The sequence below is a fragment of the Sturnira hondurensis genome, unplaced genomic scaffold, assembly GCF_014824575.4.
Source record: "Sturnira hondurensis isolate 20B ecotype Veracruz unplaced genomic scaffold, ASM1482457v3 Scaffold0014302, whole genome shotgun sequence".
Taxonomy (NCBI): domain Eukaryota; kingdom Metazoa; phylum Chordata; class Mammalia; order Chiroptera; family Phyllostomidae; genus Sturnira; species Sturnira hondurensis.
Window position 1 is genome coordinate 8949007 of NW_028086933.1, and position 144179 is coordinate 9093185.

Below are 144179 nucleotides of genomic sequence, written 5' to 3' on the forward strand. Positions count from 1 at the left end.
CTTGGTGGCAAGGGAGGGAAGGAAGACTCAATGGACACAGATAAAGAGAGGCAGAGAGAGGTTGTGGTGGGGGATTTATAAGCTGCTGGAACCTGGCTAAATAATTATATATACACAGGAAGATATTAGTTTAAAAACCACTGCATTCTTCAAGTAAAATACATTCTACTGAAACATTTCTCCCGTTTTAGAACTTTAAAGCCTGCAAACTTTAAAAAATGGGCTCACTTCTTAGCCCTTGACCATGGAAATTACAGGAAAATATGTTAAGAATAGAGTTCTCATTCTGTAATTGTCATTCATTAGGAGAGTATGTGGACCTAATTTATAATGCAGTCATATCATGTACAAATTATGTGCTTCTGTAATTTTGCTTCTAGTTTTTGTTTTAATTTGCAATTTATTCCAACATTTGCCTTTGCTAATATAAATTAAAAAATTCAAATTCCTTCTATATTTGGAATAATACAATGTTCTTGAATTAATTTTTACATGAATTTCCATATATTCCATTTATCTTTTCAAAAACTGTGAGTCACATGTTTGACTGATTTAACCTTTTGGCTGTTCTATAATTGAGTATAAATGGTTCAGGCATTAATGTTTAATATTTTTGCAAATTTTGTTCTGTTGCTTGATTTTATTAAGTGTTTGACAAATTTAGGAACATGAGTAATTATAAGTTAATACTGAGAATCTACTTTATGGCAAGAACAATTCTTATTGCCATATTTTTAAGCCTTGTGACAATATTTTGATGGAGGTTTTAACTCACACATTGAAGGAGTAAATGTTACACTGAAAAATGTGTCATGGTGGAGAGATGAGGGAAGGAACTGTTTGTCTTTTGTTATGATAATAGGTTACATTTCCTTTAGACCCAACTATAACTAACATCCATTTACTTTGAATGTAGATAAGAAACTGCGTTAGAGACTCCTTTTTGAAGAAAACTGTGCAAGGTTTACCGCATCACTAACAAGTTTGCATTAAAAAAAATAGGAGATGCTCAGAGTGGTATGGATTCTGCATAGAAAGTACTAAAAGCTATTTGAGGTACTAATTATTTTTACTGAGAATATTAAAATTTTATTGTCAACTTTTTATTTCTCTAAATCATAATTATTTTATTGCAGGACTTTGCTTTTAGCTATTTCTATTGGCAGAAACATATGTTGTAACTTAAGTTTGATTTTCTTTCCATATGAACAAATAAAGATATTGAACATGAAATACTATTTTGGAAAATACCATGAATGCTAGGATTTGGAAGAACTGTGGAGATCTGCTGTTTCTTTGTATTGCAAATGTCTGTATCCACTAGATTTCTTTTTTAAATTAATTTATTTTGCTTCCAGATTTTAATTTTAATAACCTTGAAATAACAAAATTTAGCACTAAATATTTAAACACCCATTATAACTACCAAACTGTGAAATCAGCATTATTTATATCTGATCAGCTATACAAAACTCATCAATTTTTTTTAAATAAAAAAGGCAGCAGAAATCCCAAAGAGTAAGGGAGAGACCGCTAATTAAAGGCTATGTTTACTAATCTAGCCCCATAATTCTAGTAATAGGACCTCCCAAGCAAGTGGAAGGAGGAAGGGAAAGAGGCGAGGGTGTTAGAGAAATAAGGGTAGTTCTTAACTTGTGGCCCGTGTGTGCTTGGAGGCCACGCAGGGTCCAGCAAAGGCTGAGGCTGGAGACACAGGCCTTCGGTTCAGATGGTGAAGGAGGCCCTCAGGGAGAGTAGGATCAACATTTCCTGGAGACCATGCTGCACTAGTGGGCTTTTTCTTGGTATCCAAGTCTTCTTACTTTCTTTAACTTTTTAAGCCAGGTTTGGTATGTCGTAATTTTGAGCCAGATACATTCCAACCAGGTTGCCCAAAATAAATCCAAGCAGGAACTGGAGCATGGTGTCAGTGAAGAGGGCACGAGTGGTGGGGGCAGTTGGTGGGCCGTTCCCACTCCACTAGATTTCTTTGTATCATGTGCCACCGAATCCACATTAAACTGTACCTTTAGCTGTAAACATACTCTCCTTCATTTTGCCATTTTCAGAAACAAGAGTTATTATGAGCTCTTCATTTGCTTTATTAAACTATGCTCAAAGACTAAACTTCCCTGATCTAATGTGTTTAGTGTGTTGTGAAAAGTTTGTTAAGTTTTATAAACTAAGTGATGTCCTTAATTTCACCAATTTGCATGAAGGAAGGAGCCTGTGAGAGGGGACCAGAAAAACCTGGAATGATCTTCTGGACAGTGGGCCCCTTGTAGGACAGGCTTCCCCAGCCAGGTGAGCATTCTAGGGAAACCATCTGTCTCAGTGTACCACTAGCATTGTTACGAAGGCTGCATGCATCTTTAGTAAATTTTTCTGAAGACTCTTCCAGCCAGTTTGCCCATTGCATGGTGGGTGATTTATGAGTGCACCTGCCCACACCACACTGAGTGTTCAGCAGTTTTTGATCCAAAATGGCACAACCCCCATGCCCCACCCTCCCTATTCACCCAATCTCACCCTGAGAGGCTCATTTTTATTTGTTTCCCCGGACAAAAAAAAATCCTCAAAAGGAAATATTTTGCCGATGTGGTAGGGGTGAAACAAAGATGTCAAAAACACTAACAGGAATCAACATGGACGAGTTCAAAAACTGTTTTGAGCAGTGGAGAAGAATGTCTCAATAGATATATTGCATCAGATGCAGAGTACTTTGAAGGTGATCGAAGTTTAAATGTGTAAGAATAAATACAAAATTTTTTAATAAATAAATTCCAGTTTTGGGGGGTTCCCCCTTGAAGTAATTTTCCTAATACCTATCATGAGGCTTTACCTGGTCTTCAGCTCTAACAAGAGTGCTTATTTTCAGTATGTGCTATATGACACGTACCATCCTTTCACTTGATCCTAAGGACAATCTTCTGAGGTATACAATTTATTACCATTTCCCCCTTTGATAACCCACCTTCCTCTACTGTCTAGACTCAATCTTTAGCAGAGGCACAAGGAATGAGGCTCTAGGACCTTGTGATGATTAGCACCAACACAACACTGAGTTGACCCTCATGTATCTTTCTTGCTGAAGTTAAATACATTTGTGTCTTATATTTTTTAAAGCAGAAGGAATTGCCCCCCTCCTCTTTTCCTGAGTTCAGCTCTTTAACCAGGTATGACCAACACTTATCTACTTTCTGCCAGACACTGATGATGGTGCCCTAAATGAATTGTGGCTTGTTTATTTCCAAATGCTTTTCCATCAAGTTCTGCCTATCTTTGGGCTAAAGCTGACAAACCACTGTGGGTAGCAAAAGACTTGGTGTATTTATTATATTATTTTGCTGGGCTGGTACTTCTTAATAGTGAAGATTTCATGTGCTCATGCCAGAGAATAGGCTGGTTTTCTTGGCTTTTCCAGTGACCTGGATGAGCCACAGCCTGAGATGTGTCACACATCATTTTAAAACAGAACACAGAAATTCTATCATATAAGAATAGACAATGCAACCCAATGATATTGAAAAGGGGATTTGGGAGATCCAGCAATGTTAGATACAACCCCAGAAGATAAGACTTAGGAGCAGGTTTTAGTGACAAGTAATTTTTCTGGACCCCAGACTAAGTACAATGTAACAGGAATTTTGCTTGTGTACTTACTATATTTTTAATCAGAGATTATTTGATGCAAACATGACACATGTTTATTCTGAGATACTATCTCAACTATTCAAAATCTCTTACGGGCTCTGCTTTGGAGGCTCCATAACTGCACAATGCACATTGGAATTTTTCTACCCTAAGAACTTCATGAGATACTTATTAAAAAAAGATAGTAGATGGGAAGAAAATTTTCTTCACAGAACTTAATTCAGAAGTGGAAAATGCCTTGATAACTAACAGCCTTGCAGACTCTGAAATAAGCCTCTCTTTGCCGTTTACTGATTACTGTTTTCAAATAACCAGAAAGTTCATGGGTATTAATTGATTATCATTTCCCTTGTAACTCTTTCACTATCTGTTTCTATCATATATTTCATATATTCTGTCCCCTTTCACATTCTTCTATTCTGTATAGTTTTTTTGGCTTCATTAACATCGACTCTCAGACTTTGTCAGTAGAATGAATAAAACATATTAAGGAACCCTATAAGCTAGCTCAAGATTTTAGTTCTGATATTCATTCAGGTTGAATTAATTAGCATGCTTGTTGTGAATAATTTATAAACCAAGAATGAATAGGATCATTAACTGGTATGAGTTTCTGTAGGTTTGTAAATCATTGTTCATGACTGACAGTTGTATCAAGAAAGGACTTTATACCTTACTGGTGCATTATCACATGATTTTTCAGCAGCAGTTGAGAAAGAGTACTTGAATAAATGACACTACTTGAATGAATGACACTGGTACAGCAGCCAATAGTCATAAAAATGGGACAAATGCATAGAAAGAAATGTATCTCATCATCAGAGAGTTTCTGAGGAAGTTTATACTGTTACTTCTACTTTCCAGTTTAGGATACATTCAAAACACAGAGAATAATGGGGGAAATTTGGGGCATAACATCTCAACTAAGGAGTGACTATCTCTTTTTTTATTTGACCTTCTCCCACTGCCCCAAATAGGAAATTTTCCTGGGAAACTGGGTAAATTGAACAGAAAGATGAAGATTGGAAAGCTGCCTATGTCTAGATTATCTATCATTCTTATGTAGTTGTAACCACTTTGATTAAAGGGTCTTGCTGCTAAGCAAATTGGAATAGATTACCTTTTCTCTCACAAATTACCTTTCAGTGGTTTGTCAGGGTAGATGGAACTAAAGCCAATATAAAAATTGAGTAATAGTATGGCAGGCTGAGCAATGGCCTCCCCAGCCATGTCCACATATTATTCTTGGAACCTGAAAGCAGGTTACATTACAGGGTAAAAGGAACATTCCAGATGTAATTAAGGTTACTGGCCCTTGAATAGAAGAATTATCCAGCATTATCTGGGTGGACCTAATCTAATCATGGGAGTAGAGAATGTTCTCTGGCTGACGTCAGGGAAGGAGTGAGACACTCCAAGCTTGAGAAGGATTTGAAGTACCTTTGGTGGTTCTGAGAGACAGGGTCCAATGTAAGGACTAGGGAGAGGTCTCTATGCGCTCATGGGCACCATGAAAGGGAGTGAAGACAGCCTGTTGGAGCAAAGACTGGCCCCCGCTGAGAGCCAATCAAGAAAACAGGGCCTCAGTCCTGTAATTGTAAGGAACTGAATTGGACTAACAGTCGAAGGGGCTTTGAGTTTGATTGTTTTCCAGAGCTTCCAATAAGAAACAAAGCCCTAACCACTTTGATTTTAGCCCACTTTATTTTAAACCTTTATTTTGAGACCCCTGTCAGACTTCTAACCTATGAAACTATGAGATTAATAAGCAAGCAGTGTGTCTTAAATTGTGGTAATTTATTGTGGCAACAATAGAAAACTAACTCAAATAGTGACTCAATGTAGCTTTGTGACTTGAGCAAGTTATTTGCTTGCTCTGGGCCTCCACTTCCCCATTTGTAAAATGGGCCTAATAAGGATATCCAGCTCATGGGATGTGCTGTACAATTGTTACATTTGTATACACCATGAACTGTAAAGGAAGAGTTGTGATGTCAGAGTAGAGTAAGGTGAGTGAAAGAAGTAAAAATAAATGCTTCATAATGGCCATGTTTTACGAGATGTGAGATACATATTTGTGACAATCTCTTACTACTTGAAAATAAATAAAAAAAACAGGCAATGTTTCATGACCTCCCTGGAGTTGTCCTACAAGCTTATGATCAGTTACCCAGGATTCTCCCACAGTACGCAGTTACCCACTTGTTGAGAGACGTTTAAATTATATTTAAAAAAGTCACACGTAAAATAAATTTTAATGATATTATCTCAGGTGAGAATAATTTGGTTGGCACAGAATGCAGCGGCACTATTCGGGCGGTCCTTTCCCTGTGGGTTTGCTCAGGGCACCCTGAACACAAGCAGCACTCACTGAGCCCAGGACGGTGCCAAAGGAGCACGGAACCTTTGTCTCTGAGCGTTGGATCCCACCACGGAGTAGTTTCTGAAAAACACTTGACATCGCCCTGATGAATTAATGATATGTATGAATTATTGCTTAGCTCTTCAGCTGAACGTGGATTTATTATGTAGATGGCTTGATAAACACAGCCAGGAAGAGAGGATTGAAACATGTTATCTTTAGGCGAATTGACCTGGTCAATTTAAAAACTTCTAGATGTAAATGTTATCAATGTTTTATTTTCTACTTACAGCCACTGATAAGGAAGATAGCTCAGTTAGACTGTCAAACACACACACGCCATACATGTGTATACACATGAATGTATGGTGAACAACATACGACCTCAGGGAGAAGTAGAACCATTCTCAAGAGTTCATCTGTAAATTCTCTAAAAAAATATGAAGAAGGAAACACAGCACTACACTACCAACCATGTTTGCGAGGTGTTCCTATAGATAGAAATGTTGTAAGAATCAGGGATATTATTCTTTGCCAGAAGACCCAGATATTTCTGCTACTAACTACAAAAGGACTGAGATGTTTCCTTGACACTGATCAAATGGTGACATGTAAGGATGAGCATTTCTTCTCTGAACTTTCCTACAGTGGACCTTCTCTAGGGACTGAGATCAGGGATACAGGAAAAGAAGCAAACTCAGGTATATATAAGGAAGAAAATGTCACCAGGTTAGGGATCAAATATCCGAAGTTCTCCCTATATAATTTAAACTTTAATGTAGGTTGGTTAGGGCACCAGGAATAGCTGAAAAACTTGAGAAAATATTCCATTTGGGTGAAGGTGGGACAAAGTCTCACTCGGTAGAATACCAGTAGTATGTCCACACTGTTCCATCTAAATTCTGGAAAAATTATGATAATGTAAGTTATACTGCTATAATTCTGGTAAACTCAAGTGTAAGTTATGCTGGGATATAAGAAAATGTGTTGGTGAAGTGGAAGAAATTGAAAGAAAATGGAACAACAAGCAGGTAGGGAGACAATTCTAAACCATAGAATTGTCCTTTATGGTAAGATATGTCAGCCAAAGCTCAATGACTAAAGAACATGAGGAACACTCTTGGTTTAGGAAGATGGTCCCATTCATACATTGTAAGTATAATGTATGCTGATGTTGGTAAGGATGAAAATAGCAGCTGTCATTTAGTGAATGCTCAATATGTGTCAGGTATTATCTTTAATCTAAATAAACTCTACAGAATAGCTACTGTTGTTCCCAATGAGCAATAAGAAAAGTTATATTTATATTGGTCAGGCAACATGCCAAAGGCCACAAATTTATAGAAAAATTTCATTTGAATAGTCAAAGCATGCTTAAGACCTATGTTGCCTCTAGATCAATTAGCTCGATATTGCCTGACAGATGATTAAACAGCAGAGATAACCAAAGTCTGCCATAATTCCTGATGAGAAGTCCTGATACAATGGAGAAGTTAAAAAATAAGATATTCTTGCTATTTCTACAATTGAGCTTTGGGTGGCCTTGGTGACTAGTTTGGTCGATAAAACGAGGCAGGATTCTGTTTTCCACACCTTCCAAGCTAAGTTATTAGAACTCTTCCAGCTTTTATATGGATGGCCATTTGGAATTCTCACTTTTGCAGAAGTCAGCCTCCATGTAAGAAATAGGGTTGGCTTAAGATATCAGGTTGCAAAGAACCTAAGCTCTAGCTATGTAGAAAAGGAGTGGAGAGGGACAGATGCCAGGGCAGCCACGGCTGGTCTAGCCATTCCAGGCCAGGCACCAAGCATATGAGTGAAGAAACCAGCATGGACACTGTGGCCCAGAGTGGACATGACCAAAGGTGTAAAGAACTGAAGAAACCAAAAACAGATGGAAGTGTTGGGTTAAGTCCTATGGCCCCAGTTTGGCGGCCTCAGCCATTTCCAGCTGTTTGAGCCTGCCTCACTGAGGCACCAGTCTTTAAGGAGCAGAGATGAGTTGTGTTTGCTGTGCTTTGCCTAAGGTCTGTATGGATAAATTGAGAACACAACTAAGTTGTTATTGCTTCATGCCACAAAATTTCAATATGGCTTGTTCCACAGCCACTTATAGTTAGGACAGAGTACACACATATAAGATCGAAGGGCATTTGAGGACCAGATTCCAATTACGGCTCAATAGTAGACTTGAAAGAAAAAATACTCTAATGTTTATCAAATGCATTGGAACCCATGGCAGAAACGCTACACTACTTGGGAAATCTGAATTTTATATGCAGAAAATGAGGCACATATCCAGTTAATTATTAAATAATGAAACAATGGCCATAGTTCATAAAGCTATTATGTGTCTAGAACTGTGGAGAAACTTGCATTTATAGTCTCTATTTTTGACAAAGAACTTACTATAGATCATATAGCTGGTACCTATGCGAGCTGGGATTCAAGCTTTGTCCACATGACTTAAAAGACAGTTTAATTTCCATTATGTCATATAGCTTCACTTGTAGCAACTGACATCATATGGCTACAGAGGAGAAAGATCAGTTCTTGACCCTGCTTATGTAATAGATTTCAGGTTTCCTTTAAGTTCTTAAGATGCCGCATTTGTGGCAGCACCCTCACATCTTGATAGGCCAAGACTGACTGAAAATAATTGCATCCTCGTTCTAAGTTACGTCAGGGTCTGGTTTAAGCAGAGCCAGACTCTGTCAGGGAAGGGCATCAGTGGCACCAGCTGGCACAGGCGGTGGAAGGTAATTGGTACCTGGAAGATTGCTTTGACATGATTGTATTGTTGTTTTTTCCATGCAAATAGTGGACCCCTGGGTTTGCACATAAATCTAGAAATGCTGGAGTCTTATGTTCTTCGCTTTAAGTTTGCTGCATACGCACTGAAATTCTTCTTCAACCAGGGTTATGGGTGGTGAAATTTATCTCATAAGTAATACTAGTGGACTTCAATTAAAACATTTTTTCCCTGACTTTTGCCACTTACTTGTAACAAGCTTTTTTAAAGATATAAGTTTATTGAGCCTCTGTTTCCTTATTGGTCAAAATAACGTAAGCATACCATATCACAAATTAATAGAACTAATTCATGTAAAGCTCTGATGTCATCNTTGATAGGCCAAGACTGAAAATAATTGCATCCTTGTTCTAAGTTACGTCAGGGTCTGGTTTAAGCAGAGCCAGACCCTGTCAGGGAAGGGCATCAGTGGCACCAGCTGGCACAGGCTGTGGAAGGTAATTGGTACTTGGAAGATTGCTTTGATGTGATTGGATTGTTGTTTTTTCCATGCAAATAGTTGAACCTTGGGTTTGCACATAAATCTGGAAATGCTGGAGTCTTATGTTCTTCGCTTTAAGTTTGCTGCATACGCACTGAAATTCTTCTTCAACCAGGGTTATGGGTGGTGAAATTTATCTCATAAGTAATACTAGTGGACTTCAATTAAAACATTTTTTCCCTGATTTTTGCCACTTACTTGTAACAAGCTTTTTTAAAGATATAAGTTTATTGAGCCTCTGTTTCCTTATTGGTCAAAATAACGTAAGCATACCATATCACAAATTAATAGAGCTAGTTCATGTAAAGCTCTGATGTCATCATAACATTATTTTCTTTCTGCTTTCTATTTTGCTACTTACATAATCATAATGTCTTCTGAAGAACAGAGCTTCAGGTCAAATTCCATTGACTTCTGTAAATATCCCCTGAATGATCAAGTCTTTATTTAAGATGTATTTTTGTAGACCAAAGATGGTCTCATTTTTGGATATAATATTTTACTGATCACATGGTTTTAATTTTGATTTTATTGATTTACTGAAATAAAAAGTTACAATAGCAACTATCTGTCATATAAATAAAAATACTTAAATTTTTTTTTACTTAGTTATCTTTAGAGGGGAAGGGTTAGGGAGAGAAACATCAATGTATGGTTGCCTCTTGTGCATTCCCTGCTGGGACCTGGCCTGCAACCCAGGCATGTGCCCTGACTGGGAATTGAACTGTGATCCTTTGGTTTGCAGGCCTGTGCTCAATCCACTAAGCTACACCAGCCAGTGCAAAAATATCTTATTTTTAACTAATAATAACAAGAATATCATGTAGGTTATATAGACAATAACAAATTTGCAACCTCAAAAGAATATTGTCATTTTTCTTAAAATTCATAATTTCTCTCCAACATGGTCTAGTCATTGATGGTGAGGTACATATCCAAGAAAATAAACCAGTGCTTCAAATATGGGGGTCATAGCAATATACAGTGTTTGTGTAAGTCTTTTTGTGATTTCTGTGGTCCTGGAAAGCTAATATTCAAAAGAGCATTTTGCTACTTATTTTCCGATCATCGAAGACATGGGAGATAGTTATATCTACAGTTGCTGCTCAGACAGAACTGAAAGCTAACTCTCAGGGGGGGATGTCAGGCAGTGGGGGTATTTGGCATTGACACTGACGTTATAATTTCTACTTATCATTAGCAAGCATAGTTTGCATTAAAAATTAGGACTCAATTATCATCTCCCAAACAGAAGGTATAGAAAATTGATGCATCCCTGCTCTTGGTCATTTTGGGCTTCTCATAATGCTGTTTTGGCCGGAGAACTGGACTGCTTCCTGGTTACAAATATCAAGTGACTAAGTCAGCAGATGAGGAGAATGTGTTGTCCTACGCATTCATGATGACAGAGGCCAAGTTCTTGTTCACTGTGCAGATTAAGCCTTTTATACCAGCCTTGTGGATTGCAGCAAAGGACCTTTGCTTTCTCTCAACTCCAGGTCTCACATATGATTATGCCATAATATCTAGTACTTTGATTATATATTTTCCAGTATTTAGTTACATATATTGAAAATTGCATAAGGTAGAACACATAGACCATTATGTTAGCAAATGTTGAGATGTTGATTATGAGTCATACTCTGTTCTAAGTATATCACATGTATTATTTATTTCTTAACCTTATCCTTTACCTGTTATTATATCTCCATATTGGATGAGGGAACTGAGATTGAGTGAGGTAGTTAATATGTTCAAAATCATACAGCCAGTTAGTAGTGATGCCAGTATTTCCACTCTTATCTATTTGGTTCCCAAACCTGTATTTTTAACCAGTATGCTATACGGCTTTTAACCACTCTGCTTCATAAAAACTTGCCAGTTATTAGTTGATACATTACTAAGAGATTTTTGTATTTTCGTCTCCTGTGGAAATTTGAAACTAAAACTACATTTTTAGGTCATTTAAGAATACATATGCTTATTGGATCACCTTGCTCTAATCAACTTTCAAGCATATTGGACCTTTAAATTCATTTTGAATGATCATGACTTTTTCCTTAAAAAAACATTTTACTTAAAATAATTCCTTATGCCATGTATTTTGGTGGGCAAACACATTAAATTACAGGTTGTCAGGAAATTCTAACTCCTGAGATCATGTTTCTGAAAATAAGGAATATTTGAATAGGGATAACAAATAAACTTTCATTCTTAACATGTGCTATGCAGCTTATTTGAGTGTAAACTGAAGATAAATGTCTTGTATTATTTGCTATTTGTAGGCAGCACAAATTTTAATTACACTGCAAGACCAAGGTGTGAAGAGAATAGCAGAATCTGGGGCTATAGCTCCCACCCAATATCCACTACTCAATTTACACATTGTACACGAAAGTTCTGCCCCATAGTGTATTTTGTCACATTGATAGAACAGTCATTTACTACATGGCTTGAAGTATTCAGGTTTGCAAAAGTATTAGGCTATAACCTCTGAGAATATCAAGGGTCACTGTAGGGTCTTTTTATAGAAAGTAGTTTAAAATTTTAAGCTGATATCTCAAAAGGTTAAATTTAGTTATCTAAAAAGTTTATGTTACAACATCTGTACCCATTTGTCTATTAATGGGCACTTAGAATGCTTCCATACCTTGGCTATTGTATATAATGCGGCAATAAACATAGGCATGCATGCATGCATTCTTTCTTACTAGCGTTTTGGATTTCTTTGAACAGATACAGAGAACAGGCTGCTGGTAGCCAGATGGCAGGGGGTGGGTGGGGGCTGACTGAAAAAAGTGAAGGGATTAAGGAGTACAAATTGGTAGTTACAAAATATCTGCAAGGATGTAAAGTACAGCATAGGGAATATAGTAAAAGATGTCATGATAGCTATGTACAGTGCCATACAGTGCCTGAAATATTGAGAGGAACCACTTTATAAAGTATATGATTGTGCAACCACTATGCTGTGCACTTAAAACTGATAAAAAATAATGAATTTAAATTATAATTGAAAAATAAAATTAAGGCATAAATAGATAAAAACGTTTGGTTCTGAAAAATGATAATAAAAATTTGCATTACAAAATAGCTTACTACCAAGATGATGACTGTAGATAAAGGAACAGCACTTTTTGAAGGTCTTCATATATAGTACAATATGAGTTAACTCTCGTAGTGTTTTGCCTATACTGTTTTCTATATTTTGCAGACCATCGTAGTCTTGACATAGATAATGGGATGTCAGATTTACCTAAAACCAAACTTAGTGGCAGGGAGATGTCTACAAACTTAAATATAAAATTTCCTCTTACATTTTTAATAAAATTAAAACAAACAAAATAATAATTTATAGCAGTTTTGCAGCAAAAAGAGATTATTTCTCTTACTTTTTGAAGTATTTGGATGGATGTCTATGAGCACTACGTCTAATACCCGGATGCACCCTGACAGTGGTAAGAATCTCACTTCAAGAGGGTTAATTTTAGCTGAATTTAAACTAGGATTTCTCATTAGCATATCATTCTCACAGCTGAATGAATGACTCGGTTGTGGAATTTATTTCAGGAAGGAATTATTTTCCCTTCTCACCCAACATCTGATCCATTGAGCTCTGTTTCCCCTCTGAACAAGAGTATTTAGTTTGATTCTTGGTATAATTTCTGCATTTACCCAGCTGTTTCCTTTGGGAAATTTTCAGTTCTAATTGGCTGGATAAACTAAAGAATGTACTGTGTATATGTTTGTTTACTTTTTGAATGAAGTACATACTGGGATATCTGGAGATTGTGAGTTTTTGATCATTGATGATGCTCTCTGGTGGCAATAGCTTCAGAGGCTCGTGTTATAAAGACAGTAGGATGAGTTCATAATAAGGAGTTAGGAGACCCAGATTCTAGATTTGACTTACATTTTCTAACCCACTGGTATTTGGCAATTAACTCCTCTGTATTTTCTACCTGTCATCACCATGGAGAACCATATTTTCTCATCTGTTAAATAAAAGTGTTAGGCAACATTCATCTAAAGACAATTCTGCTTTTAACAGGAGATGAGTTACTCAAAACTGTCCTCGCAAACTGAAGGCAAGGACAATATAATGTATTTAATTTATGTTTCCTTCTTAAATGAAAAATGTTGTATGAAGTCCTGTTGGGTGTCAAATGTATTGTGAGCCTAATGCATACTTGTCAACCCTCTAATGCAATGCTGGAAACAGTGAAGATGGACACAAAGGTTCAAAGTCTAGTAGTTCTTGCTCTATTTTTCTCTCTTCATTTTCTCTTCTTTTTAAAAATGAATTATATATCCCCCAACTAAGTGAACTATCAATTTCCTACTCTTTAACCAAAAAGAAGAGTGAATAAATGACTAAAGACCAATTATAGAGATAAAAATTTGTTTTTTCTGATTTTGGGGAGACAATGGTTATTCATTTGAAAAGAATTGTAAACTCATACAAAGCAGGGCTCCCCTGTTGACATCTCGAAAAGTCTGCTCTCCTTCCTTGCTCAGTACAGTTCTTCCCACATAAAAACAACTCAGTGATGTTTTAACCTGATTTTTTATTTGATTGATTAACAATTAAGATCATGTCAATGAAAGCAACATAATAAAATAATGCTTACACCAGAAATAAATGCAATATCTCTCAGTATAAAACTTTTAAAAAGTATTGGATACAGATTTTATCTAGATATATATGTGAATCAAGTTTGACATTTTTATTTGTTGACTGTTGATTTTCCTTAGTCTGGGAGAAGGTAGTATGTAGTACTGCCAATCACATAGGAGTTTGGAAATACAATAAAGGATATGTTAAACGTAGAAAAGAATTGCTGAATTTTTTTACATAACTTGAAAGCAACAATTTTGCATGTTTACAACCTGCTGCCCCTTAGCACTAACAATTACACTTAAGTGGAATAAATACAATGGTTGTCTACAGGGAACAAAGAATGTTAGGATGTAAGAGCTATTTTTCAAACAAAACGTAAACTACTCCTTTCAACAGAAAACTCATGGAATAGTTTAATTTCATAACAACACAAATATCAAATTCAGCAAATGTTATTTATCCAGAATGTGAAAAAGAAAATATTTTTTGTAAGCAATATTTTTATTTACCAGTAATGATTATTATTCTTTTTACTGATTGACCATAATTCTGAAAATTTTGAACTTCTTTCAGAAACATAAAAAAGGGAGAAATGGGTGAAACAAATTTAGTTTAATTTCTGAGTTAAGTGCATTTATTGAATATCAACATTGTGGTAATGACTTCAGAAGAGCATTTAAACAAGAAACATTTGTTATGTTCTCTGCACAAGGCAACGCACTAGCAGTTTGGAAGCCGCAAAGTTAAACCAGATAATTTCATCTTCCACATTGCCTACATTATATTAGAAAGAATAAATTAATTCACAATTCTTTCATATGTATTTGGGCTTTATTAATCATTTAAAATAATCTTAACTATTTTAAAACAAGATCAACAAATTAAATATTGGCAAATTATTATTTCTGATGATGAAAGGGATCTTTAAATTTTTAAAGCAAACTTTAATCATGTCTCAAGGTAGTTAAAATTTTAAATGGCTCCCTGCTGTTTTCAGAAGTAATTATAGACTTCAAAATGTATACTGAATCATTTTGTACCATCATCACAAACTGTTTATTTTGTACCATCATCTCTTGAGACTTTCCTTTGTATACTCCAGATACATTAGATTTTCACTTTTCTATTCCCTGAGTACTGTATAAGCATTGGTGCTTTTCCTTATTCTGTTTCCAATTCCTGAGATGTCCTTATTTAGTAACAAATCCAGTCAAAATCAAGAGTACATTCATATAGGTTTTTCTGACCTCACTCTGTTTCCTTCCTCACAATTTTAATAACATTTTTCTTGGCAGCTTGTTGCACTTTAATGTGTACTATGCAAGGTATAAGACAACTGCATCTTACAGTGTAATAAATAAAAGCAAAATCAGATCAGGCATCAAGGGCTCTTGAGGGAACATTATCTTCATAACTATCATGCTTATCATCTTTGCTTTCTGGGTATAATTTAATAAGATCATCAATTTGAAGAATGGTAATTATAGCTTCTGTTGCAAATTTCAAACTCTGAAATGACAAGTTTACTCTAACATTTGAATCTCCCTAAGCCTTTGAATTGATTCATCCATATTACACCAAAGAAGATCAAGCCTTTTCATTCACGGTGGGCCATCTTTTGATCCATATTTCAGCAAACCAACCAGGCAAACTGTTAGAGCCCTTTCTGACCACTGGAGTTGCATTCTTAAAGTGCAGAATCTCTGCTTAGTGCTTTCATATCAATAGATTCGTGATTCATCCTGATCTTACTTTACGTGCCTTGGACCATTATCTCACATTCTTAATATTTTTTCCCAGATATGTTCCCCAGATTACTGCTAGTATAAATAAGAACTCAAGTAATTCTTTTGTAGAGCACACTCCCCTTTAGGGGACATGAGTCTAGTTATAAGCCTATAAGAAAAGAGGAGTGGTATGTGTGGAGTCCTGAGGGGAGTAAGCACTGTTTTGCAGGGCAACTGCCTCAGGGGAGGCCATTTTCTGAGAGACACAAGAGACAGATGAACTCAGGGATTCTAATTATATCCAGTTTTGTACACTACCATGTTGTTTTAATCACTAGAGCCTATAGTAAGTTTGAAATTGGGAAGTATGAGTCTTCCAGCTTTGTTTTTTTTTTGAGACTGTTTTGGCTACTCAGGGTCCCTTGCTTTTTCATGTATGTATTAAGGTCAGCTTGCCCATTTCTGCAAAATAAACAATGGTATAGATTAAGTAGTATCTCTATCAAAAGAAATAGTATTGAATCTATAGATTAATTTGGGGAGTCATACTATCTTAACATTATGAAATCTTTCAATCCTTGAGTGAAGGTGTTTGTCCATTGATTGAGGTCTTTAATTTCTTTTAAGAATAATTCGTAGATTTTAGTGTACACAAGTCTTAAATGTCGCTTATTAAATTTACTTCTAACTATTTTATAGTTACATTGAAAGCATCTTACCTGTTGTTTAAAACCTCTGCCCTGGGAACTTCCAGTCCAGATGGAGGAGTAGACAGACATGCCTTGCCTCCTTGCATAACCACAAAAAGTGTTACAAGCAAATCTCAAGTCGAATGACACCCAGAACTGTCAGAAAATCACTTAGGGAAATCTGACAACTAAGGATTTAAAGATGTCACAATCATCCAGATGGGTAGGAGGGGCAGAAACATGAAGACATGACAGGGAGGCCATGGGGCAGAATGCTTGTGGGTAGTCCCATAGCCATGTGTAGTAGATGAAAATCAGGAGGGATACCTCAGGAGAAAGTTATCTCGGCACCAGACCAGGCCACACCAGCACCAGCCCAGTGTTCCAGCCCTGGGAAGATAAATCCCCTTTACTTCAGGCTATAAAAACCAGTGGGGGTCAGGGCAGTGAAAGAAACAGTGGGGTTGTCCGGAAACTTGGATTAAAGGGCACACACAGTGTTAAACATATGCAAACCCTCTCACTCTGGGATTCAACACCAGGGCAATAGCTGAAAGGGCACCAGTCACATATCGGGAGTGAGTGAAATGGCTGGAAATGGGGCGAGTGCCAGGAAAACCCCCAGAAGCCAGGCAGTGGCACTGCCCCTTATCCAAACCCTCCTCTCACACAGAGCCACAAAGTAGTGAAATGGGTTGCCTCACCATGGTGATTACCTAGGGCACCACCCCACACAATTTACAGATGTCTTTTACAGAGACTCAAAGATCTACCTAACGCACAGAAACAAACACACAGAGAGACTGCCAAATTGAGGAAATAAAGAAATATGGCCCACATGAAAGAATAAAACCAAACCCCAGGAAAAGAACTAAATGAAATGGAGATAGCCAACTGAACAGATGCAGAGTACAAAGCACTGGTGATCAAGATGCTCAAAAAACTCATTGAGTATGGCAATGACACAGAGGAAGACATGAAGGTCACACTAACTGAAATTTAAAAAAATCTACAGGGAACCCACAATGATGGGAAGGAAGCTGGGGTTCAAATCAATGATTTGGAACTTAAGGAAGAAATAAATATTCATCCAGAACAGAAAGGAAAAACAAGAATTCAAAAAACTAAGGATAGTGTAAGAAGACTCTAGGACATCTCCAAATGTGCCAACATCTGAGTATTAGAGATGCCAGAAAAGGAAGAGAAAGAGTAAAAAATTGAAAATTTATTTGAAAAAATAATAAAAGAAAACTTCCCTAATTTGGTGAAGGAAGTAGATATTCAAGTCCATGAAGCATAGATAGTCCTAAACAAGTTAGAACAAAAAGAAACTCAACAGGACACATGATAATTAAAATGACAAGTGTGAAAGAGAGAGTCTTAGAAGCAGCAAGAGAAAAGCAGATAGTTATCTACAAAGGAGTTCCCATAAAACTATCAGCTGATTTCTCAAAAGAACTTTTCAGGCAAGAAAGGATGGGCAAGGAGTATTCCAACTGATGAAAGGACATACAACCTAAATTACTCTATGCAGCAAAGGTATCATTTAGAAAGGAAGGGCAGATAAAGTGCTTCTCAGGTAAGGTAAAACTAACGGAGTTCATCATCACCAAGCCATTATTACATGCAAGGTTAAAGGGACTTATTTAAGGAAAAAGAAGATCAAAACTATGAACATTAAAAAGGCATCAAATTCACAACAATCAACAACTAAATCTTAAAAAACAACCAAACAAAGCAAACATCCAGAACAGAAGCAGAATCATAGGTATGGAGGGTTATCAGCTGTGAGGGAGAAAAGGGAGAATGGGGGAAAAAGTGCTGGAATTAAGAAGCATCATTTGCAGGTACAAAATAGACAGGGGGATGTTAAGAACAGTATAGGGAGTGGAAAAAGCAAAGAACTTATATACATGACCCATGGGCATGAAGTAAGGGTAGGGATGATGTTGGTGGGAAGGAGGCTACCAGGCAGAGTGGGGCAAAGGGGAAAATTGGGACAAGTGTAATAGTGTAATCAAGAAAATATACTTTAAAAATAGTCTACCCTGGAAAAAAGATGAGATTTAAATTCTAGGGCTAAAATTGGAGACAGATTAATCACTTAGAAAAGTTATTGGTGAAATCTAGGCAGAAAATAATAAAGACATGGTTAGGTAGTGTGAATATAGAGAATGCTAATGGTATAATCTTTATAAAAATGTATAATATTTAGATTTGTTTACTGGTTTGATGTAAGGTGATTAGAAGTAAAGAAGTAAAAATGATGACATGGATCAATCTTTGATTTGGAAATCTGAATCTTCTTATTCATGGAGAAAGGAAATTGGTGAGAATAAGGAAAAGTGAAGTAGAAAAGAATGATTTTCAGCATGAGGAAGAGTGCATTGAGATTGCCCATGAGACACCTGAATAGAAGTTTTCAGGAAGAAAGATCAGCACACCAATCTTAATCTAGAGTGAGCCCTGAATAATATATCACTATTGAGAGAGCAGTGAGAACTATAATCCAACCTGTGCTTATAATGATGAGCCATTCACTCTGGCACTGGGCTGTGGGTATCTTTTCCTAATTTATCTGTCTAAAGCTGGTATCTTAAAAATTCCTATAAAGCTCCTGTATGTGGGATTGGTGAGCACGCTCAGTAGAGGGACTATGGCTGAAAATAAATGTGGAAGGAGGACACTGATGATTGTCCATTTTCATGGCAGAATCTTTGGAATTGTGCTTACACTCACAGGCTTCAGATCTGGACAGTCTGTGTTTACTCACAGACAGAGCAAGTTAGTCAACCCTTTTGTATCACAGGCTGCTAGTTTATAATGAAGGGGTAGTGAATATTTAACTCACAGTGCTCGTGTGAAAATAAAGAATACAATGTAAATAATATTCTTACCAAAGATCCTGGAGAGTATTAGAAGCTCAGTAAATATAATAGCCATGACTAAAAAACCTGGTTATTCAATCAAATACTAATCTAGTATTGCTGTGAAGGTATTTTATAGATAAGATTGATATCTACAATCAGTTGAATTTAAGTAAAGGAGATTATCCTTGATAATGTGTGTGTCATATAATCATTTGAAAGCCTTTAAGAACAAAAACTGAGGTTATCAGAAGAAACTGTAACAGCAGCTGTTGCACAAGCCTACCATCAAATCCTACAAGTTTCAGACTTGTCTCTCTTAGAACCAGTTACTTGAGCCAATTCCTTGAAATGCATCTCTCTCTCTCATCTCTCAGAGATACACACACACAGTACATGTGCACACACACATATGTATATATATGTATATGTATATATATATATTCTACAGACCTATTGTCCTGGAGAACTCTGACTAATACAACCCGATCTCTTATTTTCTTGGATTTATTTATTTTTTCTGCTTCACAGTGGATTTCTGTTTCTATTGGTAATCTCTCCTTTATTCTTCATCTCCATTTATAAGTAACTGACCATAGCACATCCAATCTAAAAAACACCAACCTAAAAACACATATCTTGTTCTTCATTTTATTATTTTTATATTTTATGAACACATATTTATATTATCCTTGGTCTATATTCCTCAGCTGTTCCCTTTAAGGAATTGTATTAAAAAGCTTATTTTTGCCTCCTATCTGGGTTATAATGAAGAATTCCAAGGGATTAGGCAAAAAAATTTTACATTTATATTTATGCGGTTGTCCACTCTTACCTCATTTCTTGGACTCACAAGTGTTTTTTTTATCCTCAATGATAACCATAAATATTCTAGAGTTCTCAGCAGTAAATTAATGTGCTAGTCTTTATTAAAATCCATACTCCCAAGTGTACACACAGAATTATAGAATGCTCCCCAGTCACTTTATAAGTACAAAATTATTGCATTTGTATTGTCAATTAAGAATAAGTAGAAGGGGCACTTTTATAGAGACACTCAATTATAAACTCAATAATGGCAGGGGCTTTCAAAGACAAAAGAAATATGAAGAAATATGGTGATGGTAATATTAAAAATTTGCATAGAAATTAACTTAAGCTTTCTGGAGATTTATGCTTTCTTACATCCATCCACCAATTGAAAAACTACTTAATGGAACTTATACTTATTCCTAAGAATCCAAAGGTGAACAATAGAGACAGTCTTCCCCGCCTTTATTGAGTTTATAATTGAGTGCCTCTGTAGATGTGCCCCTTCTACTTGTTATTAATTGACAATACAAATGCAATAACTTTGTATTTGTAACAGTAACTGGAAAGTATTATCTAATTGTGTGTATGTACACGTGGTAAGTACCAACTCTAGATGGATAAATTAGGAAAAGATATTCTCCTGGTGGGCTGGTGGATAGTCACAGCCCAGGGCCCGAGTGATTGGCTCAGCACTACAAGCACAGGTTGGATTAAATTCTCACTGCCCTCCCAATAGTGATATATTATTCAGGGCATAATCTAGGTTCAGATCTGTGCATTCATCTTTTATCGTAAACACCTCTATTCAAATGTCCCACAGACACTCCCAATTCACTATGCCTCATGTTAAAAATCATACTTTTCTTATCTATTGTTTTCTTTGGATTCTTTGGAAAAAACATACTTTGCATTAATAGTTTTTATATTCACACAAGAACATATTATTCTCATTCTATTTACTTATACTTTTCAGTTAATAAGGGATGTTACTATTGATTAGTTCTTTTATTAGTTAGATTCTTCTAAAATTGCAATTATTGGGGGTTAAAAGACATGGATCAAGTCTGTCAAAACATTATACCTATCTTTAGATTTCAGTATGAATGAATTTTAATAAATAATTTTTCTTGGGCATATTTTGCATCAATAGGTATACTCTCATTGTAGATATAACTTAAGTTACCTTAATATTTGCTGTGCATTCCAGTTTATTTATTTATTGCATATTTTTGAAATTTCTATTCACAAGCATAGGTCTAAGAATGTTATAATTTCCTCTAAGTGCAGAAATCATATTATGTATTAAGTACTTGTCATGTATCATGTAATGTGCTACATGTTTAACCTACATTTTCTTCCATTTAATTTATCTTGTTGTTCAAGTACAATTGTCTGCATTTTCCCCCACCACTATCCCCCACCCCAGCCATACCCACCTCCCTCCCCTGGTTCCACTCCCCCTTGGTTTCATTCATGGGTCCTTCATAGTTGTTCCTGAAAATCCTTCCCCCTGTCTACCCCATCATCCTGTCTCACCTCCCCTCTGGTTACTGTCAGACTGTTCTTAATTTCAATGTCTCTGGTTCTATTTTGTTTTTTTTAATTTAATTTATTTTATTTTATTTTTTTATTTTTATTTAATTCTTGTTCAAGTACAGTTTTCTGTCTTGTATTCCCAGCCCTGTCCCCCAACCCAGTGCTCCCCACCTCCCTCCCATTTCTGGCCCCCATCTCTGGTTCTATTTTCCTTGCTTGTTTGTTTTGTTGATTAGGTTACACTTAAAGGTGAGATTATATGGTATTTTTTCTATAAATGCCTGACTTATTTCACTTAGCATAATGTGTTCCAGATCCATCCATGCTGTCTCAAAGGGTAGGACCTCCTCCGTTCTTTCTGCTGCATAGCATTCTATTGTGTAAATGTATCATAGTTTCTTGATCCACTCATTTACTGATAGGCTCTTAGGTTGTTTCCAGCACTTGGCTATTGTAAATTGTGCTGCTATGAACATCGGGGTGCATAGGTTCTTTTGAATTGGTGTTTCAGGGTTCTTAGGATATAATCCCAGCAGTGGAATTGCCAGGTCAAAAGGCAGTTCCTCCATTTTTAGTTTTCTAAGGAAATTCCATTCTGCTTTCCATAGTGGCTGTCCCAGTTTACATTCCCACCAACAGTGCACTAGGGTTCCCTTTTCTCCACATCCTTTCCAACACTTGTTGTTTGTTGTTTTGTTTATGATGGCCATTCTGACTGGTGTGAAGTCATGGTACGTCAATGTGGTTTTAATTTGCATCTCTCTGATGGCTCATGATGCTGAACATCTTTTCATATCTCTCTGGGCCCTCTGTATGTTTTCCTTGGAGAAGGGTCTAAATAACCTAACCCTATACCTACAAAAACTGGAGAAACAACAACAAAGAACACAGAGCAAATAGAAGGAAGAAAAAACCAAGATCAGAGCAGAATTAAACAACATAGAGACTAAAAACACAGTTCTAAGGATCAATAAATACAGGAGCTGGTTCTTTGCAAAAAACAAAATCAACAAGCCTTTAAGGAGACTCATCAAGAAAAAAAGAGAGAGATAACCCAAATAAACACAATCAGAAATGAAAGAGGAGATATCACAACTGATACCACAGAAATACAAAGGATTGTAAGAAATTACTATGAAGAACTATATGCCAAGAAATTTGAAAACCTAGCTGAAATGGACAGATTTCTAGAAAAATATAATCTTCCAAACTCAATGAAAAAAAAAAGCAGAAAGCCTGAAAAGACCAATAACAGGTGATGAAATTCAAGCAGTAATAAAAAAACTCCCAACACAAAAAAAACCCTGGACCAGACAGTTTCACAGGAGAATTCTACAATGTATTTTGGTTTAGATATAACATATACCAAAATGTCACTTTAAATGTAAGGCATTATTGTAGCTTTTATACTTTTGGAAGAATATTTACCTATCTATAACTTATTAATCTTGATATATTTTTCATATTGTGGGATAATAAAAGCAATTTTTAAAAATCTGTTACCAATGCAATTATCAACTTTGACTATTAGGATTATTTATAACTTACTTGATGTTTTTTCCCTTTAGTACACTTGAGCTTTGAAAGTTTAAAATGATACATCCACTTTCACTTATGGAAGACATTTTTGAAGATTTGAAAGTTCTCTGTATGGATCTTTGTAGGGGACTGGTTTGTTTTAGTCTGGCAAATGTGACTCAGCTCTGTATGGAAAACCTACAGAAGCGAAGTGGTGGGCAGGAACCAGACCTTCAAACTAAGTTTTCCTGTGAGAATCAGGTCTAGAAAATGCATACAGATTGTTATGGCTTGCTCTTGCTAAAACTCCGTCACCCTGGTCTAAAACAACAAACATGTATCGTCTATCTTCAAGGTAATTTCCAAAGCTTGTGTGAATTGGCTAAGGACAGAGATAATTGGTTCATTGCCATCTCCTCTGCATGTTATTTTCATTTTCTTGATTGTACCTAAAATGTAGGCAATGATATTCTATGTAATAGGTAATAGATCCTTCTTTGATGTAAGACCCAAGAAAAACAATAAAAGCTTGTCTAGGTTAGGGTCGGAGCACTCTCCCCTTGAGAGAGTAGCCATGCTGTTCCCTTTTTCTCCACAGGATTGCTGTCTCCTGCACATTTATTCTCATCTTTGGTCACCACAGGTGGACTCTGCTGGCCAGAGTCCACCACAGATATTATGCACTAATATACACAAGATGAGTACACTAGTTATCCCTACCAGACAGTGAACCTAGAATTCATGGAATCAAATAACGTGGCATATAAATATACTTGTGTCTAGCAGTACCAGGGTAACTTGATATGCACCTTCATTAAAACAGACAAATACACAAAGTAAAAATTACTTATTACAATAACAGACATACTCAAATGAGAGTTATTAATTCTGAGTATTATTTATACACATACTTTTGATTGTCCAGAAAATTTAAATTTTAGCAGCAATTTATACATACATACATATTCTGATTATGTGTTTAAATCATTAGATAAATTCATTTCCAGTCTGACATTTTCTCCAAGATTATCACTAAAGTGACATAGGTTGCCAAGTCCATGCGGTGGCATAGTGACATCCATGATATCTTTTAGTTTTTAAAAATTTTAAAAATTCTTTGAGAGAGAGAGAGAGGAAAGGGAGAGAGAAAGAGAGCGAGAGAGCAAAACAGAAACATCAATTTGTTGTTGCACTTATTAATGCATTCATTGGCTGTTTCTTGTCTGCGCCCTGATCAGGATCGCACCTGCAAACTTGGCTTACTGAGCTGATGCTCGAACCAAACGAATTACCCGACCAGGGCAATGCTATATTTTAATTAGGACTGCAGTAGAGGATTTGTAGATGAACCTTCTCAAAGTCAAGTGAGTTGTGACCCCATCACCCGGAATTCTCTGTAGAGTTTAGACGTGATGTGGTCCATGGCAAGCTCAAGTGTTTAAACTAAGCAAAGCATCTTTCTACAAGGAGCCAATTCATTCTATTTGCTCTCTTTCATCCACAACAATATAGAAAATTGATATTGGGGAGCAAAGTGGTCTCAGTTCTTTATTTTGCATCATCGCATTTTAACAATAATTACAATTTCTATAATTAGTCTTATGTTTATTTTAATTTCTATGCACATGTATAAATATATAAATATTAGGGTCATTTCTCAAAAACAGTAAATGCCACAATTATTTTATTATTACAATTAATGTATGAAAAAGTCACAGCAGTGTGGAAGAACAGTTTTTGGTTTGTTTGAACTTGAACGAATGTTTCGTAGGAATGTGGGCTGCCACGAAGGCCATTGAAGTGGCACCGAGGATGAGGGTGCCACATCCTGAACTGCATTGAGTGAAGACATGGACTCCAGCTATTGTATGCTGGAGTCCACATTATTATATTGGTAGTCTGCTTACTTAAAGAAGGAACATATTAAAGCTAGCAGTAATTCGTTATATGCAGTAGATAAGACTGGATACTGATTCTCTCGACTGAAGTATTGTGCAGAACTATTATAGAAGATCAAGTGAAAGAGGTGCACCACCGACCATGGAGGCAGAATGGCTTCAAATAGCCTCTTAATGAATTCTTCTTTACCAAGAGACATAATCCCTACATACAATGAAGAAATTGAAGGAAGATCTTTCTTCCCTCCAAATACTAAGTATTATGAAAACACGTATCTTTCGTAGACTACTAAAACAACAATTCATTGGAGAAGGAATTATATTATGTATTGAATCATGGCAGAGGGCTTTAGCTATTTTCTGTAGACTTCAGAAACAACAACAGCATCAGCTAATTAGTATTTCACAGAATCGAGTACCAGAGGGTAGTAGCTGAGTGCAGTGAAAGAAACAATGGATTGAAGTATTAGACAGTCCTTTAGGTATTTCAGAATGAACACTCACTTATTATGTACCTTGGACCTATAAACTACTATTTCAGAATTACAGATTTTTCATTTATCAGGGAAATATAATGTGTACCTGATGAGGTGGTTGGAACATTAACTGAAAGAATTTAAGTAAAAAAAAAAAACCCAAACCCTAGCAATGTGCTTAAAGAAAAACAATCCTAGAATCACAGTTCCTTGATTTGTTATTGTTCAGGTACAGTTGTCCCCATTTTTTCCTTGTTGCTCTCCCCTGCCCAGTTCAACACCCACTCCCAAAGACATTCCCCACCCTGTTGCCCTTGTCTGTCAGTCCCCCATATAATACCCTTGACTCCACCCTTCCCCTTCTTTTGCCTGTTTTTCCCCTCCCCCTCCTCTCTGATCCCGGACAGTATGTTCATTTCCATGTCTCTTGTTCTTTTTGCTTGCTTATTTGTTTTGTTGATTAGGTTCCAGTTATAGGTGATATCATATGGTATTTGTCTTTCACTGACTTATTTCATTTAGCATAATGTTCTCCAGAGTTCCTTCTTATTAGGAATCAATATTGCTTCCCTGTAACTCTGTCTCAGGCTATTGCTGTGCCTTGAAGCACCCAGAAGTAGTTACTCTGACAATAGTCATGATCCCACTGTCAGGTCTTTCCTCTCCCTAGTTAAGCATTTCCTAAGGGAGATCAAACATCAGCTCTACAGTATTTCTTAGAATATGTAGAGTCTCCTGGGAAGTGAGTGGGGGCAATAATAAGGGAAATAAAACATGGACTGGGGAGTCTGGCGTCTCCAGTAGTGGTTTCAGGTTACTGGCGATATTGTTAGTCAGTATAAATAGCAAACCAAGGCAGGGAATGGGTGGGAGACACGTCTCACTCATTAATTCAGCCTTTGAAACTATGTTAATCCCAAGGTCCAGAGAAGGGAGAACAAAGGGGAGCCTGGAGGCTGGCCACAAGGATGTAACACCGAAAACCCCAATGGGCGAGGGATTTAGCTGAGCTGGGTGTCTGCTTGCAGCTTCATGCTCAAGTGCATTTCATAACTAAACTTGCTACCTTACTTCCACTTCTCTTGCCTGAATGCAGTCTTGCGAGCAAGGTGAGAACCAAGGAGGGGAAGCCCACTAACTCTGATCTTCCGGGTAACAGTATCATTAGGCAAACTGGCATTTGGAAGGACTAAATAAAGTACAGGTCATAATTAATGTGACGTTAAGTGCCAGAAAACCTTTGCAACTTCACATTTTCTCCAATACATGCTGTTTTAGACTTTTTTTTCCCCGTGAAATCTTTTCAGGCTTTCATTCTATTGAAATAATTACTTTGTGCTTTTGCTGCTTTATCGTGAATCAATAGCTAAGCCCCTTTACTTTGTTACTTTGTTACTACCTGTAATAAATAAAAGTGTTTTCTTTTCTTTAGAATTAAAAGAAGAAGAAAAAGTATTTTCTTATTTGGCTGACAAATGGACTTTACACGATGCTTTTTCCTTGCAATTCGTTGGATGTGTAAAGGGCAATTACATGTGCATGCTTGATCATTGCTTAATTATTTGGTAATTAGCTCAGAGGTGCTAGAACCAAAGACAGATCTCAAGCAACTCATGGTGACTGGTTCTTTTCATAACACAATATGTTTTTGAAATTTGTTATTCTTTGTAGTTGGAGTCATCTTTATGTATATCTCAAAGTTTTAGGCATGCATATTAGAAAGCAAAGTGGATTTCTTTGACTTGAACAGCTTCTCCCAAAATTTATACCATGAAACTATGCTAAACATTTTAAATCTAGGCCAGCCTTTCCTGTAGTTTGGGAGCAAGTCAGATACTTAATTTCTTGTGAAATGAATGTGTTAGGACACCAAGAGCACAACCATGAAAAATCCTCAGAAACTAATACAGTCAAATAAATTTTAAAACGATAGAGGGGGAAAATCAGTGGTTTGAAGAATGTTATAGATTAAGGCATATTATAAACCTTTCTGAGGGGATATTGTATATAGCATATTGTTTTATTTTTAGGTAAGAAACTTTTTTTTTCTTTGTGGAGAAACATCTGTCCATCTAATCTCTTGGAATAAAGTTTGAGACCTTCTGTGGGGAGGCGACATGGTGGAGTGAGGCGATCATGAACTTGAAGTTAGAAAGGAAGAGCTGTATTCTCACTTCTACCTCTTAAAACTATGAGATGGAGGCAGGTTATTCATTTATTTATTTATGGGGGTCTTTTAAAATTTTTAAATTAAATNATTTCTTGTGAAATGAATGTGTTAGGACACCAAGAGCACAACCATGAAAAATCCTCAGAAACCAATACAGTCAAATAAATTTTAAAAGGATAGAAGGGGAAAATCAGTGGTTTGAAGAATGTTATAGATTAAGTCATATTATAAACCTTTCTGAGGGGATATTGTATATAGCATATTGTTTTATTTTTAGGTAAGAAACTTTTTTTTTCTTTGTGGAGAAACATCTGTCCATCTAATCTCTTGGAATAAAGTTTGAGACCTTCTGTGGGGAGGCGACATGGTGGAGTGAGGCGATCATGAACTTGAAGTTAGAAAGGAAGAGCTGTATTCTCACTTCTACCTCTTAAAACTATGAGATGGAGGCAGGTTATTCATTTATTTATTTATGGGGGTCTTTTAAAATTTTTAAATTAAATTCATTTCAGGTAATATTGGTTAATAACACTGTATACGCTTCAGATGTACAACTTTATAGTAGCACTTGGATTTGAGAATTTTTATTTAAAACTGTGTCCTCTTCTGTAAAAGATGTGATTATAACTATTACTTGAATTATTTACGTAAAGCTTCTAATATACAACTAAGACAGCAAATAGTAGCAATCGCTATTAAAGATATTAAAAGATAATAAATTCAAGGAAAGTTGAAAATATTCAGGTATGTGTTTTGCTTGAGATAATACATAAATAAAATCTTTATAATAAATAAATACTAAACTATTCCTAGGAAATAGGTTAATAACTTTATGTATAACCATAATCTCTGATATGGATGAAAATTTAGTGACTGGAAAGTTGAACTGAATAATATTGAACTATATCATTGCTGTGGTATAAAGATTATCTTCTTTCCAGAGAGTGTTCTTAATTAAGCAGTATAGATATTTTTAAGTACAAATATCACAACACAAATATGTCCCATGAGTAAGAAGTTTGCAGATAATTATGATTATGATTAAATGTCTGACCTTGAATAAAATTAGTCTGATAACAGATTCATTAATTGTATATTTGTTTAATAGTTTATTGTTAAAGTTCTTCACCCTCCACTACCCAATAAAGGCAATTACTGTTTTTGCAATTCTTCTAGGGAAAAAGAGTTTTAAATTTCACAAATGCTTGAATTTCATATTATGCATTTTCCAGCTGGAGGCAAATATTTTTCCAGATTACTAATTCAAATTGATGTTGCAATAAGTAATTTTGCCAGAGGAATAGAAAGCTAAACTAAAATGTGGGGATCTTAATTGTTAAATCGTTCCTAGCATCAGACTGTAAATGTTTGTTAAAAAGCTGTTTTCTACCTCCATTAGGCTCATCAATATTCCCAGCATTTTCTTTAGCCACTAGAAGTGGCAGAGTCCCCTTCCTTACAAAGGGAGGATGGAGAGGCCGCGCTTGCAGTGGAAACTCAGTTTACTTTCTAAAGCAAAGTTTGAATTTTGCGTTAATGGAGTCAGGTATTTTGACTGAATCTTCTAGCAAGTAATTTAGATAAAAACAATTATTTTATGATGAAAAAACTGAAATAAATAATTTTATTACCATTGGTTTGATGCTTTGTGTTAATAAAATTGTACTATCATTCTAAAATATAGAATTAATTTTTTCCCCGTAAAACACAACATTGGATTTAGCACACAATTAAAAATAATTCATTGTTATTATTTGTTTGAGAATTATAGTGACAGTTTCAAGAAAATAATAGGATTTTTTGCTAATATTACCAATGTCTAAAATAAAATTTTTTGTAAAGAAGATACCTTGCATACATTTAATTTCTAATCACAGTTCTAAATATTACAATATACAGAAAGAAGAGATTCTGGTTTTCTGTGTAAGCTATCCAAATGAAAAATGAGCAATTATGATTCTTTTTATTGCATAAATGATCACATTATCGTTCTGTTACAAATATTTACAGGCTGTATAAGAGCAGTGTTATATACTCAGGTAGAGAAGAAAAACATGTACCTCATATATGTCTATATATCTCTCCTTTGTATATCTCATATTTGATCCCACATATTTGAATTAAACTCCTTCTATTCATTAAATATGCACTTGTGGTTTCAGTGTATATACAAATTTCTTACCTAGTCTTAGTAGATAAATTTGCACAATTTGACCTGTATTATTCCAGTGAAACTACTAGCTATATTAAGTTATTACACAGGAACATCAGTTTAAGGGGGCTTAAAAGTTAATTTTTGGACAGAAAATGAGAACGAAACAGCGATTTCATCACTGTAAACTCAATTGTTCCTTAGCATCCTTTAATGCTAATGTATGGCAGATCATTAACCATAAAGTACATTCTAGGACTTAAGAGACATAAGTATAGTTCAAAGGCCTTTGACAAAACCATACCATGTCCATTACCTCTGAAAATAAAGACTTAGAATTCTTGCACGCACTTTAGGTCCCGTTTGGACATTCCATTCAATTTATTAGAAATCTCTCTTTTTCCTCTTTTTTGCCTCATGTCTAAGGTTTATTCTGTAAGGTAAAGCTCTTTTGAATTATAATTGACATTATATTAGTTGCAGGTATATAACACAATGAGTTTTCACATATATCCACCCTACAAAATGATTGTCAGAAAAAGCCCACTTCTCACTGTACACAGTTATTGTGATATTGTGGACTGTGTTCCTTATGCTGTACTTCACATTCCTGTGACTGATTTGTAAGTTCATGCCTCTTAACCCCGTTCATCATTTTTGACCTTCCCCTACCACCCAACACTCAGGCAACTATCAGTTATTCTGTATCTATGAGTCTGTCTTATTTGTTCATTTGTTTAGTTTTTTAGGTTCCACACATCACTAAAACAGTATTTTCAAATGATGCATTACAAGTATAATACAGAATGCCAAAAAAAGTTAAATCTCACTGTGATTTCTAATTTAATTTGGTTGTGGTCAGATAAGTGAAACCTTTTAAATTTATTGAAACTTTTTATGGCAGAAAATATTGTTGACCTTAGAAAATGTTTCATGTGTAGTTGGAAGAAATATATATGAGGTCTGTCCAGAAAGTATATAGCCAGTAATATGAAACACGGAGATATTTATTGAAGAAGATACCCAATACAAGAAACATTGCACATAGGACAATGATACCTTGGTCCTGCTGCCTCATTATATTTTCCTGAATCTCATCAATGGTCTGAAATCTCTTCCCTTTCAAAGGTGATTTTAGTTTGGGGAAAGCCAGATGTCACAGGGTGCCAAATCTGGGCTGTTAGGGGGGCTGAGTCACCTGGAAGAATCGATACTTTACCAAAAAAACTCTGCACAAAACATAATGCATGAATGGGTGCATGTCATGATGAAGGTGCCAGTCACCAGTTGCCCACAGCTGCGGCCTTTTGAATCGTCCTATTTCCACGAAGGGATGTTGAAGCTTAACACAAAATTTGATGCAGATTTGTTGCTGTACTTGCTCAGTCATTTTGAATGTGAGGGCCACATGGTACACCTGCTCACTCAACAGTGTCCAAGGCCCCCATTGACTAATACAGTGAGGTTGTTATTGTTCACACAAGCACATTCCAGTCCACTCTCCTTGGCTGCCAGGCTACATCGATGCTGTGCAAACTGTTCTTGTTCTATTAACGGTGGCTGGACTTTTGACAGACAAACCTTGTATTATGCAGTTGTTGGATGGAGTGCTATTTAAATACCAATTAGATCAAATTGTTAATTTTCAATTGTTTATGTTCGAGTCTTATATATATATTAGTAATTTTCTGTTTATACCTTGTAACAGTTTTGATAGAGGGGTATTGAAATAATCAAATATAAATGTGGATTCATCTGTTTCTCTTATCAGATTTTATTTCTTTTAATTTAAGGTTCTCTTGTTGTGTAGCACATAAGCATTTAGAGGGACTATTGGTGAGTTGATGTCTTTATAGTCCATTGGGTCTTCCTTGTTCCATATAATATCCATTGCTCCAAAAGTCTACTTTGCCTGACATTAATATAGATACCTCCCCAGCTTTCTTGAATCAGTGTTAGTATGTATAATTTTTCTCCCTTTTACTTTCAATTCTTTGGTGTCTACACACTTGAATTGTGTTTTATATAAGGCAGTATATGGCTTAAAAATCTAATCTGACTCCCTCTATCTTCTATTTGGGGGTATTTAACCTATTTACATTTAATTGTTATTAATATGGGGAGTAGAAATCTATTATCATCATCCATGTATTTGCTACATGCTCCATCTGTTCTTTATTCACTTTCTGTCCCTTTCCTGCCTTATTTTTGGGTTGATATAAATTAATTTATTTATCTTCCAATTAGTAGGTCACCTTTCCCCTTTTCTTTTCTTGTCTGGTAATTTTTTGATGGATGTCATACATTGTAAATTCTGTTTGATGTTGGATATGTTTGCATTTCTGATAGCTGTCAGAGGAAAGAGGGTTAAGGGCTTGGTTCCACATATATTCTTAATCTATCTTCCAAAATTACTTGTGAACAACTTGAGTAATTGGGATCATGTTTTTAAGTTCTAGTATGCATGCTCAGAACTGTTCTCAATCTTGGTTGAAGCTTCTCCCACTGCTTAGGCAGGATCTTCTGTGTTTTCTACACAAAGTAGTATAAATTTAGAGTTTTTGCGCTATAATTGGAGAAAACAGGCATTATTCCTGACCAAGGGAGCATGTCAGGCACTGTTACCTCCAATCTTTTTGGTGAAGTTTTCTCCAGCATTGGGTAGGTTTCTCACATAAATGCACAAACTAGTACTCACCTGAATACTCAAAGTGGACACTCTGCAGATCCCTGGAATTCTCTCTGTGCAGTTCTGCCCTCTCTGGTACTTTGTGCTAAACATTTCAGCTGTGTTGATTTCCTCAGGTTCCCCAACTCGAGGAGTTTGCTGGACTCCACCTCAGTTTGGCCTCTGTGCTGTGTCCTGGACACCCCCTTAAAGCAGTAGGCTTGTTTCTTGTTGTTCAGGGATCACTGTTGTATTGTCTGATGTCTAAAACCTTGCAAACCACTGTTCCATATTTTTTGTCCAATTTTTTTTTAGTTCTTCCTGAATAGAGGGTAAATCCAAATCTGTTATTTTATCTTGGCTAGAAATGAAATTTATGCCTGTTATTTTTAAAGATTACGAAAACTGTGACTGAGAAATTAAGTAGCATGTCTAAATCACTTGGATTATATTTTAATCATCAGACTGGAGTTTCCAAGAAAAAAACTTCTGGCTCTTGAAAACTAAAATCAAAAAGAGGCTAATGATGTCATACTAGTTTGAGGTTGTGCTGCTGACTCTGGTGCATTTTAGTCTTTTATTCCACAATGACATTCCTGTGAAGTGGAATGAAGAGTTTGGCTTCATCCACTGACCCATGGGGATGAGTCTGCACTTTAAGGAGAAAATAATTTTATTATTAACAGAGTGTAAATGCACCATTTAATTAATTTCACCTCAAATTTTCACTTTCGTAGGGAGCTTGAGAATTGAAGGTTTTAGGAAAAACTACTTTTGACCATTTATTCCACAGCCTCATAGCTTGGAAGACCTAAGGAGGGCACTGTCTATGATTTTTAGTTGGTCTTCACCCTGTGTTAGAGCACCTCTGTCTGGTTGGAATGACCCCCTGGTTACAGCAGAAGCAATAGGACAAAGTCCAGTGCTACAGCTAAGAAATATGTGGAGATAAAGGGGAAAAGGCAGTAGAGACTCCAGGGACATATGGAGCAACAATACACTGAATGAACACAGGAGAGAGGGAGTATCCAGGGTATTCTGTGATGGAGGCATGGAGTAAAGAGCTACCTCTGTTCCCACAGAGGCTGAGAGCCCGAAATCTTGAGATCCAGGTAAGTGATGACAAGCAAGCAATAGTAAGTGATGAAGAGCCTGATGAAGAGCAAAATTTCCCTCAAATAAGGGCCCACTTTAAATTTCTTTCTTGAGCAAAAATAATTATGAGTAGTTCTTACTGCCTAATTCCTTATGAAATATCTTCCATGAGAGTAGGGGACATAGGCTATTGTTCAAAATTATATCATTTGCTTTTAGTATGGTGGGCAGTATAGTCACTCGTGTTTTTATTGAATGAATGTTTGATTAGCTGAATGAGCAAGGAAGGCTGTGTACACACACTATGAGAATAAAAACATTCCAGACTCAAGAACTCGTTCTAACCTCAAGAGTAGGAATAGAGTTTGGAAATCATTTTGGGTCAATGATTTTCATTTTATAGTTGTGAAAAATGAATATTAGGTTGATTCATATTCTAATTTTACCTGGAGAGTATTCTTGGGGTTTTTGTGTTTGTGTGTGATATGTAGTAGAAGTTTTGGAAAAAAAAAACAACAAAATTTCAGGAAAATGACATGCTTCAGTTATAGTTAATTATCTTGGCATTTAATTCCCACTGGGAAAAGTGATGTTTTTTTCGGACAAATGCTACGGATCCTGAGTCAAACAATTTCTTCCACCATAATCACGTTAAGTTTGTTCGGTTTTAACAGTGGGGGGTGGGGAGAGAGAGAGAACACCCCCACCCTGTCCTCCCACCTGCTGCAATGATGACCAGAGAACAGCCACCCGGTGAAGACCTTCTGCAACTCTGACCCATCAAATTGTAAGGAAATTAAAATGGTTCTTCAGAGCATAAAATGTTGGGATAACTTGTTGTGTGACAATATATAATGAGATCAGATTTTATATATGAGAGAGACCCTCCAAAATAAAATTTATTTATAAAAAATTGTGTATTTATTTTTTATGTGTTTAAAATTCAGTCACCTTCAGAGTACTCTCCCTGTGATGCAAGACACCTATGGAGGTATTTTTTCACTGCTCAAACAGTTTTGGAACTCGTTGATTTTGACACCTTTCAGTGCTTCTGCTAGTTTTTGTTTTGCCTTTTCCACATTGGCACAATGTTAGGTTTCCCTTGGACAACAACTTTTTTTTATTCGTGAAAACAGGCCAAGGCACATCATAATTACATTAGCCAAGATTAAAATAAAGGAGAGAATCCTGGAAGCAGCAAGAGATAAGGGGACAGTCACCTACAAAGGAGTTCCCATCAGACTGTCAGCGGATTTCTCTAAAGAGACCTTACAGGCAAGAAGGGGCTGGAAAGAAGTATTCCAAGTCATGAAATCCAAAGACCTACAGCCAAGGTTGCTTTATCCAGCAAAGCTTTCATTTAGAATGAAAGGACAGATAAAGTGCTTCTCAGATAAGGTCAAGTTCAAGGAGTTCATCATCACCCAGCCCTTATTATATGAAATGCTAAAGGGACTTATATAAGAAAAAGAAGATAAAAAATATGAACAGTGAAAGGACAGCAAACTCACGGTTATTAACAACCACATCTAAAACAAAAGCAAACCAAGAGGACAGCTAGATCAGGAGTGAAACCATAGAAATGAAGAACACATGGAGGGTTAGCAACAGGGGAGTGGGAGGAGGAGAAGGGGGGAGAAGGTACAGAAAATAGCATAGACAGTAGGTAGAAAATAGATAGGGGGAGGGCAAGAATAGTAGGGGAAATATAGAATCTAAAGAACTTGAGACACGTGGTTATAAACTAAGGCGGGGAGAATGGTGGGGGAGGGAGTGTGTGGGTAGAGGGAAATAGAACAACTGTAATGGTATAATCAATAAAATATGTATTAAAAAAATAAAAAGTTGCTTGGGGTGAGATTGGATGAATAGGGAGGGTGGGGCATGGGGGTCATGCCATTTGTTGTCAAAAACTGCTGAACACTGAGCATAGTGTGAGCAGGTGAGCTTGTAAATGACTCATCATGAAATGGGCAACTGCGTTGAAAGAATCTTCAAAAAAATTCACTGAAGCTGAATTTACTGAAACTGAACGCAGCTTCTCACAACAATGCCAGCTGGCACACCAATACAGATGGGTTCCTAGAACACTCACTGAGAGGGTAGAAGCCTGTTCTGTAAGAGGCCCTAATTCCATTTGGGGGCGGTTACCTCCTCTTGTGTAGTCTGATTATTACTGCTATAGCTCAAACCTGGAAACACAAAATTCTTGAAGGGAGGAAACTAGTCACTAGCAGGAGATTATGCTCCAAGTTTCCATTTTCACAACTTCAGTCATAGTCTCTGTCCTTCAAGGCATGGAGACTTAAGTGGTCTTTTAGGTATTTGCACTTGAGATTGCTAACAGATATTTGTTAGTTAGACTAATGGAAGATTAACAATTGATCTGAACAAGTAAACAGGGAACCCTGTCATTTCTACTTCCTTGGCAAGCATTTACTTTGTTAAACACATAAAATGTCAGTAGTTTCTTTAAAAAACTGGAACAAACTCAAATAGCCATTAAATTTGGGTGACAGCAATGTTGGTATTATGATGTTCTTTATTTCCAGTCTGTATTTGCAGGTATCAATAGATTTAACTCTATCTCCTTCAATGGGCCAAATTTTATTCTCTTCAGTAGCAGCATGTTCAGGAGACTAAAGGGATCACAATTACAGTACTCTGGTTAGACCAATAGTGGTTTTCTGATTCTTTATTTTTTCATCTTTTTATGTAGTTATAATATTATAACTATTTTAATCAAGGGACTGTCAGGGAATGTTCCAATATAATGGCCTTAATTTTGATTATGCTTCCTAAATATCTCAGTTTTCACATAAGGAGTCATTCATAAATCCTCATCTGTTTCATTCTTAGCATTTAACTAAATGATAAACAGTAAGTGTTAATAGAATATCCATTGATTTCTAAAGAGATGTTCCAGATCCCATTTTTAAAGGCCTTATGAGTTCTGTCCAGAGGTATCCAGCCATGGTATATGAAAAATAGAGACACTTATTGAAGAAGATACAAAATACAAGAAACATTGTATATAAGACAGTGATGCCTCTGTCCCCTTCAAAGTAGGCACTTTGGGACCTCACACAGTTCTCCCAATCACCATTGGCTTCCCTGTCATATTTTCCTGAATCTCATCGACAGTCTGAAATCTCTTCCCTTGCAAAGGTGGTTTTAGAAGTATTCTGGCTTTTCCCAAAAAGGGCACCAAATCTGGGCTGTAATGGGACTGAATCACCTGGGTGATTTGTTGTTTCGACAAAAAACTGCACGAGATGTGAAGAATGAATGGGTGTGTTGTAGTGATGAAGCTGCCAGTCATCCGTTACCCCTAGCTGTGGCCTTCTGAATCAACTCAATAGTTTCCAGAGGGTAGTCCAGCTTAAAACTAAATTTGATGCAGATTTGTTGTTCTACTTGCTCAGTCATTTTGAATGCTATGGCCAAACCATACATGTGATCACTCAATGGGTGTCTACTGCCCCCGCTTACTAGTACAGTGAAGTCATCATTGTTTATATATGTACATTCCAGTCCACCCTCCTTGGCTGCCAGGTTACATCGATGCTATGCAAAGTGTTCTCATTCTGTTAAGAGTGGCTGAACTTTTTCTGGACAGACCTTGTATATCCAAATACAGTCAGGCACAGACTAATGTACTGGGGTTTGCGGATTCAAAATATGAATTGGGGGGAAGACACAATTCAGCTTATAACCATAAGTGTACACATCTATTCATTCTGTAACAGTTCATAGTGATTATAATATTTGAGAACACAAAGTACATTTTACTGCTTCACACTATGTTAAATTATTTCAGAAAATTTCAGTATTCTTGTGTCAACTGTGCATAAAATCTGCCTCCTGCCTTACTCACAGAGATCACTTCTCACAGCCTACATGTGCACTGTTTTTCGAAGTAGGATACTGCTCATAACAGTGGCAATCTGCAGTCAGATATTCAAGCCTTTTACAAATTCTATGTAAACTAAATGTAAGTAGTAGCTTGATGTGTGAATTAAATATAAGTAGTACCTCTGAAAAATTTTTATTTGCATTTGTATTATAGATGTTACATTACCTGTGTTTTAACATTGTTCCAAATATATTGGCTTCTTTTTGGCTAAAAGTCATATAACAACTATAAAATTAAAGATGGCATTATTAACATAGGCTCACTAAGTTCCTGTTGTATTTTGGTGATACATGCTTTCATTTTCATTTCTCAGAATCCAAAGGAATTATCTGCATAGTTTTTAGAGAATTTGTGAATGGGTAATTAAATTCTTCAATTTAATTAATATGTAAATATCAGAATTGACACAGTAAAAATTGTTGATCAGGCATCAGGTGAGTGAAGGTTATCATATACTAACAATGATATCTGATATGTGTAATGCAGTAAAATTGCATGGGAATATATTTCAAAACATGTAGCATATAAATATGAATAAAGGAGCCTAGTATAAAACATCATTCAGGAAATATATATATTTTACATATTACTGAAATGTAAAAGCACCATGTAGAACATTCATTTATACTGATTATTGAAGGTTGAAATGACTACAGATAGAAGATTTATTTAATACAGACAAAATAAAATTTGTAATAATTTAGATATTTTAAATTCTTTTGCGTTAGCTTTCCTCTCTATTATAAGTCAGGGAATAATGATTGTAAAATCAAGTAAAGATGCCTACAGTTAATGGTCATAAACAAATACATACCATGGAGATTTCACAACTAGATACTTTCTTATGAACATCATGTATGCTGACTTCCACCATTTTTATCATAGTACCAAACACCAAGGACATACATAAATATAAATATAAATATACAGACATACCATACCTGGGACAGACATTACCTTATGCCGGGCTCACATGATAATTAAATGTATCTGGTGATTACACAATGAACTGAATGTGGAAAATCCTAGTTTTGCCTCCTGGCACTTTGAGGAGAGGGAAGGAAAAAAAGAAGGCCAGCTTTAAGCAATGTGACATTAAATTCCATCCAAAGTCAATGTGATACAATGTTCTGAAAAGAAATTTCTCTTTCATCATGGATGCTTTATTGTGGTTGATCATTGGGGAAGTTGCACAAGATGCATAGCAGATCTATTCCGTAATGTGAGCAAGGTTCTAAAAATAAAACAAAGTTCCGAAGAGCAAAAGGTTATTATGAGGTTTAAGTAGGAAGGGAAAATAGCACAAAATGTCAATTGGATTTTGAGATTTGTATAAAAAGCCATCGAGCAGTGGGTGTCCATGCATGCTTGCCATTTGTGCTCATATTGATTAATTGCAAGATAAGTAAAATGTGAGCATTTTAAATAGGGAAAGGAAAGTGCTGTTAACCTTCTGCAGACTGAACTTTATAAAGCTGTCTTTAAATGTGCAAATCTTGCTGAATTTAAAGGACAGAAAGTGTACTTTACACATTTTCTTTTAAGAGATGATGGTCCAGGTCTGACCCAAATCCATTTAATGACTTGGGACAGGCGCAGCGATGCGTGTGTGTCAGTGGTGAAGAAGGGTGGGTGGGTGTGCCGTGGCACTTCCCCCAGCAAAGAAGGGATTACTGTGCCTTAACCACGTAAAAGAACTGAATGGCGTACTGTTCTCTGAAGTGAGCCATCTAGGGAATCTCTTTATGAATAATGTTAAATGTCCAATTTGCATCTTTTTATAATGCAACAAACTAACCATATTCTTAAAATATGTCCTATGCTTTCCTGTTTCTATTATTATTTTTTTAAAAAGTACATTTGTCATTATGAATAAAATACTAAAAAAAAGCAAATTTTCTATACAGGAAATACATGCATTGTTGGGTAGGGGGCACGAGAAAATCAAACAGAAGTTCAAAAGCACAAAACAAAATACTTAAGATAACCACATAGGGCAGCCTAAGTAAATGATTAAAGGAAATTGGAAGGATGTGTTAGGATACCAAGAAGAAATCTATGGGGGAAGTACAAGGGAGAATCTTAATACTAGAGCTTACCTTATTCAAATTGAGTAGTTAAAGATAGAGAATCTTCTTGTGATACATAGTTATGAGTCTTTAGAAATAAATATGTCTTTTGAAGGTCAGGCTGATTTTTTTAAAAAATTTATTTATTTATTTTTAGAGAGAGGGGATGGGAAAGAGAAAGAGTGGGAGAGAAACATCAATGTGTGGTTGCCTCTCATGTGTCCCCCACTGGGGACCCGGCCTGCAACCCAGGCATGTGCCCTGGCTGGAAATCGAAGCAGTGACCCTTTGCTTCACAGGCCCACGCTCAGTCTACTGAGCTACACCAGCCAGGGCAGGCTGATTTTTATTAGATGTTGTATAATCAGAAGTTGAAAAATATATTGTTTCCGTAGTGAGACTGAGGCCAAAATGAGGAAAAACAATCTAAAAAATCAAAAGCTGTATATAAATTCGTGTTAGATTATGTTAATTTATTTATGTTAGAATATGCTTTGCAAAGCTAACTGGAATACACAACTAGCCTTTGCAGCGGAATTTCATTATGCCATATGCTGAGGGATCTTTTATCCTTTCTAATGAAGCCCAACATCTTGGCAAAGCTACGCTCTCTAATAAACTTAATAAGAACACATTTATCAGGTATAAGTGCAGAAAATCCTTTCGTGCTAGACAATTACATAAACCCATGTGGCTCTGCATTTCTTCCACTTTCTGAGCAGAATATACGCACGATGTGAGAAATAATACTGTTCCTGGAGTCCCAGTTCACATACTATTCTGTCGGGGAGTATTTCTAATATATTTATACAGGGATAATTCTGCATTTCCGCAAGTCCCATTATGTTACCCCCAATATAAAAGTCTTCACATAGAAGTCAATATCTATATTGTCTTTGTATTTCATTAGGTTATATGTTCCATGAAAGAAGTTTTATTCATTTTTCATTCTTATCCTTTATGCCTGGCATATAATGAAAGTTGAAAAATGCAGGTGAAAAAAACTGAACATAATTCCTGGCCTGACAATTTTGAGTTTGAAATAGATTATGGCTTACTTATTCTTTCATACCTGCTCTGCATTTCTACATTTTGTAACTGATGGAATGCTTAACGCAGGGTCTAACACAGAGGAAACAGAACTGTGGAGACAGTAAAACATCAGTGGTTGCCAAGGTTGGTGGAGGATGAATAGGTGGAGCACAGAGCATTTTTAGGGCAGTGAAGATACTCTGATACTATAATGATGGAGTCATAAGATTACATATTTGTCCAAATCCATAAAATGTGCAATCCCGAGGGTGAGCAGCAATGCAAACTATGGACTGTAGGTGATTATGATGTGTCAGTGTAGGTTCATCGGTGTGGTACAAATGTACTGCCCTGGTGGGGAATATTGATAATGGAGGAGGCTATGCATAATGGGGGCAGGAGGTATATGGGAAATCTCTGTACCTTCCTCTTAATTTTGCTGTGAACCTAAAGCTTCTCTAAAAAATGACAGTAAATAAGATTTAAAAAATCATTATTGGATACATACCTCATATAAAAAATATGTTGTTTTAGTCCTGACTGATATGGCTCAGTGGATTGAGTACCGGTCTGCAAACCAAGGGGATGCCTGTTCAATTCCCAGTCAAGGCACATGCCTGAGTTACAGGCCAGATTCCCAGTTGGGGACGTGTGAGATGCAACCACTCATTGATGTTTCTCTCTCTATCTTCCTCCCTCCCTTCCCTGTTCTTTAAAAATAAATAAATGAAACTTTTAAAAAAATGTTTTGTTTGATGTAGCTTTGACCCCATATGTAAATTTTTAATTTGTGTAACTGTTATTAAAGAAATAACTTCTGAGATTTCCTCTGATGTGTAACGTGGGTATAATCAGTGACTTTCCAGTCTGATTTTTCATTCCATATGTTATTATTGTAAGTTATTGACAAAAGAATAAAATCACTTTGCTATTCTCTTTCCTGTGTCTTAGGCACAACACAATGATTTAGGTTAACCCATTAAAGCCAAAGCCAAGGGGTTGCTTAACCCATCTTGATATGGACATGCAGACAAATCTGGACCATTTATTAATCTTCATTCATGAAAGAATAAATGGTTCATTGTAGTAATTTTTTTTCTTACCATTTTTTATTGTTACTATTAATTATATATGTGAAGCTGCATGTAGACTATAAAGTCTCTATCTGGAATCCAGAATATTAGATCCAAAAGAGACTTAAGAATAGGTCTAGTCCAACTTTGTCCCTTTATAAATGAGAGAATAGGGACTCAGAATGAGAAAATGACTTGGATAAACGTAAAAAGATTATAAAAGGCAGAGTTGAACTGCCAAGGATCACTTACCTGGTTTCTTATAAAATGTCCTCATGTATTTGTCTTCCCTTCTAAATTTAATTCATTTTTCTTCATCAACCCTCTGTAAAATACCAGAAACCTAACCATATTATTATTGCCATGTACTGTATAAAGTTAGGATAATCTTTGTTCAAAATCCAAGTCTATTTATGTAAAACTAACTGCAAATTTATGTATAATTAGTTTATTTAAATGCACCATGGCTGTATTTCTAGAAAAAAATCCCTCATCTTATAAAGACATTAATTTCATGGTTATTTTACACATAATTCCATGGAATCCTCAGAGATAAACTCTTTTGTTGTTTGACAGAATTCAAAGCTAATTATGTTAGCTAGTTAATGGATTTTCTGGTCTATGTGATGAGAAACAAGAAAGAAGTAATTAACTTAGGTAGTTTCTCTTTGTTTGATGAAAGTAGATAAAAGTAATAAAATGTGGCCCAAAGTACTAAAATTCTCAGTTCTTAATGATTTAAGTGCTAATGTAATAGGCCCATAAAAGCATGTGGCTCTCTAACTTATCCGTGTGACCACAGTACCTGGTCAAGTGCCTAGCACATAGTAGAGGCTAATCACTTTTGTTTAATTAATTAACTATCCCCAGCATATATTTGATACTAGGTTTGAATTCAAGTACTATTTAAGAAGAGTATTCAACTTGTGGTATACTGTGTGTATTATCTATTTCTTATTAAAGATGTTATAACAACACTTTGAGATACATTTGATTGATTTTTTTAAATTAGGATTTTGAACCTCTAAGAAGTTAAGAATTTGGTCACATTCATGAGTGATTTAAAGGCGTACTGGCCAAAATTCTACTGTTGGGAAATATTTATTGTCCGTTGTGTATCAGGCACTTGATATTATTTGTATAATGCTGGATAAAAATCAATAAATAAATCAGTACATGCATTTAGCAAATGATCTGAATACCTATTGCTTATATTCCTAATTCTAGTTATTCATTGCTAGCATATACCAAATCATTGATTTTTGCACATTAACCTTGTACTTTGCAATCTTGCTGTACTCACTTACTAGTTCCAGGTGTTTCTTCCTTCTCTTGCTCCTATTCTTCCTTGTTTACTTTTTGCTCTTTTTTTCTTCCTTATCTTCCTCCTTGACCTTCCTTTCTTTATTGCAATGAATTTTGAGATTTTCTACAAAGACAAACATGTGATCTATGAATAACAAGTTTTATGTTCTCCTCTCCAGACTGTACATATTTTATTTTATTTTCTCATCATACCATACTAGCTAGGACTTCCAGGATGATGTTGAATGGGATACGTGGAAGAGGACTTGCCTTATTCTTGATTTAGAGAGAAAGCATCAGTTTCTTATGATTATGTTGGATGAATGTTTTTGTGTATGTTCTTTATCAAGTTCAGAAAGCAATATTTATTTTTAGTTTGGTAAGAGTTTTTATCATGAGTGTGTGTTTAATTTTGTCAAATATTTTTCATGTCATTTGGTATGACCTCATGCTTTTTCTTCTTTAGTCTTTGATGTAATGGAGTACATTGGTGGATTTATGAATCAAATAAATCCTTGCACACCTGAAATAAATCCCATTTGATTAGGATGTATATTGATTCTATGCATTGGATTTGATTTACTAATAATTTCTTGAAGATTTTTGAACACCTTTTAATAAAAGATATTGGTTTCCAAGTCCTCTGATGTCCTCTTTTCGGTCTCCTTTGTTGGTTTTGAGCTTCTCTTAGTATTCCTCCTCAGAGACAGCCTGTGACTTGTCGCTATTTCTGTTGTAAATACACTGAAAATATATTTGGGGAAGGGAAGGAGAGAAGGAGAGAAATATTAATGTATGGTTGCCTCTTGTGAGTCCCCTGCTGAAAACTGGCCCGCAACCCAGGTATGTGCCCTGACTGGGAATCAAACCGTGATCCTGTGGTTTGCAGGCTTGCACTCAATCCACTGAGCTACACCAGCCAGGGCAGCATTCTATAATTTTATGATTAAGTGTTAGTCTTTCAGTGGGTCTATTCCTCTTGAATGTGATATTTACATGTGCTGCTATAGTGGGGTAGCTTCTTTTCTCCTCATTGGGTAAAATAGAAAGGCTAAATGATATTGGAGTGATAAGAATACCCTTTTCAATTTGGGATAAATCCTCAAAAGTATTTTCCCTTGGAATGTAGGCTCTTTTTATAAAGAATGATCTAGGCATATTTTGTAATGAATACTCTTCTACTTCTGCTAGAGGTATAAGTTACTCATTCTTGGATCTTTACCATGATAACCTGGTGGTCTGGGTGAAGGGAAAGCTCATGAAAATATGGGGAACTTCCCGAGACTGTAATCCCCAACAGTTTCTCTCTTTCACACTAGTCCACACTTAGCCTCCAGCTATGGATCAAGATGATCATTCAAGTGTACCTACCAGGTTAGGCTTCCAGTAACTTTTGCTTCACGTGAGATCTCAGTTGAGATTATTTATATTCATAGGCCCTTCTAGGTTTTCATGTGTCCATTTTTACTGCAACTTCAGTTCTTTAATGGGTCCAAAAAAAGTTGTGAAATGTGTGTGAGATGAAATAGAGAAATTTAAGGTTGTTTCTAGGTTTGGGACTTGAAGAAGCGGGTGAAACTTTACTGCAATAAGGAAAACTAGGATTGATGATCATTAGCAGGAAGAGCAGATTGTCACGGAGTGTGTTATAGGCATGGTAATTTGCATGGTCACCTTCCAGAGGAAGGTGTTGCATATGCAGCGGGTATGTAAGTCTGAAATTCAAAAAAGGTGGTAGGTCTGGAAATACTAATGTAGTAACTGTAAGTGTAGCTTCAGAAAAACGTCCAGGGAGAGCCTCCTTTGATGAATACAGAAGTAATGTTAAAGTAAATTGTGTCCTTTTCTTGAACACACACACACACACACACACACACACTATATATAATCTCATGAAGGCAGCAGAAAGCATTTCGTGTGCAAGATTCTGCAGCGCAAAACTAATGGGAAATTATGAAGTACAAAGTATAGCTCAATGCTGGATAAAGGGTTTTAGGAAGAATTTTATTCCCCCTAGTGAGTATAGCTATCTACCTCCTTCCAAATAGAACCTATCCCAAGGAACATACTTTTCACTCAATTGTATTAAAATAGAGGAAAGGGCAAGCAAGGTATTGAAATGTATGCCCTTTAGAAAAGACACTTACACAGGACAGTTTTTAACTTTAAAAGAATAATTCTCATCTGTGGCACTAAGGTTTATTCACTAATTTGCATTTTTACTACTTGTAAGATTGAGGTCACCTTATTTTAAAAGTTGAGGAAACAAAGGATAATTCAGTATCAAGAGACTAAGTATTTCATTGAAAACAGAAGAGGAGACACAGGGAAATGTAAACAGAATCTTTGAAAGTCATTTTCTTCTACCCATTTTTTTAAAAAAAATATGGAATTCATCCTTTTTTTTCTGTTATTGTTTCTAGAGAGAAGGGATGGAAAGGAGAAAAAGAGGGATAAGAACATTGATGTGAGAGAGAGAAACCTAGATCAGTTGCCTCTCTCATGTGCCCTGACTGGGGACGGAAAGCACAGCCCAGGTGTGTGTGCTGTCTGGGAATTGAACCAGCAGCCTTTTGGTTTGCAGGAAAATTGACTCCCAATCAACTGGGCCGCACCAGCCAGGGCTAGGATTCATTCTTTACAAGGGTACGGAAGGTTGGCTTACATATCTGAGTGGTATGTGAAGTATTTCTAATTTCTAGGAGGTTCAAGTGGCTATGATTTCTGATGGGGTACTTTGATTTTTCTGTCATATCTGGAATTATTTTGATGCTCCAGACCAATTGCATTTTTTTTTTGCTTTATATTTGTGCTATAATTCATAGGTGGTCTAGGCCAACCCAAGTGAGTTCAAGAATAGGGGAAAAGATTCTGACTAAAAAAAAACACTCATAGGCAATGAGGTATCTAAGAGTTATACTCTTATTTGGTTTCATTCTAAATCATGGGAAATAAAGAGAACCTTTTCACATGGGCCCATACCCTTGTGCTGTCCTGCCCTGAAACCTTAACTTGGAGATTTAGATTTAGAGCTAGATGCTCCCCAGCTCTCTCAGTATCTCAGCTCCATTGCTGTGTAACCTGTACAAACTATATACCAGTCAGAAGGGACAAAAGAGGAAATTACAAAATCACGGGCTTTGTTTGCCTCTCTACAGCCTAATGGATAACCGTGAGAATAATTTTTGAGAATAATTAGAGTTATAGGATTTCTAGGGTTGTGGTTTATACCCATGTTCTTTATGGGTCCAGGGTCTGTTTATGCCTTGGTTTCTACAATACTTTGTGAATTTTTGTCAGTTTAGGGTTTTCTTTTCCTTGTAGGCTGCTGCTGGTAAATTTTTACTTTACTATTATTTGTTTTTTCTTAGATATTAACAAGGTAGGTTCTTCAATTTTGTATTCTTCTGCCATGTTTATTTCCCCCCTCTAATTATCTGTGAAGATAACACATGCTATAAACAATTGTTAGGAAATAAAAGCCCCTGAAACTGTGTAGCAAACTCAAAAGTAAAGGGCTGTAAAGGCGTGGTTTGAATGGTAGGCTTTTCCAAGCAATGACTGTGTGACTTTGACTGGTAATTTAACCTCTCTCTATCACTACAAACTTTATCACTACAAAAACAACTAAATAAACTAGGTGTGACATCTAGCACAACAGTTGATACATTTAGTTTACAGAAACTATAAATACTATATAATCACTATAGGAATATATTACATTTAGCTTTGCAATCATTCTATCATTGTCTTACCATGTGGTTATCAAGATGAGATATTTGACTTAAAGTTTTTAAAAGAATTTCAAACTAACACCAAATAAGGAATTGACACCTGTTTTAATAGCAATCCGCTTTCTATTCTTATAAGATACTTTTGCTGCTCTGCTTCACCTCAACTTACCCTGCTCTGTAATTTCAGCTGCAGTTTCAGAGGCCAATGTTACCTATACTTTGAATAATATTGTAACTAAAACACTTGATGAGTAGTTACTGATCAGTAGAAAATTTTTTTCTCCAACCTCTGTTATTAAGGAAAATTAATCTTATTCCCTTTTATATAAGAAAAACAATAGTAAATATTTCCTATTTTACCCCAGGTCAACTATCATGATTTCGGTCACAATTTGGTGCACAAGATCTTAGTCTCTTGACTTTGTGAAGAAATCATGCTAGTTCGTTGTACTTTAAATTCACTGACTCTACCATCAGGCAGTTAAATGTAGAGTAGACTCATGGCAGAATGTGAAAGTAGATATTACTGAGATTAAAGTCCTGCATTATCAATGAATTACTTGGGGAGTCAATGTTTTGAAGCATTATCTGGACTTTCCCTTAAAGGTAAAGAGCAAGTATTTGCACCCTGAGCCTCTACTAAAGAAGTATAACACTTAGTAGGTTTCTTTGGATTTGGGGGATACTATATAGATTGCATTCTGTTATATGGCTGAAAGCTATTAGATGTTGCAGAAAAATACTAGTTTTGAGTAGGACCTAGAAGGCTATGGGCTCTGCATCAGGACCAGAACACAGTTGAAGTTGTTCTGGACTTAAAACATATTACTCAGAATATCCAAGGGAGCTTAACATCTCACGATAGGTATCCACTGTGGGCACAGGAACTTTGTGGGGTCACTGTCATGCCACAAAAGGATTGCAGAATAAGGTCATGTCATATATAGCAGACAAATGCTTAATATGCAAAATAGTTCTCTTGATGAACTCTTTGACTGGACTAGCATTCTGAAGTCTTGATCATGTTTCATTCAATCACACTGCCTATAAAATATTAGGAGACATAAGATCCTTCAAGACTTATGGCCATGCAGTTACAATAAAAATCTTTTGCATAGAAACTGTCCGTTTTGTATTAGGTGGAGCAGGGAACCTGTTTACAAAGGTGTTGCATGAACAGGTAGTGCAGACTCTCGTGTAACAAGACTCTTGCACAGATGCCTCTCCCTTACCCACATCTGTGTCCTTAGAGACAATTCTTTGTACCACCTAACAGGCACAGACAATGTCCTGGACCTAGATGATATGGGTGGGTTTGCCTGGTATATTGATATGAGCTACAAATGGAATGCTGCACAATACATACCCTCTCAGAAATCATGGTAACATGCCAGGTGTGTCTTCCCAAAGAGTTTCTGTGAGCAGTCTGCTTGGTCTTTCACATTGTTCATGTCCATGGACTCAGGTGGTGGGACATAGGTACACCTACAGGAGGGATCATAACGCATGTACATCTGGTGCTCTTGCAAATGCCCGCCACAGAGTATTCCTGTGTAGAAGTCACCTAAATAGGTGAGCATAATAATGACAGCTAGCCTGTCTCCTCAGCTGCTCCTGTGCAAAAGTGTCATGAATGCAGGGGGCATGGGATCAGGTACAGTTATATAATGTGTGACTTAGGCAGCATAAGCAACTTCGCAGGAAGAATGATCCAGGTAATGCCATGACTGATTCCTCTATCTGCCAAGAGCAACTACCAGTGTTGAGCATTCCATAAGGTAGCATAGCTCAAGGGCACTGCCAGCCACATATTGAGAAGTGAGTTACATCAGACCTGTTTTACCCTGGATGAAACAAACATTCATCTTTTGGGGGGATTTCCTTAACTTCTGTACCTCTGTTTGTATTATTTTCTAAGGGCTTACAGATTTGCCAACAAAGTATATCACCTAACAGCTTTCAAACCAAAGTAAAATTTTGGGGGTAAATGAGGTATGACAACGAGTTAATAATCATAGGCTGTACCTATTTCCATATACTGTGTCATCAGGGGAAAATGGCCCTCGTAGAACAATGTAATGACTTATTAAGAGGTTTGCTAAATTTCTGTCTTGGAAACAGCACCCAGCATATGTTATTTTAAGTATACCAAGGCAGTAGTCAATGCAGGGGTCTGTTTTCCCAGTGACTAGAATATCAGGTGAAAGAACCAAAGCCCAGAGGTAATTTCGGTCTTTTACAGCATCACCTCCTGAAACCTGCATGAGAATCTGTACTTCTTACCTTGCGAATTGAGGCTCTGCTGTGTTAGAGGCTGTTTCCTAGCAAGTGAGAGGTTCTTACGACAGGGGATATAGAGGATTTTCACTAAACAAGGAGTTATGATAACTGCCCAGTTATTCTGCATTCTGTCAGTGGGACTCTGCCTTTGCAGGTAAACCGAGTTAAGGCATATTTTTTATTTAGCGTACTGTCAATATAGGTCTAAAAATGTTCATAGTTCAAGAAGGCTTACATATGCCAAATCACATTAAAATCTGTTGCAGTCTCCAAATTCAGAGATTAAATATTCACATAATAAAATAATTCTTTTGAGGTTATCATGCACTTAATAAAAGTAAAAGATTCTAACTGATAAAATTGAAGTACAGACTTTATTTTCTTTTATCATTGATAAAAGATAGCACAAGATGTAAGTGAAAGATTTAATCTGACACTAATTAATTAAGACAATTTTATTTTACTAAGATGGTGTTAGGTTCTATCATTCATAGTTCTATGGGTAACATATTTTGCTCTCCTAAAAATCTAAACCTAAATTAGTGACTTTCTAGCACTTTGACTACAATGCACTGCAGCAAATGCACTTTACTCATTCAGAGCACACACACACACACATAATAAATTTCTTGCAACAGTCCCCACCTTTTCCGCCTCACAACCAGCAGCAGAAACCAGGAAGAGACTGTGAGATGAAGTTGAGCCATCCAGTTAGTGTTCCTTTTTAGTCCTGAGTCTAAAATTGCAGAGAAGAATGCTTTGCTGCTGAGGAAGAGAGCCATATGCATCAGAAGTTATAGGAGAACCATTCTAGTGACATAATGCCCTCATTTAAAAAGACATACGTAACCCTGGCTGGTGTAGCTCAGTGGATTGAGCACGGGCCTGAGGACCACACGATCGTGGTTCTATTCCCAGTCAGGGCACATGCCTGGGTTGTAGGCCAGTTCCCAGTTCCTGGCAGGGGACACACGAGAGGCAACCATACATTGATATTTCTCTCCCTCTCTCCTTCCCTTCCCCTCTAAAGATAAATAAATAAAATCTTAAAGAAAAATAAAAAGACATATGCAATATATCTATGGAAAAATTAAGTAACCCCAGAACCTCTTTAATTCTCTAACACTTTTAAGCTAATATTTATAGATATTGGATATTTAAGCTAATATTTGTATCTATAGACAAAGATACAGATATAGATATAAAATTATATTGATTTTGTTTCTTCTGAGAACCTGATGAACAAAGGTATGTAGATATAGATATAGCCATAGCATAGCTAGATAAAGATATATTTATTGAAGTTCATTTACATGATTATGTAAGCTGAGAAGTCTCACAATTTGTCTGTGAGCTGGAGAACCAGGAAAACTGCTGGCATAAGTCATTCTGAGTCTGCAGGTCTTAGAATACACACACACACACACACACACACACACACGTGAAGGCCGGAGAGTTTGTTCCTGAGGTCTAATGACAGGAGAAGATGGGTGTCCCAGCTCAAGCAAAAGCACAGATCTGCCCTTCCTTTGCCTTTGGGTTGTATTCTGGCCCTCAGTGAAGTGGAAAATGCTTACCAGCTTTGGTGATAGAGATCTTCTTTACTCCGTCTGCAGATTCAAATACTAGACTCATCTAGATACTCCCTCACAGAGACACCGAGAAAGAAATTTTATCAACTATTCAGGCATCATTTACCTGGTGAAGTTGTCACATAAAATTAACCATCCTACCCTTTAACTTTGAACATAGATAAATGAGAATGTCCAGTACCACAGTGCCTACAGGGTTTTTTTAAAAATGAAAACAATAACAGATAAGCAATTTAGAGTGAGTGCTTTCTCTTTGTTTTTCTAAAACTTGCATTACCTGTGTCTGGTTATCCATACTTATATTCCTCATAGAGTGATATGACACAATGTGGTGTTGGTGGTATACAATATAAATCCTTCTGTACCTTATACTGTGCTTTGTGTAGAAAAAAAACAAATAACTCTTGCATAAAATAAATCTGGGACAGCCCACCTCATGAGCTGTGGGTGGAAATGCAGACTGGTGCAGACACTGTGGAAAACAGTATGGAGTTTCTCAAAAATTTAAAAATGTAAATGTCTTTTAACCCAGCAATCCTACTTCTTGCAGTATATTCTAAGAAACCTGAAACACTAATTCAAAAGAATGTAAGGTCTGTCCAGAACATATCCAGCCATGTCATATAAAAAATAGACATATTTATCGAAGAAGATATAAGAAGCATTGTACATGGGACAATGATACCTCAGTCCACTTCAAAGTAGGCACCTTGGGACCTCAAACAGTTCTTCCAATCACCATTAGCTGCCCTGTCATATTTTTCTGAATCTCATCAGTGGTCTGAAATCTCTTTCCTTTCAAAGGTGATTTTAGTTTTGGGGAAAGCCAGAAGATGCAGGGCACCAAATATGGACTGTAGGGGGGCTGAGTCAACTGGATGATTTGATGTTTTGCCATAAACCTCTGCACCAGACATGATGCATGAAGGGGCATTTTGTTGTGATGAAGGTGCCAGTCAGCCAGTCAGCAGTTGCCCGTGACTGTGGCTTTCTGAATCATCCCAGTAGTTTCTACAGAGGGATGTTCAAATTAAAGCTAAACTTGATGCATATTCATTGCTCTACTTGCTCAGTCATTTTGAATGCAATGGCCACACAGCACACATGTGCACTCACCTGGTGTCTGCTCTCCCCACTGAGGAGTATAGTGAAGTCATCGTTGTTCACACATATACATTCCAGTCCTCTCCTTGGTTTGCAGGTTATATTGATGCCATGCAAACCATTCTCGTTATATTAACAATGGCTGAACTTTTTCCAGAAAGACCTTATTCCAGAAACACTCCTGTGTTCATAGCAGTGCTATTTACAATAGCCAAGATCTGGAAATAGCCCAAGTGTCCATCAGTAAGTGAGTGGACAAAAAAGCTGTGCTATCTAACACAATGGAATGGTACTTGACCAAAAAAAATTTTTCCTTTTTGTGACAGCGTGGATGGACCTGGAGAACATTATGCTAAGTGACATAAACCAGTGAGAGAAAGACAAATACTATTATACAATCTCACTTATATCTGAAATCTAATGAACAAAATAATCTGACAAACAAAATAGAAACAGAGGTAAAAATATATGGAATAGACTGATAACTGTCAGAGGGTGAGGGTTAGGGGTCTGGGTGAAAGAAGGTGAAGGGATAAGCAATAAATAAGTAAGTAAGTAAGTAAGTAAGTAAAACCTAAACAGACAACAGTGTGGTGATAATCAGAGGAAAAGGGGAGTAGGTGTTAGATGGAGGTGGGCAATGGGGGAAAATTAAGGACAGAATAAGACTCTGCTTGGGGCTGTGAGCACATGATGTGGTTGGTGTGCAGATGATGTTTTACTGAGTTGTACACTTGCAACCTGTTCCCTGATAAATAAATAAATAGATAGATAGATAAATAAATAAATCTGTGATAGCCATGTGAAGCAGATTTCTTCTTCATCTACAAGTCTGATAGTTCATTTGCAAGTCAACCAATGACTTTGCAAATGATAGATAAAATAATATGCTCTTCTCCATTGTTTTTTCTCTTTTCTAAAATTTTGTATTATACATTTATTGAGCCTTTATCCTGCTTAAAAGGCAGTAAATACCATAAATCCTAACCAAATTAAAATTATGATATGATATGAGTACACCAATTTGAAAATGGTTGCTTTTAGAAGACATTTTTCTGTAATGGGAGCAGTAATAGTCTAGTTTCTGAATATGAGCACTACAAATTAGATGAATTGCAAGTATTTTGACAAAGCATTCTTTTTTTACAGGGTCCTCATTAGTCACCTAGCAAACAATGTTGTTGACAATTTATTAAAAACACTTAACAGATATTTTGGAAGAAATTATTAAATTCTTTGTATACTTCTTTGTGTATATATACTAATTTCACAAGATAGGTGCATGTCTATGAAAATAATGTCTTTACAATTTGAATTTCTAGCAGCTACTTCTATTATGCTTCTTTCAGTAGTGACCCATTTGTGATGTACATGTGTCAAATGACACTTTTGGCTAGTTTCAGGATCGAATTTCCTGTTTAGCCACATCTTCTCCAAAGAAGATGCATGTTCATTTTGGTTTACATCCTGAGAATCTCTCTCTCTAACCTACCACTCAAAAGTATATACAAGTATCTGTAGATTTCTCCTATAGAATTTTTTTCATTTAATTTTCTACCCTGAAATTATTTTTTGCATTTCTACTTTTCCCTGTTAACTGGAGCTCACTGAATCTACTTGCCATTCCTTAATTTTGGTGTGGTTATCTGTATATGAACTAGTAGTTGTTATGTATTAAGTACTCAATAAATATATGTTGAATGACTTATTCAGGGAGTATATGGGAAAGAACTAGATTATTTTATTTATTTAATCCCCAAACTCACAGAAAGTAGTTTAAGAACTTCTTCCCAAATTCAGCTGCCAAAAAAACAAATAAAAGATAATAAAGAAGGACTAATTTATCAACTCTGAATCAATACTTGTTTAACTATTTTATCTTTAGCCTTTGAGCATCAACTCAAATAATGTGTTCAAAACTTACTTGGATAAAGCTCCCTCCCCTAATTTTGGTTAATTTTATGTATCCTATTTTTGAGTATATAGATAATTCATATGAGTTTAAAAATTAAAAAAATAGACTTGCACCACAATGTGTAATATGAGAAGTGTTACACCCTCACCCCTTTTTTCTGCTTGCTCCTGTTTTCCACTGCTCTACCCCAGATCCTCCCACTCACCTTGGTGGGCAATGAGTCTCACTGACTTCTGGTTTATTCTTCCTTGTTTGTATATATGTATGTATGTATGTATGTATGTATGTATGTATGCAAGTGTTTATTTTCCCTTCTTGCTTACACAAAAGAGTACCGTATATATTTTCTTTTTCACTGTATTTATTTCACTTAATAACATAGCCTGGAAACACTCCATGTCATCTTGTGAAGATACTCTTCCTATTTCACAGCAGGACAGTATTTCATTATGTGATTGTAGCAATCTTTTCCAACTACTGTTATACATTTATGCATTTGAATTGTTTACAACATGTAGAAAGGATACATTTTCCTGCTACATATAATTCTGCAAATATGTTCTTATATTATCAGAGATGCATCTTCACAGTAAATTTCCAGATCCATGCCAGAAGCTAAGACCATATATATCTGTTATATATTACAAAATGCCCCTTCATAAGTATTTCTCTAATTTATATTACCAGCAGACATGTATGACAGTGCTTTTTTCTCTCAGCCTCAACAAGAGTTTTTAATCATTTTTTATTCAGTTTTAGAGATGAGAAGTGATCTCTCTGTGTAACTGAAATTTGAATTTTTCTACTTGTGTGATTTCATATCTTTTTATATGTTTGGGACCATATTTACGTATTTTGGGGGGATTGTTAAAATTTCTAACCTATTTTGCTATCATGAAAGCATTTATTAAAAAAAGTTAACAACTTGATTGAGTATAAATTTCATGTCACACAAATCACCCATTATAAGTGTACAGTTAGTAGTTTTTAGTATATTCATGGGGCTATGTAACTATCACCACAGTCAATTTTAGAACATTTTTATTCCCTCAAAACACACACACACACACATACACACACACACACAAAACACTCTATACCAAGAGCATTTACTCCATCCCACATTTACCCTCATGCCCCCATTTCTCACCAGCTCTAGGTGGCCACTAATATGTCATATATGTCCATGGATTTGCATTTCCTAGATATTTTATATCATTGGAATTATATAATGTGGGTCTTTTGTGTCCTGTTTTCTTCCACTTAGCATACTCTTTCAAGTTTCTTCCATTCTGTAGCAAGTATCAACACTTCTTTTTATTACCAAGGATATTTCATTTTAAGGATATATTACGTTTTATTTATCCATTTACCAGTGGATGGATGCTTGGAGTATTTGCAACTTTTTTTGGAATATTATGAAGTGTGAATGTACAAGGTATGTCCAGAAAGTACCCAGCTAGACTTGTGGCCAATATGGAGGCACAGGTAGATACATTTTGCCTCTTCCCACAACCAAAAGAAGGACAACAACAAATTTAGAAACAAAAACCCACCAGAATTGCCTGAAAATTGAACTGTCTTGAAGTCCAACAACCAAGGAATTAAAGAAGAGATATTCATCCAGACTAGTAGGAGGGCTAGAGATGGGCAGCCGGGGTGGAGAGGACGTATAGCAATGGGACAGCTGGCAGACTCGGCAGTCCCACATTTGAATGGGGATAAATTCAGAGCAACAGCTGGGTAATGAGACAGACTATGCCACCCAGGGTTCCAGAGCAGAATAGGAAAACCTCAAAACCTCTGACTATAAAAATTTGTGGGGCCCTGGCTGGCGTAGCTCAGTGGATTGAGCTCAGGCCTGTGAACCAGAGGATTGCGGTTCGATTCCCAGTCAGGGCACATGCCTGGGTTGCAGGCCAGTTCCCAGCAGGGGACTCACGAGAGGCAACCATACATTGATGTTTCTCTCCCTCTCTCCTTCCCCTCTAAAGATAAGTAAATAAAATCTTTAAAAAATTAAAAAAAAAAAGAATTGATCAGGGAATCTAAGGTGAGTTGGAGATGATTATATGATGGCAGAAGCAGGATAATAGATTTAAAAAAAAATTTGTGGGGGTGGTTGTAGCTGGAGAAACTCCTAGTTTCACAGGAGAGTTTGTTGGAGAGACCCACAGGGTCCTAGAATATATACAAACCCACACGCCAGGGGATCAGCACCAGAAGGGCCCAATTTGCTTGTGGGTAGCAGGGGAAGTGACTGAAAGCTGTCTGGGAGCCACACAAGTGGCATTGTTTCATCTTGGGACCCTCCCCTATACACACTGCCACAAAACAGTGACATGGGTTGCCTCACCCTGGCAAATACCTAAGGCTCCTCCCCTCACAATGTTACAGGCATGCTGAGACAAAGAAATGTGGCCCAAATGAAAGCAGATCAAAACCCAGAAATAGAACCAAGCAATGAGAAGATAGCCAGCCTATCAGACACAGAGTTCAAAACACTGGTAATCAGGATGCTCACAGAAATGGTTGAGTATGGTCACATAAGAAAGGAAAAAGTGAAGTCTATGCAAAGTGAAATAAAGGAAAATGTACAGGGAACTAACAGTTAAAGGAAGGACTCAAATCAGTGGTTTGGAGCAGAAGGAATAAATAAATTTTTAACCAGAACAGAATGAAGAAACAAGAATTCAAAATCATGAGGAGAGGCTTAGGAACCTCCAAGACCACTTTAAATATTACAACATTTGAATCATAGGGTTACCAGAAGGAAAAGAGAAAGAGCAAGAAATTGAAAACTTATTTAAAGAATAATGAAGGAGAACTTCCCCACTCTGCAAAGGGAATAGACTTCCGGGAAGTCTAGGAAGCTCAGAGTCCCAAAGAAGTTGGACCCAAGGAAGCACACACCATAGACACATCATAATTACATTACCCAAGATTAAAGATAAGGAAAGAATCTTAAAAGCAGTGAGAGAAAAGAGGACAGTTACAAAGGAGTTTCCTTAAGACTGTCAGCTGATTTCTCAAAAGAGACCTTGCAGGCAAGAAGGGGCTGAAAAGAAGTATTTGAAGTCATGAAAAGCAAGGACCTACATCCGAGATTACTCTATCCAGCAAAGCTATCATTTAGAATGGAAGGGAAGATAAAGTGCTTCCCAGATAAGGTCAAGTTAAAGGAGTTCATCACTACCAAACCCTTATTACATGAAATGTTAAAGGGACTTATCTAAGAAAAAGAAGATGATCAAAAAATACAAACAGTAAAATGACAATAAACTCACAACTATCAACAACTGAACCTAAAAAAATGAAAACAAAAACAAACTAAGCAAACAGGAAGGACAGGAAGAGAATCACAGAAATAGAGATCCCATGAAGGGTTATCACATGAAGTGGTTAGAGGTAGGGGGCAGATTGGAGGAAAAGGCACAAGGAATAAGAAGCATAAAGGGTAGGTACAAAATAGACAGGGGGAGGTTAAGAATAGTATAAGAAATGGAGAAGCCAAAGAACTTATATGAATGAGCCATGGACATGAACTAAAGGTGGGGGGAAATGCTAATGGAGGGAGGTGCAGGGCAGAGAGGAACAAAGGGGAGAAAAAATAGGACAACTATAAACGCATAATCAATAAAATATACTGAAAAAAGTGTCCAGCCATGTAATATGCATTTGTTACAAATACAGTAACATATTATGCATATGTTATTAAGGATAAACATTGATCAATTTAGAATTTTTTTAGTTTAAAAACATTTTTATTGATGATTTTTAGATAGAGAGGTAGAGAGAAAGAGNTGAATGAGCCATGGACATGAACTAAAGGTGGGGGGAGATGCTAATGGAGGGAGGTGCCGGGCAGAGGGGAACAAAGGGGAGAAAAAATAGGATAACTATAAACGCATAATCAATAAAATATACTGAAAAAAGTGTCCAGCCATGTAATATGCATTTGTTACAAATACAGTAACATATTATGCATATGTTATTAAGGATAAACATTGATCAATTTAGAATTTTTTTAGTTTAAAAACATTTTTATTGACGATTTTTAGATAGAGAGGTAGAGAGAAAGAGAGAGAGAGAAAGAGAAACATTGATTTGCTGTTCCACAAATCCATGTTTTCATTGGTTGATTCTTATATGCGCCCCCACTGGGAATTGAACCCACAGTCTTGGCGCATTGGGAAAAAACTCCAACCAACTTAGATACCTAGCCAGGGCCTATTTAGAAATCTTGTTTGTTTTTTCAAAAAACCAAATTCTTTATAGAGCAATGCCTAAAACGTGTAAGCTACAATGAGGATCTTGATGTTACAATGTCAATTATAGTCATATCCATTTATTTCTTATGTGCCCATCACATTAAAAACATTATCTAAATTAATGCTTCCAAAAACTCTATGAAATATGTGATACTGTTGTTAGCTAACAAATTAAGAAAATTGAATAAGACTCGTTTCCCTACGCAGTCTTTAAGTCTTTTTAATAACTTAAATTCCACTCGCAGGAAACTATAATTGTCGTTAAATAATGAAAGTGATTAATCAGAGTTAGTGCTCACGTAACCAGTGTTAAATACCTAAAGAAAGTCTAACTTAAGGACTCTGTCACACTGGTGCTAAGCAAGAGGTCCCTAGCAGCAGAATCACAAGTTACTCTGATCCAATAATTTTTAATTTAGTGATCTTTCCTTGAAGCTTAACTATCAATAGCAGCCAATGGTCAGAAAACAAAACTCCTTTCTTTCCAAAAGGAAAAGTAACATTCTATCATACAGCTATGGAAGAAACAAGCCTGATCTTTTTCTAATTATAAGGAATACATATATGTTTATCTTCTATAAGTATTATTTGCTCAAGTCTTGAGGCAACTCTGACATTTGTCTTTATAAATAACTCCAGTATTTCAAATAGTTCAGGTTCAGGAAAAAATACATTTACATGTCTTTATCTGTTGTAGACCCCTCTGCCTGGTTCTAGGAATTGTATCTCAACCCTTGTGGCTAAGGGCGAGGGACGACCTTTGGAATGCCAGCCACAGGAGACAAAGCCTGTCTCTGGTAGCAAACGCTGCCTCAGTTTCCTCTCCCCACCCCCAAAGCTTGGTTGGAAGTCAAAGACGAGTAAGACCCCTCACAGCGGGGGAGGTGGGTGGTGTGCAACCTAAGCCAGACTCGATCACTTGGGAGGCCTTCATGGAAGGACTCGGGGCTGCAACAAAGAGCAATGGACTCTCGCCCACTGGCTTTGAGAAAGTCCATGTCCCCATGTTCTCTGGGAGAAGTGCTGCCTGACTCTAATCTCCTGAAGCCTGAATACTTGTTGGGGAGAGGTGTAGCTCCTTGCCTTGCTAAAGCATGTCCTGGGGGAAAATCTGGCATCACAAAGACTTCCTGATAAACCTGTGAAATCTGCTCTGCTAAGAGTGCTTTCATTCATATGTTAAGGGTTTGAGCAGGAAACCCTAAAACTCTGTTCCTGACAGACTCTGACTCATACTAAGCTCTCAGATTTCTTTGAAATGTTATCTACTGTTTGATCCTTGCTGCCCTGTATTCCTGTGTTTGAGAACCCAATAAAAGCCCTGGAGGTGGGGGCTTGAGGGCTTTTTCTCCTCAGAGAAATTGGCTGCTGCTGGCCTTCGTCTCCCCTGAGAAACTGGCCACCAGCCCACGGCCTTTTTCCTCTGGGAAAATGGCCACTTCTCCTTCCTAAGCAGATCACATCTTATCTCAATCATATTCATTCTCATTTGTGGCACCCAGGGGGACTTGTGAGGGAAGTTGCCCCCACATTTATTAGCATTGGGAAGATCAGAAGTTTCCAGGCATAAGTCATACATTTTTAAATTTTGTCTTTTCAAGGTATTAAGTAGAAAATCAGCTTAGGATGTCATAGGAAAATAGATTAACAGAGGAAATCCACTTTACTAGTATGCAAATAGAGAAGGAAAAATAGATAATTAATTAGAGATTATGATACTAATAAAAATGTTAAACTGTGAATCATAATATAAACAGCATAGTTCAAAAGATTAATTGGACTTTCTAATCACATAGTGACTTTCATTTATATATTACAGCTGAAACTCTCTAACATGCACACAACTGCTCAAATTTCACATTAATATATTTATATCTATTAATTCAGATGCAGAGTTACTAGAACATGGGTATCATTACCCATCTAAAAGAGATAATGCTTAGTCTCCCTAAAGAATATTTGTTTGCAACATGAATATTTCATTTTTGGGAAAACTCTAAACATTTAAATGTAGATTGAGTTATAACGTGCTCTTTGGCTCTAAGTAGTGCAAATGACACTGAGAAACGCATACAGCTTCTGAACAACTCTGCAAGCCTAACCTTATTCAGAGTACCATATTAGATACTTCTGCAAATTAGCTATAAGTGTCGCTGAGTTTTAGCAAACAAATGTCTACAGGAAGCCATTTGGATAATTAAATATTTTATTCTTTAAAAATTAATGGATGCTGGCAAGGATGTGGAGCAATAGGAACTCTCCTTCACTGCTGTGGGAAATGCAAAACAATAGAGCCAATTTGGAAGACGGTTTGGCAGTTTCTTACAAAATTAAACACACTCTTACTGCACTATGTAGCAATTTAACTCCTTGGTATTTAACTTAAGAAGTTGAAAACTTATGTTCACTTATGTAAAACTTATGTAAAATACCTGCATACAGATATTTATAACAGCTTAATTAATAATTGCCAAAATTTGGAAGCAAGCAAAATGTTCTGTGGTGGTTGAATGAATAAACTATGGCATCCAGACAATGGAATATTATTCAGTGTTAAAAAAAACCCCAACAAAACAATGAGCTATAAGGCTATGAAAAGACATGGAGAAAACCTAAATGCATATTCCTAAGTGGAAGAAGCTGATGTGAAAAGGCTACATCTGGAAAAGGCAAAACTATGGAGGCAGTGAAAAAGATCAGAAGCTGTTATGGGGGAAGGTGGGATAAAGAAGCAGGGCACACCAGATATTTAGGGCAATGCATCAGCTCCCTATCATACTATAATTATGGGTACATGTCATTATACACTTGCCCAACCCATAGAATGGGTTGTTACACAACCCATAGAATGAACAATACAACTGTGGACCATAATGTAAATTATGGACTTTGTATGGTTATAAAGTGTTAGTGCAGGTTCATAGATTATAACAAATATGCTACCATAATAGGGGATGTTGATTATAACAGAGACAATTCATGTGTGGGAGCAGGAAATAGATGGGCAATCTACCTTCATCTCAATTTGGTATGAACCTAACTGCTCTGAAAGTAAAGTTCATTAACTTTTTTAATGGGAAAATGATCTGAAAAGACACGTCCTCTAAAGATATACAAGTACCAACATGAAAAGATGTTCAACATCACTGGCCATCAGAGAAATGCAAATGTAGCTCACAATGAGACACTATTTCATACTCACTGGGATGGCTGTCCTAAGTGGTGGTGAGAATGTGGAGAAACTGAAATCCTCATGCACTGCTGGTGCGGATCTATAATGGTGGATCCCCAAGCTGGGAAAACAACTTGGCAGTTCCTCAACAATTTAGAATTATACATCATCCAGCAATCCTACTCCTAGGTATATAAGCCCCCCAAATGTAATATATATACATATACCTTTAGTGTATTTATACAAATATAGATGCATGAAACTATGCTTATTTTTCCTCTAAATAAATAATTTTAAGGACATCTGGTTTGGTAGAATGGAAGCATAGCTATAAATGTTGTGGCCATAAATAAAAGTATAGCTATAAATATAATGAAACAGGCATTATTTATAGCTCACAGGCAGCTTCTAAGTCCTTGCCCCGAACAACATCACTTTAGGTTTTGAATTTTAGAAGATTTTATTTATTTATTTTTGAAGGCAAAAGGAGGGAGAAAGTAAGAGAGAGAGAAGCAACCCGGCCACCTGTCCTGACCAGGAATCCAACCAGCTACCTTTTGCTTTGGGAGACCATGCCCAACCAACTGAGCCACAGTGGTCAGGGCTGTTTTTTAAGTTTTAACAGTTGGGCATCCTGCTGTAGAGTTTAGCTTGAGGAAGCAGAGCTCTTCCAAATGTGTTCCTGTAGTGTGCTTAGGGCGGGTACGTGTGCTTAAACTTCTCTTAGGAAGTAAGTTTAATTAGAAAAGCTGCTGGGGGCCCAGAAGCCTGGGCTTTTTAGGCGGCTTTCTCTGTGAGCTGTCCTCTGGTGGCCAGGTGGCCTGAGAGGTCTATTTGGCCTGCTAGGCGAGTCTCCTAGGTACTGTCTTTCTAGCCCTGTTCAATCTTTTTAAAGAGTCCAGTTCCATCTGTGCTGAGGGAGGTGGCCTCTCTATCAAAGAAAATCCTGGGAGATAGTCAGCATTGACTGAGCTATCCTCAGAAATGCTTTCGTTTCCTTCCTTTTCCCTTCCCTAGTCCTTTGTAAGACTTCTGTTTTCCACCCCATCTCCCTGTAACACCTTTCATTCTCCATCCCTGTTTCAGTTTAGCATCTTTTGTTATCTAACCAACTATTTTTGTTTGTTATCCTTTTATCTCTTTTAATGGCTGTTCTATTACAGTTGTCCCAGTGTTTCCCCCATTGCTCTCCTCTACCCCCACAAGCCCCCTCGGTTTAGCATCTTGATTGATACATAAATTGGTGGCATTTCTGATTCAGTCAGTGTCTTTCCTCTATGGCAGTGATTTTTCAACCTTTTCATCCCATGCCACACCTAAACTAATTACTAAAATTCTGGGGCGCACCGCGGAATTATATATTATATGTTTATTATATATGTTTTGCTGATCTGACAAAAAATAGGTGATTCTAGTTCATTCACACCAGATGGCTATTGTGTTGGATGTTGTCGTTTTTTTATTTGACAATCTAATGGAAACGAGGTCAGTGCCCCTGACTCAATAGTCAGATATTGCGTGTTTTGAAAATTCTTGCGCCACACCAGTGTTCCTCCTGCAGCACTCTGGTTGGAAATCGCTGCTTAATGGCGTGACATTCTTAAGGACTTGTCAGTCAGAAGTCACTCTTGCATTAAGCAGATGTTCCGGGCAGTTATGGCAGCAGGTGAAGGCATATTGGAGCATAAAGAAGCATATTGGAGCCCTGTGCTGGGCTTTGGACTCAGAGGGTGGAGGATGAAGCTCCCTGTTTGCAATGTGCCATCTCACGCCAAGTCTTAACCCCTTCCTCCTTTCTTTCACGCATGAACATTGTAAGAGGGAGACGGGTACATTTGTACACAAAGGTAAATTATGTTAGAGCGTTCAAAGGTATGGGGAAAATACAATAAAAATAAAAAAAATAAAATACAATGAAATGTATTTATTAAAGTCCATGGAAAAATATACATCTAATGTTCACAGATTTTATTAGCTGGGATTTAATGCAAACATTTACTGTCACCATAGCAGTAAAAATAGTAGTAGAAAAAAATTAGATTTGAAAGCTGCTCTCTTACAGCGAAGCGATTTCCCACACTTTTCTTGTTGCTCCCTTATGCTCTATTGTGAGATACTAAGTGTGTTCTCACTTTAGGTTACCTAAGAGGGAATCAAGGTTCAGAGAAGTTCAGAAAAAGTACTTGTCAATGATAGACAAGAAGTGATTGCAGGGAGTGAGGGGGTACAAGGGGACTAAATGATAATGAAAAAATACAATAAAATTATTAAATAAATATAAATAAATATTGAAAATAATTTTTAAAATTTGAGCTTAGGTTTTCTAAATTTAGACTTGTGAATTTTTATCTCTACCAAGCTATCCCTCCACAAATGAAGGTGGAAGACTGCTCCTCCCTGGGACTTGATAAAAAAACTTTGGTTATCAAATGGGGTTGAACACCCATGTATGGAGATTTGGTTGAGGTGACTTAAGGCTTTTAACCTTATCACTCAAGAATGAGTATAGTCAAGAACACAGTATAAATAATGCAAGAGGTCAGGCTATAACATCCAGGATCACAGAGAACAGAGGTTGATCTTGCTGCTGTTTTCTATGTTACCTGTTTCAAACTGGAGATCATCTCCCAGGCCGCAGGACCCAGCTGTGTGCCCGATTTACTCATATTGACTTCGAGTGGTATGCTTATTTATCAGAGCTGACTCTTTTGGTAATGGTGTCAGTCTAGATTGCAAGTAAACATGCCCTATGGCCTTGTTGTTTTTGAACACCAATCAGTTTTCTTGGGGGACAGCACCATTATCCAGGCAGTTTCTTTAGTCCCAACTCTGGCCTTGGTTCAGATCTCTTACAGCAAAGCCCAGTGGCTTTAAATGAATATCAATATTCATTTAAAATATTCAGTTATCCATAACTTCTCTGTATGATATGTATTAGTGAGATATAGGCATTATTGTTTTCCTAGAAAAAAAGTGCGTATAATTATATTTTAAATGCATTTGAGAAATTTGTGAAGGCCACTTGTTAATCTCATGGTACTTTTTCCTTTTAGCATATCACCATATATGAAAATTATATTCAATACGAGGAAATTGGGTTTTCAGGCTAATTTTTGCATTTATATATTTCAAAGTATAATGCCCTTCTTGGATACTGCTATGGTCCATGTGTCAGCCAAATGTCTGTCTTCTTCCACTAAGGGTTCTCATTTAAAAATATTTAAGCTTTGAGATTTTTAAAGAGGGGATTATATTTATGGCAAAACCAAGGGTCATCAGACTATTTCCATAAGGGGACAGAGAGCAAATACCGTAGGCTTTGAAGGCCTTAGGTCTGTTACAACTGGTTGGAGACCTAACTCTGCTATTGTTGCGGGAAGTCAGACAGCATGTTGTTTGTGATCCGTTAAACTCTTATTTGTAAAACAGGGGATGGGCCAGGTCTTGCAAGCTCTTATTTGCCTACCTCTGGGTGAAACAGTTCTGCACTTTGTGGAAAGGTGATTGCACTCAGCCTTAGGCAGAGTAAAAACTGAGATGACGTCCCTAAAAAACTAAAATTAAAAAATATTTTAGCAAGCAAATCAATCTATTCCAGCTAGAAATCATTATTTTCACTTTTCCTTCTTAAAATGATAGGAAAACAAGAACCATGTAATTTATATGAGAAATTTAACCAACACTATGAAATAATATAAATTCTTCATTCCCGATGTTCAGGATTTGAATTAGAGGGTGTTCTTCTCATGCCTTCTGCTTAAAGGTACAGATGCAGAATAGCACTCACTCCTCTTACCTGCTCTGAGGTATAGCGCAGACTCAAATCTGTTCTCAACATTATTAAGAGACGAGGAAACCCTGGGAAAAATTGTGAAGTAATCTGTTCCGTTCTGTCTACCTTTCTTCTTTATCCTCATCTTCCAGACTTGGGTGCGTGAGTCTTTCCGCTCAGTATGTGTTCCCTGGTGACAGCAGAGCCCTCGTATCCTGAGGCTTTCTGCCACCGTCTGGGAAGCACCCCTGCTCTATTCCCTTCCTGGGTTGTAAAAGGTTCACTTGCAGCATCAATGTGTGGAAGTGAATTTTCCAACAGGGAAGTGTGTAGTAATTACATGACTTATTTGCCTTTTAGTAAAAGATTCTTACAATTTTCAATGTTTGATTGAAGAAATTAGTCTGTTCATTGGCTTTTTTAGTATAAAAAGAAGGATCTGAGGGTGATTTTTACAAACCACTTGATTTTGCTAGTATCTTATTTAATTTATATTTTATGAGTTTTATTAAGGTGATTGTTTGAAAGCACACCAATTTTTAAGGTTCCCCACTGCCATTCCAGTTCATAGGCAGAGAAAGATGTAGAATAGTTTGTCCAAAAGCAGTTTATTTCATATTGTATTTTATGACCATTTTATAAATGTGTAAGCTATTGGTCATTTGCATAGACCGTCAGCATTTCAGTTTGGTATACTTTAATTCCTTGAGAAAACTTTTTTTTCCATTGGGAAGTTACTGAAAGAACACTGGAATGATGGAACAAGAAGCAAAGCAAGAGATAGATTCCTTTCTCAGACCTTCCAAGATACCTGGAGGAACCACCAGAAGAGAGCACTGCCTTCAGTTCCTGTGCCACTTAGATGTTTGCATAATATTCAGGAACAGTAAACAGAAATTTGAACAATTGCCAGTGGAGATAATGAGATTTATCTCATTATCGTGTATTTCTTGTATCTAGCTACATTTATATGGGATAGACTGACCCAGCATAAGACTGAGAATGTGAGTATGTGGTTGGAGACTCAGCACATTGACAATGATGAGCGGATATAAACTGGTCCTAATCAGAAGTCATGACTCTAGTTATCTCGGGTGAAGGGCTGAACAGGTATGAGGGGAGGATTTGTAGCTAACACTGGCATCTTGCTATTGTTCTAAATCCATGCTATCTAACACCTAGAACTAGCAAAATCCTTAATTATGTACATCATACTACTTAGTTTACATATGGTGATGTTACCGAACAACAGGTCCGGGGAGGGGGGGACAATCCTTGGCCAACTGAGGGATGCCAAAAACTGCTACAGAAAACAGGGGCTCCTCCCAAGGACAGTATATTAATATCTATTGGGCTCTTCTGTCCACCGCCAATTGGAAAGACATCTCTCAATGCCAGAGATTTGTGAAAAGGAAACAAAATGTTTATTTAATGCTATTTAGACCTAATGCCTTCATTAAAATATTAAAGTCTTTAAGGGTATACCCCCCCCAACCCACACACACAGCACTCCCTTCTCCCACTGTCCCAACTCTGGGTACCGTAAATCAGGAAAAGAGCACATGTCCGTTTTTCAGGTCACAGGCACTGTGGGCTGTTTCGCCTGGCTAGGCAGGATCTCCAATTAATCCAAAGTCATGCGGCACCTTCCACTGGCAAGAGTTCTTTGTACTCAAAGTCTCTCCTGCTTTCCAGGCCACTAGGCCAAAGGGAGCGCCCCAAAGCCGCACTCCACCAAAAACACGTCTTTCTTCTTCACCTGACCACAGGGATCTTCATTCTGGTGAAGCTGCCTGGTCTTCCCTTTCACCTGGCCTGAGGGGGTGAAAGAGGAGGTCCTCACTCTGCTAAAGCCACATGCCTCTCTCGCAGGTCCTCTCTCAGAGCATCAGCCCCCAGTTACATCCTGGGTACCAGCCACTCCCTTCTCCCTGGCCCAAAACTTGGCCACAACTATTTAACATATCTATGAAACCAGTTAAAGGTTATAGATATGTTAAACGACCATTCTAGAGGTTAGCTGCAAAACCGTTGCTATGCAAAACAGCTCTCAATGGCCCTGCTCCATTCGTCCCTTCCCCCAACTGACACCTGGAGGGGGGGGGTGAGGACATCTTAATATTTCCTCCAATATTCCTATACACTTTGAGCTCTGGACACCATTCCAAATCTTTTCTGCCCCTGCCCCCCTTGGCTGCACCCTGTATCAGTGATGATTCTTAAGTAACCACTGACCACTTAAATCAAAATCACTCTGGTTCATGTTTAAAATGCATATTCTTGTGCACAGTCAAGACATTCTGAATTAGAATCCAGGCAGTTGTAGTCTGAACAAGCTACACTGATGCTGGGTGGTTCTTGTGCATGCTAAAGTAGGCAAAACAATAACACATTTCATTACATCCTTAGAATAATCATATGATATGAACTATTATCCCCATTTTATAGATGAAAGTTTAAGGCTGACAGAGATAATATAATTACTGTCATTCCATCAGTGAGAACCAGTGTCAATATTTGAACACAGGCTTGCCTATGAAAACAACAAAAAACACTGTAACACAATGGACTTATGCAAATTAACACAACTTAGATGGCAAATTACAAAAACACACACTCGAATGCAAAAATAAAGACTATGAATTTTAAAAGCTAATTTTAACATATTTTTTTATGTTTTCAATTTATGTTTCATGTCAGTATGTTTGCATTCTAATCCCTTTGTTGACCTAATGAAATTCAAGTTAAATCTTTCCAGTTAGTTATAATTAAATAGAGATTCTTAAACAGGTCTAATTGACAAGGCACTCCTGACCCACTGAAACAGATTTCTTATACTCATAAATGCAGGTCAGATGCTCATCCTTCGATGTATATAAATTTACAGAGAACAATGCTTTCCATCTACTTGTAGCTTTTAAAAAATTCATGGGGTAGAGAAGGAAGACCAATAATGCTCTGGGAAGACATGGAGTTGGTCTTGGAGTCAGCTGCTTGATGTAGCTGCCAGAATGCAGCCACACTGACAAAATAATTTGGGGGGGAACAGGTACTTCCTTGCCATGCTTGGATAGAGTGCCAAATGGCAGTTGCAGTTTTTGGCTAGAAAATGAATAGGCTCTACCATTTTTGTTCTGTTTATCTTGACACTGGATAAGTGACACTGGGCAAGAAATGCAGCATTCTAGGCAATGTGTGGGCTATCAGAACAAAAGAGCTGCTATTTCTACATGTGGATTTAGGCTCCAAAAATATAACATTGGAGATACTGAACTGCCACAACATTGGAAGCCATGAAACAGAAGAAATATTGTTATACCCTTAAATCTCTACCACCCACATTGCAGAAGGCAGTGGTTTCAAACAATGAAATAATTTTCTTTGTGTTTGGCCCTGTGACTGGTTCACAGATAAATTATAATTACAGAACATGCTCTGTTTTTTAAACTTCCTTAGCTGAAATGGAGTAGTAATAAGGCTTTTGCTTGTGAGAAGTAAAATGATCTTTGATGAAGCCTTCCAGGTGGACTGTACCCATTTTTCTTGCTTTGTTCCCAGTTTGGGGGAGTGGCCAAGTAAATACTCTATTTATTGGCAACATCACCTTCTTGCTGACAAGAGAAAGAATTAAACAGCTGAAAAGAGTTATCTGGGGGCTTCTGGCTAAGACCGAGTTATAGGTAGACACGCTTCACTGTCTTGCGCAACCATAGAAGGAATTACACCCGGGTCTCAAAACAGCTAACACTCAGAACTGTCAGAACATTGAGCTGTATGGAAGTCCAGCAACCAAGGATTTGAAGAAGCCACATTCATCCAGATGGGTAGCAGAGACACAGCATGGTGCTGAGAAGCGGTAGTGGTAGAACAGACGGTCCCACATTGGTGCATGGTGCCTAAGTCAGTAGTGATACCTTGAGAATGAGAGGTCCCAGCCCCAGGCCAGACTGCACAGCCCAGGATTTCAGCACCAGAAAAATAAATCCCCTTCATCTTCCAGAAGGGTTTGGGGCAGCAAAAGAAACTGTTGGATTTTCACCACTTACAGAGACTGAATGGACTTAGAACATATGCAAACCCACCCACTCTGGGATTCGATACCAGGGCAGCAGTTGGAAGGGCACAAGTTGCATATGGGAAGTGGGTGAAATGACAGGAAATGGGGAGAATGCTGGGCAAACCTCCAGAATTCAGGCACTGACATTGTCCCCCCTCTGAGCTATCCCCTCACACAGAGCCACAAAGTAGTGAAGCTGTTCAACACTTTGGATATTTGCCCTGGCAAATACAATTTAACAGGTTTGCTAAGTCATGGACTCCAAGCAGCTCTACCTAATACACAGAAATAAACACAGGGAGGCTGCCAAATTGAAGAGACAAAAAATATGGCCCAAATGAAAGAATGGAAAAAAATCCTAGGAAAACAACTAAACAAAATGGAAATAGCCAACCTATCAGATGTGGAGTTCAAAATACTGGTGATCAAGATGCTCAGATAACTCACTGAATATAGCAAAAACATAAAGAATGAAATGAAAGTTACACTAAATGAAATAAAGAAAAATCCACAGGGAACAAATAGTGAAGGGAAGGAATCTGGGATTCAAATCAATGATTTAGAACATAAGGAAGAAATAACCATTCAACCAGAACAGAAAGAAGAAATAAGAACTGAAAAAATGAAGCTCTGGCTGGCGTAGCTCAGTGGATTGAGCACAAGCCTGTGAACCAGAGGATCGCGGTTCGATTCCCAGTCAGGGTACATGCCTGGGTTGCAGGCCAGTTCCCTGCAGGCCATCTCCCAGCAGGGAACGCACGAAAGGCAACCAAACATTGATGTTTCTCTCCCTCTCTCCTTCCCCTCTAAAGATAAATAAATAAATAAAATATTTTAAAAAAAAGAATTAAAAAAATGAGGATAAATTAAGGAACCTCTGGGACAACTTTAAACGTACCAATATCTGAATCATAGAGGTGCCAGAAAGAAAAGAGGAAGAGCAAGAAATTGAAAACTTTTTTAAAAACAATTGAGTGGGTAATTTTATTTTATTCCCCCAATGGGTACTTTTAAATTATATTTTAACTTTTTAAAGTTTTCATTTGAGCACAGTTGTCTTCATTTTCCCAGAAATTAAAAACATATCTGAAAAAATAATGAAAGAAAACTTCACTAATTTGGTGAAGGAAATAGACATACAAGTCTAGGAAGCACAGAGATTCCCAAACAAGTTGGACCCAAAGAGGCCCACACCAACACACATCATCACTAAAATGCCAAAAGTTAAAGATAAAGAGAGAATCTTATAATAAGCAAGAGAGGAGCAGAGAGTTACCTACGAAGGAGTTCCCTTAAGACTACAACTGATTTCTCTCAAAATAACCTTTGCAGGCTAAAAGGGACTGGCACGAAGTATTCAAAGTGANGCTGGCGTAGCTCAGTGGATTGAGCACAAGCCTGTGAACCAGAGGATCGTGGTTCGATTCCCAGTCAGGGTACATGCCTGGGTTGCAGGCCAGTTCCCTGCAGGCCATCTCCCAGCAGGGAATGCACGAAAGGCAACCAAGCATTGATGTTTCTCTCCCTCTCTCCTTCCCCTCTAAAGATAAATAAATAAATAAAATATTTTAAAAAAAGAATTAAAAAAATGAGGATAAATTAAGGAACCTCTGGGAAAACTTTAAATGTACCAATATCTGAATCATAGAGGTGCCAGAAAGAAAAGAGGAAGAGCAAGAAATTGAAAACTTTTTAAAAACAATTGAGTGGGTATTTTTATTTTATTCCCCCAATGGGTACTTTTAAATTATATTTTAACTTTTTAAAGTTTTCATTTCAGCACAGTTGTCTTCATTTTCCCAGAAATTAAAAACATATTTGAAAAAATAATGAAAGAAAACTTCACTAATTTGGTGAAGGAAATAGACATACAAGTCTAGGAAGCACAGAGATTCCCAAACAAGTTGGACCCAAAGAGGCCCACACCAACACACATCATCACTAACATGCCAAAAGTTAAAGATAAAGAGAGAATCTTATAATAAGCAAGAGAGGAGCAGAGAGTTACCTACGAAGGAGTTCCCTTAAGACTACAGCTGATTTCTCTCAAAATAACCTTTGCAGGCTAAAAGGGACTGGCAAGAAGTATTCAAAGTGATGAAAAGCAAGGACCTTCAACCTATATTACTCTATCTAGCAAAGATTTCATTTAGAGTGGAAGGACAGATTAAGTGCTTCCCAGACAAGGTAAAGCTTAAAGAGATTATCATCACTAAATCATTAATACACAAAATGTTAAAGGGACTTATTTAAGAAAAAGAAAATCAAAACCATGAACATTAAAATTGCAAAAAATTCACAACTATCAACAATTAAATCTAAAAAAACAAACTAGCAAACAAGCAGAATAGGAACAGAATCATAGGTATAGAGATCACATGGAGGGTTATCAGCTGGGAGGGAGAAGGGGGAGAATGTAGGGAAAAGGTGCAGGGATTAAGAAGCATCTTTGGTAAGTACAAGATAGAGGGGTTGATGTGGACCCTGCCCAGTTCATGGGGTCTGCGGTCCCATGGCTGAGACAAGACAAATTCACATGGACTACCAAGTCCCGTGGAGGAAAAGGGATGGCCACTCTTTCAAGAGGATAGTGCCCTGACCCTTGCCCTGACAAGCTTTTATTGCTTCTCTGGGCACATTATATTGAGGATGATCCTCATTTACTATGCACTTTAGGTGGTTACCTTTTACAGAAAACAAAGGAGAGGATGTTGCTAGTTACATCACATAAGAAGGATATTTGCAAATGTAAAGGAAAAAGTGGTTGAACTGGTTACACTCATCCTTGGAAGTTTAGTGTAGATTTTAGGAAGTTACTTTAAAGATATGCAGTAAAAGTTTGCTGCCTCAATTCAAGGTGACAGAGTTTTAGCAAAAATCAAGTCTCAAAGTGCCCTAGGTAAAATGCAGGCCTAATTCCCCATGGGAGAACCTATCCAGGGGCCTGGACCTGTGTACTGGACCTCGCTTTCCACTGTCCTTTCCAAGTGGGAGCTGGGCCCATACCATGCAGAACGGTTTTCTATAGGGGATGTTAAATGTTAAGAACGGTACAGGGAATGGAGAAGCCTAAGAACTTATATGCATGACCCATGAACATGAACTAAGTGGGGTAGGGGTGGATTGCTGAAGGGAAAGGGGTACTGGGCAGAGGGGTGCAAAGGGGGAAAATTGAGACAACTCTAATAGCACAATCAATAAAATATACTTAAAAAAGAGTTCTTTGCTTAATCCTAATAATCATGGATGGCAACATAAATTCAAATTAAAATGACCTAACAAAGAAGAGAAATAGCCCTTCAATATTAGTAACCATCAGACCGGTAGAGTTGTGCTCATGTGAATACTGATTTTAGAAGGAAGCTTTTCTATAAAAACTTAAAGGAAAGATAATTGGGATGAATCATTTTGATAGTAGATATTTAGAATCTAAATCATTTGTTTCTCCTTCTTTCTTAATAAATACATATTTTATTAAAATACTGTGTAACATCTAATGTATAATCTATATTTTTAAAAGCCTGTATCTAAAACTCTTAGTGAGTGCTTTTGCTAAGACCCACCACTGTAATCTAAATACAGAGCACTGATAAACAAAATATGAATAGATAAAACTTAAAAGGTAGACATAAAAAAAACGAGGTAAGTATCTCCATGGGCCAGAAGCTAAAAGATATAAAATGCTAAAGCTATAGTCTTTTCTCTAATCTATACATGGAAAAGCAACCTTCTCAAGTATGGGACATTATACAAATACAAGCAATATTCCCTGATATTTATAAGGCCTCTACTTGCAAATAAGAGAGACTTCTGTAAGGTCCTGTGGAAGAAAACTGCCTTATTCTACACAGTAGACCTGACCTGGGGACCTGACCCATTTCACTTCCTGAAATGGAATTCAGGCTCACAGTTTGAAACAGCAAGCAGTGTAGCTTCAAACCAATAGTGTGGACTGAAGTGCCCATTTGCTTAAATATTGGCTTTTTCCTTGACACAGTATCTAGGCTGCCTACACAATTTGCAGGGCCTAGAGTGAAATGAAACTCTGGGCCCCTAGTTCAAAACTCACGAAAAAGGTGTCATTAAATATACTAAAATATAAGCCTTTTTCTTTCATGTGTGGTCCGTCTCTCAACTTATTTTATATTTTCTTTCTATTTATAATACTGTATCATAGAAAAATTCAAAATCTAAATTTGTGGAATAATTTTTATGTTCATCTTTATGCAGTGAAATGACAATTTAAATGCAAATGTGAATGTATTTAACTTATACACAGAATCACAATGATATAATTCATATTTTATAACATATCCATGCATTATATATTTTATTACCAACAGAGTAAATGCTGCACCAAACTAAGTCAATGATTATATTTAATTTATCAGTGTGCATACTTTCTACTAAAACTCTCTGTCTTCACTAACTAATAGGTAAGGAAGGACTAAAAGGAAAAGGAACAATGAGTTGTTTATCTTCCCTTTCCTCCTGTGTCTTCATTTTCAGCTAGCTGGCCAATACAGAGAAATAACATCTCAGTAAGAAAGGATCTGAGGGGTTCCTTGGTTATTCAGGTTTTTTACATGAAATTATTAAGATCTTTAAGACGGGGAGAGAATAGCATTAACACAAGGGGAGGGCCCTTCTGAGTAAGTGGCTCTGTGCAACTTCAGTTACTTGTCCAAGAAGCCTGCCTTGCCACTCTCGCGTTGGGATACCCTCTCTGGGCTGTCAGCATGAGCTACGGAAGGCCGAGGAAGCTGCATTACTACTAATAGAAGGGGAAGGCTGAGTAAATAGGTCTCCAGATTAATATGGAGCCTGGGAACCAACAATTTTAGATAGGTGAAAAACAAAGGAACTTATACAATGAACATTATGGAAATTAATTTACTCAGGAAAGATGAAGACAATAGTAAAACTTTAAAAATATGTTTAAAATAATTATAAGCTCTCAAAAAATAAGAGAAACAATTTTGTGGATAGGCAGGAAGAAGAATTACAAATGAGGCCCTGGCTGGTGTAGCTCAGTGGATTGAGTGCAGGCTGCGAACCAAAGTGTTGCAGGTTCGATTCCCAGTCGGGGTACATGCCTGGGTTGTGGGCCAGATCCCCAGGGGGGGCCATGTGAGAGGCAACCACATGTTGATGTTTCTCCCTCCCTTCCTCTCTCTCCAAAAATAAATAAATAAAATCTAAAAAAAAAAATTACAAATGAAAAACGAAGTACCCAAACAAGAATAGGTACATACAAAAACCAAGCAATTGGAAATTAAAAAAGGCAAAATAAAAAATTATTTTGAAAAATGCAGCTATGACAAAAATAACACTTTAATAGAAATAATTGAAGCATAAACTATTGGTTAGGATTCTAACACTGAGAAATACACCAGACTAAAGTATTATATAACTTATAAACACCTACACGTAAGTACATAGATTTGAGGTACTTATAAGTGTATATATATATATATACATATACATATATATGTGTATATATATATATGCATATATACATATTTGTTTCCAAAACATTAACAGAATTTATCATACTGATTCAGACTTGCATTTTTTATGAGATAGTATTAAACATGGTATTCCAGTTAAGTTTTGGCAGTTGTAGTTAATAATGACACAGAGTCAAAGGTTTTATGTAAAGAAAGAAATTGCTAGAAAAATTAAGAAATAATTTCATTTAAAAACACATAATGTATTTTTAAAGTTTAATTTATTACAAATAAAATAAAAATATTAGGAATGTCTATTGCTTATTCTACTTTCAATTTGTTACATGAGAGTAGATTTACTTAATAATCTCCATCCATAATTCACCTTAATTATGTGACTCAGAAGGAAATCCCATTGTGATAAATGTATCTCCACATATTTAATGCTCAGTAGGCAGTAAAATATTTTCTCTCATTAGCTGTTCTCACTAGCAAACTAATTCTTGTGGTGATGCGTAGCTAGCAAATCTCTTCATCTTGTTTGGAGTGTGATGCCTTTTGTATGGAAGAATAAGAACCAGTAATAATGATGATGTACACTGTTCTGTAAATTTAGAGGACATCTGTGTATTTATGGGGCCATCTTATTCTCTCCATTATCTTACCATCTGGAAGTTAAATTAGTGTAGCCCTCTGGGGGCCCCATTAGGAGTTCCAAGTTTTTAAAATAACATCCAAAATTTTAGAAAACAACCAATCAGGACACATGATGGTACATCACCAATTATTTACAAATTTGCTGAATAGTCTTAATCTCTGCCCATGAGACTCCAGGTAAGAGGTTACTAGGACTAATTTATGTAAACCCGGAGGCTGTGGTCTGCAGAAGGCAGCATCCGGCAAAATGGAAATGTGGCTTTTGTGAAGGATAACATGGAATATGACTTTTAACCTGATATGTTGGTAATATGTTTCTACCTCGGTTCAGAAGACAATCAGTCCATATTATTGTCTCCATATAATTATTAATTGGAGAGCCCAGCATAATAATGCAGAAATTCCATTGGATTACATTTAAAGTCCAGGCTTTTTCCTTCACCTATTGTAGATGGTACTGGACTCAAAATTCTGACCTTACTTCACATGAACTTGTGCCTATTAGCACTTATGATCTATAAATTCTAATTTTGATATGTATGCAATCACATAATTTCACTGTCAACATTTGAAAAGACTTGAGTCAGAACATCTGTTGGCACCCATTCGAACTAAATAAATAAGAGATATTTTAATCCAGACTGGTGTGGCTCAGTGGATTCAATGCTGGCCTGAGAAACAAAGGGTTGCTTGTTTGATTCCCAGTCAGGGCACTTGCCTGGGTTGCAGGCCAGGTCACCAATAAGGTGTGCACAAGAGGCAACCACACACTGATGTTTCTTTTTCTCTCTTTCACCCTCCTTTCTCCTCTTTCTAAAAGTGAGTAAATGAAATCTTTAAAAAATAAATAAGAGGTTTTAAAAATTTTTTTATGTTTAAATTTTTTATAACATATTTAAGGCAAAAATAGAAGAAAAACATAATGAGCACTCAGGTACCTACCACCCAGATTAAGAATAAAATGAACTTGAAGTCCTCTATGCACTTCATCAAGGCTTCCATCTCTTTCCCAAAAATATAACCACTACTTTTTGTAGGAATTATTTTGTTTGTTAAACAGATTATATGTGATACTAGAGGTGGCAAATGGTAAACAGATTGATGTGTAAGGTAAATATTTTTATATAATTGAAAAACCATGGGATATGGTCTAAATAAAATTTGAGTATAAAGTGAGTCTCAGTTTCTTACATATTGTGGGGCTCTTCACACACTCTTTGTCTTCTCAAATATTCAGGATGTTTTTTCATCAAAAATCTTGCTGAATGTGGCTGGAATAGTATGTATTTACAAACGTGTAACATTTAATTGTCACTCGATAAATATTTGTCAAGTGAATAAATTAAGAAGTTCCAAGCTAAGAAGTTTGCACCATTTCCTTAAACCAGGAACTCACTGAAATTGTAAATGGCAAATTTTAAAATATTTATTTTCTACTTTGGCATTCAAAGAAATGGATTTTTCCTGTAAAGTTAGGGTCGCTTCCCACACTGGTCTCAAGATGACTTCTCAGTTCCCAGCATCACTTAGAGACCAAAGCCATGGAAAGGGCTCTCCTCCTCTCAGGTTTTCTATACATGAGACACTTCCTACAATATCTCTTTTTCATATATAGTTCTCTCACAGTCTCTTTGGTCAGAGCCTGTTCAGAACTAATCACTATCAAGATGAATTGCATTACAATATACATTTTTAAATATAATATTTTAACTTTTTTATTTTGAAATAATTAGAATTTACAGGAAGTTGCAAAAATACTGCCTTGTTGTTAAATTTTGGATGTTAACCCCTTGTCAGATAGATCATAGGTGAATATGTCCTTCCATTCAGTGGGTTGTCTTTTCATTTTGTTGATGATTTCTTGGCTGTGCAAAAACTTTTTAGTTTGATGTAGTCCCATTTGTTAATTTTTTTCTTTTGTTTCCCTTGCTCAAAGAGATATTTCAGAAAAAAATATTGGCATGAGAAATATCCAAAATTTTACTGCCTATCTTTTGGGAATGACATATAAATGGAATCATATAGTATGTGGCCTTTTGCTAATTTTCTCCACTCAGCGTAACATCCTTGAGGTCATTTCAGGTAGTGTATATTAACAGTTTATTTTTTTTTCATTGCTGAGTAGTGTTCTATAATAAGAATGCCCTGCAGTTTGCTTAGCCATTCACCTGTCGAAGGGCACTTGGGTTGTTTCCGGTGTTTGGCTGTAGAAAACAATTTTGCGTACATGTTTTTCTATGGATGGGTGATACTAAGTGACAAATGCTTGCGTGGGTGAAAGCACATAGGGAATATCTACCACCTGGTGTCATGGGAGCCCTTAGGAGGAGTCTTCAACTTTACCCTGGGCAGTAGAAGGTAACCTAAAAGGAAAATGATGATTATTCATAAGGACAGTCAAGCCAAAGGATAAATAGTTCAACTGGAGCTGAATAGTCCAGTTGGGCTCATTAGAAAAGGCGATCAGCACCTTGTAATGGATGATTTCCTGGTACATTTGGGAAAGGGATCTGACTGTTTTGCCTTTCTAGCTTGTGTCCTAAGGCCTACATTGTTTCTTTAATTACTTGATCTGATAAGGGAAGCACGGGCATGATCTAAGCTGTCCCTGGGAGGCAGACATCTAGTAAACTTGACACCAGCAGGGTCTTTCAAGTAGCTTATAAACCAGTCTCATTACATAATAATAATAATAATAATAATTTTATATTTTAGATTGACCTTCTGATAGAACTTTGATTTTGAACTTCATTTAATGCTTTTCCATTGCTTTCCTAACGCTTGTACGAAGGGACCTCTGATTAACTACTGCTCTGTGCAGATGTAAATTTAGGACCACAGGTCAGATGCTGAGCATTATTTAAAGGTGTTCTCTCACGCGTGAGTGTACAGGTATCAGGGATGAGGTAGAGGCAGGAATGCTATTCAGTGAAGAGGAATCATTTTTGTGTGAATAAAACTATGACATTAAAATCTGTCACCGAAATAAATAAATTAAATGGAATTAAGTGTTAAAAGAACTCATTTGTGTTCAGACAGTAGCATCAAAGACAAAAGTGTTACTCTGAAAATCTAAGACTGTAGTAAAATGAATGCAGTTTCTGAGCTGAAAGTGTAAAAGAATAACTCCTTGTTGTTCTTCTTAGTTAATTTCTATGCTCCAAATTTCTTTATCTTAATAACATAGAGGATTTTTATGGAGTATGCCATAATTTATATAATCATTTAAAATTTCCAATTCATTTTAATAAACATTCTGATTGAATGCTGGTAGCATTGTACTTGTTGTAGTAGGTATGTATTTTGCTTTCTATATGCAGATATACATTTGCCAAAATCTTTTGTAGGTGTAGACATTTAGCAGGTATCCTTGATATTTTTTTTTCTTTACCCCTGGTATCTCATCAATCCCAAACCTGATAGCGATAGTTCTGCCTCATAAATATTCCTTAAGTTCATTCATTTATTTCCCTTTCCACTTACAACATCCTTCCATAATCTACAATTATGTCTCACCAAAACTACTGGGAGTCTCCACACTAATCACGGATGATGTGAAAAATGGTCCTGCCAGAAAATAGGCTATAATGGTGGAACGTAGAATTGAACGGAAACCACAACTTGTAAAAGATCACTAAGAGTCACAAAGTGGATTATCTCTACCACCAAATACAAACCCTTCTTAATTCACAAGTTTACTGATAAGACCTCAGGCCACCAATCTANGTAACAGGTGTAGACATTTAGCAGGTATCCTTGATATTTTTTTTTCTTTACCCCTGGTATCTCATCAACCCCAAACCTGATAGCGATAGTTCTGCCTCATAAATATTCCTCAAGTTCATTCATTTATTTCCCTTTCCACTTACAACATCCTTCCATAATCTACAATTATGTCTCACCAAAACTACTGGGAGTCTCCACACTAATCACGGATGATGTGAAAAATGGTCCTGCCAGAAAATAGGCTATAATGGTGGAACGTAGAATTGAACGGAAACCACAACTTGTAAAAGATCACTAAGAGTCACAAAGTGGATTATCTCTACCACCAAATACAAACCCTTCTTAATTCACAAGTTTACTGATAAGACCTCAGGCCACCAATCTAATAGTAATTTAGCATGAGATCTTACATTCTAGAGCTGTTTACTTTCCTAACTCTCCCCTTTAGAGAAGCACATGGTTGTGCTATGCAGCTTTCTATTTTGCTGAAACAAGCTAAGGAAACTAACTTTTCCTTGCTTCCAGTGTGTCCCTGGTGGTCCTTCTTCAGTGGGCTTAAACAAGTAGAGGATATGATAAAATTTGGCAAGATACCCTGTGTATCGACTTGTTAATGGTTTACACATCTGAAAGTAATTGATTTTTTTTCCCTGCAGCCACTGTGATTGTGACTATGAGGAGTGAATGTGATGGTATAGACTATAATAAGATTTAGGGTAATAAAACATGGCTAAAAATTATTGAACACTTGATATGCCAAACTCTCCCTTAGGGACTTTGCACATATACCAGTTAACCCACACACAATGACCCTAAGGGCCGATATTAAAACTAACCCTGTTTTACAGTAAAAGGAAACTGAGGCACAAAGAAATCAAGGCAACTTGCTCAAGGCCATAAATTACTCCATCTTTTATTTTCAAGGGATACAGTTGTTCATAACTCCGTGAGCACGGAAGTTAAAGCCTTAAGGATCTGACCTTACATCATGCTCCACCTCTTGGCAAAGTTGTGTTTATCAGAGTATTCTCTATATGGCAGAGAAATGAAACTAAAATCAGCTTATAGCTTTCAAAAAAATAATGATCTTTCTACTCTGAAAACATTCTGAGACAATGGAAGTTTGACAAGCAACAAATGGATATATACATGGGTGGATGAATTAATAATTGAAAGTTATCCTTTTTTCCCAATTTTGGCTGGTGTATAACACATCTAAATGCCTAAGCAAGTATTTTAAAGAATCTTTTTGGGAGGCACAATGTATTTGGAAATAGTAAATAATCGCTAACCTTTCATTTCAACCATCAAATTTCACATGGAGATTCTGCAGTTTAAAAGTGTGGTACAAAGACTGATTTGAGTACTTATATCCTGTTTTCCCTCTCTTTTTATCTCTCTCCAATTACCTTTAAAATAAAACTTATATTTTATGTGCATTTTTCTATAAATTGCTACTATATTTTACATTTTACCATAGAATAGCATGGAGAATTGAATTTCATGAATATTACTAATCCTAAGTAACTATGTTAGATTTCATTTTGAGTGTGTTTTAAAATATTTTTAATGACTATTATTGAATTTAGACATGTAACATATTATATCTGTGATCACTATAGGTGTGAAAACAGAGAAGTGAAATGTTAATAATTAGCTTATCATCTGTAGAACACGTCTGTACCTATGTTATAATCCAGATGTACATTTATTTTGGTCTTAATACAAATTGCCAATAGGTTAGAGAATGTGAAATTAACAAAAGAGTATGAAAAAGTATATAAAGAGCATATGACCTCTTCTCTTGAATTTATATGTGTCCTGGTTTCATACATTAAGTCCTTTATAGATTCGAGGCTGTTGCTTGGGGATTGTGCCTACCCACTGCAGAGAGCTATTGTAATTTATTTCCCCACCCACCCACACACAAATGGCTTTTATTTTCCTTTGTGCACCATCAGCAGTTTTTAAAGTTCTGATGGTAAATTTTGTAGTGGCAATGTGCAGAACTTAATTTAATCTTGAGTTCCCAGGCTGACTAGAAATGCTAGTGGGGTTTCACTATTACTTTATTTTTTAAAAATGCACTACTATTTGAAAATAGGAAGTATCCAAAACAGCAACTTATTTCAGGTGAATGGAGTTGGAGAAAGTACAAAAGAAAGTCGAAAATAGTAATTCAAAGTAATTTTGTTTTTTCATTTCTGAAGTGCAGAGTGTCCATAGATGTCCCGAATAAGTAATGGAATAATATTCAGGTATTAAATCTCCATACTTCATAAATGAATCAGACCAAGTTATTTTCTTTAACTTTTTCTATGTTCTTTTACTGAAGGAACTGCATGTATTATCTTGCTTACCAAGGTTTTGGGAAGTTTAGCCTTTTACTTGCTTTTTACATCCTAAAACTATTAGGATGCAAAATCAACAACAACAATAAAAAAGTCAGAAATACAACTCTCTTTCAAAAAAAATAATACAGGAGAAAGAACAAAGAAACATATAGTATAATGGAATCAAATTACCTCTGTTCTATGACTATCAGAAATCTGTCTTCATGGTAATAAAGTCACATTATATACTTTTATTCTCAATATAAGGCACAGAGAATGACTTCTGTTATTGAAATTTGAGACACAGGAAAACTAAGAAGCATGATTAGTTTATTCTTAACAGGCAGCCAAATGTGTTGGCTAGATTAATGGCCACTAAAGGTCCCTGCCGCTTGCTTCAAGAGGTCCAGTCTCATCTTTGGGAGCTCGGTTATCTGATGGCACTTAGGATGCCCCTAACAACCATAAAGTCAGGCCTTATTAGAAAACTTAGCACCCAATCCAAACCTCAAAGTGATATTGCATACGTTATTCAATTTCTATGCTTACTGACTTCTCTTAAAAGGGCAGCTTTGTAGCTTGGTCTGGAAAATGGTTTGTCTAGTACAATCCATCTGACTTCAGAGAGAGAGAGACAGAGAGAGAGAGGGGGAGAGAGACAGACAGACAGACAGACAGAGAGACAGACAGAGAGAGAGAGACAGAGAGACAGAATCCCACATCATACTAAAGTCTGAAAGGTCTGATATCCTTCCAGGTTAATGAAAATTATGCTTTAGCTTTTGAATTCTATTTCATAATTTTTGTAAAAACTAAGTCTTTCGGATATAATTTATTTTGTGCTGCTCACATAATATTTATTTAGTGAATAATCATGTTTTATTTGAGTAAACATGTTATTTGACCATAAAATTTAAGAGTTAAAGGTATGTACAGACTTTTGCATCTGAATATAGCTTTCTATCTGAGACCAAGGATTCCTTTGTAATCATTTGATTTCAGTGAAATTGTTCAAATAATCTTGCAAGACATTCTGAAATAATCTTGCAAGACACTTTACATAACCAATTGTCATCACCTTGTGAACTAAATGAAACATTACTAGTTTCTTGCACATAATTTTTTTATTGCAGCTACATTTTAAAAAATGCATGATTTTTATTTCTTTAATAATTTTCTTTATCTGATAGAATGTAAAGACACAGGACCAATTATGTAAGGCTTGATCTTATGTTGAAATAAATAATACAAATAATATATAAGAAACATAATATTTTTATTTGAATATAAGAACATTCCAGCTTGCAGTCCATGTACAGAAATTTAGATATAGGTAGATGACCTTTATTTTTTAAATTTTTATTTACTTATCTTTATAGGGGAAGGGAAGGAGAGAAATATCAGTGTATGGTTGCCTCTCGTGAGTCCCCTGCTGGGAACTGGCCTGCATCCCAGGCATGTGCCCTGACTGGGAATCGAACCGCGATTGTGTGGTTCGCAGGCCCGCGCTCAATCCACTGGGCTACACCAGCCAGGGCGGTAGATGACCTTTAAACAATCATCTTAAAGGCCTATCCGGTGGGAAGAAATTAATGAGCAAATACGAAGGACATTAACAAATGCATTAGTCATAATAATACTATATAAAATGATAAGATTTTGCTTTTTTAGTCAAATATTTTTAAACTTATAATCAATATAAAACTGGTATTGATTTATTTATTGATTTATTATCAATAAATGCTTTCATAAAAGAGAAAATGACCAATTAATTTTTTGTAAATTCTAGATAGTCTAGAAAAATTAGATATTTTCAAAGAGCATAATATTTTTACTGACTCTTGGAATACCACAGAATATATGATGTCAGTAGTGATGCATACAGATAAATTTAATGTAGAAACACAAACCATAAAACAAAGCAAGCAAAAAATGTGGAAGGTCATGCTGCAAGGTGCTGTGGAGTGATTAAAATAAAAATCCTGACATGATGCCTGCTAATACAAGTTTTTATTTGATTTGGGAGAAGATAGATTAACATGTGAAAAGCTAAATATTGGTAAACATAAATATACTAGATACAAGATAAGGAGTACATTATTTTGGTTTGGGACAGAATCATTAAAAATAATATTAACACATTAATATATTTTCCTATATATAGTATATTTAAAAATGCATTTAATGACAAGGTGTTTCTCCCTGAAATAATTCCTGAGTGTCCTGCTACTGAACTTAGTCGCCAAACAAGATTACACATAATAATGGCAAGTGGTCTTTAGGATATTTTGTCATTTCATTTTTATTTACTTGCTTTAAAATTTGGCTCCTATTTATTAAAATACATGTAAATACTCATGAGTAATAGAAAAGATGGGTGTTATCATTCTTGTCATAACACCAATCCACATATACTTTACCAGTTATATATGATTTATATATGGTACACTACCATCAGCTAAACTCCATACTTTACTCAATCTCATTACTTTTCCCCTGATGTCATTTTCATGCTACAGACTTTCATCTAGGGCACCACAGGGCATTTGGTGGTCATATCTACCCAGGCTTCTATTGACTATGACAATTTCTCAGACTTGTTTTGTTTCTGATGACTTTGACAGTTTTCAAGGTTACCTGAAGTTATTTTGTAGAATGTCACTTAATTTGGTTCTGTCTGTTTCCTATTTTTCATGATTAGACAGGAGTTGTGGCTTTGGGAAGGAAGTCCACAGCAGTGAAGTGTCATCTGTATCATATTTTACCAAAAGCACAGGGTACCAATGTGACATCACGGGTTATGGTAACATGATCTGATCACTGGGTCATGGAATGTTTTCCAGGTTCTTGATTGTCAAGTATTTTTTCCCCTCACCATTTCTATGCCTTATTCCTTGGAAGTAAGTCACTAAGCATGCTGCACCCTCGAAAGGTGGGCAGTGAGTTCTATCTCCTTGAGGGAGGGGTAGCTGAATAAATTTAGCGTCAAGCATTTGGTATCATTTCTTAGACTCCAGCTAGTCAAATAACTGTTTAGTAACTATAGGCTGTGCGTATGTGTGTGTGTGTGTATACACTTACACATTTATCTACTTATCTGAATATAAAGTATGCCTAACGATTTACTTAAATTTAGACTATAAAAATCATTAACAATTCTATGTGGTTTTTATGTTTTTTACAATTCAAATGTGTCACTTAAAATTAGCTCTATTTAAGAAAAGAAACTAAAATGTATGAGAAAAATGTAGATATTTTGTTAACATGCTTCATGGAGTATTAATATGAATCCTTTAAAAAATTTAGGTGTGTAGTAGGTTGTGTTCTTCAACTTCCTTTTTCACAACTCATTGCCATATAAGATTCTTGTGGCATTTCACTCTGACAAGGACGCCAGCCACGTGCTTTGGTTTGGGCCGTCAGATGTTCACAGGTGTGGCACAGGAACCGGCTTGGAAAGTCATTTGCGTATTTCTTACTGTACTCTTATCTTCTGTCGTGGCCATAATTACAAGCCTGCTAGTGTGTGGACAACATGCCTGGACTCCCTTCAGAGTCAGTTAGAGCATGCTCCAGTGCCCCAGAGCCAACTCGCCCGCCGCTGAAGCCTCATAGATTAGTCACCAGACAGGTGACTTCCAGACGTGTATATAAACAAGCTCCCTGGGGTTGGTTGACTCCAGCCTAGGTTAGCTGAACCTCACAAAGATGTGAGCTAAGTAAATATTTGTTGCTGTAGGCCACTGAATTTTAAAAAAAAATGTTACATAGCATTATTATGGTAATATATAACTAATATGAGGCCTTTTACTAACGATGAGAAAATACAGCTTTGAATCGCATTAGATTTTCTTGTGTATGTGACATTTCAAACATATAAAGAAATGAACATTAATTACATGAAATGTTTCTGTTCAGAAATGACCTTTAAGTGTCATTTAGTTTAATTTCCCACCAGTATAGAGTCGCACATGCCATAATTTTGTCAGGTGCTCTCTCTGACCTTGTAAATTGGAATTCCCCAGGAGGAACTTGGCCCCAGGTCGCTGCTCAGACTGAGGGAAGACTGTGTAGTTAGTTGCTCGACCTGTCTTCTGTGCTGGATCTTGGGTATATGGTTTCCCTTCAAATTTTGTACTTTGCCAAGATATTTGCCCCCACCTATATTCACTTCATATACTCTCAATGCAACCAATATAAACCTTCAGATATTTCCTCTGTTTATCTCCATTGAAAAATTTTGTCATGTTACATACAGGGTGGAGCAAAAGCCGGTTTACACTCATTTGTATGGAAAATGATATGACCATTAACAAATAATAATACAAGGATAAACTCCGGTTTTTTATTTTATTTATTTTTCTTTTTTATTTTTATTATTATTATTTTTTATTTTAATTGTTGTTAAAGTACAGTTTTCTGTCTTTTACTCCCATCCCATACCACCCACCCAGCCTTCTCTACTCCCTTTTATTTTCACCCCTCCCTAGTTTTTGTCCATGTGTCTTTTATNTATCTCCATTGGAAAATTTTGTCATGTTACATACAGGGTGGAGCAAAAGCCAGTTTACACTCATTTGTATGGAAAATGATGACCATTAACAAATAATAATACAAGGATAAACTCTAGTTTTTTATTTTATTTATTTTTCTTTTTTATTTTTATTATTATTATTTTTTATTTTAATTGTTGTTAAAGTACAGTTTTCTGTCTTTTACTCCCATCCCATACCACCCACCCAGCCTTCTCTACTCCCTTTTATTTTCACCCCTCCCTAGTTTTTGTCCATGTGTCTTTTATACTTATTCCTGTAAACCCTTCTCCTTTTCCTCTGAAATTCCCTCCCTCTCCCCTCTGGACACTGTCAGCCTATTTTCTATTTCAGTGTCTTTGGTTATATTTTGTTTGCTTGATTGTTTTGTTGTTTAGGTTCCTGTTAAAGGTGAGATCATGCGGTATTTGCGTGGATGGAACTGGAAAGCATTATTCTAAGTGAAATAAGCCAGGTGTTGAAAGACAAATAAACTCTGTGTTTTGCTTACTCACAACTGTAAACCTACTTTTTCCACTCCGTAACTGACAGACTCTGTTCTGAAAATCAGTGAGAGAGTGTTATGCTGTCATATTTTAAATTTGTTTTTCAAGAATAATTTCTGAATTTTAGGAGGTAAGTCTATACCTCTCATCCTCTTCCTTTGCTATTGAGCTAATAATAGAAGTCATGGTGATTTTGTCAATGATGTCATCATGCTTTTGCATGTAGAAACAATTTTTTTCACACTGTTTTCCTACCTGAAAGCCATTCTTAAAGTATTTTTCCCAGTATAAAAAAAAACAAACCATGTATTGTGTTTTCACTTATACCGACTTTCTACTAATGTATCTGATATTAAACCATCTCTTTGGCGTTCTGCTGTATAATTTTTATGGTTTCGATGGAAAGGAGCATAGGCAGCAAAGCATGACAGCTGAGCTAATTTTGCAGTACTCCTACTTTCTCTGATAAAGTTATAAACATGTTCCCAATCTAGGAAGACTAGGTATTGAAGTCTTTGCTCGAAGACTAGCATCATAAATAACAACCTGGATCCTCATGTACAGGAAAAGGGGAAGTATTTTTCTTGGGGAGTAGTACATTTCACATCTATCTATATTCTCTCTATTTTGAATCTTTACCCCTATAAAATTGTAGGTCCCCAAGTCATAGCTTAGCCATAAGTGATCACAAGATCATACTCTGCCCAAAACTATTTATTATGTGAAAAATTTGAAAAAATAATGATTGAAAAACAATGAGGCAGTATCTCAAAATATTATATTTTGTTCTATTTTTCAGACCATATTGTGTCTCCTAATTTAGCCTCAGTCTTTGACGGGCATCCACAAAATTTTGGTTTATGACTATTTCTACTCTTTACTTCCCAATGTGGCCTTATAAACCCACATAATAACATTTGTATTCAAAACTAAATTGATCTGCAAACCAGGATGTGCCAGTAGGACAGATGGCATAGAGTGTATACTGCATCCTAGGTGTGGAGATCAGTAGACTGAGCAACAGACTACTTCACTCCTGAGGAGTCTTAGATGAGGCAATTTGGTCTTTGAGTTCGGTATGAGGTGATAATCCTATAGGAAGACAATGGGTAAACTCATTTGCAGCATCACGGTGCTAGTTCTAAATGTTGGAAAGTTATATGTAAAGCAAGCAAACTAACTTAAAACTATATACTAACCTTCACAAAACTAACTTTTCAACCATGTGGGTGTCCAGGTTCACATTAATAATGCTCAGACATCTCAGTGTTTTTCTTAAAAATGGAACTGTTGGGCTGACCAGACCTTACCGCCTGGCCTGCAGTCCTGCCTTGGTTCTCACTCAAGCCTTTGTTCTTCACTGCAGCAACTGTGTACTGGCGAACACCAAAGCCTTGGCTCGGTCTCCATTCACAATCCCAGGAAATAGCCACTTCTTGGCCACCCTCAAGAAAAGGCCCAAGCAGAGCCTGGATATAGCATCAGTTTGGCAGGACCATTTGGGTTCTGGATATCTGGAGAATGGTCTAGAAAGGTAGTTTAAGATACAGGTTAGCCCATGAACATTTTGTCTCCAGAAAGGGACATGGAAGGAGCAGGACCCGAGTGAGAACCTCTCAAACACAGGACACATCCCTTTCCCTCCATCTCCATCTCTCTCTCTCTCTGGCCATGCCATGTTCTAACATCTGGTCTTGCAGACAGAGCAGAGTGCTGTAATGTGATTCAAGGCACAGCACTCTGGGAGTAGAGGGGCAGAGCCAGTTTACCCTGGGGTCGGCAGAGGATCCGTATCAGCTGCCCTGTCATTGTCATTTTCTCCAACCAAAGACTGAGTTGTACTTGGATTGTTCAGCAAGCATGAAGCCTGCCTGCAGCCAGAGATGCAGTCACTTTGAACTCTCCTGAAAGAGAAGAGAGAGTCCCTGAGAATTATGAGTTTACTGTTAGAGAGCTATTGAAAGTAAAACTAGGATAACCTGGACTTTAGTTGAAAAAGACAGTGTTTAAAACGTATGCTTATTCACATGCAAAACCACATGCAGACACATGTGTGGAAACAGCCATAAGAAACAGGCTAAATATTAATTACTTTGTGGAAAATATCTCCTTTTATGTTAGAAAGAGAAAAAAATGAAAAGACCAGCGAGCACTCTGGACAAACAGTCATGAAAAACAGGTCAAATCTTTCTTATCCTGGGAAAAATATATTTTTTTATGTTAGAAAGAGAAAAATGAAAGGATGGGAGAGCTAAGAAAGGCCCTAGAGATCATTTAAGTTAGGGGTCTTCATCACCGAGCGCCTGGGATACCCCAGCGTTTATATAAAATATCACATGTATATGGGTACGTACATTGTTTTCTACCATATTCTCCAGATGATCTATAAGCTCAAAAGGAGTCTTGTTGCTGATTTGAATCAGCAAAGGAAGAATACTGCACAAAGGAAGAACCTAAGGACCAGATAGGCTGGGGACTGGCCCCTGGTGGCACAGCCTTCTCAACTGTAGTTCAGAGCACTTGCAACTGTGTGGTAGCAGCTGTCTGCTTCTTCCTGCTTGGAGTCGAGCTCCACTCCACTCTACTTTCACTCTCCCAGGCGTAATGAGTTGCCTGCCTGCATCATCAACCAACTGTTTGGGCCTTTTGTTTTGACTCTTTTATTACTAGGGATTACCGCATTAGTCACACTGATCAACAACGTTCCACCTGGGCTATGTTCTGAGCTTGCATTTTCAAACAATTGCACACCCAGCAAATCTGGTTTTTGAGATGTATGTATGGAAACAGTTTTTATGAACCATTTGATTTAGCTGTTTTCTTTGTGCTGTGTACTTTTATAAGAAGAACATTTTATGAACATGTCCACAGCCATCTTGGCCTAATAAATGCTCTTAGTAAGCAGCAAACAGGGTGAATTTTCTCATCATAATCTTATTCAGTAAATGGCACATTTAAGATTATGTATTCAAGATTTTCACCTCAAAGTTTTTCTGTTTTTGTATTTTCCCTTTCCTCATGATGAAATTCAGGTACAGAATTCCTTTGTGTTATCTTTTAAATGATGCCAGTGCAGCGTTACTTTATTTATTTCTAGAAAATATATATACATATATTTATTTCTAAGTGCTATGTATATTCATTTCTAGTTTATCTATAAATATTTGAGAGAGAAAGATATTTGTTTACAAATGCTATGTAGAAAATATGGCAAGCCTCATCAAAATAACAATTGTCAGTAAACTCAAAATGTTTGCTTACTTAACAATTAAGATTGAAGTTTTGAACTCAGAGCCATATTCAAATCATTATCCACTGCTTAATATCTTCATTGGTTCAACCAGTCCTGTACTTTCTCTTAATTCTCAGCTTCTTCATATGTAAAATGCTGTAACCACCCCATAAGGATGTTGAGAGTCTTAGATAAGGTGGGCTTTACAAAGCATGTATTACAGTGCCTGAGAGACAAAAACTCTGGACAAGTTATTTATTATTAACAATTAAAAATTTTATTTTTAGGAATAAGTGCTAGGAAGAAGTGCTTCTAACTCCTTAAGAACCCTACTACCTTTGGTCCCTTGTGGAAGAAGTTCAAGGAACATAAGATGACTAATCTTTAATGACAAGAATACTAACAACCTTTTGATGCACTTCAGTCTCAGGACAAAGTCAAGTTTCCTTTCTGATCTTTCATCTCCAGACACAGACTCACTCTGTGAGGGGCTTGCTGCATGAAGTGTGAAGATGAGTTGAGCCCAGTAGGAGCTGCGTGTTTTTTTCTTTTCCGTACCCATTTCTTTGAGGCCCCTTCATTTGAAAAGGAGGAAACATCTCTAGGAGCTGAATAGCTGCCTTTTGGAAATTCTGGAATAAACATAACAGCCTCTAAGCTTTTTAATTTCTTAATTGCTAACTTTTCCCCCTTACATAATTATTGGAGCTACATGAGTCTCTATAACTTTATCTATGAAAAGTTCTAAACAATTATATTTAGTCTGAAAGTGCTTTGAAATCTTTAGACTTCTTTCTACCTGGAATTATAGATTTGCTTTTTCAAATATTAAAAAATAGTAACTTCAATGGTCTCCCACTGGCCAACTGTTGAAAATCTGTGAATTAGATTGGGTTTGTGTCGGGGTATTTTCTAAATTTTTGCTCACATTTTTCTTCATACTTCTCCTGTCTTATTCACAATGGAATCTGTTATCAGCTAGACATCTAACCACACCATGCTGTCATTTTCAGTTCCCACTTGAATAATGTGGAATACTGAAATATGCGTCCTTCATGTCGACACGAGAAAAATGGAAAGCAATGGTTAATGGGAGGAGATTTGTTCTCCCATCTCTCAAATTATCTTGTGTGAATGATCAACATGTCTAATTACTCATGCTGTCCGCTCTTCTATGCACGGTATCAGCTATTTTATCACAACCCTCTGCTTGCTGTACTGCATTGCACAGGAAACAAACTGGGGTATCACTACCAACACATATATGTATGCCTTTGTGCAGATTACTTAACATCTCCTGGACTCAATTTTGTTCTCTGAAAAATGTCAGTAAAAACTCTCCACTGAAATTTTTTTGTTGTAAGGACTTAATCAGGAATATATATCTGATACGCCAAGCATTCAAAATGGAATTATATGGCAGTATATGATCATCATCTTGTTTAAGATGAAAAAATGATGGTCCAGAGAGTTTGAACATTCACCTACACAATAAATTTATTGGAAAGAAATAGACTAGAATTTAGGTTTTTTCACTTCCAAGACCATAATGATTTATTGGTAATAAGAAATCCTAAAAATAAACTAAAAAGGTGTAATGGATTCTAGCCACCCTGAAGCATTTTAATAATGTTAAAAATAATGTTCAGGAAAGAAATTAATTTGATTGATATATTGAATATCAGAAAATAATATTTACTAATTTTTAGCTCATCAATCACCATTTCCCCTCTTATACAGATATAATTAGTAATATATAATTACCTCTGACTTCGGATATAAAAATTTTCCCAGGCATTCTATATTTTAGTTTATATTATTTGTATTAATGCTGTTAAATAATAAATATAGATGGAAATAATTGGCAGAAAATACAGTTGCCTCTTGAACAACGTGGGGGTAGCAGCACTGAGCCCCTGTGCAGTTGAAAAGCCCATGTAACTTTTGACTTCCTGACAACTACTGATAACCTGCTGTTGACTGGAAGCCTTACTGATAACATAAACTTTCGAATAATGCATATTTTGCATGTTATAAGTATTATACTATAAGGTATTCTTATAATAGAGTAAGCTAGAGAAAAGAAAATGTTACTGAGGAAATCAGTAACATTTTGTGTAAAGAAAGTGTGTGAAGAAAGAGAAAATATAGTTACAGTATTTATTGAAAATACCCATACTTGAGTACCCCTGGGCAGTTCTAACCTGTGTCATTCAAAAGTCAACTCTAATTCAAGAAACTAATGCTGGAGTAAGTTTCTTTTTTTATCCTCTTTGTGTGTTTTTTATAGTTGTTTTTTTCTAAATATAGAAATACATCTTAAATGTGAGCAGTGTTTGGAAAGTTGGGAGCATTCTCGCCCTCCCACAGTCTTTGTTTTTCCCCCTGTTTGGTACAGACCTTGTTTCCCAACCTTGCCGTGTTTTAGTTTCTTTGTTGGTTTATCTTATGTATGCAGACTATACTAAGACTGATAATGTACATTCTTCCTGTTGATTAAAAAGCTGCCTATATATAGTTTCTCTTTGGAATGTGTACATTTTACAAAATTTGATGTCGTTAAATACTTGTATATTCTTTAGTTTATTGAAGACACCCTAGCTAAAGAACTGGAAATATTTAACAGCACAATATTGTCTCAAAAGCCTTCCCTAAAGCCAAATTTTCGCTATTTCCTATCTTGTCATTTTTCTGCTCTGTATTTTGTGAGACTGCCTTAACAACAGCTTCTATCAACTTTATCATCACCTTTTCATCTTCATCTTCAACAACCGTATCATCTTCATCATCCTCATTATTATCATCATCCTTTTTTAAATATCATATTTTTTGACAGAGCACTTAATTTTTAAATCACTATTTTCTTCTTTCTGTGTATATTTTCTGTTTCTTATTGAGGTTATTGAGGGGAGTGACTTCTATATCTCATAATAGATCCATGTGGAATTTCTGTAACTATCTTCTGCGTTTCTTAAATTTATCTTTATTTTCTGTGTTTTTTTACCCTACAGTTTGGAAGTTTCTATTAATTTGTCTTCTAGATACTTTATTAATGATTCTATTTTTCCTATAAAATTTGCTTTCTAATAAAAATATCTTTCATTCCTCTACTTTTTAAATTTTTCCTTTTAAAATAGTATCCTGGGTTTGCTTTAGAGAAACTCTTGTACCTTTCTAGCCACAAATTTGAATTTACAAAGAGCTTGAAGTTTTTTCCATTTATAAATGGTGAGAGTCAGTGAAGAATTATGAAACTAAAATAAATAGCACAGTGCCCTGTGAGTCAAGTGAGTGAGGTGATTAATTTTGAGAAGGAGGTTTGAGTGGACAGTGAAGTTGTAGAATAGCTCTGCAATAGAATAAATGAGGCATAGAATAAAAACAAATGGGAGGACGGATGGGGAGCAAAAGGACTTGACTTAGATTGATGACTGTCCACTGCAAATGTTATCAATGCAAAGCTTAACTCTTCTGGGAAATAGTGTTTGCTGTAACATTCTCTTTGTCTATCTAAGCTTGAAGAATGTAATAGACTATGAAGATAGGTTGTATATTTTTATCCAAATATTTCTAATACTAAGTAAGAGTTTAATAGAATCCCTCTTGCTAGGAAAAGCTAATTTCAGGAAACAAAAAGAATGTAATTTCTTTATCTACCTGTGTATTTTAAAATGTATTCTGCTTCATGCCAAGAATTTAAAATTCCAACTATGACTAAGTTACAAGTTTTGGTATGGTATCTTCAAACTTAGTACTACATGATATTTTGATGTAGTATAGTTTTTAGAAATATTATTTCTAGCATTAATGAAATATACCCATGATTTTAGGTGATATCCTTATAAATGCCATCAAGGAAAATCTGTCAGTTATTTGCTGTTAAAATAGCAATACCAGAATGCATCACTCTGAAACTCAGTGACTTGAAACAATAAGTGTTTATTTGGCTCCAGGTCTGAGAATTAGTGATTTAGGTTGAGCTTCACCAGTTGGTTCTCCTTGTTCTGGTGTGGGTCACCATGCAGTTGGCCGGTTGTCAGCTGGAACAAGGACAGTCTTCCCGTATCTCATCAGCTAGCCCCGGTATGATCTTATTGCATTGACGGGGAGAAAGCACTGCCAAGACCAACTAGGCAAGGTCTTTCAAACCTCTGCTTGATACTTTTAGAAAATATGTATTTTTAGAGAGGGGGGAGGGAGGGAGGAAGAGAGGGAGAGAAACATTGATATGCATGAGAAATGTCAATTGGTTGCCTCTCCCACAGGCCTGGACTGGGACCGAACCTGCAGCCCAGGCCTGTGCCCTGACAGAGAGCTGAATCAGTGACCCTTCCCTTTGTGGGATGACGCCCAGCCGTAAATCCACACCAGTCACAGCTCTGGCAAATCACTTTTGCTAACATTCCACTGGCCGAAGGAAAGCATATGGCTAACCTCAGAGTTAAAAAGAGAGAAATATATACCACACTCATTGGTGAGAACTGTGAAGTCATGTAAACACAGGGAGGGCCCTTACCACAATCTACCTGCAGCACGAACTTACCTTTAATTGATTGCATGTGTATGAATTACATTTTCAACCAAATATTTTTTACTTCTCCTTTCTTGATGGGAATATCTTACCTTTTGTGAGATCTTTTGATATTTCTTGATATACATCTCTGTGTGTGCATACTTGCATGTATGTGCATGCACATTTAGGATCTGCTTTAACTTGGCATGTGTGGCAGGCTGTGGGCAATATCAGGAAAAAATCATGAAGATTTTAGGATAAGAGTGTAAAAGAACAGACAGTTGGGAGAAGAAGGGTTAGAGCACAGCATGGGATCTGTCTTGGTGATTAGTACACTGGTGATTCTATAGAAATTTTGCAGCATTTTGTGTTGGCTTTTTTTCTTTAAATTGTATAAATTTGGGATGAAATGCCTAGGCCTTGCAATATCATACTTTGGAAATAACGCTGTCAATGAATCAATCTCATCCTTTCTCAGCTTATTCGTTTGTTTGTTTTATTTCTCATGACAAATGACCAAGGCTCATTAGCCAGCAATTCAGGATTTCTGAGGTTCTCTACAAACCACAGGAAAACTTGTGCTATGTACATACTTTTTTTAAGTGAATGCCTTCAGGCCTGAAGAAGATCCTTATGTGGGCTCTTTCCCACTCTTATCTCTGTACTCTTAGAAGGAGATCTACTAAGCCTATCACTCAGGTTGTGGATCACAGACCTAGAACCTGAAAGGAGAGCTTTGACATAGCTGATTATAGGGGTCAAGATGAGAGATTATATGAGAGTACTGTTTGTGTATGTGCTTTCTCCCAGGCTGATGACGAGTTAAGGGGGGCATGGAATCCTATGAGTGACCTAGGTGTGCTCTGTGCTAGGCTTTGGGGTATATTTTCTCATTCTATTGCTGAAATTTCTTAGTTGGCTCATTTTCCCCTCAACCTGCCGTACTGTCCAATCCAATTGTTGAAATCTGAAAGCAGAGTGAAAGTTTAGGTTAAATGGTCAAATAATATCATTCATTGCATGTGGTTTCTCTGTCTTAGGGTTACATCTAAGTCCTGGGCAAATTGAGTCCTCTGGTGTCTAAGAATCTGGCAGTGCTTTTTGACATCTATACATTAAAAACGTTAATGGTATTCATGGAGTCAAGACTCACAGTTTCACGACCTAGTGAATCAGGCTCCATTAATAAATGTGATAAAGTTATATAATACTATGCTCACTTGAGTGTATCAACATACTGGAATTTTGAGATATATATATATATATATATATATATATATAACATTAAAATATTCAAAAGTAGTTTTTGTGAGACAATAAAATGAAGATATTTCAAATCCTTACAGACAAACTTGAAGTCACTGATGACGGGTGTTCTTTTCACTGTTAGTGTTGCTTTCACTGCTTGGAGACCCTGCAGGTCAGAGCTCTGATGTGCGCCACCGCTCAATGCCGTCTGTAATTATGCTAACTGTGAAATGGGACAGAAAACTTCCACGACACCTTCCTTTGGGACATATTCTTTTGAACATTTCATAAATGGCTTATTATGTATTTAGTTCTGAACAGGTTACATCAAATTCTTTTCCTTGCTGAACAAATTTACTGTCATTGTAAATGGTTGGTTATAGTTTCTACAGTAAATATTCCACTTTGTTCCAGTTTCAGTAGTCTTAAAATATTTTTTCCCATTTATAGGAAAGTAAATGTTTTTTGTGTGTTCTCAAAGTCCCAATTAGAATGTGAAACTTATATATATCATACAAGAGAACTTATTGTCAAATAAACATAAAATGTATTCAGAAATATTCAAAATTATAGATGCACTTGTATTTCAATATATATAGCACAGTATTTTTTCAGTTTATTTTTATTTTAATCCAATTTATATATTCATGTAGCTTAAGCGTCACATGGTTCCTGTGCTTTTTTCTCAGCCCATTTCCTGATGCACAGATGGAATCACTTTCAAATGTATTAGCTGATTCTTTTAAGATCTCTCCATTTCTCTAAATAACATGCTTATATTGCTATTTCCTGATTTTTTAATTAATGGGCTTTATCTATTGGCTTCCCACTGTGGAAGATGAGAATTTAGTGCCTTCATCTTCCGGGCCCTATCACACACGTGCACACTTTTGATCTCTCATCCTCTTGAAATAACATATTATGATTTTGATTAAATGAATATTCATGTTTATCATATTATCACCAAATGAAAGCATTCAGTCATGCACCATACAAGGGTCACTTTATTTTTTCTTTCAACATTTTGTTTTCTCTTGTGTGAATAATGGCCTATTTTCCTTTATTTATGATTTTTTGTACCTAACATGAATTCAGTGTTTCCCGCTTGTATAATGCATATCTTAATATTTATGGAAACTTTATATATTCTAAACATTCTGCCTTCTCCAGGAAATCTCTCCCAGAGCTCAGTGACCAAGTCCCACTAACTAGAAGGAAGGTCCAACCTTCTATCTTCCAAATTATGGAAAGGTTTTCCAATGCAAACCCCTAACAGCTTGCTTGCTATATACTCCTTGCAGTCGGGGGGCCCTGTGGACCAGTGCCTAAGTCACACCAGAGAACTAAAAAGAACAGCGTGTGCCAGAGAACTGTTGGGGCATTAACTGCCACTCAGCAATGTCAGGGGGAGGTGTGCCTGTCACTTGTTGACCAGATTTGGGTTATACGGAAAACAGGAAGCTGAAGGCATTGTTTTTTTAAGGGGGCATTAGGACCCAAGTCTTAAATATCATGACTTGGACATTATGGTATGAAAGGTGTTAGGGGAGGGTTTTTGTTTGTTTATTTTATTTTAATTTTAAATCCCCCTTTGCCTATTTATTTTTTAAAGAGAGGAAGCAAAAGAAGGAAGTCTGAGGGAGATTCCAGTCCTTCCTTGCCTACTTTTAAGGCTCTATAACAATTGGCAGATCTCTTCCCAATTCCACAGGAAAAAAATACCCCTTCAGGGCAGTGTGAGTCTTCTGTGGTCCAAAGGAGGACTGACTGGGCCTTTGTGCTCCCCTCTCAGCTCTGTATTTCCACTATGTATGTCAAGGAAAAGAGTGGAGATGGACACTGACTTTGTGAGATTGTTCTGCAAGCACAGCTGAATACCATTTTATTTCCAAAGGTTGTATTAGATTTAGTTATTGGAATTAGTCACTTTCTGTACTGTGTCTTTTAAGCTCTCATGGTGGGGTTGCATCATCCTCCCAGAAAGGACCATTTCAGTAAGATTTCTTTAATGTTGTGCTGACTGATTTTGCCCTCTAATTTTCTAATTTTTCTTTTCTCAATTTCCAACCCTGTCTTGGGCTCTAAATTTGGGGTGAGTTGCTCATATTTATCATCTGACACTTCAATTTATTGTTTTACATATACTTTATAATTAAATTTCAAAAACTATTTTAATAATAAATATACTTTTGATTTGATTGGTTTCTATAAAAAGAAAAATTTTAGAAACCTCTGTTCGGACAGTCTAAGCTTCAGATGATTATTAGATATCAATAATTCTCAATTTTGATATATATATTGACCTTATGAAAGAGAATGCTCATAAGCATTCTCATAAGTGTAGGAAACAAACACTGAGTGTTCAGGAGTAAAGGGGCACAAATCTTCAATTCACTGTGAAATGATTCTGGAAAATAAGTTTTGTTTTCCATGTTGTTACACTATCAGTACATTTGAAATTACTTCAGAGAAAAAGCACACATCTAAAGGTTTTCAATTATTAGCAAACAATGGTTCAAAAGGATCTGAGATCTGAAATAAAAATTTTATTTTTGTGAGTGTTAGCTGTAACATTGAAATTGATAAGGAGTAGGAAGGAGAGAGCATTCACGGTATAACTTGCTGAGAACAATAGTTTCTCATGCACAATTTTACTTATCAATGTGTTTTATTTTAAAGTAGAGGAGGTAGGAGTAGATAGAACTTCCTTCTATCACAATTGGTTGTGGAAGTTGGACTTTATCACCACTTATTTGACTAAGGCTCTGGATTTTCAATTTGAAAATGTAGGGGAAGGCCCAGCTTACATTAATTCTTAATACTGAGTAGATATGAATAAATGTTTGTGAATAACTAAATAATACATGCAAAGTCCTTAGCACAGTATTTTTGCCTTCTCATGTACTAAATACTAGAAGATGTCACACTTATAATTTTTTTAAAATAAAGAAAAAGTACTATCTATAAACAATGAATATTATTCAGCCATTAAAAGAGGAGGAGATCCTGCCATTTGTAAGAACATGGGTGAAACTGGAGGGCATTATGTAAAGTGAAATAAGCCAGACAAAAAAGACAAGTACTGTGTGGTGTTACTTACATGTTAAATCTAAAATATTTGTACTTATAGAAACACAGTAGAATGGAGGTTGACAGGGGGTGGGATTTGGGGAAAATTAGGGGGATTTGGGAAAAATTGGGAGAATCTGGCCAGAGGATACCAAGTTATAAGATAACTAAGTTCTAAGGATCTAATATAGAGCATGGTGACTGCAGTTAATAACACTGCATTGTCTGGTCAAGATGCAGAGTTCACCTCCACACACAACCACATCATAAATTACAACTAAACTATAAAACACCTATCATTCAGAATTGTCAGAAAATCTAGCTATGTGGAAGTCCGCCAACCAAGGAATTAAAGAAGTCACATTCATTCAGAAGGGTAGGAGGGACAGAGAGGTGACCTGGGCACACCCATGTGTGGTGGATAAAAATCAGGGGGGATATCCTGAGAGCAAAGGATTCTAGCCCACACCAGGCCCCTCCCCAGTTCAGGGATCCAGTGCCAGGAAAATAAGTCCCCATAACTTCTTCTTTTTAAAAAAATATTTATTTATTTATCTTTAGAGGGGAAGGGAAGGAGAGAGGAAGAGAAATATCAATGTATGGTTGCTTCTCGTGCATCCCCTGCCGGGAACTGGCCTGCAACCCAGGTATGTGCCCTGACTGGGAATCGAACCGTGAGCGTCTGGTTCACAGGCCCGCACTGAATCCACTGAGCTACACCAGCCAGGGCTATAAGTCCCCATAACTTCTGGCTATAAAAATCAGCAGGGGTTGGAGTGGTGGAAGAAACTACGGGATTCTCAGGTGTTTCTTCTTAAATGGTCCACAACAGACTAGGACTTAACACATATTCACTCTTTCTGAGCTTTAGTACCAGGGCAGCAGCTTGAAGGGCACTGGAGGTGAGTGCGGAGAAACTGAGGTATTTGGCATCGGGGTGAGTGCTGGGACAGGTCTCTCCTGTACAAAATTCTGGAGGCCAGGTTGTAGCCATTGTCCCTTTTCTGAGCCCTCCCCCACACAGAGCCACAGTGGCAGCACCATATCTGAGACTCCATCAACCTGGTTTATACCAGTGATCTCACTCAGGTGATACCTAAGGCTCCATCCACCCCATCCAATTTATGGACATGTTTTTCCACAGTAGGCCTCACTACTAAGTCAGGGATTCAAAGCAGCTCTACCTAGAACATAGAAACAAATATAGAGAGGCTGCCAAAATGAGGAGACAAAAAAATATGGTCCAAATGAAAGAGCAGATCAAAACTCCAAAAGAAGAACTAAGTGAAATGGAGATAAACAATCTATTGGATACAGAATTCAAAACACTGGTTATTAGGATGCCCAGGGAACTCACTGGGTACTTCAATAGCATAAAAAAGACCTGGGCAGAAAGAAAGGTTACACTAAGTGAAATAAAGAAAAATTCACAAGAAATCGACAATGGAGTGGATGAAGCCAAAAATCGAATCAATGATTTGGAACACAAGTGAGATAAATTCAATCAGAACAGTAAGAAGAAAAAAGAATCCAGAAAAATGAGGATAGGGTAAGTAGTCTCTGGCACATCTTCAAACATACCAATATTTGAAGCATAGGGGTACCAGAAGAAGAGGAGGGAGAGTAAGAAATTGAACATTTATTTGGAAAAATAATGAGAGGAAATTTCCCTAATTTGGTGAAGGAAACAGACATACAAATCAGGAAGCACAGAGAACCCAAGACAAGACAGACACAAAGAGGACTACACCAAGACACATAACAATAAAAATGCCAAAGGTTAAAGGTGAAGAGAAAATCTTGTTGCTTAAAAGCAGCAAGAGAAAGTTTACCTAAAAAGAAATTCCCCCAGGACTGTGAGCTGACTTCTCAAAAGAAACCTTGCAGACAAAGAAGGGACTGGCAAGAGGTATTCAAAGTGATGAAAAACAAGGACCCACAACCAGGGTTACTCTACCCAGCATAGGCATCATTTAGAATGGAAGGACAGATAAAGTTCTTCCCAGATAAGGTCAAGGTAATGGAGTTCATCATCACCAAACCATTATTGTATGGAATGTTAAAGGGACTTCCTTTAGAAAAAGGAGATCAAAACCATGAACATTAAAATGGCTGTAAATTCACAACTATCAAAAAAAAGACACTGAAATACAGAACAGGCTGACAGGGACCAGAGGGGAGAGGGGAGAGAATCACAGAGGAAAAGGGAAAGGACTCACATGAACAAGTATAAAGGACACATGGACAATAACTAAGGTGAGGGGCAGAAATGGGAGGGAGGTGGGGAGCACTGGGAGGGGGCAGGGCTGGGAATATAAAACAGAAAACTGTACTTGAACAAGAATTAAATTAAAAAATTAAAAAAATGAATCTAAAAAACAAACTAAGCAAACAAGCAAAACAGAGAGAGTCATAGTTATGGACATCACTTGGATGGTTACTACTTGTTAGGAGGAAAGGGGAGGAATGGGGAAAGTTGTAGAGATGAAGAAATAAAGGTTGGTAGATACAGAATAGGCAATATAGGAAATGTAGAAGACAAAGAACTTATATGCATGGCCCTTGGACATGAACTAAGTGGGGGAATTGTGGGAGGGAATGGGGTGTACTGGGTGGAGGGGTACAAAAGAGGAAAATGGGAACAACAGTAATAGTATAATCAATAAAACATATTAGAAATAATACTGTCTTATATACTTGAAATTTACTGAGTAGAAATCGAGTTTTCATCACACTGAAAAATGGTAATCGTGTGAAGTGATAGCTGTGTTAATAGCTGTGTTTGAATAAGCTAATGTGATAATTTTGTGATACACACATATCAAATTATTGTTGTATACATCTTAAATATATATAACTTTATTTGTCAATTATTCATTAAAGCAGGTGGGAAGATAATGTTAAAATATCCAAACTATTAGTAAATATGCTATATAAAGAGGAGCTCATTGTATTTAAAAATTGATTTATTAAGATATTTGAATGATAAGTATTTCAATTAATTAACTTATGGAATAAAGTAGGAAGTAATTCAACTGTGGAATGGCAATGACCTTGCCTATTCATTTTTTTTTTGCCACGGAACCTAGGGATTGTGCCTGGAATACAAAAGGCACACAGTAAATGTTTACTGAATGAAGAACTGCAGTGTAGGAGGGTGTACATGTGTCCATAAAAATGTATACAGTACTTACCTACCCAGGAGGAGACAGAGCCTGAACCTGAGAAAAAACTATTATAAGCACATTTAAGTCCTCTTATTTGCAGCCATTTATTAACCTGGAGAGATGATTAAACTATTTATTCGCTTTAAGTGTATTTTTTGGCCATTGTACACCCCAAGCCCAACAACCCCATCAATATTCTTTATGCCAACATGATTTAAATAATGCAAACAAATAAGAGCATTGATAACAAGATGCTAAAACCTTTCAAAAATTACCATGCACTTCATATTTGATTCTTCTTTATGATAAATGTTTAATCTGGATATTATCGATGCACAAAGGTTGCAAATCTTAGATACCGTTGTGCCAATATCCTCCTGGCACTTCGTGCACGATCCCCAGCAGTGATGGACCCGACACTGTGGAGCGCTGACAGCATCAGGGAGCCTGAGATGGATCTGACTCATCACCTCGTGTGTCTTGTTGGGTCTTAGTCGACAGGCGATGACAAAATGCAATGTCAAACTGAATTTTGCTGTGTGTACGTATAGTGAAAAACTTATTTGAATGACGCATTGACTATATCTATGTTCCATTCTGTATAAACATTCTTGGAATGACTGTGAAGAATAACAGGCCAGCTGGCATGGTACCCTTTCTTCAAAATAAATAGTAATGCTAAAGACCCATAGAGAATCATACCCTAACACACTTGAGATCAAAAATAGCAGGACAAATTTCATCCTAGGACATTTTTGGGGATTCTTTTAACTACCCCAGCATGCCCAAACCCTTTTTATGATGAAAGGACCCGTTCATTCAGTTTTATTTGGCTGCAATATTGTTCCCCACCTCTGAGTATCTTTTCCACCTTCTCACCACTCAGATCTCAGTTTAAATGTCAACTTCAAGGAAGTTACCACTCTATCTGAAGTAGCCTACTCATTTCTACTACTCTCTACATGCTGGCATGTTTATTCCTTTCAAAATATTTATGGCATTCTAAGAAAATATTTTTTTATTTCTTTGTTGATTTGTAATAACACAAACACCAAAATATAAGCTCAGTAAATGCAGAGGTCTGATCATTCTTATCCCTATTGTATCTGTATCTCCACTGTGTGGAACAGTACCTTGTGTACATAAAATGCTAAGAAAAAAATGCATTGTTAAAGATATCCAAATAAATTACAAACTATGAGCAATAAGCATAGCAAATTCTGGTTGTAGAGTGGGTAAAGTGGGTAAAAGAGGCAATCTAGGCATATTTAGAACACACAAAATTACAAAACATTTTTAAAACCCAGGCTATAGCAAACATTACTCTCCCTAACAATTATCACAAATTTTCAAAAAACAGTTCTCAATTCCTCTAAACAAATACCACATCATTTTGAGATAATTGAAATATGGTGATCCAACTTAAGCTGAGCCATTTTTTACCAACACAAACCTACACATTTTTATGTAAAGTGAATTATGTGAAACTGGGAACCATGTTTATAATAGTTTTCCTTCTTTTTGATCTCTGGCAGATATCCCGATGTCTGGAGCATAATATTTGATTAGTAAATATTTGTTAATTTATGGAAAATTTCAAGAAATTATTTGGCTAAGTATAACCCTAGCAACAGCCTTCACACTCTTAACGCTTCAAATGCTGGCTCATTCTGGTTGGAATACTGTCCACATGGACTGACCATTTTCCCAATGGTTTAGTAAGTAATGTATAAATTGTAAATTCTGTTCCAGCAAAAAAAGGTATAAATCATTTTATCTGATAGTCTCTCCAGGGCTGGCCTAAAGTCGAACAAGTTGGATTACAGCGCTGTGGACTGGGACTTTGCAGGGGGTCTCTCTGGGTTCTGCAGCACATAAATCTTAGATATACTTAAGGTTTCCTTTCACCTCAAACAGACAATATCCCGTTAAGTTCTAACTAATGTGGCTTCAACTGTGACTACCCTGAAATCTACCTTTCAAGATTTCGAAAACAAAAGAAATAATCAAGGCCCAAAGCAGAGATGAATGATTATGGAGGTTACTTAGACTTGAGATACAACTGTGGAAGGAGTTAGAGACCAAGAAGGTCCACTGTATTTCTAAAGACGGATATCATTTAAGTGATAATTTATTTCACCCACATGTAAATCAGGCTTTGGCTTGGGAAATAGTTGGGAACTGAAAGGCTTAAAGGGCCATCAAATACTTTTGATTAGTCTTTCTTTTTTATTCATGTAATTGATAAATTCATGCATTTTGAAAAATTAGTCAAGCCAATACTACTACTTAGTACTGCAAACTGCTGCTGTTGAGTAGATTTTCTGATGTGACATCATGCCTTTAAAAGATCAAATGATTGACTCAACTACCTTTTTCCTCACCAACCAACTCTTTGGTGTAAAGGAAAAAAAAGTGCCTTCACAAAAACTAATGATAAGTATAGTTAGACAACATGACCTCATTTTAATAATCTAGTGATATATGAAGCAAATAAAAACATTTTACATTTCTTGAGAATATGAAAAATATATGCTGTAAATCTATTCTAACTATCCCTGGTGAGACTTATAAAACTGTTCCTTTTAATCAAGTAAAAGTTGCTGAAATTCACTGTATATACTTTAATCTTTATATATTTTTAGCTGGTTTAAATATGAAAAAGTAGAATTCTTTAGAAAAAAATTTATATAATGTGAAAACAAATTATTAGGCTGTGAATTATCAATATAACAATTTCAGCCAATTAGTATTTACTGATAAGCTACTGATCAGCAAATGGTACTCGCCTGAAATTGTTACAGTCTAATAATTGATCAGTAGTATTTACCGATCAGCAAATATAATTTATTGCAAGCAATAAGTGATGTGACAACAGTAAGCTTTTATTAAGAAATATTTAACTTTGATTAATTGGGAGGGTTTCACAGTGAGCAGTGAAGATTAAGTAAACTTGGAAGACTCAATTTATTTCTATGTTTCTAATGGACTCCAAATAAAGGTTCAAATAAATAATTTGGATGTTTGTACAGTCAAGTGAAAAAGAAGAAATATACCTCAAGTGGGCTATTTTAATCAACTTTGTTGGAGTTGATTTCTTTACAATAAAAGATCCTATTTTAAGTGTGCTGTTGCTAAGTTCTGGAAACACGCAGCACCGTCTGACCACCACACTGAAGACACGGCAAATGTTCAGCACCTACAACATTACTCTATGTTCCTTCAAAGTCAGTGGCAAGACTGGGGCCACTTTAATGTCACACTATTCGCCAGGTGGACTGAAAATCAGTATGTACAAGGTCAAACAATATGACTTCCAGATAACATAGGAAAATATTTTTATGACTTTTCATTAGATAAGGGTTTCTTAAAACATGAAAAAGCAGAAACCAGAAAGAAAAAAATGACAAACTGGACTTTTTCAAATCAAGAACTCCAATTCATCAAAATACATCTTTAAGAGAATGAAAAGACAAGCCAGAGTCTATAAGAAAGTATTTCTACACATACAGATTTTTGCTGCTTAATGAAAATCTTTTTTTAAAAGATTTTATTTATTTTTCTTAGAAGGGAAGGGAAGGAGAGAGAGAGAGAGAGAGAGAGAAAGAAAGAAAGAAAGAGAGAAAGAGAAATATCAATGTATGGTTGCCTCTCATTTGTTCTCTGCCGGGAACCGGGAACTGGCCTGCAATCCAGGCATGTGCCCTGACTGGGAATCGAACCATGATCGTGTGGTTCGCAGGCCCGTGCTTAATGAAAATCTTAAAGTACAAAATAAATAGTGAATTTTTATGCTATATAAAGATATATTTCAGAGCATAGAATTATAAAGTATCATATTAAACTATCAAATAAATGTCAAGACCCAATTCAATGCTTAAATATATACTAAGCTTTGGGGAAAAATATAGAGCTTATTCCCCTTCTGAATGGACAATGAGTCCATAAACAAGTTATTATCCTTACCCATAACCCCAGAGCTCTCTCCTCAGGCCATGAGGGTTTCTTGTGTGCTTGGAGTTGTGATCTCCCTCTTAAGTAACTCCTTCTACCCCAACTTGAGACATTCCTCAATTTTCACCAGATCCTTGTGTAGCTCCAGACTTGTCTGAGTAGTCTGGAGGTGGGTGCTTCAAGACTTACATAGACATCCAAGTCAGAAACCACAGAGTTAAATACCGGCTGATTTGAATCCAAAAATGATTGAAAAACACCAACACAGACTGGTAGGGTGCTGAGAGTTTAATATACATTATAGTTAAGGCTTAATATGGTCTATATCAATAATTGTGATACATTTATAGCAAAGATATGAATATCCCAGTAGGAAAATGGAAATAGGGATGGTAATTCACAAGATAATAAACACAGATGGCCAAAAGGCATAAGATAGGTTGAAAATTGCTAATGAATACAAACTGCAAATAAAAATACTGCTGTATTTTTTCCTCTATCAGATTGTCAGTCTCAAAGACGATTATTGTTTTATGCAGACAATTATGTGAGCAAGAAAAGTGGAAAGAAATATTAATCTATGCAATCCAGAAGGATTATCAAGCAACATATGTATCAAAATGTGTATACATTGGACCCCCCAAGTCAGTACTCACAACCTATCTTAAGGACATTATAAAACAAATGAACAAAAACTTCTGTGCAAGGATGTTCATTAAAGTATATTACATGTCAGGAAAATATTGAAATCAATTAGATGACTCAGAGATGCCATCCAGTCACATAATTTTCTAAGAAATAGTATGTGAATATTATATTGTTTAACACTAAAAAAGAGTAGGGGAAATTTTAAAAGTTCTGTCAACCGTGTGCATGGTAAAATGCCATTTCTGTTGTATATGTGTGATTATTCAAGCCTATCTCTGAACACAACCAGCATTCATTCATTTACCCGTTGATGGGCTATGAAAGGGCCAAGGCCAAGGGTTGTATGATGAGTCAAAGAGAGTGTTCAGTAGATGGGGCTCCAGAAACCTGCAACAACTTGGCCTTTCAAGTATGTGGTCTCTGTTGTCTCCAGATGAGATCACTGTAGAGTAGGCTTTAGAATACAAGCATCAGTAATCTCTTGGTAGGAACCCAGACGAATATAGACTTCTGAATTCTGCTCTGAGTTAGATATACAGTGATGCATGCTGACTTTCTACAGTGAAGAGTGGGATATAGCCCATGAAATTTGCCTTGGGCACCAGTGGGTTATAGAAAACTATTTCTCTGAATAACCTGCCGAAATTTCTGTCCCTGACTTGTTTTGTTTTATCTTTGTATATCTGAAATGAAGGATGGAATCTCAGCAATGCTGAGATACTAGTGAGTAGTTTAGTCTGGGAAACAAGTAGAAACAGTTTTTCATAACACACTAATGAAGACCAAAGTTGACATTTCAAAGATTGAATTCTTACTGTTTTTTTTGTTTGTTTTGGTGGGCATCATGAAAATATGAATTTATATTGGATTCTTCAGATATTCTATCATAGACAATTATTTCAAACAGCAAAAATATTAAATGTTATTAGAAGAGATCAGTGCCTTTGTATAACTGTGTTAATATTTATTCTACAGGAAATTTAATGCTACTAACCGGATATTGTTAGGCCCCACCAAATTGTAAATTAGAACAAATTGGCCACATTAAAAGGAATTCCCCTAATTTCTATGTCCATATAAGATCTCAGCACCTCTGCTTCTTCTTGTATTTCCACCTAGAGTTTCAGGACATTCCTGTCATGTCATAGCAGATTGGGGGGGAATGAGGGGTTGTTTATTATTGTAGCACAGTTGGAACTATCCTGATTGTTACAATAGTTCTTAAAATCAGTCAAACCCAAATTCAAGTTCTACAAAGACCATGACACATGTGATCTTGAAAGTATTTATTCATTCTTTCTAAACCTCAATTAATTTATGTTCAATAAAGGGATAAACATATCTATTTATAGATTTTCCTGGGAGAAAATTAGGGGTTAACATATACCAAGTAATTATTAAATAAGATATCCTTATCAAATACTAATATCCCTTACATTACTAGTTAAAACATATATCCATGTGCATGTATGTGTGGTTATATGGGCCACACAATGGCAGATTCATTGGCGACAGCAGAGATGTGGGAAAGGCAGACTGGCTCCAGGTAGTGCCATGATTCTGAAAGTTTTAGAAGAATTAGAGTGTTCTTAATTAGAATATTTCTCTTCCAGTGTCCAAGAAACTAAAGAAAATCAATCTAAGCATCTTAATGACAATATAAAGTGGATATTCAGAGAATGGCAGCATATTCAGGTTCGAGTTATAGCCACTTTCCCTCTAATATTATTATTGGTAGGATCACTGCATTTACTTAATGCATTTAAACAGAACAACACATTCTCTTATGGTAAACAACACATTCTCTTATGCATTTACTTACACGTAAATGCATTTTTTAAGATTGAGTAGGTATGAAGAGGTAAAGAAAAGAGAGAACAGTATGAACCATGGCTGAGTAGAGGCCCACACAAATTTGTTGACAGCTCTCCCTGGAGAAAGCTAGGGACTATTTAATTTTAAATTTGGACTAGCCTGTGACATTCGACCTTAGAGTAGGACATAAGTAACTATATGCCATATTGAGCTGTAACCTTTGAGAGGAAGGGCAGTTTCTGCTTTCTGTTACTTGGAGCTCTGGTCACCAGATGAGAAGTCCAACTACTCTACTGTAGAGACCAGGTAGAGACACCTTGGAGCTACAGTGAGAGTGAGATGGCCACTGTGAACCCAGTCTTCCAGCTGTCCCCACTGCTCCACCAGATGTGCACACAATAAAGCCCTTTTAGACCTGAATCCCTGTTTTCAGTTACTCCAATTCACAGCACATGAGTCAGAAACAGATGGCCCAGACAAGCTATTCTTTTTTTAAAGAGTGTATTTATTTATTTTTAGAGAGAAGAGAAGGAGAAAGAGAGGGAGAGACACATCAATGTGTGCTTGCTTCTCATGTGTCCCCCACTGGGAACCTGGCCCACATCCCAGGCATATGCCCTAGACTGGGAATTGAACCTGCAACTCTTTGATTTGCAGGCCGACGCTCAATCCACTGAGCCACACCAGCCAGGACCCTGCCAAACTTTTCTTAATATAATTATGAACAACCTAAGATAATATTCTAAACCAGTAAAGTTTGGGATAGTTTGTAATAAAGCAGTAGATGCCCAAAACATGCTTTTTGGATATGAAATAATTTTAAAATTCTATTTTTTAATAAAAATCTGGTTATCCACATCTGCCTTTGTTATTCTTTGCTGTTGGTAACTTAGGTATATACACCTGCCATACTCTTACAATATCCCTCAAGTATTTTTACTCTATTGAGTTCTTTTTTCATAGACAAAAGGAGAACTATAAGTGTAGCATAAAAGTGGAAATTCTAGAAATTATGAATATAATTATATTTAATTGTGCCACTAGAAGCTTAGGTAATTGAAAGTTAACTGAAAAGCACATGTGAGCATTCTGATTAGAATTATGTCATATTCAAAATATTTCTTAGATATCTATTATAAAAAGATAAAATAAATTATGAAATATTTCTAATAAATACTTTGTTCCTGATAATTATGTGAAAGGGAAAAATCAAGATGCAATTAGAATCCTACATAATTTAAAATCTGTGAACATAATTCAACTCAAACTAACACGATCATTTAAATTATTCATACATGATTACTTTCTTCACAGTTAATCACTCCACTGGATTTTTCTAAATGGTCAGAATTCTAAGATGTTCCTCATATTAAAAATTTCAAATCTTAGGAGTTTTCTAGACGAAGGAGGAAGACTATTATAAAGCAGTCTCTCATCTTTAAAAGAAAGAACGATGCCCTGGGGCATATCTTTTCTCTTTAAGATCAGGGAATTAAAAACCATTCATTTAAGTCTGTCTTTTCCATTTGAAATAAAGTTTCGGTTGTTCAATCAACTCTGGTTTTTAGTTTTTAATATTCTAAGTCAATTTTATATTTAAGCTTAAGATATTTTTAAAAAGTACCACTGGTTTACATGAAAAAAAATTTTTAAGTAGTCTTACTCTAAATATCTATTTTTAACATAAAGAGAACAATAGCCAAGGGAATGTGGGAAGCACTCTAGTAATTATAAAGATGCAAATTAATTAAACTCAAGGTACTTATACAGTCACCAGTTACTGATTTGTATGTTCAAATTATAATTAGTATACATTTAATTTTTGAATATCACATCATACTAATTATAAAATTAAACACAGTCTGAAGGATAAAATTGTCATTTCTTTCAAAGCACTCTTTTCTAAAGTTATAAGAAGTACCATTTTATTCTTATATATTTTTGTTAACTATGTATTAACGCAGATACAGTGACTCATAATTTAATCTTTGGCTAAGTAATACATAACCTTAAAATATCTTAGCATAGTTTACTAGTTTCTGCTATAATAATTTCCAAATTTCTCTTGCTATCTTATATTGCACAAGGGCTACTGGATGCAGGAGTAAAGAGCTAGCAGCACCTTCTCTTCATATGTTTTTAAACAGACTATTTGTTATAATTTTAAAACTTTTTTACTTTATTTATATTACCTGGTGGGAGGAAAAGTATCTTTACAAGTATACATAGTTTATTGGTTATAAACAGTATTATGTTGTATGGGAAATATCCGTAGGTCAACATTTCATATAAATAAATGGTGGTAAAATTATTAGTAATTCTCATAAAAAGCTGTGACACATAGTCTCAGCTATAGAAAACAACTCAGCCACTTTCGGATGTATGGAATGGAACCTTATGTGCGTGCATAGACCCAGAGGAGTCAGTCTCCAAATTCTGGGCCCCGAGCTCGGGCAGGGGCTTGTTTATATAGTGTGGCATGCGGAAGTGATTTTACTAAGCCTACATGGCAGAGGCAGGTTTACAGAAGCAAGAAAGCAGGGCTGCTCATAGGGTCATACAATGTTCTTTTGTTCTTACTTCCTAGTTACTTAGTTGCTCACCCGTCCTTATCTTAGTGGCTCAGCCAAAGGACAGTGTTCTTCTGACTCGTCTGGGCTCGTCTAGGCAGGTTTCCTGCTACAATAGGGAAAAAACAAAGGAAAAGGAGGAGAGAGAGAGGATGGGAGAGAAATAGCGAGAGGAAGAAGGAAGAGGAGGAAGAAGGTGAAGAGAGAAGAAAAAATGAGGGGGGAAGACAGGAGGTATGAAAAGGTAGAAGAGGGCAAAGAAGGAAAGGGTGAGAAATGGAGGTCAGGATCAATGGTAGAAGAAATCTACAAAATTCATATAGAAAAACATTATCTAGACTAATCAAACCGCAAATCATTTGTTTCTTTAGAATATGGTTGCATGAAATCTGTATAACAGAGCCTGTTTTCTACAGACTGGACAAAAGCTTTTCCTTAATCAACCTAACCACTGGCTTGGCTTTGGTTATCACCCCTCTCTAAATTGCGTTTCCTTTTTCAGGCCCAAGCACAACAGCTTTGAAGAAATGTCCATGCAAAAGCGAAGAAAACTATGACCAAAGCCAGAATTGTCTTTAGAATGCAGGAGATAGATAATATTCCTAAATATTAACATAATACTTTCTGTTATATAAAGCATTCCTTGTTTAAACTTCTATTACTTCTCTATTACTTACTCCTTTTGTTTATGGTTTTGTACCTCTGGTTGCTTGCCTTATTTTTAGGGGTATACAGGATTTTCCTGACACCAGTTCTCACATTATTTTCAAGAAAAACAATCATTGTTGTGAATCCTGGCTGGTGGGGCTCAGTGGATTGAGTACTGGCCTGCAAACCTAAAAATCGCAGCCTGGATTCCCTGCCAGGACACATGCCTGGGTTGCAGGCCAGGTCCCCAGTTGCGGGTGCAACTGACTGATGTTTCTCTCTCACAGTGATGGTTCTCTCCCCTTCTTCTTCTCTCTCTAAAAATAAATAAATAAATAAATAAATAAAATATTAAAAATATTGTTATTAAAAGCATAAAAGCTATTAGTGACATACATCTCTCTCCTCTCTCTCTCTCTCTCTGTGTGTTTAAGGGGTTGAATATTCAGCATACTATCACTATATTTTAAAACAATAATGCCAAAATAAGTTTAAATTTAAGAACATTTCATTTAGGTAAATGTGCTTTTCTTTTCATTGCTTGATATTAAGGCATATTTAATAGTTGTATCTAAACAAAACCAAAGACTTGCATCTAAATAAGACCTAAGGACTTATCACCTGAAATACAAGCCAAATACCCACAAAACAAAGACAAGGGATTATGCCTGTGTCATCCGGACACTGAGGGTATGTGATGCTTCATAAATTATCCAAGCCTGTCGCCAGTGTCTGTTCATGGTATCTGTGTGGTTGAAAAAACTGGGTTATTTTATGCAAATATTTATATGATATCAGATAAATGAGTCTGGGGTAGTCAAACATGGTTATTGGGGCCTTTAAATGTTTCATGGTTAGTGTGGCAGAGGGAACCCACATTCCTACACATCATACTGGAGTGTAAAAATTAGCTTACTTTCAAAGATTACAAGGTATAGAAATTATCTTCAAAGGAGGGGAATTGAGGCCCAGCATTGGAATAATGCCGTGAAATAAACTGATTAGTGGAGGGAATTCTATTCATTATGACCTAAAAGCATGTATAGTCTTATCATCCTCTGAACCAGTAGGTTTTAATCATTCATTTGCTATTATTAGGCAAATGTCTGTGACACCCATGATGACAGCACCTTTACAGCTGCAAGAACATTTGGGAGGAGTTCTGGAGAGAATGAGGAGCCAGTGAAGACAATTGCTCATCATTCTAATAGATGTAGCTCTTGGTGATCCAGTCTCTGTTTTCTTCAAGGTCATCAGGGAAATAGTTTAGATCAGATCATAAGTGGCCAAGTTGAAGTGGAGAATGACAGAGCAAAGCAGGTGAAAAAGCAGCAGAGGGGACTTTGTGATTGTCGAGATCCATTATGCTGATGACGCTTAATTAGGACAGGAGCATCGAAATTTATGTTGAGTGAACAATTAAGACCATATGGACACTAATAAGAAGGCTTCTTAAGGTTGCTGTCTACAGATTTGAAACTGTAGTCCTATCGAGTAGATACTACCAGGAGAAGGGATGTAGGCAGAGAAGCACATTTGGAGAAATGACCACAGGAGGAGTTCTATTTCAGACTCATTGCAATTAACACCTCCAGGGAACACTCAGAACCCAGGCCACTGGCAAAGGGGAGACAAAAATATATTAGCATATATTACCTCATTTGCCAAATGTGTGAAGCGATACATTTTATAAAAGCAAAAAGTGATTTCGTTTCAGTTTGCTGATCATTAGGGGGAGCCCCAGTACTTTTAATGCTCATTTCGTTTATATCTAGATCAGAAATCTTGCCACTGTTTCAGGGGAAAAAATCTTCTTTTATGCACAAAGTTAGCATTTTCTAAGAATTGGCTGAACTGCAGTGACTCAAATGTGCTTGCAGTGTTTGTGAGATAGGCTTAAAGTGTGCTTTTCAAACACCAGTTGCCTGTGTGTTTTCCTTTTCCTAAAGTATATAGTAGCAAGTAGGTGTCTTGACAATATCAAATACACTGCATCTCTCTTGAAATACTATGTGTGCCCTCTTAAAATATAAATCAAAGAATAAAACATATCTCCAATGTCCTCATCTCCCTACCTACTCCAGAATGAAAAAGAAACATCTCAGGTTAAGAAAAGGAAGCATCTGCCCATTGTTCTCTTCATTGCTTTGGCTTAGAATTGTTTAGATCTAACAGCAGCATGAAATGCTTACCAATCCCTCATTTACCCTGATATCCAAGCCATAGTTTTGACATGATTTTCTATCCCTTCAGTAACTAAAATTCTATGACAGCATGTGCTATCGTGATTTGAAGCTTGAGCCTTTTATTATAAGTTATCTGTAGGCAAAAATATCAGTTTCCACCTGGATGTCTGCCAGTTCCCAATAGCACAATTGTGCACCGGGGAATGCATAGGCTGCTGCAGATTCCCTATGCTTTTAATGATCCCTTTGATATACTGGTGATCAAATCTAATGAGTATGACCAAAGTCTTGGACAGTTGCCAAACAGTATACCCTAGAAAGAACCATGAATGGAAAGTCAGCTTGGTACAGTGAGTCTGGACAGCGGTGCAAGAAGACAGCTAAAAAACTTTCAGAGAGATACATGCAGTTGTGTAATACAGAGGGTCCACTCACATCCAATTTCTGCTTTTGTTACCATCTGTCAAGAGACAGTTAGAAAGGAGATTTGGAGTAAACAGGGCCAAGCTGAGACTTTGATTAGTCATTTCAGAGAAGAAAGTCCAGGGGAAAAGTGGGTGTTGGCAACTTTACAAGCTCTGTTAGTTCTGAGATGCACAGCCAGATTGTGACTGCTGTTTCTGTCATGGCAATCATTGCCTTCTGCCTGGTTTCAGAGGCTTTTTTGCTCCTAAGTAGATGTGTCCATTTGCTAGGGCTGCCCTAACAAAATACTACGGCCTGGGTGGCTTAAACACAGAAATTTATTTTCTCACAGTCCTGGAAGCTGGAAGTCCAAGATCAAGGTGTCAACAATTTTTATTTTCCCCAAGGGAAATAAAACTTACGGTTGGTTGCTCTTTTCCCGTGTCCCCATATGGCTTTTTCTCTATGCGTGCACATCCTTGGTGTCTCGTTTGTCCAAATTTCTTCTTATAAGGACACAATTCAGAATGAATTATAGTCCAATAATACAGCCTGCTTTTACCTTACTTACATGTGTAATGGCCCTGTCTCCAAATACAGTCACATTCTAAGGCAGTGGGTGTCATGGCTTCCACACATGAAGTTTTGCGAGGCAAGTTAGGTTCATGCCAGTAGATGAGGCTGGCTGGACACAGCAGGGAGGGGGGAAGCAAGTGGTGGCAGAAGCTTCATGATTCAAAAATATTAAATACTCTGAGAAAGCCGTTTTACCTGTAATTATGAAAATATTTTTGTAAATATTTGCATGTTTATTTTGAAAATGGAATTATAGAAAGCATTAGTAATAGGCTCTTTTTAATTTGTTTTAGCAACCTTGATTTTTCTTTTTTATGTGAACGTGATTTCATCATGAAGACATTGAAGAAAGGGGCATCTAGAGAGGACAGGGGAGACTGATGAAACCGAGACAATGAATTGACCATGATTACAAAAACAGGAATTTAACTGCTAGTAATTTTAACTTTTTAGTTATAGAATTTGGCTTATGCATTTTTAATAAATACTGACTACATAAACAAACAATACATTTAAAGGGTCATATAATTCATTAAGGTTCATGCTATTCACTTCTGTGGATTTTCTGTATTTATTTGTAAGTGTATTTCTATGCTTACCATTAGATCAGAAAGCAGCATAGGATATGGGACCATAATTTAGGAGCATTCAATTTATCTGTAGCTAATGTTTGCAGACTCTATGCAAGGTTTTTAAACTCTTTAATTCTAAATTTCACTGGCCAAAGAGCTTTGACTGTATAAAAAGTTTTGAAAACACACAGCGATTCACAAATATAATACTAGTAGTACTATAATGATCATTCCATTTTTATAAGAACAAGTTCCATTTACTTTATTGCATTTTCCTATTATTAGTTAAAACAAATATTTTTAAGGTTTAAGCTATATATTTTCATTGCCAACATTAAAGTCAAATTTTGTCTGATTCAAGGAATAATACTACAAAGAAACTGTCTTAGCATTTAATTCTCAGTATTTTTTTACGCCATGCTTTATCTCAAAATGTAATTTGTGAAGTCTCAACTGCATATAGTATCCTTTAATGGCTTTTAAAATGATCTATTTTGACTGTTTCAGTATTTGTGAAGAGGACTAAAATTTTAGAGTTACACTGAGGCAAATTCCTTATGAATAAGAACTGTATTACATCACAAGCTCGTACTTTATTGAGTCCTCGGTCATCACATACTAGCATTAATTCTTTTTTTTTCTCTCCTCACCTGAAGCTATTTTGCATTGCTTTTAGAGAGAGGGGAAGGGAGATAGAAAGGGAGAGAGAGAAACACTGATGGGAGAAACATAGATCTGTTGCTTCTTTGACATGCCCTGACTGGGAATCAAACCCACAATCTAGGTATCCACTCTGATCAGGAATCAAGCCTGCAAACTATTGGGTACGAGATGATACTCCAACCATTTGTGAGCCACACTGGCCCGAGCTCAGCATTAACTTTTTATATAATTCTTTTCTACCTTGTATATGCCAACCTTTCATAGACTCCTGACAGATACCCAAACACTGATCGCCAAGTCAGAGACCTCATGCTATTTCTTAAGTTACATTATTTTTTTAATGCTTTTTTTTATTAGCTTTGGAGACAGGTGATGACATGAACAAATTTATCAGCATAGTAACTGACAGGCCGAATGCAGAGCAAATTGAACTGATCTCTATTCTGTTAATAAGAAATGCATTCCAGGTATGCAAGATTTTGGTGCAGGTTTTGTGATAAAACTTTCTTCCATTGCTATTACAATAATTAATGCTATTATTAGTCACTGGGATTATGAGTAGATGACAGACATATGAGCCTTAACAGGAACCTGCATATTTGTAAATCCAAAAAATTGTGGGTTTGGTTCCTGTAAGAGAAATCATTCCTAAACAGTTTTTAAATACATCCTAAATGTATGGTATATGCCAGGGATTATGGCAGTCCATGGCTATACTATGTTAAGAAAGAAGAAACAGTCTCGGAGGTCATAGGGCTTAGAGTCTAGGGAGATTAACAAATAATATCCCAGCACACATCAAGCTGGTGAAACATTTGATATGTAGTATGAAGGGAATAAACGGAATACTGTCTCGTACTGCAAAAATGTCTATAGTTCTTTATCCTTTCTATTTCAACACTCTTTATAATGTGACATTGTCACTTCTCTCATCAAGAGCTGAACTCCCTTTTACTTTCCCTTGATTCTGGGCTAAGGTGTGGCTTGATCTGACCAATGGACTATGGTAGACAGTGCGCCTCAGTGTGCCTTAGTGTGCCTCCTCTGAGCATGGGCCTCAGGTAGCAAAGAGTTTCTATCTCTCTCTCTCACTCTTTCTTTCTGTCTCTCTCTTGCTCACACACACGCAGACACAGAACTCTGCCTTTTCACCAAGCAAACAGTTGGCCTACACTGCTAAAATGTGAGATCTGAGGCCAGTTTTCTCAGCTCCTAATGATATACAGTTGAATGGACTGAAAGAAAGATCCAGTCAAAGGGTTGTAGCTCCTTCTTTCTTTCTGCTGCATAGAATTCCATTGTGTAAATGTACCATAGTTTTTTGATTCATTCATTTACAAATGGGTACTTAGGTTGCTTCCAGTACTTTGGCTATTGTTAAACTTGCTGTTTGTTAATTTGTTCATGATGGCCTCTTTGACCAGTGTGAAGTGGTGTCTCATTGTGGTTTTAATTTGCAACTCTCTGATAGCTGGCTATGTTAAGCATTCTTTCATGTATCTCTGGGCTCTCGGTATGTCCTCCTTAGAGAACTGTCTGTTGAGGTGCTTTGCCCATTTTTTAATTGGGTTGTTTGTTTTCCTGGTGTGGAGTCATATGAATTCTTCGTATATTTTGGAGATCAAACTCTTGTCTGAGATGTCATCATTGGCAAATATATTTTCCTATATGGTTGGTTCCCTTTATATTTTGATGCTTTCTTCAGCCATGCAGAAGCTTTTTAATTTGATGTACTCCCATTTATTTATTCTTTTCTTTATATACAATTTTATTTGAACATCAAAATTCTCCTCAAAATTTTAATTCCCTCACATTTTTAATGATAATTCCAGAAAAGAAAAATGACCACTTGAGGTACAAATAAAATCTTTTCTCTTTTTAAAAAAAATAAAATACAATTTCTTATTGTTTTCCATGCAACCTGAATTAGCATACTCTGTCATTAATTGCTCCCTATTTATTGCTTCTTGACTTATGTAAATTGTCTTATTCTTCATTTTCCCAGTATTTTATCAAGACCATGTATATCTATGTATGTATGCATGTGTATATATATCACACACATGCATGTATATATGTGGTATACATGCATGTATACGACACTGATGGCTGCTGAGCTCCTAACTGATCAGGGCGGTGTTTGCTGAAGGTTGGGCAGCTGTGGCCGTTTTCTAAATTAAGGGAACAATGAAGTTTGATGCATCAATTGACTCTTCTTTTCATGAATGTTTTTTCTAGAGCATGTGATGCTGTTTGATAGCATTTAACTCCCAGTAGAAGTTCTTCAAAATTAAAATCCATTGTCTTAAACCCTGACACTGCTCGATCAACTAAGTTTTGTGATAGTCTAAATCCTTTGTTGTCACTTCAACGATCTTCACAGCATTGTCACCAGGAGCTTTTCAATTCACTTTGTGTAGAACCATCAGAGGAATCACTACTTATGACAGCTGTAGACATACAAAATGTATCTTTTAAATAACAAAATTACAAAATAACAAATGTATTTTTTCAATAACAAAGAGTAAATCAAAATTACTCTTTGACCTAAACAGGGGTGTCAAACTCATGTTCACCAGAGACCACATCAACCTTGTGGTTGCCTTCAGAGAGCTGAATGTAATTTTAGGACTGTATAAATGTAACTACTCCTTAGCTAGGGACAGAGTTCAGTGCTGCCACCAGGTAGAAACCAGGTGTTGCTGGATAAAACAAGGTGGAGGGCTGGATTCAGCCCGTGGTCCTTGTGTTTACCACCTGTGGCTTAAGGGAATGTCGTTTCTGGTTTGACCTTCTAGCCAGACCACTGAAACTTTCTTCATACCAGCAGTAAAGTTGTTTTGCTTTCTTAGCTTTCATGTATTCATTGGATTAGCACTTTTAATTTCCTTTAAGAACTTTTCCTTTGCCTTCACAATTTGTCTAAATGTTTGACACACATGCCCTTATTTTGGGCCTGTCTTGGCTTTCATGACCTAATTTGATTGTGAAACGTAATCATATCTGGCTTTTGACTTAGAGTGAGAAATGTGTGACTCTTCCTTTCACTTGAACACTTAGAGGCCATTGTAGCTTATGAATTAGTCTAATTTCAGTATTGTAGCTCAGCAAATATGGAGGCCCAAGAAGAGGGAAAAAGAAAGGGGGCAGTTGGTTAGGTGGCTCTGTATTTACATGGGCATGGTTCATGGCATCCTAAAACAATTACAATAGTATCATCCAAGACCACTGATCACAGATCACAAATAAAAATATAATGCAATTAAAATGTTTGAACTATCATGAGAATTACTAATGTGACAAAGAGGTATGCAGTGAGTAAATGCTTTTAGAAAAAGAGTGCTGATAGATAGACTTACTTGAAATAGGGTTGTCATAAACTTTTGATGTGTAGAAAACCCAGTATCTGTGAAGGACAATAAAGCAAAGAGCAATACAATGAGGTATGCCTGAGCTATTTATGAAATATATCAATATATATTTATTTGTAAAATATATATACATGCAGTTGATATACATGTAAAATATTTATACATGCATCTTAGATCATTATAAATTATGGTAAATACTATAAATAGAGTTCTACCCTGGATGTTAACAGGGAGGAACCGACTCTACATAGGATCATCAGAGAAAGGTGTTACTTAAGTTATTACTGGAAGCTATTGGCATGATTTATACCAATGCACATCACGATTACCATTGTATATTTTACAGTGCATTCTGCTTTTTTGGAGACACTGGGTAGGTGTGAAGGAAAACTAGAAAATGTTAACTATATTTTTAGAAGCCATCATAATTACCCATTGACAAAGTGATGGCAACCAAGAAATGTGGAGATGTAAAAAAGAAAGTTGGAGTGTTTTGGAGAGTTAACACATTAAAATAATCACCAAATAGTTCTTTTCTCTGTCCACTCCATACATTTGAAATTCCTTAAATGCTATTCTGTAAATTAAAAAATATAATAAATAAAATTTACTAAATCACAGCACTGGTTAAAAGCAAAATGTGTAATAAATTGGTGCATACGTGCTAGAAAAGTTTAGTAAAATATGTAATCAGAGTTAATAATCTAGATAGTTGAACTCCATGATGTCAAATAACATTGACATGGGTCACAAGATCGAATAACACTGACATTTGAATTCTAATACTTTACGCAGGTACAACTGTTTCAATTCAAACTCCCACCTCGAACTTTTTGTCTTGCCTGTCATTTTCTTTCAGTTTGCTGCATTTTTGTGTTTGTAGTAGTTATATCAGAAGCATTTTTCTATTTCTGATTATCTGTTAGACACATACAGATAATACTATATTATCCCGAGAGAACAACAGTCATGCTGGCCTATTGAGCTTGAAATTCTCTTAGAAGGAACACAGGAAAATGGAAGAATAGATAATATTTTCACCAGAAGACTAAATCAGCTTCCTTTCTCAGACTCAGTTTGTGGTCCCTTTATACTCTTTGTCCTCTACTTGCATCTTTATTCTATGGTGGGCAAAAGGAATAAAGATAACAGCAAGATCAAAGTTATTTTGGAAAAGAAATATAACTGTGCCATCTCAGATTAGTGGAGTGTTTTTGTCTCTTAAACGTAGGTGCCAAACCAAATACAATAAACCACTTTTTATCGTCATACTACTGATAGAAAAAGTGTCTGCTTCTGTTTCTATTTAAAAACCACGGTAACCCAAGGAGAAAAATCTAAGAAATTACAGTTGTGAAAAAATTGATTTCTTTTCTCTCCAAAGCCAAATCCTAGTGGAGAGTTTCTTTTCTACATCTCTTGTAACGTGAATAAATGGACTGAGGGATGCTACATGAATGTTTCTTCTGAGACCAATAACTGACTCTAAGTAAAGATTGCATTAGTCCTAAGGATATATTATATAAAATCACAATCTCAAGAAAAACTTAATATTGGTTATAAAAGTTTACTTTCCATGTTCTCATTCTAGAAAAAATATTTTTTGCCTGCCTAGACCTACAGAGCTTATCAAATACTATTTTCTTCCTTTAAAACATTTAAGAGTAAGCTTACAAGATAAAGATTAAAAAAATGAGACCTGGGGCATAATGGGAACAAAATAATCTATCAATAATAATCTATCAATATGATGGTAAACTAGTCTCCGTATTGCAAAATCATCATCCCCATTGGCTGCATTTACTACTCTGCTATTAAAATTATCAGAGACATGAATGTTTGGTAAGTCACTTGGCTTGCAGATCCCTCTGCTCATAAAATATGACAAGTAAAATGTTACAAATTCAATTGAAATTGGCAGATAGCCTACAGACAATTTTGATTCTCAGTAGTATATATAATACTCATTAAACACTGAAGAGGTTAGTGTTGGAAGCACTCGCTACTCCAAGCACTGACCCTCAGTTTCCAGGGGCAGCCGCTGCACAAAGGTAAACTTAGGGTAAGTTTCCAGCACTTGGAGAAGGGCCTTACCTGAGTGCGCTCTGCCAATGGCAGCTCACCGGATGAAACCCCACAGCCAATCATTGCACACCTCATCTTTCAGGGTTGTACTTTATAGTGAAAAAATTGAGTTTCTTGTGAGGAAGGTACCTGTGGCCAACCAAGTCCGCCACCTTCTGCTCTGTGATTGTCCATTGCCACGATCTAGGAGGACTCCGCGCTGCCCATCCACCTCTGAGTTCGGGAAGGAGGGAAGGTTTACAAAAATAGTATTCATCAGTGTTGAAACAGTATGGAGCATATAACATATACCTAACACGTTATGTAGCCTGTCCTAGAGGAGTTTAGACAATAAAATTTTTTGTTTAATGCACTACTTTTTCCTATTCTACTTTTTATTTAAAACTGTTTATCATGTGTTTTGAATCATATGCAAGTTCACCTTATAAAATACAGGTAAGATAGAGATGTGCCCCATTTGTCAAATGACAGTTAAGGCATTTGGTTAGATTTTTGTGATTTCAACTATCTCAATGTGTATTTTTTTCTAACAAGATATATTCCTTGCATTTTAACTTTTACAATAAAATTATATCTCAGAATCACATTTTAAATGATCTCTTAAGGTAAAATATAATATATAATATGTCCTATAGTAAGGGTTTATACTATAAAGCCATTAGTCACTATATCGTAATAATTTTTACTTTTTTTAAATAAATGAAGGAGTGAAATTTTTTTAAAGATTTTATTTATTTATCTTTAGAGGGGAAGGGAAGGAGAGAGGGAGAGAAACATCAATGTATGGTTGCCTTTCGTGCGTCCCCTGCTGGGAGTTGGCCTGCAGGGAACTGGCCTGCAACCCAGGCATGTGCCCTGACTGAGAATCGAACCGCGATTGTCTGAGTCGTAATTTTTAAAAATAGTTAGTGAAAGACTAAGCTTGGGATCTGTTGGAATTCAGGAGGTTTCTATTTTTTTCAGATAGGCACTAAGATTTTTCTTGAGAATACATATTTACAAGGATGATGCCTATTGAATTAACTGATCATACGCAGTTGGTTCATCCACAGAGATGGCATCTTTGACAATCTGTGAGAGAAGTTTTTGAAGAGCCTCTTTGAACCTTTTTTTTGCACAATATAATATTCATGGTTTTAATAAAATGTGAGAGGCAAACTGTGAATAAAACTCTCGTTCTAGTTTCATATTTGTGGACACATTTACACGATCCTAGAGGAGGCCAAAGGATTGGTGCTGGCGCTCATCAGTGTGGGTACCAACACCAGGACAGAGAGTTTTGCCTTCCTTCCTATGATGGGCTGTGCTACCTGACAAAGATTACACCGTCTGTTCTACACAAATGTTCTCTGGGTCTTGTAAGTGCATCCACAGAGTGGAACAGATGAAAAGGCCACCATGGTTTGCTGACACGGGCCATTAGGGTCAGGTAATGAATTTGTCTGTTTCTGATTTTATAAGCCCTATTTCTGATGATTTGACTTTCCATTGAAACTCTACAACAAAGAAAAAATAATAATCTACGTCATTTTATAGTTAACATTTCTCATCTTGCATTAATAGGTTGGTATTTATTTGTATGTGTGTGGTTTATGTCCATTTCTGTCAGTATGTTCATCACTATTTTTTAATTTTTTATTTTCTTTTTTTAAAATTTATTTAATTATTTTTCAAGTACAGCGTTCTGTCTATTACTCCCATCCCATACCACCCACTCCGTGCTCCCCCCTCCCTCCCATTTCCATCCTTCTTAGTTGTTTTAAAGATTGTATTTATTTATTTTTAGAGAGGAGAAGTGAGAGAGAAATAGAGGAAGAGAAACATCAATATGTGGTTGCCTCATGCAGCCCTCACTGGTAACCTGGCCCATAACCCACACATGTGTCCTAGACTGGGAATCGAACCAGTGACCCTTTGGTTTGCAGGCCAGAATTCAATCCACTGAGCTACACCAACCATGGCAAGTATGTTCATTTTTAAATCTAACAATAAATACATTTATGAAAACAAAAGAAACATAAATAAATGGATACTATAGATGCTTTCCTCTCATTAATGGACAAAAGATATTCTTTTTTGCTGTTAAATTTTGGCCAATATTATACCTTTCTGGTGTCCAGATGTTAAGACCAAACAAGAAAAAATAAAAGTTGTATCAATTTTAGCCACTAACCAGCAAACTTTAATGCATAATTTTATGGTGGTAATGTTGGGGGAATGATCACTATATATTATCCATTTATTATTTATCTCTCTCCACCTGGAGAGTACAATGTAGCAATAGAATCCAGACATTTATTTTTTCACTGCGTTGTGAAGGTATACCAGCTGTTAGTATAGATATTCCTTTCTCTTATAAGCTGTGCTTTTATGCAGTAAGTCTCAGAAGAAATTACTTGTCTACTTGAAATGGGCACACCTCTCGTCTTCTCTCTAATAGCTCTTTGAAAGTATACTTTTAAGGGATTGATGTATAGGGAAAGGCCTTTCTCCAGAAACCACTGAGTTTAAGGCAGAATGGAACAAGTACCTGTCTCTTTGTTCTTAGAATGTAATTGCCTCAACTCAGTTCAAAGAAGGAGAAATGTTCGTGTAGTTGAGTATACACAAATATCAAAATGCGTAACAGGATATGACACCAAAAGCACAAGCAACAAAAGAGAAATATTATTTATTTTGTTAAAACTTTTGTTCTTCAAAAGACAATATCAACAAAGTGAAAGGACAGTCTATAGAATGGGGGAAGTTGTTTGCAAATGAAAAATATGGTAAGGAATTAATATCCAGAATATATAAATAAGCTTTCAACTCAACAACAAAAATCAAACAGCCCAATTCAAAAATAGGCAAAGACAGGTAGAATTCTCTAAAGAAGATATATGAATGGCCAATAAACATATGTAAAAGTGCTCAATATTACTATATATTGGGGAGATTCATATCAAAACTACAATGAGGTACCACTTCATGCCCATTAGGCATGAAGACTGTCAACAAAAGAAAAAAATAACAAGTTTTGGTGAGAATCCAGAGAAATTGAAACACTGGTGAGTTGCTGGTGAGAATGTCTGCATTCTCAAATGGTGCAATCTCTGTGGAAAATAGTATGGTAGCTCATCAGAAAAGTAAACATAGAATTACCACGTGATCCAATAATTCAGCTTTTAGGTATATACCTCAAAGAACTGGAAGCAGGAACTCAAACAGATACTTATACATCAATATGCTTAGCAGCATTATTTACAATAGTCAGAAGGTAGAAACAACCCAAACGTTCACTGACTTATAAATAGGTAAACAAAATATGTTATATGTATAAAACAAAATACCATTCAGCTTTAAAAAGGAATGAAATTCTGTTACATGCTATGACATGGATAGACCTTGAAAACTTAGTGCTAAATGAAAGAAACCAGATGCTAAAGTACAAATATTATATGACCCCTTCATATGAGGCATGGAGGATGAACGAATTCATATAGACATAAAGCTTAATCACAATAGAGAGAACCAGAGAAGGGAGACTAGGAAGTTATTGTTTAATGAACACAGAGCTTGTGTTTGGGATGATAAAATATTCTGAAAATGGATAGTGGTGTTCACTGCACAGTATGGTGAATATACCATTTGGCATTTAATTGAACCCTTAAAGTGGTTAAAATGGTAAGTGTTAGTTTATATATATTCTTCACAATAAAAAATAAAATGCATATTTTTCAGAATAAAAAATAAAGTAGGCTCCATATTATTTTACCCCATATTAACTTGTTTTATCAGTGGAGACATCGACCTGCCTTGAATTTCTATGAATACATACACAGGTATTTTATCAAACAATTACATTAGGCTTCTTGATGGTCCTCTTTGATCAGACCTGCTTATCACTTATTTATAATTTTAGATTTCATTTTTATATTAAGCTCTAGGAGCCAAAGGAATTTGACAGATGAAAATAAATGACTCATAAATTAATAAATGATATGAATTGTTCACATTCCCACAGAACTGTACAAAGGAATACTGCTTGTCTGTTGATTTTTGCTGCAAGGTATACAGATGTGTAAATTTGCTGCAGGATATATTTTGTACACCTTGTTTTTAGAGAGAGACTGTCTACACAAGATGGACATAATTTAATATTTTTACTTTTTATTTTATTCATATTTGAAAAAGTTACATGGAAAACAACCAGACTGCACTTTTTATAAATTAACTCCAACTGTTTTAGAGAAATGTCTATCATGTATGTCATCTCCACTAGCAAAAAGTGTAAATTTGCTTTCAAATTGTAATGTATTGGTGTACAAAGAAAAGAAAGCTGGATTCTAAGACTTGTGTTCCGTCACTGACTTCATAATTTTGAGTTAATGTTTTAACCTGTTTGGATCATTTGCTCATTGGCAAATCAGGACTCATTGTACTAGATAGCTTATAAGGTCATTTACATGAATAAACATGGTTGTGATTCATAAAATTTTATTTAAAAAAAGTGAACAGGTTAAATTTGACTAACTTCTGATTTAGATGATTGCTAATATTTTGAAATTACTATCGCATCATGTAATGAAAGAGAATATTGGGGAAATGGTTTTTAACTAAAGCTGAATTAGAAATAATGAAAGAGTAGTGCAGTAGTGTTTTTCTACTTTAGATGTTGGACTAATTTTTTTTTTAATTCTACAAAAATGGAGCCTATTCAATTTCTGGTGGAGCTCTTGAAAATCCATTATGCACCAAGTTTGTGTATGTAAAGAAGTATATGCTTAACTAAGAAAAACATTTATTTAAATTGGGCAAAATGAACATTTGGTTTCTATTATGTAGGAAAAAATAGAATATTTTTAAAATGTAGGTTTGCTGAAGTAAATCTATGTGCAAACTACGTCTTCAACTGTTGCAGCTCTTCTTTTTGCCTAAGCCACATTTTATCAATTTAAGCAGTAAAATCACACAGAAATCTTTTCCATGGGCGATTGTGTTAGAAGAGTCATATATATCATAGTATTTAATGAACACAGTAACAACAGTACAAAGTTTGTGATAATATTTATTTTGTAATTCAGGTGGTTCAGTTAATAAGTATGTGTATAATCAGTTTCAAAACTGTGTAACTTCAAAGGCTCATCACGATTTCTCCCTGAGATACGTGAATCTCATTTATTGTTTTACTTAGTTGATCAAATGTGAATATTGAGGAAAAAACACAGGACTATCTAATCATGTTTTCACAATACAAAAAATACTAGAAATAATTCAAATCAATGATAGGTAAAAGGCCTTTTGAATTTCCTTTCTTTCTTTTGTTGTATGTAGGTATGTATGTATGTATTTATTTTTATTGTTATTCAAATACAGTTTTCTGCATTTCCCCCCACCTCAACCATCCCTACACTTTCTATTAAAGTTCTGAATCTTCATTAGATATTAGGCACCATGCTTTTGATCAAGCATTGATTGGTCTTGTGGTGGTTTCCTGGATAATGAAAGTCTGTATTGGCTTTTGCTTCTCTCCTTTCTCATTTTTTTAAAATATTTTTTTTATTTAATTCTTGTTCACGTACAGCTTTCTGTCTTATATTCCCAACCCTGCCGGCCCCCCACCCCATGCTCCCCGCCTCCCTCCCATTTCCGGCCCCCACCCTTAGTTATTGTCCATGTATCTTTTATACTTGTTCATGTGAGTCCATCCCATTTTCCCCTATGATTCTCTCCCCTCTGGACTCTGTCAGCCTGTTCCATATTTGAGTGTCATTGGTCATATTTTGCTTGCTTGTTTGGTTTGTTTAGAATCCTGTTAACGGTGAGATCATATGATATTTGTCTTTCACCACCTGGCTTATTTCGCTCAGCATAATGCTTTCCAGTTCCATCCATGATGTTGCAAAGGGTAGTAGTTCCTTCTTCCTTTCTGCAGCATAGAATTCCATTGTGTAAATGTACCATAGTTTTGTGATCCAGTCATTGACCGATGGGCATCTAGGTTGCTTCCAACTCTTGGCTATCGTGAATTGTGCTGCTATGAACATTGGGGTGCATAGGTTCTTTTGGACTGGTGTTTCAGGATTCTTAGGATATACTCCTAAGAGTGGAATTGCTGGGTCAAAAGGCACGTCCATTTTTAGTTTTCTTAGAAAATTCCATACTGTTTTCCATAGTGGTTGTACCAGTCTGCAATCCCACCAACAGTGAACTAGGGTCCCCTTTTCCCCACAACCTCTCCAGCACTTGTTGTTTGTTTCTTTGTTTATGATAGCCATTCTGACTGGTGTTAAGTGGTATCTCATTGTGGTTTTAATTTGCATCTCTCTGATAGCTAGCGATATCGAGCATCTTTTCATGTGTCTCTGGATCCTCTGTATGTCCTCCTTGGAGAAATGTCTGTTCAAGTCCTCTGCCCATTTTTTAATCGGGTTGCTTGTCTTCTTTGAGTGGAGTCGAGTGAGTTCTTTGTATATTTTGGAGATTAAACCTTTGTCTGAGGTATCATTGGCAAATATGTTTTCCCAAACAGTTGCTTCTCTTTTTATCTTGATACTGTTTTCCTTAGCCATGCAGAAGCTTTTAATTTTGATGAGATCCCATTTGTTTATTCTTTCCTTTATATCCCTTGCTCTAGGGGACGTATCAGTAAAAATATTGCTGCGTGGAATATCTGAGATTTTCTTGCCAATGCTCTCCTCTAGGGCTTTAATGGTTTCACGGCTTATATTTAAGTCTTTTATCCACCTTGAATTTATTTTGGTGTATGGTGTAAGTTGGTGCTCAAGTTTCATTTTTTTGCATGTAGCTGTCCAGTTCTCCCAACACCATTTGTTGAAAAGGCTGTCTTTACTCCATTTTATGTTATTGCCCCCTTTGTCGAATATTAATTGACTGTAGAGAGTTGGGTTTATTTCTGGGCTCTCTGTTCTATTCCATTGGTCTATGTGCCTGTTTTTGTGCCAGTACCAGGCTGTTTTGATTACAGTGGCCTTGTAATACAGTTTGATATCAGGTATTGTGATCCCTCCTACTTTGTTCTTCTTTCTCAAAATTGCAGCAGCTATTCGGGGTCTTTTCTGGTTCCATATAAATTTTTGAAGTGTTTGTTCTATGTCTGTGAAATACGCCATTGGTACTTTAATAGGTATTGCATTGAATCTGTAAATTGCTTTGGGTAGTATGGACATTTTGATGATGTTAATTCTTCCAATCCATGAACACGGTATATGTTTCCATTTATTTGTGTCTTCCTTGATTTCTTTCTTCAGTGTTGTGTAGTTTTCTGCATACAGGTCTTTTACCTCCTTGGTTAGGTTTATTCCCAGATATTTTATTTTTCTTTTTGCTATATCGAATGGGATTTTTTTCCTGATTTCTGCTTCTGCTGCTTCATTGTTGGTATACAAAAATGCCTTTGATTTCTGGATATTAACTTTGTATCCCGCTGTTATGCCAAATTCATTTATTAGTTCCAGCAGTTTTTTGGTAGAGGCTATAGGGTTTTCCATGTACACTATCATGTCATCTGCAAACAATGCCAGTTTTGTTTCCTCCTTTCCGATTTGGATGCCTTTTATTTCCTTTTCTTGTCTGATCGCTGCAGCTAGAACTTCTAATACTATATTGAATAGAAGTGGTGAAAGTGGGCAACCTTGTCTTGTACCTGATCTTAGTGGAAAAGCTTTTAGTTTTTGCCCATTGAGTATGATGTTGGCTGTAGGTCTTTCATATATGGCCTTTATTATATTGAGGAATGTTCCCTCTATTCCCACCTTGCTGAGTACCTTTATCATAAATGGGTGTTGTACCTTATCAAAAGCTTTTTCCGCATCTATTGATATGACCATGTGGTTTTTGTCTTTGCTTTTGTTTATTTCGTGTATTACATTTATTGATTTGCGTATATTGAACCATCCTTGCATCCCCGGGATGAATCCCACTTGGTCGTGGTGTATGATCTTTTTGATATATTGTTGGATGCGATTTGCCAATATTTTGTTGAGGATTTTAGCATCTATGTTCATCAGTGATATTGGTCTGTAATTTTCTTTCTTTGTTGTGTCTCTATCTGGCTTTGGGATTAGGGTGATGCTGGCTTCATAGAAAGAGTTGGGGAGTTTTCCCTCCTTTTGGATTTTTTGGAATAGTCTGTGAAGAATAGGGGTTAGCTCTTCCTTAAAAGCTTTGTAGAATTCTCCTGTGAAACCATCTGGCCCAGGGCTTTTGTGTGATGGGAGTTTTTTGATTACTTCTTCAATTTCATTTGCTGTTATTGGCCTGTTCAGGTTTTCTGCTTCTTTTTCATTGAGTTTTGGAAGATTATATTTTTCTAGAAATTTGTCCATTTCACCCAGGTTTTCAAATTTCTTGGCATACAGTTCCGCATAGTAATTTCTTACAATCCTTTCTATTTCTGTGGTATCAGTTGTAATCTCTCCTCTTTCATTTCTGATTGTGTTTATTTGTGTCCTCTCTCTTCTTTTCTTAATGAGCCTACTTAAAGGTTTGTCTATTTTGTTTATCTTTTCAAAAAACCAACTCCTGGATTCATTGATCTTTAGAATTGTGCTTTTAGTCTCTATGTCATTTAATTCTGCTTTGATCTTGGTTATTTCCTTCCTTCTACTTGCTCTGGGCTGTCTTTGTTGTTGTTCCTCGAGTTCTTGCAGGCGTTGGGTTAGGTTGTTTGTTTGAAATGTTTCTATCCTCTTTAGGTGAGCCTGTATCGCTATGAACTTCCCTCTCAGGACTGCCTTCACTGTGTCCCATAAATTTTGGGTTGTGGTGAGTTCATTTTCATTTGTTTCAAGGAGTTTTTTGATTTCCTCCCTAATTTCAATCTTGACCCATTCATTGTTCAATAGCCTACCATTCAGTCTCCATGATTTTGGGTGTTTTGGGTTTTTTCCTGTGGGGTTGGTTTCCAATTTCAGTCCCTTGTGATCAGAGAAGATGCTTGGTATGATTTCTATTTTCCTGAAGTTGTTGAGACTTGTTTTGTGTCCTATCATGTGATCTATCTTTGAAAATGTTCCATGTGCACTTGAAGAGAATGTGTGTTTAGCTTCTTTGGTATGAAGGGCTCTATCTATGTCAATTAGGTCCATTTCTTCTAGAGTGTCATTTAATGCTGCTATATCTTTGTTGATATTTTGTTTGGAAGATCTGTCCATTTTTGACAGTGGGGTGTTAAAATCCCCTACTATAATTGTGTTGCTGTCAATATCTTTCTTGAGTTCCTCGAGGATTTTCTTTATATATTTTGGTGCTCCTGAGTTGGGTGCATATATATTTATGATGTTAATGTCTTCTTGGTGGAATCCTCCCTTGAGTATTATGAAGTGACCTCCTCGGTCTCTCTTTATAGCCCTTTTTTGAAGTCTATTTTGTCTGATATGAGGATTGCTACCCCAGCTTTTTTTTTCTTGTCCATTTTCTTGGAAAATTTGTTTCCATCCTTTCACTTTCAGTCTGTGGTAGTCTTTTGACCTGAGGTGAGTCTCTTGTAGGCAGCATATGTTTGAATCATGCTTTCTTAACCATTCAGCTATTCTATGTCTCTTAAGTGGTGCATTTAATGCATTTACATTTAAGGTTATTATTGAAAGGTACTTATTCATTGTCATTTATGTACCAGTGTTCCTCTCTGTCTCTCTCTTTTCCTTCCTTTCCTTAAAGCAGCCCTTTTAGTAATTCTTGTAGAGCTGGTTTTGTGGAGGCGTATTCTTTTAGACTTCTTTTGTCTTGGAAGCTCTTTATTTGGCCTTGTATCTTGATTGAGAGCCTTGCTGGATAAAGTAGCCGTGGTTGTAGGCCTTTGTTTCTCATTACTTGGAATATTTCCGGCCATTCTCTTCTTGCTTGGAATGTTTCCGTTGAGAAGTCAGTAGCCAACCTTATTGGGACCCCCTTTAGGTTACTTCCTTTTTCTCCCTTGCTGCCTTTAGGATTCTCTCTTTGTCTTGGAGTTTTGCCATTTTAATGATGATGTGTCTTGCAGTAGGCCTCTTGGGGTTCCACCTGCCTGGGACTCTCTGCGATTCCTGGATTCGTGTGACTTTCTCTCCCCTCAACTTAGGAAAATTTTCCATTATTACTCTTTCCAGTAGGTTTTCTATCCCTTGTTCTTCTTCTTCTCCTTCTGGTATTCCTATTATTCGGATATTATTATGTTTCATATTGTCTTGCATTTCTCTTAGACTCTCCTCATTTTTTTCTGGTTCTCTTTTCCATTACCTCGTCTGTCTGGGAGATTCTTTCCACCCTGTCTTCGAGCTCGCTTATGTAGTCTTCTGCCTCATCAATCCTACTCTTCATACCTTCTACTGTGTTCTTCAGTTCAGAAATTGTATTTTTCATTTCCTCTTAGCCTTTGCTGATAGTTTCTATTTCCTTTTTCATGTTGGTATAGTTTGTGGAGAGTTCATTGTAGCTCCCCTGTAGTTTGTGGTAGCTCGTTGTACGCTCTTTGAATTTCCTGATAACCAGTGCTTTGAATTCAATATCTGATAGTTGACTTGCCTCCATTTTATCTACCATTCTTTCTGAGGCTTCCTCCTTTTCTTTCATTTGGGGATTGTTTCTTTGTCTTCCCATTGTTTGTGACGCCCTTCTTGTTGGCCTCAGCTTCTTAAATTGATCTGTTCTCGTACCCTGAGTTTATGGTGTGAACTTCTGTGGTAGGATACCTTGTTGATCTGCAGTCGTCTCCTCTCCTCAACCTCTGGTCATTCAGTGTCCACTACACTCTCTGGAGTCCTGCCTTCTTGTATGCTGGGTCCCAGTTGGGCATCTGCTGTGCTCCTCTGCAGATCAGCCAGGTCCTTCTCTGATGCGTGGAGAGAAGCGAAATCCTTTGTCCTACTCCACCGCCATCTTCCTCCCGTCCCCCGTCTCCTTTCTCATTCTAACCACTTTCTCACCTGTGCTTCCTGGGATTGCCTCCCAGATAAACTACCTGTACATAAGTCTGTGCTTCAGGGTCCATTCTTGAGGAAAAATCAAGCTAAGACACAATTCTTTGAAGGTATCTAGCTCCCTCTAACTACTCAATCTCCACACTGTCTCTGATGTCTCTCCTATTCCTAAAGCACCCAGGTCTCTGTTAATAAAAACCTGAGATCAATATACATGTTTCAAACTTAACTAGAAACTGATTGCTGTCATAAGGTATTCTACAACTATTATGATTTCATTAGTTTTTTTCCTGACATTTTACTGTATACACTGACTACACAATAGATTGGAACACTTTACCTATTTCCTGTCCCTTGATCTTTGATCTGTCTTTGCTTTGCCTTCCCAAATAATTAGCAAGGCATGGAAGGACTGGGACACACCTTGCTCGTTTTGTATTTCCAATATTTAATACAAAGTAACTGTATGTCATTAGATACCAACTCAGTGGTGTTTCATAGTTCTTTAGGAAGCTACATATTTTTTGAGAATGAATGCACATTTTCAGCTTGGGATTAAAACAGGAAGTTCCCCTTTATGGCATATGGAGCATATTCTCCTTTGAAGTCATGTCATGACCAAGAATGATGTTCGGAACACAGTCTATAATCAAAAGAACAGGTATGGCAGCACACATCCATTTCCACTGACAAGTACACTGAGAGGCTGTGCTATTTTGCATTGTGTTGTGGTCAGAAGTGTTCTACTGAAGTTAATTGATTTAAAACTCAACACTTAATGTGGTAGTAAAGACTAAGAGCTCACTTTATATTTTGCCCTGAAGCAGCCTTCTACATGGACATTATGTGTAAATTAAAGAAGGAAGAAGCAAGCAGATTCCCAGCACTTTTAGCAAATAAAGGTAAGTCGTTGTGTATATCAAGCTGTCACAAATGAAAGCACATGGAGAATGCAGAGCCTTTGCCTCATGAATTATGTACAGGAGCTTAGTGAGAACAGTAAACTCAGCTGTACTGAGACAATGGCAGAGGCTGGCAGGATGATCAGGCCCGCAATATGATCACAGTAGATAATTCATAGACACTGGGAGAATTGCTAATATCTAAAAAGAATTACTTATAAATTTTATAAATTCAGTACATGTTGTTTTTAGTTGTTTAATTTTTAAATGTTTTACTCCCAATTTCAAATGTTCAAAACTGTTGAAGGGATAAAAAAGAATGATGACAAAGCCTCATATATTTCTGTCAGAATATACTATGTTTACTCTAGCTTTCAACTGTGAGAAAAGTTTTTACTGAATGAACAGTTTGTATAAAGAACAGTTAAAATCTGAAGAATTCAAAGTATACTTTTATAAATGGGATATCTCTATCTATATATAGGTACTATATAGATAAATTATAGTGCAAAGTGTAGATAAGTTATATTATCTATATAATTTTTCCACCCAGAAAAAGTTGGTCAAACATAATTTTGTTTAAGAGACATTGTTTTGGGGAATTAATAAAAGTTGTACTCTAGAATTTCAAATGTAAGAAGCAATTAGAAAAGCTGTCTTTAGCCTTTAATTCTACCATCACATATATTGTGATAGTCAATGAGCGAGCATCTCCATAGACATGATTAAATTTTGCCACACATTTTAACTAAATGTCAGTCATAACTATAACCTTCAAGACAAATAAGATTGGCTGTTCTGTCATCCTATTTTTCATACTGGAGAAGACAGATCAGAAGTGAGGAGAGTAAACGATTCATACTTTCTTTTTGCTTTTTTTAACTTTTTTTTTGTGTAGGAAAAGGACCAACGTTTTGCCTCTCCAACCCATGCCTTGTGGAGTACTGATGTTAAGTAGGTAAACAAGAAACAACATCCAGAAACAACCTTTGACCCTCTTTTTCTCTGCCTCAGAGGTTAATAAGGAAATGCCTGCATCAGGAAGGAAATCATAATCTCTTTGCTTTAGTATTAGATAGGAAGGATCTAAGCAGGAGTGGTTAGCTAGTTTTCTCTGTGTCCCCATTGTTCCTGTGTTGCCTAGCAGGAATTTGTTTCCATGTCTGTCCTGGCTACCTGCTAATTGCTTATTTCCCTTTCAGTGTCCCAGAACCCTGCCTCTCTCCCTTTCTCCTTTGTCCAAAATGACATACAAACCTCAACTTTCCAATGCCTCTTTGTGGCCATGCATCATTCTTATGGAGCACTGAATGTGCATTGACATAATAAACTCTGGACATTTTCTCTTGTTCATCTGTTAATTTGATTTTTAGCTCAGATAGAAGAACTTAGAAGATGAGAGAAAAATAATTTTTTTAGCACCTACACAGCATCCAAATTCACACTACTTGTACCATGGAGCTTGTTAATACAGACAATTGGGAGAATTAATCCACAATGAAAAGCACCATAGAATTTTCACAGTAATAATGGGAGGGCAAGGATAATTCTACACTGTATTGGCTTAGCACAAAACTACATTAAAAAACAATATAAAAAACAAATAATGTAATTTAAAAGGCGAAAAATACAGTATTTTAATAACACTTTCTCATTGATAATTAAGAAAAGAAATGACATCTGTGCTACAAGATTGTGATAAATACCTTCAGTTCCTGGAACAAAAGCTTTTACAAGCATTGATTACTAAGCTTATTAGCTGTTACTTAAACTAAAATTCTCCAACTCTTAAGTCTCTTATCACAAAAAAGGCACTTTCTTGCGACTTGTGTCTTTCCTGGACTTCACCACGATCCAGTGCCACAGGGCACATGTTTTCCTGGACTGTTAGAGGGGAGACTGGAGAACTGTTTCCACAGCTGGCTTAAGAACAGATAAGGAAATGGAGAACTACTGGGCTTGGTTTTGGAGTATAGCCTGGTGGGGAGCAAAAGAAGTACTGGGTCTCATGGAGAACAGAGCTCTGAGCAGAAGTGCTCCCAGCCCTCACCCCAAGGATTCAAGACATAAATAAAAACCTGTTTCTTCCAAAGCTAATCATTGGGTCATGCATCAAGATGCCACACTCATGGGCTCCCTTTGCTCAGACAGTCTGGCTTTTGAGTTCATGCTCAAACACTTTGAAATCTTATTTAGGAGAAAGTTCATGAACATTGACAACGAATATATAGTACAAGACAAACAAAAGTAAGAATTAAAGCTCAAGAAACATAGCAAAGGGAAATATGAACAATGGATTTACTCAATAATTTTATGTTCCTCTTTTCAGAAATGCATCAGGTGCTTGTTGGATTCTGAAGTGCCTCCTTCTTTAGCAGATCCGCAATTCCATAGCAAGGAAAGTCTGTCACAATGTATACATGTACCAAACCAACATTAGGTACACTTTAAACACCTAATAATTTTGTTTGCCAATTAAACCTCAATAAAATTCTATTTAAAACAAATTAAAAAAATTTAAATTATAATTTAAAAATTAAACACCATGATCAAGTGGTATTTATTCTTGGGATTCAAAGATGGTTCAACCTATGTAGATCATGAATGTGATACACCACATTGACTAAATATAGAATAAAAATTATATGATCATTTCAATAGATGTTTGTCCCAATTTTCTAGCATCATCTTAGCAGCATTTTGGAATCATTTTCTGTGCTCTTTGCCAAATTATCAAATTCTGCATTGCCGGAGAGTGCTCTCACTTCATTCAACTTTTTTCCAAACAGTGTTATGTGCCTTGCCCCCCTGATCCAACACGTCAAAGATGCAGTTCCCTTACATATGATTAATAGTTCCTGCAGTTTCTTCAAGGTATAGTTTCTAAGTATTGATCTGGTGGCCAGGAGGGAATGTAGGGGCAAATTGGTGGGAAGTTCAGGTTGTGTCGCCAGGAGGGTGTTTGTACCATCTTAAACAGGGAGGAGTACTAACCTTTGAGAGGGAAGCATGGACCACTTTCAGAAACTCTTTGTGGCAAGGAGTCTGAACATTTCACATTCTCAGTTTCACCAAGTGCAACCAATGGGGAAGTGCTTCTTTTTTTTTTTAAATCTAATTGGAGCCTCAATTAGCATAGCAGATGTGACTAAATTGAGAATTCAACTTTCTCCTGGGTTCTGACACTTTCACGATAAAATTCTAGGCCTGATTCTCAACTTTCTCTGCCATCTGCTGCTGGATAGAAGAACACTTTTATATACCATAAAGGAGGCATTATTGTGTTCGCATTCAGTTTTTAATCAATGAGTTGTGACTTTTAACCTTTCATTTAATTTCTCTAGAGCATCACTTACCACTACAGCTATCCAGTTTTATTGCCATTATAATAACTATTTTTCTTACATATCTTACATGCCTCTTAAACTTTCCTCACTAGTTGCATTTTTTTTCTACTAGTATACCACATAGTTCACCACCAGATAAAATTTTAATGATTATACTATTGCCCATGACCAAAATTATCCATGCTCTACCTGCTGCTAACAATGGGCTCTTAGACTGTACGTTCCTATGAAGTGTACATACTTTATGTACATACTTCAATATACATATATGGTCTTACATTTAAATGAACTCTACATAGTGCTATATTATGAATTTTAAACATCTGCCTTAAATAGAAAGATATATCATAGATAATTTTATTGAAATATTATAAAGTTTCTCTGAAAGCTGATCTTCTTTAATTTATACACTTGCTATAAATAGAAGAAATCGAATTTCAAATACAAAGATAGTCCATGATACCAAAATGTATTTTATGGATAAATTTAAGACAATGAGTTATTATTTCTTTGATTTTTAATAATTGCTAATTGTCTTAAACATTTTGGGGGCCATGATTAAATGATAATAAGATACTTAAAATTATAATAAAATAATGATTTCCCTTTTTTGGTGAGCACACAATGGAATATACAGATAATATATTATAAGATTGCACACCTAAAACTTATAAAATGTTATTAACCTCAATAAATTTAATTTTTAAAAATATATTAGTATTTTCCCTGGCTGATGTGGCTCAGTAGATTGAGCACCAGATTGCGAACAAAGGGGTCATGAGTTTGATTCCCAGTCAGGGCACATGCCTGGGTTGAAGGCCAGGTCCCGAGTATGGGGTGTGTGAGAGGCAACCACACATTAATGTTTCTCTGCTTGTCTTTTACTCTCTTCCCCTCTCTCTAAAAATAAATAAATAAAATCTTTAAAAATATATTAGTATTGGATTTCAAAACTAATCACACACATCAAATAAATACACACTTTCCCAAATAAACTTGGACACATGAGAGATTTTAATTCTTTAAGAACAGTAAATTATACTTACTACTAATTAAATATTTTAGCTTAGTTTGTTTAAATGCAAGAAGCAGGTGATACTTCTATTTATGATTTGATACTGGTACTAACTCTTAAAATACCTTTGAGTTCAATATTTTTATTAACACTAACTTCAAATCTACCACTACTTTCCTTGGCTACAACTGAGAAATTATCATTCTTTTTTTTATTGTTGTTCAAGTAAAGTTGACTCCATTTTCACACTACCATGCTCCCCCACCCCACCCATCCCTGCCTCCCACCCTTGAACTTTGGCTTCGTCCATGTGTCCTTTATACATGTTTCTTGGTGGCCCTTCTCCTATTATCCCTCTCCCCCTTCCCCTCTGACTACTCTTTGTCTGTTCTTTATTTCAATGTCTCTGGTTGTATTTTGCTTGCTTGTTTATTTTGTTGTGTAGGTTCTACTTAAATGTGAGCATATGGCATTTGTCTTTTACTGCCTGGCTTATTTCACTTAGCATAATTCTCTTCAGTTCCATCCATGCAGTTGTGAAGGGTAGGAGCTCCTTCTTTCTTTCTGCTGTGTAGTATTCTATTATGTCAATGTATCACAGTTTTTTGATCCACTCATTTACTGATAGGCACTTAGGTTGGTTCCACCATTTGGCTATTGTAAGTTGTGCTACTATAAACATTGGGGTGCATAGGTTCTTTTAGATTAGTGTTTCAGGATCGTTATGTCCCCTGGAGCAAGGGATGTAAAGGAAAGAATGAACAAATGGGATGTCACCAAAATAAAAAGCTTCTGCACAGGTAAAGGAAAATAGCATTAAAATGAAAAGAGAACCAACCATATGGAAAGACATATTTGCAAATGGTACTTCAGACAAGGATTTGATCTCCAAAATATACAAAGAACTCATAGGACTCAATACCAGGAAGACAAAAAATCCAATTAAAAATGGGCAAAGGACCTTGAACAGACACTTCTCCAAGGAAGATATACAGAGGGCCCATAGGCATATGAAAGGATGCTCAACATCACTAGCCATCAGAGAGATGCAGATTAAAATCACAATGAGGTACCACTTCACATCAACCAGAATGGCCATCATAAACAAATCAACAAATGATTAGTGCTGGTGAGGTTGGGAAGAGGGAAAAGGAAACCCTAGTGCACTGTTGGTGGGAATGTAGACTGGTGCAGGCACTATGGAAAAATTTCCTCAGAAAACTAAAAATGGCACTGTCTTGTGACCTAGCAATACCACTGCTGGGATGATACCCTGAGAAATTATTATTCTTATGAGGTTCTATGATATAACTTGTCCTTCACTTGCCAAAATCACATCCCTTACATTTAAAAAATTATTCTATATTACTTAGAATAGTTTCTTACTCTTCCACAGTGTATTGTTTTTATTTCAGCAAATCAATATCTCATGTTATTTAGAAATTAGAGACATACCTGCTCTAAAAAATTACCGTTAGTTAGGAACTAACACTGTGTAAGAGAAGTCTTGCCTTTAAATTTGCTTAAATAATTCAACTTAACCGCACAAATGTAAGACTATTGTAATTTTGACATTATATCATGTCAATTTTAAGACACCAGACACACTGGCACTTACCAACACATTAAATGTTATCTCTTTAGAGAATTGCTCTGCTTCAAACCACTCCAGTATTTCTTTTAAATGAAGATCATCAACTTGATCCAAAGTATAGTCATATTCAGTTTCATTAAGATAGTTATCATATTGAATTTCAAACTTAATGTTCATCTTAGAATTCGAGGAGTCCTGAAGCAATCTGTTGTCCTCTGTACAACATCAGTTTTGGAAATGTTACAGAAAGTGAAAGGAAATAATATTGTTGGAGCAGTGCCATTTAAAAGGATGTCTTTTATTCCAATTTAGCAAAAGGATAGTAACAAAACTTATTTATTGACTCTTCTTTTTTTACTGTTGCTCAATTACAGTTGTCCCCATTTTCCACCCATTATTTTTCCCTGCCCTACCCAAGCCCCACCTTCCATTTTCACCCCCACCCCCGTCCCTGTTGTCTTTGTTCATGGGTCCTTTATACATGCTCCTTGACTTGACCCTTCCCCCTTTTCCCCCCATTATCTCCCTTCCCCCTCTCCTCTGGTCACTGTCAGTTTGTTCTTTATTTCCATGTCTCCACTAAAGTACCCATAAGTCACAGCAAAGAAAGGTCTTCATTTACTACAACTATGAACAGAAGAGAGGCAATTCCACAGAGAACCTGGAGGGCTCACCAAAAACTCCTAAAAGCCTCATTGTGTTCACTTTGAGGAAATAGGTGGCCAAACCTGCCTTATATTGGCAAAAGAAATTATATATATAGATATATATAAAACACATATTATATATGCATATATAATACATATATGTATACATGTAATGCATATATAAACACACACACACGTATATATAAAATACCCAATAAAATGTATCAATCTCATCCTGCCTAGTGTGTGGCTCAGTCGGTCAGAGCTTCATCCAGTAAGCTAAAGACAGGTTTGAATTTCAGTCAGGGCACATGTCCAAGTTGTGGGTTCAGTCTCTAGTCAGGGCATGTGCAAAGGCCAGCCAATCAATGTTCCTCTCCCTCTCTCTCCCTCCATTCCCTTCTCTCTGCAATCAGTAAGTATGTCCTCAGTTGAGGATTAAAAATATGTACCAATCTCTTTCAGAATGATTTTGAGGAAGCTCAAAAGCAGAGTATAAAATCTTTGAAAGGGGAAAATGATAACCACCACCACTGAAAGAGTAAATGCAATCAGTCACCCAGCATAAATAGGATGAGTTGTTTTCATGAACAGAAGTTTTGCAATTTTGTTCTTGTTAACAATATTGGTTATAAATCTGTCTAATGCAAGTTTCATGCACTGTCCCTGGTAGTAGTAGTAGTAACAGAAATTGTTGTAGTAATAGTTTCTATTAGCACACACTACTCATGAAGATATTGTTAATTTTTCCAAGGACACAGCGATGTTGATGATATCATCTATATTTTAGAGTTAAAGATGTTTATCCTTTAATTGGTTATAAATCGGCCAAGGTTCAAATTCAAGATGAAGTTAAAGCCAAATTAGAACCTATATTTGTATACAAAGTCTGTGCCCATCCTCATTTTCTCCTCCTTACAAAGTGTTTTGAATGAATTTCAGCTTTTACTTATTACAGTCTTAATTGTGAATATATCTCTAGTATTGATTATTGTCTTTTAAGCATATTGAAGATTATTTATCTCCTAACTAAAAAGCCCAAGACTTATGCTTTGAATTCTTATGTTTTCCTGTATGCAGAAATGTTTTTAAAGTATACTGTAAAAGGTAAATCTGGTTTTATCAATTTAAGCTCATGTTTTCTAAAACAGACACATATACACAGAAGCACAGAATCTACTTTTTTGCTTTTCTCTCTCTCCTTTATCTTTCTGTCTTTTCTGTGAAAACAGTCAACTACACGTTGAGAGATGTTCTCCTTGTATATTAGGATCATCCATTGCTTGATTCTAAAGTCAAAGAAAGACTCAGTATTCAAACTATGGGTTTAAGATTTTGAATTATATGTACTCAGAAAGCATATTATCATAAAAACAATACATTTAAATTTTGTGGCTTCCAGTATGCCTTGATATGAAGGAGTTAAAAACAGATGTTAAAAACATTTATTTTAAAGAAATTACTTTGCAGTGTTTTGGAAACCACACATAGCTTCCATTTTTTTTTTTTGTTTATCTCAAAGTTAATTTATGAGCACAGATTATCCCTTTTGGGAGGCCTTAGATGCAAGAACAGATTTATTCCACCTGTCTATTACCCTACCAGCCTCTAAACAGGATTCTGTTTTAACTTGCATTTGTGATCTCCCAAGGCTTTACTTAATTTGCTGATGCTGTGTATGAATAAGATCATTTACTTAAAAAAATCGAAATTGTAAAGATTATAACATCATAAAATGTAGAGCTGAAGAAAATGTATGCTATTGGGTCAAATCTTAAGGTTTCTTAATGTATATTTGTGTGTGTGTGTGTGTGTGTGTGTGTGTGAATGACAGAGAGAGAGAGAGAGAGAGAGAGAAACTCAAAGAGTTAAGCTGACCATTTAGCCTCCTTAGATTGGACCACCAGTGTTCTGAATACTTATCATTCTAAGTCACCTCAAGTACTTCTGGGAAACACTGAAAATAAATATAAATCTGTTTGGAAAACACACTTTTGTTTATATTTTCCTCACAAAATTTATAAGAATAAAATCAAATGGTATTCTAAAAATGAAAACACTATTAAAACTATAAACTATAAAACAAATATTTTTGTAAATATTTCATTTTCTGATATAAAATTGCCTTGTGTTACTTACAGTGGCATGCATGGATTTTTTTCCCAACTGTAATTTAATAAGCTGGTAAGTGATAGTCTATTTATTAAATCTGGGCAAGTAAACAACATGATGCAAAGGTGTAACCACAACCCCAAGCCTTTGTCAACAAGCTCCCTCTTTGCTCCAAAACATAATAAAATGGTCATATGCTTCTTAATGTTTCAGATTACTTCTCCATTTTGTACTGAGCAGAAATCGAGACTTTTACATTTAAGGAAAGAACTGTTACATAATTATTTTTCTTCTTTTGTAGCTTTCATTCAAGGATAGACTTTCTTTTTTTTCTTCATTTTTTTATTTAATTATTTTTCAAGTACAGTTTTCTGTCTATTACTCCCATCCCATCCCACCCCCCATCCTCCCCCCTCCCTCCCATTTCCACCCTTCTCAGTTGTTGTCCATGTATCCTTTATATAGGTTCCTCTAAATCCCTCCCTTATTTCCCCTGAAATTCCCTCCCCTCTCCCCTCTGGTCACTGTCAGCCTGTTCTCTATTTCAGTGTCTTTGGTTATATTTTGCTTGCTTGTTTGTTTTGTTGTTTAGCTTCCTGTTAGAGGTGAGATCATATGGTATTTGTCCTTCAACACCTGGCTTATTTCACTCAGCATAATGCTTTCCAGTTCCATCCATGTTGTTGCAAAAGGTAGGAGCTCCTTCTTTCTTTCTGCAGCATAAAATTCCATTGTGTATATGTACCATAGTTTTTTGATCCATTCATTTACTGACGGGCACCTAGGTTGCTTCCAACTCTTGGCTATTGTAAATTGTGCTGCTATGAACATTGGGGTGCATAGGTTCTTTGGGATTGGTGTTTTAGGGTTCTTAGGATACAATCCCAGCAGTGGAATTGCTGGGTCAAAAGGCAAGTCCAATTTTAGTTTTCTGAGAAAATTCCATACTGTTTTCCATAATGGTTGTACCAGTCTGCAATCCCACCAACAGTGGACCAGAGTCCCCTTTTCCCCACACCCTCTCCAACATTTGTTGTTTATTGCTTTGTTTATGATAGCCATTCTCACCGGTGTAAAGTGGTATCTCATTGTAGTTTTAATTTGCATCTCTCTGATAGCTAGTGATATTGAGCATCTTTTCATGTGTCTCTGGATCCTCTGTATGTCCTCCTTGCAGAAGTGTCTGTTCAAGTCCTTTCCCCATTTTTTAATTGGGTTAGTTGTCTTCTTAGAGTGAAGTCGTGTGAGTTCTTTGTATATTTTGGAGATTAAACCTTTGTCTGAGGTATCATTGGCAAATATGTTTTCCCATACAGTTGGTTGTCTTTTTATTTTAATGCTGTTTTCTTTAGCTGCGCAGAAGCTTTTTATTTTGATGAGATCCCATTTGTTTATTCTTTCCTTTATAGTCCTTGCTCTAGGGGACATATCAGTAAAAATGTTGCTGCGTGAAATATCTGAGATTTTCCTGCCAATGTTCTCCTCTAGGACTTTAATGGTGTCATGGCTTATATTTAAGTCTTTTATCCACCTTGAATTTATTTTGGTGTATGATGTAAGTTGGTGCTCGAGTTTCATTTTTTTGCATGTAGCTGTCCAGTTCTCCCAACACCATTTGTTGAAGAGGCTATCTTTACCCCATTTTATGATACTGCCCCCTTTGTCGAATATTAATTGACTGTAGAGATTTGGGTTTATTTCTGGGCTCTCTATTCTGTTCCATTGGTCTATGTGCCTGTTTTTATGCCAGTACCAGGCTGTTTTGATTACAGTGGCCTTGTAATACAGTTTGATATCAGGTATTGTGATCCCTCCTACTTTGTTCTTCTTTCTTAACATTGCAGCTGCTATTCGGGGTCTTTTATGGTTCCATATAAATTTTTGAAGTGTTTGTTCTATGTCTGTGAAATATGCCATTGGTACTTTAATAGGTATTGCATTGAATCTGTAAATTGCTTTGGGTAGTATGGACATTTTGATGATGTTAATTCTTCCAATCCATGAACACGGTATACGTCTCCATTTGTTTGTGTCTTCCTTGATTTCTGTCTTCAGTGTTGTGTAATTTTCTGCATACAGGTCTTTAACCTCCTTGGTTAGATTTATTCCCAGATATTTTATTTTTCTTTTTGCTATATCGAATGGGATTTTTTTCTTGATTTCTGCTTCTGCTGATTCATTGTTAGTATACAGAAATGCCTTTGATTTCTGGATATTGACTTTGTATCCCGCTGTTTTGCCAAATTCATTTATTAGTTCCAGCAGTTTTTTGGTAGAGTCTATAGGATTTTCCATGTACACTATCATGTCATCTGCAAACAGTGACAGTTTTGTTTCCTCCTTTCCGATTTGGATGCCTTTTATTTCCTTTTCTTGTCTGATTGCTGTGGCTAGAACTTCCAATACTATATTAAATAGAAGTGGTGAAAGTGGACAACCTTGTCTTGTTCCTGATCTTAGTGGAAAAGCTTTCAGTTTTTGCCCATTCAGTATGATGTTGGCTGTAGGTCTTTCATATATGGCCTTTATTATATTGAGGAATGCTCCCTCTATTCCCACTTTGCTGAGTACCTTTATCATAAATGGGTGTTGTACCTTATCAAAAGCTTTTTCCGCGTCTATTGATATGACCATGTGGTTTTTGTCCTTGCTTTTGTTTATGTGGTGTATTACATTTACTGATTTGCGGATATTGAACCATCCTTGCATCCCTGGGATGAATCCCACTTGGTCATGGTGTATGATCTTTTTGATGTATTGTTGGATGCGATTTGCCAATATTTTGTTGAGGATTTTAGCATCTATGTTCATCAGTGATATTGGCCTGTAATTTTCTTTCTTTGTTGTGTCTCTCTCTGGTTTTGGAATTAGGATAATGCTCGCTTCATAAAAAGAGTTTGGGAGTTT

General features: G+C 36.3%; 1 pseudogene; it reads right to left on the bottom strand.

Annotated features, from left to right (window-relative positions):
* Window positions 1–1648: 1648 nt before the first annotated feature.
* LOC118998477 (short transmembrane mitochondrial protein 1-like) lies at window positions 1649–1937 on the bottom strand (annotated as a pseudogene).
* Window positions 1938–144179: the final 142242 nt, after the last annotated feature.